A 144179-nucleotide genomic window follows, 5' to 3' on the forward strand; every position below is an offset into this window, starting at 1 on the left:
CACTCAAGGACATTCACAGACTTTCTCCGAAGCCACTCCTTTGTTCTCTTGGCTGTGTGCTTTGGGTCATTGTCATGTTGGAAGGTAAACCTTTGCCCCAGTCTGAGGTCCAGAGCGCTCTGGAGCAGGTTTTCTTCAAGGATCTTGGTGTACTTAGCTACAGTCATCTTTCCCTCGATCAGGACTAGTAGCCCCATTCCCGCTGCTGAAAAACATCCCCACATCATGTTGCTGCCACCACCATGCTTTACTGTCGGGATGTCATTAGCCAGGTGATGAGTGGTGCCTGGTTTCCTCTAGATGTGATGTTTGGTGTTCAGGCCAAAAAGTTCAATTTTGGTTTCATCAGACCAGAGAATCTTGTTTCTCATGGTTTGAGAGTCCTCTAGTTGCCTTTTGGCAAACTCCAAGCTGGCTGTCGTGTGCCTTTTACTAAGGAGTGGCATCCGTCTAGCCACTCTACCACAAAGGCCTGATTTGTGGAGTGCTGCCTGGATGGTTGATCTTCTGAAAGGTTCTCCCATCTCCACAAGGATATGCTGGAACTCTGTCAGAGTGACCCTTGGGTTCCTGCTCACCTCCCTGGCCAAGGCCCATCTTCCCCGATCACTCAGTTTGGCCGGGTGGTCAGGTCTAGGAAGATTCTTGGTGGTTCCAAACTTCTTACATTTATGAATGATAGTGGCCACTGTGCTCTTTGGGACCTGTATAGCTGCAGCAATTTTTCTGTACCCTTCTCCAGATCTATGCCTTGACACAATCCTGTTTCTGAGGTCTGCAAATAATTCCTTTGACTCCATGGCTTAGAGCTTGCTCTGACATGCACTGTCAACTGTGGGACCTTATATAGACAGGTGTTGGCAATCCCCAGTCATGTCCAATCAATAGAATTTACCACAGGTGGACTCCAATTAAGTTGTAGAAACATCTCAAGCAGTATCAGTGGAAACAAAATGCACCTCAGCTTACTTTTGGGTATCATATCAAAGGGTATGCACATTTGTGTACATATGATATTTTACATTTTGATTTTTAATAAATTAGCACAAATGTCTAAAAACCTGCTTTCACTTTGTCATTATGGGCTATTTTGTGTAGAATTTTGTGACAAAAAATGAACTCAATCTATTGTAGAATAAGTCTGTAACATAATAAAATGTGGAGAAGGTGAAAGGGGTGTGCAGACTTTCCAGCTTGACTCTGAAATGTAGAGGGAAAGCTGTTGATTCTGCCTTGAACATCATGCTAAACTAGGATTCGGGGGAAAGCGAACGATTAGCCTACATATTCTCAACCCTTATCTATATTTATCTATCTACCCATTTATGTATTTATTTTTAAATGTAGATTCTGTAAAATTATTCCAATCTATGTGTCACTCTTTAAGATGGAAAGCATCTGATTAGTGCAGCAGCCACACAAGTCCACTGACTTCAGAAGAAACCTAAAGAATGTTGTATGATTCATTCTGTGATTTAAGAAAAAACGTACACAGATAATGTCTCATTAAAGTTACTACATTCTCCTAACTGAAAGTGAAAATGTGTGTGGGGGGGGACTTTCCCTTTCAAAACAGTGAAAGATGATCCAGCAATCCTACCCTCCTAATATTTCCATTTACAGATGCACTTAATGTTCTTTTCCAATTTAGTGATCTAAAAACATGCATACAGCCATTTTTATAGCACTGCAGGTCAACATGGCTCCATTTTCCAAAGACAAATATTTAAACTAATTTTCAAATATGTACGTGTCAATAAAATGGGCAGCTTCAGAACCCTGGACAGCTCCGATATATTAAAAAAAACATCAGTGTGATTTTAAACTTGAGCGCAAGAAAAAAAAGGACATAAAGAAGCACATCCACTTGGCACAATAAAGACTTTAATGGTTGACCAGGTGTAAATAAAAATGTCTTTGACGCTCATCATTAAGATAAATCGTTGTTAGCAAAATAGGTTTATCAGGCTTGTTTGGATTTTGTACATCCTGTTGACGAAAGCATGTCATATCAGGAAATAACTGTTCAAGAGAAGTCACGGGCACAAAGGTGCCAAGCCAACATATTGTATATCAGATACTGGGACATGGTTTGGATGTCACCGTGAATATGCTGATGGAAATTTATAACGTAATCGTTCATAATAAATCAAGACGGTATAGTGGTTAGCACTGTCGCCTCACAGCACGAAGGTTATGGGCTCGAGCCCAGTGGCTGATGGGAGCCGTTCTGTGTAGAGTTTGCATTTTTTCCCTGTGTCTGGGTGGGTTTGCTCCGGTTTCCCCCACAGTCCAAAGACATGCAGGTTATGCTAATTGATGGCTCTAAATTGACCATAGGTGTGAATATATATATATATATATATATATATATATATATATATATATATATATAATTTATTTATTTATTTATTTATTTATTTATTTTTTTGTCTCTATGTGTTAGCCCTGCGATGACTTGGCGACTTGTCCAGGGTGTGCCCCGTCTCTCACCCATAGTCGTCTGGGATAGGCTCCAGTTTGCCCGCGACCCTGCACAGGATAAGCGATTACGGATAATGGATGGATAATTCATCGTTTTTCTGTGGGATCACACTGTATTTAACAATTAGCCTACTATAGGTTACTCTATAGTAGTACGTCTAGTAATCTTTGTCTTTGTCATAGAGCTCTGAAAAAACAACACATTTAAAACACTCTTCAGTATCGCCATACATCACTTTGAACATGCTCATGGCATTACTTTCACATAGAAAGTTACATACAACGCTGCCTTCAACTAACTTATGAAAAGGCTATAAATTATCTGTCCTTAATCTGACTGGTAAATGCGAAAGCCTTTTGCAAATGCTGAATAAATATATTTGAAATTGGATAGGACTTTCATGAAGTACCTTCTATTTGTTTCATCTAATTTTAACTAAATACGGACTGGTTAGAATAGATTAAAGTTAAGCTCGGGGCTTTCAATATAGTAGTATACTCATATTATTCCTAATCAATAATATAAATCAAGTGAATCATTAAACAACACCTATCGGCTCTTGCAACAGACTGCTTCCTGCGAGCGCAAATGGTGCACATGGCCTGATTATAACAAAAGCTCATCCAGTAGCCTACTATGTTTTACTCAGGCCAGTTAAGGCTTTGACACGAAGTGAACAATAGAGGTCGCTAAGACTTAAGACTAAACCGACCTTATTTACACAAGCGATCGAATCCCAGTTAAATTGGAATTTAAGACCCCCTGTTCACTGATCTTAATAATACACCATAACAAAATTAGTCGTGAGCTGTAATATCTGCTTCATTTAATTGGATTCATACATAGTATGATTAATCAGGAGCGCGCGCGCGTGTTTTTTGTTTTTGTTTTTTGTCCGTGTTTTTTCGCTGTAACGCGAGGGTTGGCGAGGAACAGCATGGACCAGGATTAAAGAGTAGGCCTATTTAAAAGAGGGTGTAGTCTGCTAAAAAAATGTATATATCAATTACGTGTTCCATATGTCGCTTATTATGAATGCCATAATCATATTCCTGGTGTTTATTTAGCAATAACGGGATCTTAGTGTCACCCTAAAGCCCCTTTTTTTCACATGACCCGAGACTGGTTCTGTATGGCTGTCAAATGGTGTGTGTGTGTTTGGTTTTCACCGGTGACACCGATACTATAGATTTGAAGTATGACTGCTTGCTGTGGAGGATTTTGCCAGAACGCATAGATGATTATAAGGGAAGACGACTATTATTTCAGAGAGCGCATTAATTAGAGAAAAACGTCTGGTTCCACTGGGGCTCGAACCCAGGACCTTCTGCGTGTAAAGCAGACGTGATAACCGCTACACTATGGAACCGCTTCGAAAGCTGCTTGACAAAGACTCTGATATAGGCTAAGCTCTACCATGAGGCTCTTATTGTTTAATAAGTTAATGATTCATAGGTTATACTATGATACGGCCTATGTACTTATTTTAATATTTATTCCATCATGATTATCTTTATATACTAAACAGTAACTGTAAATATTGTCCAAATGGACCCGACATGACATGTTTCCATCGAGAGCTCCACGTGACTGTCAACTTTCGTGAAGCAAACATTATCGTCTTTAGTAGCCGACATAAGCGCAACGTCAACGTGCCACAGAATAATCAAGCGATAGTAAAGTGACATCGATATCGCGAGCCGGTAACCGACCGTTGCCTACTCGCGGAAGAAATTCCGTTGGTATCACGCTAATATAGCTGTCTCCTTGAGGCCTGTTTCTGTTAAGTTTGCTTCCGCTTGTCTCTGTCATCCACTGTTTCACAATCTTTCTAACCATGGGTAAAATTCTTCACTTGACTCTTGTGACAAGGTGAGAAGTCACTGGAGTTTCTGAGAGACAAAAGAGTGTAAAAAGGAATAAACATTCATCATGAACAGTAATAGTCTAAAGCAACAAGTAGGAATTTGAGAAAAACAAGGAGGAAGCACTGTTCACATATTTATTTATTTGTTTAATTACATTTATTTATTTATTTTGTTTTAATTATTACTACATTTAATATAAAGGTAAAATAACAGTGCAGGACCCTATGAACCTCCTCAGTACAGTTAATAATACAATAGCGTACAATAATATTTTGCCTATTTACAGAAGCTACATAGATTTCTATTCCTGAACTTTTTACCACCAGGACACATAAGGAAGGTCAAAGGTGACATGCTGAGTTGTTCTTGAATTTGAATATGGGTTAAACCCATTCAATTTTAGTGACCAGGCACATGGACTAATATCTTGAAGAACTATCATATAATAAACATAATAAGTTCATTGGCATGGTGGTGTAGTGGTTAGCACTGTCACCACACAGCAAGAAGATTCTGGGTTTGAGGCCAGTGGCTGATGGGGGCCTTTCTGTGTGGATTTCCCTCACAGTTCAAAGATATGCAGGTTAGGCTAACTGGTGGCTCTAAATTGACTGTAGGTGTGAATGGTTGTTTGTCTGTATGTGTATGACCTGGTGACTTGTCCAGGGTGTACCCTGCCTCTTGCCCATAGTCAGCTGGGCTCCAGCTTGCCTGTGACCTTGCACAGGATAAGTGGTTAGATGGATGGAACTTTGGTGGCTGTTATTTCCATTGCTTTTTGTGTAATAAGTAATGTCAGCTTACCAGATTCAGATGCCCTTTCAGAACTAGGTCTTGAATCCAATCCACTGCAAAAGTATTGTAAAAAGAGTGCCCCCCTCCCCCATATGTTAACAAATGTTACATATTGTTCAAAAACATCTAATATTATTTGATATTTATTAGCACAAAAATTACATGGACACACAAAAAATGCAGTTAGTCTATTATATAATATAATACATAAATAATAAATACACTTCCTTTTTAGTTAGTAGAGTCCAGCACAAAGCATGTTTGGAGGGCTGGACTTTGTATTTTGTCCAGCTGAGATGGTCTGACAGCAACCAGCTTTACAACGTGTACAAAATGCAGTTCACAGCTGAGCTCATTGCTGATATGAAAAATGGACAGAGGATCATTTATCAACATTTATAAACAAACTGCTTCAGTGAAAGGGTTCTTGCCGTGACTTCAACCAGATTACAGGGGCCGGTGACATTTTAAACACTGAAAATGAATGAACCATTTTACCAACGAAGACAAAATGCAAAACTATTCTAAAGCACCCAGGAACTTGCTGTAAATAAACGAATCAGTACCGCGCACAGTCGAGTGTATGCACACTCACCTGTGTAGACTCGGCAGGCTTTAGGACCCAGGAAGCGCGATTTGCTTCTCCAGCTGCTGCGGTCAGAACAGGCGATGAGGGAAGATCGCGGCGAGAAGCCCAACATTCACGCTGCCTTTGAATTATTCGCCAAATCGCTCTGTTAAACCGAGACCAGCGCTACACGCAGAGAGCTGGTTTTACAGTCTGTTTGTGAGCACTTCCTGTTAAAAGGCATAGAACGGGCGTCCGGGCCGTTTAGGTAAGTGAGGTAAGGCAGGCGGCGCAGCACCATGTGATTAACAAAGGCGCTACTGGCGAGCGAGGGGCATTAAAGGGGGCACTAGGAAACGCTATGCATGGCTACGGGCAACTCCGGAAACTTTGCAGGCTGCGCAAGTGTACGAAAGTCCTGATTTACTGTAACCCAGGTTCAATTATTGACCAACTGAGACTACTGCTTATCTGGCATTGCCTTGCAAAGTAGGGTCTACCGTTAGGTTTGAAATTTGCGTGCGGCTAGTGATAGCTAATGGTCACTCATCTGCAGCATTGGGTGGATTGGGACACGATGTAGCGTGTGTTTTTAGGCCTACAAAGGCGATGAGAGCGACAGCCAGCCGTGGTCAAAGCGGCCACGGTGTGTTTAATTAAGGCCACTTTATCATGCTTTTTTGAGTATGGAGACATTTTGCATCATCTCAACCTGTCACCATGGGAAGGAGGTGTGTAATGCTTATAAACCGTACTGTCCCGTATCCCGCGGATCCGCCTTCACCGGTGCGCGCGCGCGCACACACACCTCCGCTGAAACCTTCCCGTGCTAACAGACCTGTCGCTCATTTTCACAAACACTTAGTGCACGAAACCTGTCCCTGAGTCTGATTAATCTCAGGTCCGAGTGTGCTGTGCTGAGGCACAGACTCGTGTCTCATAGTCAGTTCAGAAGCGGAGCTTTAAACGCAGCTTTCTCAGCTCTGCTCTTATGAAACCTGTCTGATCAACAACACCTTTTCCTGCCTGGATGATAAAGTTTGCACAGCTCTATGTGTAGGATGTTTCTGTTGAAGGCACTCTCTAGCACATAAACATGTGATAGTCTGTAGGTTGTCTGTCTTGAACTGTGTGTATTCACAGACGACCTGTTTTTCTGTGGCTGGGGTCACACATTTGTGTTTGTGAGCTTAAGGAAGATAAACAGCTTATTGTCTAAAATAACTCACATTGTCTGCTATTTGAGCACTGCAGTGTTTCCTATATTTATGTTTGTGAAACACACATACATATACTCCCATCAGTTACACAACAGGTGTATGCAGATGCTTATGTGATAATTTGGTTTATTCTCACAGATCATGGTGTTCAAGGTGTATCAGTTTTGGCAAGGCTGTCCTTGGCACATCGGTCCCCTATTATTGTGTACACATAGTTATTTGCTTGTCATCAAGAACAAGTCAGTGCTGAACACAGCCATTGGCAGTTCTAGGCCTAATTACTGACATACTGTGGTCTAATATTGTGCATTTTCAAGGAATTTCTTCTTGGGGGGGAAATGGTTTAGAAATTGTGGCATGGTGGCATAGTGGATAGTGCACAGCTCCACGGTCTCTGATTTGGCCCTAAGCTTGGCTTACCATCTATATGGAGTTTTGCATGTTCTCTCTGTATTTGTGTGGGCTGCTTTTCGGTTCTCTAGTTTCCTCTTAGCTCTCAAAACATGCCAGTTGGTGGAATGGCAATTCCAAATTGCACTTAGGTGTGAGCGAGCATGCAAATGCAAATGTGTGGATGTTTCCTTATGATGGATTAGCATCCAATCCAGGGTCCATCCCAGAATTAAATGGTTACTGACAATGAATGAATGAAAAGCCATCAATGTGCAAGAAAACAAGCCATTTTCTGGTGTCTGGCTCTTAATGGTGCTTCCCCCGCAAACATAAAGGCTTCATTGAGTAGTGTATTCAGCACACTGTTAAAGTTGTGGTTGTAAAGTCACACTGTGTCTGGCCAAAACCCAAATGATGCAGTCTGTGTGAAGATGGCATGACCAGGAAGAGTTAGCATGTAACCAAGAGGCTGGCTCTATAAGGACAGAATGCACAATTATACAATAAGTGTTGTATAATTAATCTTGTTAACTTCTTTAGTTTTGAAAACTTTAACTATTAAATCTCTTCATCAAACTCCAACCAACTCTTCATCAGTTATGGATTATATTACTCATGACATTCAACATTACTTCACTTCAGCGGATGCTGTAAACTGAGCTATGTATTTAAATATTTTAGGTAAACAGATAAAAATCACTTGAAATGTATTTTTTTCCTGACATACACCTCCCAGTATATAGTGTGTTTACTTTTGTATTTCATTAGTGACAGCATTTAGCTAGAACAGTATGTATGAAGCAAAACACATTCTGCGTGGTCTTGTCAATCACCTCAGATTTTTTTCCTGAGGTGAAAATGTGAGAATAGTTTACACTTATCAGAAGAGAGAGACAGAAATGGAACCTGCCATTGTATTCTTGGGACCCTGGACATAGATTATTTACATTTATGGAGCATGCCTTTTAACTTTTAAAATGGCAAATATTTGTGTTATTAAGTGCTGCCTTGGGAAGAGCCAATAACCATGGAGCAATGATATGACAATATGAGAATATGATGTGTGCATAATTTTGTTGAAAGCAGGGGGAAATAAAGGTGCTGGCTGATTTTCTCTGTCTGCGTGCGAAGTCGAGAGCTGTGAACTATCCCTCGAACTTGCTGACAAACTGTCAACTATGATGAAGTGATGAGCATCTTTAACATATAGGGTAACCTCTGTATTGTTTTTTTAATAGACTTGTGCATAGATGACAAATAAATGGAGCTTTCCTTTAATTTTTTTAACAAGGCTTTATTATTTGAGTTATTAAAGCAATGTACACGAATGGTGATACAGATAAGCAATGGAAAATAACTTTTTGTAAAAAAAAATGTTCATATATGTACCTTTACTTCTAAATGAAATTACCTTATTGATCGTAATATTGTATGGTTTACAATTATTTCAGATGCATGTAGGACCTGACAGTATAGCTTTAGGATTAGCATAACTGTGAACTATTACACCTACTTTCATTCAAATCTACTTAAATGTGAACATGTGTCCCTTCTATAATAACAAACTCCAACCAATGTTCAGGTATATAAGTAATTAGATAACTGAACCATTGAAGCCTTTGATGTAATTAATTGGCATGTTCCACATTATAATCTCATAAAACCTTCCCATCAGATTCCACAAGTGTTTGGAAGAACCTGTTGTAGAATGAGAAGAATGTGGCCATGAGGATATAACATGTCGATGTGGATATGGAAGAGTATTTCTGTATTGCAAGTTGAGTCTGCTGCTCATACGAAATTTAAAGATGTGGTATTTGTTGGGGAACAAGTGGAGGAAAGTTGTTTTCTTCAGAGATTTGGTCTGTGCGCCAGTCTAGAAATAATCCAGACAGTGGCCTATAGATTGAAATGTTTCTCCCTTCATCATGGTTGATGTGCTTGTGTGCAGAACTCATGCATGGTCACTTGGAGTGGTAGTATTGTGATGTGAGTTCACAGCTCGCAGAGGGACACAATTAGCCAGCACCTCTTCAACTCTCTCTCTTTTTTTTTCTTCCCGCCTGCTTTCAGCAGACTTCACAAAACGTGACCGGGAAATATCCTCTAAATAAATCATGTGTAGAATATATTCTTGTATTTTCAGCACTGCTTGTGAGAAACGTAGCGTGTTCGCAATTAGTCGGCGTATTTCCACTTTGTGACTTAGAGAAGGGTTTTTCTTTCTCTGTCTCTCTCTCTCTCTCTCTCTCCAGTTTAGCGCACCGTTGCGATCCCCTTTCCCCTTGAGCGGCTGGACTCGAGCGTTGCATGCCGGTACCTGCAGTCCCTGCTCCTCCCTTCTCAGAGGCACGAGCGCCAGGGTGTGGGGTTTCGAGTACTACAACTCCCATACTGTCGCTCCTTCCATCTCCCCCTCTCTCCCACCAGACCAGAAGCCTGTGAGCTACAGCACGGCTTGTCTTGACGAAACCCCCTCCCACCACCACGGACTTTCGGAACCGAAAATCGTCGAGCTTATTGAAACCAACAGGATTAAAATCCTTTCCTATCGATGCACCCATAGGTCCCTTAATGTGACTCCAGCGGGTTGGTGTTTGTTAGTACTGTTTGACATCGTTATCTGGCTCGCTAATTACCTTTGGGGAATTATTCAGTGGACAGACACATCGGGTTTGGGCTGTGCTCTGCTCTCTTCTGTTCTGTTGGAACACCGCGGATACCGGATTGGTCCGATATGGGACGAATGAAATACCGTATCGGAGATATTTCCGTGCGATGATGACACACGGCTTGTCCTTAACATTTGCAAACAGTGTAATAGAGATCGATAGTTGCTTCGAGGAGACTTTACTGCGCAGGGATCTGAACGTTGCAGCTTCACCGTAAAGCACATTGCCAAGTAAGGTTACAGCCCTTTCTAACATCGACGATCACAAGTAACACTGGGTAGTTCTCTGTAACTAACACACGGTACATTTTGAAGCAGCCATTGGAGGGTGAATGTAGAGAGTTATAGCCCAAAGTATGTTTCCTCATGTGGCTGATATCAGCCTCGCATTAGTGTTGTCTAGCTCTCTCTCTCTCTCTCTCTCTCTCGATTGATCTGCGACGAGGAAGGCGTTGTAGTTGGACTCCACACTCGTGGGCACCGAGACATGCGGCCAGGCTGCTTCAGTTCGGACATTATTTGGCATTTTAGTTGATGCTCGACATGACTGCTGTCCATCGGAAGGGACGCATGTTTGTGCTTAGTTTTTGCCTCCGTCGTGGCCACACGAGTGTGCAGATCAACAACACTGCTGATTTTCTGCGCGAAGTCTTTTTGGGATTATCCCCCCGTTGAGAAGCCCTCGATCGCCCTGTTCATGTGTGCCTCACCCTTTCAACTATGCCGATCGCGAGGAGTTTGTTTCATTGATTGGCCTCGTTTTCCAAACACAACATTTCCACCTGAGAATCGGCGACGTCTTTCTGTATTGTGTGATCGCTTAATTGTTCATCAGGCTCGGTCGAGCGCGCGGACTAGTCCGAGTTTCAGTATTGGGGCATTTATTTTTAATCTCGCAGAAAATCCTTTTTGGTCTGTTATCATGGGGAAATCGGGGGTCTGTTTACGACATTTGGTTTCAGTCGTGCATCCTGTATCCTTGTAGCGTCTCCTTTGTGTGTGTGTGTGTGTGTGTGTGTGTGAGAGAGAGAGAGAGAGAGAGAGAGAGAGATCTGGGCTGCGCTGCGCTGCCGACACACCGGGAGAGAGTGGGTTCAGGAGCCGAGCTTGTGTTTCTCTGCTCTGCCTTTTACATCTCCGTCCTGAACACTATCAAAAAGTGACGCTTGACTCCAGCGCGTTGACTAATGTTGTTATTCTGCAGCTGAATTTAGCTTCCTCGAATGATGTATGTCAGCAAAGTAACGAGCTCTGGTCAGTAGACCACCGAAACCGGCGACGGTGAGAGCTCGCGTGGGCCGATAAACTTTACTAATAGACACCCTGGTGTCCGTTATCCAGACTCGGCTGACCTCTGAGAGCAGTAGCGCGCGGGCTGTGTGTGTGAGAGAGATAGAGACCCAGAGGCTAGAGTTCGTGTTTTCCCAGGCGTTTTTACACACACATCAGTAATTTAGCAGCCATCTCCCGCTCGTGTTTGTGCAGGGCCGTTTTTGATCAGATTTTTTTTATTTGATTTGTTTATTCAATATTAAAATGTTTGTGCAAATAACAATATATGGGTGACACAAGAAAGTACATGTACTTATTTCCATTGTGGTCCATTAATGCACAGTGATGCACTCATCAGCTTTAAATGTTGTTATTCTTAATACTCTAGCGATTTTTAGAGAAATTATTTCTTGTGCTAGTCAAGGATATTATCCACTGTTAATACTGATATACTGTAAATAGCACCTCAAATGCTATAAGTCACTTTGGATGTCCTGTAGGTAGGTGTGTGTGTTTTGTTCATGGAAAAGCTTCTTCCTGCATTGTTTATTGGGTGAAGCCAAGTTTCAGCCTGCTTCCTCTTTCTCTAATTGTATGGTGGCTTGTTTTTGGCTTAGCTTTTTGAAGCTATGAGACAAACATCATTCCTCTCACATTTATTCCTGTCCTTGGCAAGTTCTCCCCAAACTCATGCTTTCTTCTCCAAATAAATCTGATATTCTAATATCCGTTACACTTCACAACACTTGGTATCGTCAGGGAATTTCTCAAGATTCTAACTAACTGTTGTTTTAAATGAGTTGAATTGGATTAAATGGGAGATGATCGTGCTGGGGTGGAACTATATCTGTGACCAGTGTAAATAATAGCTTACTTTTCACAATTTAAAAAAAAATCTACTGTTTGCGTCCCTATCAAGTTTAAGCAGAAATAGTTACATTGATAGAACCCTGGAGCAAATCTTTTATGGGCTGATTTTTGAGAAAATCTTCACTGCTTTAACCAGTTGATCCTGGGATTTTTCTTGACATTATGTTTAAAAATATACTAAATTTGATGGATTTTGAGCATGAAGCAATTATGTAAAATTCATTCATTGATGTACTTTCAGATGTAAACTGCAATATGGCAGTCTGCAGTCAGCAGCTGTATTTGCAAGACCCACTGTCATGCAAGGCTTAAGCGGTTTTGTTTAAAGGTTGGTTACCTTTGCATGTCCACTCTGAAGGAGTACAGCAAAAGGATAACACTTTTGGGAGAAAAAATACAGTCAAATGTGGGTTGATAGAGCAGCATAGGATTTCTGACATGGACCCCCCCCCCCCCCCCCCCATTTTTTATTTAACTGATTGTGGGGTCCCCCACCCCCACACTTAGTTTACCTGTTTCTAATTCTAAAGCCTTGTAGCTCCTCCATAATTTAAGAGTGACATGTCTGAAGTATTATATACTTTCACTGAGAAAATGGTGAGTTTACTGAATCAGGATGCCCCTTCACTCTATTTCCCATCCACCCTGTGAATGCAGGCACTTGCTTCTCTTTGGGTATCAATATCAGATTAAGTACATATAGCTAATTTTATCTGCATTTAAGTCTTTAACAGACCCTCACTCTCAACATTTAAAAGATCAGATTAAGTTTTTCAGTTCAGGTGAGTTATCCTGAAACTAATATTTGCTTTCATTTAATGGACAGACATCAGTAGAAATATTGTCTAGGTTATAGAAATATTTGGTTATTATTTTACAAACTGTGTTGTATGATGCCATCTATGGGCAATATATTTATTCCATCTCAAGTCTCAGTTTAAAGGAAATTGTGACATCTTTTGTAGGAAACTCTCTAACAGGAAGTTTCTAACTAGCTTCTTAACCCTGATTCTTAACCATGATTCTTAATATTATATATACTAGAGAACAAGTAAGAGCTGAGACAAAGGTTTATGCAACTTCTTGCCTTGGAGTTATAGTGCCCTTGCTTGTGAAGCTTACTATGGGAAGAAGAATTCTGCAAAGCAATATTGAAAGCATATTCTGTTTAATAACAGTTTATGTACTCCTGAATTCAGTATTTAAACATTAAAATTAAATTTGCACAGATTATTATATACTTTCGCTTTTTTTTTTTTGTCCATTGTTCGACCCTGTGTTCTCTGAAGTCATTAAATGTTTGGCATTTTGCCTATCTTAGTTGTATTTTTTTTTTAAATGATCAAATCACTGCTTTCTTCATTTAGAAATATTTCTTTGAATTTTATAGTTTAGTAATCAAACTTCGCTAATGAAAATAACACAAAAAAGAGAAGGCACTGTGGATATATTTTATATATTGACACATTAAGTGTTTTTTTTTTTTTGTGGCCTCCTGGAAGACAACATTTCTGTAACTAAGAGAATCTGTTCACAACAATTAAGATACAATAGATTTCAGAGATTAAAATTTTTATATCTTACTGGTTAAGTTTTGACTCGTAATGTTGGTAATGCACAATTATATCAGTACGAGGTTATAATCTCTCAATGCTGCGTTTATATACACTACTATGCAAAAGTCTTAGGCGCTGTATTGTTTTTTAGTACAAACTTTTGTTGTAGATTTTTATTTTATGCATTATCGAGTCAGTACAAATGTATTTTACATTTCCAAACATTAGTTTTCCAGCACAAAATTAAAATGTTACAGAAAAATGTTTGTATGTCAGTAAAGAAAGCAGCATATTATACAAGAGACCACTTTATAGACAAAAACAAACAAACCAAAAAACATATGAAGGCTGTTGGGTTTTGCTGCAGAAATAAGAACCAAGTGCGACAGTTAAAGTCTCCAGAAGAACTGTGGCTGGTTTTGCAAGATGCTCAATAAACCTTACAGCTCATTTCCTTATAAACTATAAAACTACACAAATTGTACCTGACTACTTTTTTTTTAAGCAAAGGGTCATCACACCAAATATTGACTTTGTTTAACCTATTACTGTTTCCTGCACTTTGTAGTATTTTTTAATGTAGAAACATTTAATGTAATTATTTTTGATGGCATCTTTGTATGTGCCTAAGACTTTTGCACAGTAAAATATTTGTTTTCATAAACCTTGTTTAGATTAGACTAAACAGGTGATTTATTTTTAAAAAATAGTGTGAATTTGGAAGGTTTTAGTTATGCAGTGTACTGTGCACCTCACTGTCTGTCATGGACATGTTTTTGTTCTTTCTTAGTGCTGCATGGAGTGGTCTGAATATTTGAATAACTAATAACTTAATTTGAATTGATTACAAATTTTGTTTTTGTATGATTTTTTTTCCCTTGTATCTCCAGCTTTGTGGCATATACAGAAGAAATTCTTGTAAACGCACATCTGTCATCACACTCAAAGGAATGCTGTGTTGAAAAAAAAAACTGCCTATGCAGGTGATAATCACATGTGATATGAGATGAGTGCTTATTTTAATACATGTTTAGTTTAACATAGGATTTTGATTTCCCAAACCTTATTATTTGCCCAGGTGGATCCCTCACCAATGAATGTAGGGGATGAAGGAACAGTGAGCAAAGAGAGCAGTGCCCTTACACAGCTGTCAGAGAGCATGGTGGGGAATCCACAGCAGACACTACCTCCTGAACTCAGAGGAGATGTGCCTCATGGTCAGCAGAATAAGCTGAAGACATCTACAGACTGCAAAATGCCTAGTGTCTGCTCAGATGCCAACAAGGCTAGCAATTCAAACCATTGTCCTGAAGTCCCTCCTTCCCAACTTCGCAGCAATGCTCCTGTGTTCAGCACTGATTCTTTTAGCACAACATTACCTGATAGGACAGAAGTTACTAAAGCCCAGGTTGAAGGTGCTGCTGCCTACCCTACTCAGCATTGGTCATGTGGTAAAAAGGTTGGCTCAGAGGATTTGATGAGCATGGGTCACAATAGCGTGACCCCAAATAAGAAAGCTCCTCATAGCACTGGGCCTACCCAACCTGTTATCAGCCTTTCCCCAGGATTTCAATGTTCAACCCTCTTTAAACCAGGCCAACCTGTTGCTTTCCTTCCATCTGCAAACTTTGCCTCTTCTCTTTGTAAGATCACTTTGCCTCCAGGATTGGGCCAGATTGCCGCTCTGAGAGAAGCCACAGCTAGTCAGTTTCAGAAGGACTGTCCAGTGCCGTTGTCTGGCTCAAGTATGACTCCAAGGCTCAAAACATACCCTTATCAGTTTTCTGTGGGTCGAGGCGTTGCTGAGAAGAAACCACTGTCATCAGCATCTAAAGGCAGATGTGAACATGTTTCTAATGCAAAATGCTGCAAAGGTGTAGGAGAGCACATATCAACTATTTCCTCTAGTGTTAGTCCAGCTATTGCTCTTCCAGCGCAACAGGCCACACAAGCCTCAGCCCCACTGACTCATTATACTATCTCTCCCACTGCTGCCATCTGCTGTAGTTCAGCACTGGCCAACATTACCACTCAGAGCAGGCTTCTAAGCCTTGTAGAGAAATGTCCCCCATACAGAGGAATCGAAAAGACTTCTGTGGCATATTTGAAGCCGAAAACTGTATCATCTACTGAGGAAAATAATGCTCTGTGTCCTCCAGAGGCCAGAGATGTACCTCTTGATTTATCTTCAAAATCCAAGCGCCAAAAAAGCATTAAGGATGCTCAAAATAGCCCGACTGCCACAACTGAGCAATGCTCATTTGAACCACATCAAAAGAATTCCCATGTCTCCAAAAGGCTCCAGACTTCCAATTTTGGTTCTGCCTCTACTTATGCTGTTCTACCAAACACCCAACGAAATGGCTCGGCCCAGCGAGCCACCTCGAAACTTAGCAATCACAATTTGGAAACCAATGCATCATGGGGCAAAGGCACATCTCAAGGTCCCTTAAACAACCTCCCAGGAACATATGTAGGTGTAGCAAGCCCTATACTAGCCTCTACCTTGCGTAGCAAAGATGGGAAAAGTTCTGCTTTTGTTGAAGACGTTCAGATATTTGCTAAGCAAGAGACCATTTCAATTATTGATCAAGGTGAACAGTTGGCCTCCAGAGGCAAGAAGACACCTTTCACAGTTAAAGGTGAAAGGCAAAATAAAAGTGGCAAGCAATCTGGTAGTACTTCTGCTAGTACTACCTCCCATGGAATGCAGGAGCTTTCATCTAAGCCACTGTTTACTTCTACAAACTCACAATCCCCTAGGACTTCAGGTGGAAAAACAGGGATTCCATATACTCCCCCAGGTAAACAACTGTGGAACCAATCACTTTTTCAGGGGATGTCTTTGCAGAAGCAACCAGTTCAGAGCCAAGCCCCATCTAAAGGTAAAGGCAACCTGAGTTGTGATGGCCCCTTGTTTCAAAAATGTGAACTAAGCACCACTAATGTAAAGGAAGAAAAATGGGAGAAAACCCATTCCCCCCTATCCAACCTGGAGTCAATAGTAAAGCAGAAAACTCTTGAGACCACTGCACTGACTGGTGAAACCTACTGTAATCTGTCAACTGTGGGATCCTGGAAGCCTGAGGCAGTCAACTTGCTCAGCAGGTCTCAGACTGTGGCCACTGGCTTTACACCTTCTGGAACTTCAGAGCTACAGGACTCTAAGACAGGTAACAATTCCCTGTTTACAGATGCAACATCGGACAATAGGCATGAAGCCACAACTGGTTTTGTGCCCAAAGACAAGTGCCATGATAAACAAGTAAAGCAATTTGAAAAGCCAGGCCAAAAGTCAGAGCTCAGCACTCCCAAGAAAAGATGTGCATCCAGTATTAAAAGTGGGAAGAAGGACAGCATGGTTGCTCCAGATCCTGAGGACAAAACAAGAGAAGACCCTGCAGTACAAAAAGAACTCTCTCCTAATTCAAAGCTGGAGAGCATATCCTTTGCTCAGGACCAAGCTGCAACAGAGGTAGAAGGAGAGAAAAAAATTAATGGTGGTAAAAAAGATGGTATTTCCAAAGGAAAAGCACCTGTCACCAAACAGAGGAAACCAAGGAAGAAGGAGAAGACCTCTCCTGAAACATTAAAAAAGACTGTAAAACTGAAGAAAAAATCTCGGATGAAGCAAAGTGCGACAGTGGTTCAAGCCTCCACCTCTAAAAAAGTAAGATATAAGCTCGATGTTACATTGTAGACATGTTTGTTTTCATTTAATTTCTTAAAGGGAAGGAAACATTAAATGTGTTTTTTACATTGGAATATTTCTGGTGTGTTTAGTAATTCTGGTGCTAATTTGTTGATTGGTGTATTTTCATTATTCCTGTGTGAAGTTAGTGGTTGTCTGTGCAGTTACAATAGTATGTTTATATATATATATATGTGTGTGTGTGTGTGTGTGTGTGTGTATGTATATATATATATATATATATATATATATATATATATATATATATATATATATCATACTTGTCATCTCTTAGATCGCTAATTAGCTGAACTTAGTCTCTGCTGTAACTCAGCACAACTGCATCATGCAGGCCCATTTTATTCCAGAACTTTGAGTTTGCTGTCTCCACCTTTCAGATTCCTGATATATCAGTATAATATATATATATATATATATATATATATATATATATATATATATATATATATATATATACTGATATATCAGGAATCTCAAAGGTGGAGACAGCAAACTCAAAGTTCTGGAATAAAATGGGCCTGCATGATGCAGTTGTGCTGAGTTACAGCAGAGACTAAGTTCAGCTAATTGGCGATCTAAGAGATGACAAGTATGATGGTATTGACAGCGGAATTAGCATGTAGGTTGACGCTTTGAAACCTTATTTGTTTGAGCAGAATGTACAGATAAGAAGCTGAGAGTCGGACAGACTAATTGACTGAAGCAGTGCTGCATTAATCTCCTTAGATAGAGGTGTAACAGGCTAAATCCCACTGGCACCATTATCAGTGGGCAGTTGGATGGCATTGTGGTTTCTGTAAGAAACCATTAACCAAAGTGAAATTAGACCAACTTTTTGAAAGAAGTTGTTCATGTCAAAAAAGTCAACTCAGAATTTAATCAGAAAATAAATCTGTATAATCAAAAATGTATTATACGTTAAATATTGATATGAAAAAAGCCTTTCAAGGTGGATCATCGACTGTAGAAAACATGGATGGCATAGCTCCATTGCCTCCCATTCTATAGAAATGAAGACAAAATACCTGTGCTATGTTTTTTAAATTTGGAGCCAGAATCTGCGCAGTAGAGAAGAGAGTCAAAGTCAGGTACACCTACTCATTTGGTATAGACCCTTTTCAGTCACGTGACCTTCGTAAATGCGACCGCCATTTTGGACATGTAGTGGACTTCGGCTCGAATCTGTTTGAATGCGAGGAAGGCGACAAACATAAAAGAAAAAGGAGCGAGATGCAGAAAACTGTATTTACTAGTTTACTGTAATTATGATCTGGCAGCTATTTACACCGGATCCAGTGTAAATAGCTGCCGGAGCCAACGTCCGAGCTTGCCGGAGCGCGTGCGCTCCGGCCGGCCGCGAGCTAGCGCGCTCCGGAACCTCGGACGTTGGCTCCGGCAGCTATTTACACTGGATCCAGTGTAAATAGCTGCCAGATCATAATTACAGTAAACTAGAATGGAATGTTAACAGCAGTGTAATGCCTTTTCTGGCTAATTTTATTCGTCTTACCTCCAACAAAGTGGTCACTACACAAGCGTTGGTATGCCGCTATCCATCTTCTCCGTCGGTCAGCATCTACCGGGATCCGATAAAATGATAACCCTTGCCTTGTTTGTTGATGGTTACTACATCCAGGTGCATAACAATATAGTGGCATGATGGAAGTCTTGCTGAAAATAAACACTTTCTTTGCTGCCGTTCCTCAATGTTGGCTGTGGTAAACTACTGGTAGTACATGTCCAAAATGGCGGCCGCATTTGTCGTGACGTCACGTGAAAAGGGTCCATACCTGCCCCCATTTCCCAATACCAAGGTCCAGTGCATTGCAGAATGTCTTCATTGTGGAACTCAATCTTGCATCTATCCAGAGAGCTTAAATAGTTTCAGCTGGAGTTTTTTCATTAATACAGAAGGACATTTATCAAATGGACAAATGAACGGTGCGGAATACTCCGACATTGTAGTGTAAGTAAATAACTCGTTATTTGTGACACATGGCTATTCTGAGCACACTGTAAACTAACTTGCCTGCTTGTTCACTGCCAAACAAATTACTTTTTTTTGCGCAAATTTTGATTGGTTTTCTGGATGCTGTAAGTACTGAAATAATATTGCCATCAAGGTGGCTATGTGGTTGGGTAGCTACTGCAATTAAACTAGCCTTTTCCTCTTAAACCTCTTCATGTTTCAAATGTTTTAATACATGGCTAACAGATTGTATTAGTGCACATGTCCAGAAAAGTATGTATATGACCATCAGTGCCATGGTGCTTTATTCTAGCCAAGGCTGTAAATCATCCATCCATTATCCGTAACCGCTTATCCTGTGCAGGGTCGCAGGCAAGCTGGAGCCTATCCCAGTTGACTGTGAGCAAGAGGCAGGGTACACCCTGGACAAGTCACCAGATCATTCCAGGGCTGACACATGGAGACAATCAATCATTCACACCTATGGTCAATTTAGAGCCACCAATTAGCCTAACCTGCATGTCTTTGGACTGTGGGGGAAACCGGAGCACCCGGAGGAAACCCATGCAAACAGAGGGAGAACATGCAAACTCCACACAGAAAGTCCCCTGTCGGCCACTGGGCTTGAACCTAGAACCTTCTTGCTGTGAGGTGACAGTGCTAACCACTACACCACTGTGCCACCTGGCTGTAAATCATTTCATTCTTAAGTGTATCTGTGCCTTCTTATGATATAGTAGAATACTGTTTGAAAAACTAATTTCTGGGGGTAAAAATGTGCAGATATCAGCATAGGGAAAACAAACTGTTTGCGACTGGAAAGACAGTTTAGGTGAGCAAAGTGACGTCAAATTAAAGGCTATTTTGTCATTGAAACACATAGGGATGGGTTGTGCTAAAAATTGTACTGCAGCCAGCCAGCAGGGGCACTAGACCTGTGGTGGCTTCACGTTTTTAGAGACGGTATGCTGTCCATGTATTTTACAGTTGATGGAGTAGATTTTTCCTTTAACTAAATAATCTCCAGATCATCACAGGGCTAATACATGGAGATAATCAGTCATTCACACCACAACATTAACACCACTTTTCCTTAAGCTGACTTGTATCGGAGGAGAGAAGGTAGCATTTTAACATGTTTGTTTTGCAACAGAAGAAGGGTATATCTACTGTAGAGAAGAGCCCACTGAAGGAGAGCCCAGTGAAGGACAGCCCATGTCCAATCCCTGAAGGTGGGGCTAAGATTCACAAAGGAAAGAGTGCTCCAGTTAAAACACAGCAACCTGCCTGCAGCAAACCTGGTAATAATTTGTTTTCTGTTACAGTGAGGGGAAATAAGTGTTCAGACACTTTTTTTTTCTTATTTAATATACTTTAGTGTTTATATCCACTTGAAATTTACAAGCATAATGTATTTGGCTTTTATCTTTGCACTTATGAATATATTTGTTCATATTTATAAGCATAAATAAAAAAACAAACTTGATTGGGGCAAAAGTATTTGGACAGAGACAAATGCACACAATTATTCGCAGAAGGTTATTATTTGTTGAGGTTATTATTCACTGATCTTCACTGAGCCTAAGGCTCAGTGAATTGTTATAGTATAAATACACAGGTGATTATTTTTTAAAAATTGTATAAAAAATAAATGTTCAAACTTCAAAAGTAGCATGCAAATGTAATGCGTGCAGATTTGTCACTTATCTACGCTGAGTCATATAAAATACTTTGTTTTGAAATAGATAAAATAAATCAGTTCCACCTTACCTTTTAATAGTTCTAGCCCAAACTTTGTAGCAGCTTTAGTGCTTTTAGGAACAGCATTTTCTTTCATAATTTGTAATTCTTCCCCACTTACTGTACGGTGACGAAGTGATTGGCCGCCATTTTGCCGTGTCACTTGAGGTGATTATTGAGAAATAGTCTGAATTTGTCAACCACTCAGCGCATGCGATTTCCTATAATCACCTCTGTATTTATACTAATTACAGTATAATGTGTTTTGGGTCATTGTATTGCTGCATATTGAAATTCCTCCCAAATTGATTGGATACATTTCTCTGTAAATTGTCAGACAGAATGCTTCTGTAGACTTCTGAATTCATTCTGTTTCTACCATCACATTATTAATAAAAATTACTGAGCCCGTTACTGAAGCAGCTGTGCAAGCCCAAACCAAGACAATACCTCCACCATGCTTGACCGATGAGCTTGTATGTTTTAGATCATGAACAGATCCTTTCTTTGTCCACACTAAGGCTACAACTAATGATAATTTTTAAAAAATAGATTGTGTTGATATATATTTTAATTAGTCCATTAATTTACTAAATCCAGCTACTGGGGTTGCACAAGCCAGCGCATTCTTAGTGCCAGTCCCAAGCCCGGATAAATCGGGGAGGGTTGCATCAGGAAGGATATCTGGTGTAAAACTTATGCCAGATGTAATATGCTGATCATAAATTGGATTTCCATACCGGATCGGTCGAGGCCCGAGTTACCAGCGACTGCCACCGGGACTGCAGGTCGACAGGGTGCCGGTGGAACCTATGCTGCTGCTGCATGAAGGAGAAGGAGAGGGGAAGACATGTCCAAAGGCAGTGGGAGAGGAGGAAGGGTAGTAATATGGAGGTGAGAGTCAGAACTTTGAATGTTGTTATTGTGACTGGTAAAGGGAGAGAGCTAGAGGATATGATGAAGAGAAGGAAGGTGGATATACTGTATATGCAAGAGACCAGGTGGAAGGGGAACAAGGCCAGGAGCATTGGAGGCAGGTTTAAACTGTTCTGCCATGGTGTGGATGGGAGGAGAAATGGGGTAGGGGTTATCCTGAAAGAAGAGTATGTCGAGTGTTTTGGAGGTAAAGAGAGTGTTGGACAGAGTGATTTAGTATGTGTATGCCCCACAAGTTGGGTGTGAGAGAGAGGGAAAAGAAGATTTCTGGAGTGAGTTGGATGAAGTGGTAGAGAGTGTACCCGAGGAAGACAGAGTGGTGAATAGAGCAGACATATTGGTGGGCATGTTGGTGAAGGGAACAGAAGTGATGGGTAGGTATGGTGTCAAAGAGAGGAATATGGAAGGACAGATTGTGGTGGATTTTGCAAATATGATGGAAATGTCTTTGGTGAATACGTACTTCAAGAAGAGGGAGGAACACAGGGTGACACATAAGAGTGGAGGAAGGTACACATAGGTGGACTATATTCTATTCAGGAGATCCAGTCTGAAAGAGATTGGAAACTGCAGGGTGGCGGCAGGGGAGAACGTAGCAAGGCAGCATCGGATGGTGGTCTGTAGGGAGACTTAGGAAGAGCGTGAAGACGGCGCCATGGATTAAATGGTGGAAGTTGAAGAAGGAGGACTGTAGGGTGGAGTTCAGGGAGGAGTTAAGGCCATCACTGGGTGATGGGGAGGAGTTGCTGGCAACTATTGCAGAAGTGGTGAAGGAGACAACCAGGAAGGTACTTGGTGTGTCATCTGGACAGAGGAAAGAAGACCAGGAGACTTGCTGGTGGAATGAGGAAGTACAAGAAAGTTTATAGAGGAAGAGGTTAGTGAAGAAGTGGGATAGTCAGAGAAATGAAGAAAGTAGACAGGAGTACAAGGAGATGTGGCGTAAGGAAAAGAGAGATGAGGCAAAGACGAAGGAAAAGGAATGTACCAAGTTGTATGAGAAGTGAGCCTCTAAGGAAGGAGAAAAGGACTTGTACTGATTGGCAAGACAGTGGGACTGAGCTGGTAAAGATGTGCAACAGCTTAGGGTGATGAAGGATAAAGGTGGAAATGTTCTGACAAGTGAGGGGAGTGTGTTGAGAAGATGGAAGGAGTGCTTTGAGGGCTGGTGAATAAAGAAAACAAGAAAGAGAGAAGGGTGGATGGTGTGGAGAATGTGAATCAAAGTACAGTAGATTTGCAAGGATGAAGTGAGGACAGATATGAAGAGGATGAAAAATGGGAAGGTCATTGGTCTGGATGACCTTCGGTAGAGGTAGCATGGAAATGTTTAGGAGAGATGGCAGTGGAGTTTTTAACTAGATTGTTTAACATAATCTTGGAAAGTGAGAGGATGCCTGAGGAGTGGAAAAGAAGCATACTGGTACCAATTTTCAAGAATAAGGGTGATGTGCAGCGCTGTAGTAACTACAGAGGTATAAAGTTGATCAGCCCCACCATGAAGTTATGGGAAAGAGTAGAAGAATCTAGGTTAAGAAGAGATGTGGTGATTGGTGAGCAGCAGTGTGGTTTCATACCAGGAAAGAGCATTACAGATGCAATATTTTCTTTGAGAATGTTGATGGAGAAGAACAGAGAAGTTTAGAAGGCGTTGCGTTGTCTTTGTGGACTTGGAGAAAGCATATGACGGAGAGAAGAGGAATGAAAGTCACTAGGAGCAAGACAGAATACATGTGTGTGAATGAGAGGGATGACCATGGAATGGTGAGGATACAAAGAGTAGAGGTAACAAAAGTGGATGAGTTTAAATATTTGGGGTCAGCTGTTCAAAGTAATGGGCAGTGGAAGAAAAGGTGAAGAAAAGGGTGCAAGTAGGGTGGAGTGGGTGGAGGAGTGATTTGCAACAGAAGGTTACCAGAAAGAGTGAAAGGGAAGATGTACAGTGGTGCTTGAAAGTTTGTGAATCCTTTAGAATTTTCTATATTTCTGCATAAATATGACCGAAAACATCATCAGATTTTCACACAAGTCCTAAAAGTATATAAAGAGAGCCCAGTTGAACAAATGAGACAAAAATATTATACTTGGTAATTTATTTACTGAGGAAAATGATCCAATATTACATATCTGTGAGTGGCAAAAGTATGTGAACCTCTAGGATTAGCAGTTAATTTGAAGGTGAAATTAGAGTCAAGTGTTTTCAATCAATAGGATGACAATGAGGTGTGAGTGGGCACCATGTTTTATTTAAAGAACAGGGATCTATCAAAGTCTGATCTTCACAATACATGTTTGTGGAAGTGTATCATGGCATGAACAAAGGAGGTTTCTGAGGAACTCAGAAAAAGTGTTGTTGATGCTCATCAGGCTGGAAAAGGATACAAAACCATCTCTAAAAAGTTTGGACTCCCACCAATCCAAAGTCAGACAGATTGTGTACAAATGGAGGAAATTCAAGACCATTGTTATCCTCCCCAGGAGTGGTCGACCAACAAAGATCACTCCAAGAGCAAGGCATGTAATAGTTGGCGAGGTCACAAAGGACCCCAGGGTAACTTCTTAGCGACTGAAGGCCTCTCTCACATTGCCTCATGTTCATGAGTCCACCATCAGGAGAACACTGAACAACAATGGTGTGCATGGCATGGTTGCAAGGAGAAAGCCACTGCTCTCCAAAAAGAACATTGCTACTCATCTGCAGTTTGCTAAAGATCACATGGACAAGCCAGAAGGCTATTGGAAAAATGTTTTGTGGACGGATGAGACTAAAATAGAACTTTTTGGTTTAAATGAGAAGCGTTATGTTTGGAGAAAGGAAAACACTGCATTCCAGCATAAGAACCTTATCCCATCTGTGAGACATGGTGGTGGTAGTATCATGGTTTGGGCCTGTTTTGCTGCATCTGGGCCAGGACGGCTTACCACCATTGATGGAATAATGAATTCTGAAGTATACCAGCGAATTCTAAAGGAAAATGTCAGGACATCTGTCCATGAACTGAATCTCAAGAGAAGGTGGGTCATGCAGCAAGACAACGACCCTAAGCACACAAGTTGTTTTATCAAAGAATGGTTAAAGAAGAATAAAGTTAATGTTTTGGAATGGCCAAGTCAAAGTCCTGACCTTAATCCAATCGAAATGTTGTGGAAGGACCTGAAGCGAGCAGTTCATGTGAGGAAACCCACCAACATCCTAGTGTTGAAGCTGTTCTGTACAGAGGAATGGGCTAAAATTCCTCCAAGCAAGTGTGCAGGACTGATCAACAGTTACCAGAAACGTTTGGTTGCAGTTATTGCTGCACAAGGGGGTCATGCCAAATACTGAAAGCAAAGGTTCACATACTTTTGCCACTCACAGATATGTAATATTGGATCATTTTCCTCAATAAATAAATGACTGAGTATAATATTTTTGTCTCATTTGTTTAGCTGGGTTCTCTTTATCTACTTTTAGGACTTGTGCGAAAATCTGATGACGTTTTATTTATGCAGAAATATAGAAAATTCTAAAGGGTTCACAAACTTTCAAGCACCACTGTACAAGATGGTAGTGAGACCAGTCATGTTATATGGGTTGGAGACTATAGCACTGACGAAAAGGCAGGAGGCGGAGCTGGAAGCAGCAGAGGTAAAGATGCTAAGATTTGCATTGGGCATGATGAGGATGGACATGATTAGGAAGGAGTATACAGTATTAGCGGGACAGCCCAGGTTGGACAGTTTGGAGACAAAGCGAGAGATGAGATTGAGTTGGTGTGGAGGAGAGATGCTGAGTATATTGGGAGAAAGATGCTGAAGATGGAGTTGCCAGGCAAGAAGAAAAGAGGAAGGTCACAGAGGAGGTTTATAGATGTAGTGAGAGAGGACATGCAGGTGGTAGGCATGACAGAGGAAGATGCTGAAGACAGGATGAGATGGAAACGGCTGATCCAGTGTGGCGACCCCTAATAGGAGCAGCTGAAAGAGGAGGGAGAAGAAGAGTCGACTAATCTCATGGTTTGTTTTTCAGTTAATCTATCGATTATTTTCTGATTAGTTGATTTAATCTTTTGTTTTATGTCCCGATAAATAGTAACATCTGTTCTACCATTAATCTTTCAACCTTTCATTCAAGCTTTTTTCATAAGAATAATTCTTTTACAAGTACAAATTTTCTAACGTAAAAATTAAGTGGCAAAAATTAAAAGGCTTCTATCAGTAATACAAATGTCCATTATTCAGCGTAGGCCTAATTAGGAAAGGTGTTGTTCTATATCATGCCTTTAATTACCATAGGTAGTGCCGAGTGTGATTTTTACTTCAATGGCTATTGCCAATTATAATTGGAATTGCACTTGTATTATTTATCTGTAAGGTTGCTTACACCAACTTGCAGCATAACGTTAATGGAAACCTCTGTCGTTGGTGCATCAACAAACTATTTCAACTTGCAAATGTGCTGGAACACAATGTTGCTATACCAGCCATTAGCATCTGCTCCAGGGAATCTTTGTTGAGTTCTTGTCTAAAATGCAACAGATAAGGACACAACGATGACTCCCAGGCACTGATACCAACCAACAATCAGATAAACGCACTGTAATAAATACTTGCGCTGCTGTCTTGTCGTTTTGAGGTCAAAGAGCCCTAGGATGTTTTCTTTTGGGATGTTCATGCATAGCAGTTGTGCTGGTGTGGTAGGCCATTCCAGTTTTACAAAGCATATAGAGCACCATTTTATTTGCTCTCTATTTGAAGAATTCCCACATTTTGGAAGATCAGGTTCAGGCTTTTTGGGATAAAGTGCCATTTTCAGTATGCCCAGGTTGCCCAGTGCTGCATTAAAAATGATGTGGCAAACAAACAATTTAAATGCTGAACCATTGCAGCCCTTTCCTCTTTTATACAGTGATGTTTCTTCTTAATTGAATGACTGGTCTAATTTGTCTTAATTTACAGATGTGTTGTCTTTCTTTCTTTTTTCATATTTAATAGTTCTTTAATTAATTTTGTGAAACCCAGTCATTTCATATGTTAGTAATTAAAATACCTACATAAGCTATTTATACTTTACAAAATAATCCATATCTAAAAGTGTGGTAGCTCGTCATGATGAATGATTTGAAGCTGAGCAATTTAGTTGAATTTGCACACACCCAGGAGCATGAGCCAAGTTACTTGTGTAAATGCTCCGACAAATGATTTACAAATAAATCCGTTTGTATCCAACTTGACAAATGAGGCTTATTACTTGTCAATGGCTTTGTTCACATTACCAGGCTGAAGTGACTCAGATCTGATTTTTTTTGCCTTAATATAAGCCAGATCTGATGTTTTCAAGGCTGTGTGAACACAGAAATCAGATCTTTTCAAATAAGATTTGAGTCACTTTCATGTGTAGTCTTAGATCGGATACATATCCGATTCCTGTCCATGCAAGATGAATGAGAACAGTCAGAATGGAATTCGTGTGGCTTTTTGCCTATACTGATGTGCTGTCCCCCATTGTTCTTTTGCCGTGTTGTCTTTATCAGCTAGTATCGACATCGACAATGCGGCAAAAGAACAATGGAGGAGAGCTACAATAGTTGCAAAAACAGCAAAAGCTGATGAATTGTTTGCCGTCCTCCAGAGCAAAATGCAATGCATACATTTAAGTTATTCCATGAAATCGAGTCGGCTAGAAGTCATGTACGACGAGCTTGAGTGGAATAACTGTTTTATTATACCCACATTTACTGGATTTTGAGAAACAGCATTTTTATTTAAAATTTTTTTGCAAATTCGATAAATAAAAACTTTATACAAAACGTCCGACAAAATAATTTCCCCTGGGAATGTAAACAAACAGGCGAAATGATGGTAGCAATTTGTGAAAAATGCTATAATAATTCTTGAAAAATAAAAAAAGATACATTCTTACCATCAAATACTTTTATTCCATATTTTGTAGCTTTTATTTATTTATGTATTTATTTTGCATTTTTGGGGGTTTTGTTTTCGAGTAGAGTTTTTATTTCGTCCTCGGTTGGTTCAGCAACACGCGCCACCATTTTGTTTTTCTCTACTCATGGTATATAAGCTGATGGCCTAGTAGTAGAGTAGCCAATCAGAGTGTGTGATTGCTCATATCCAGTGAATGTGGATAGAATAATATCTACTAGCATATCCATTTCATTGGTTTTAAATGTCATGAGCATCTCACATATATGATGTTTTTGTTGGTAGTGATGTAGATGACTTTTGCAAAAACATATTAATGTGCACGTGCTTGCTGTTTTGGAGGACAGATGTGTTCATCTTATAGTTAGATACAGGCTACTTATAAGGCAGGCAAATCCGATCTGAGCAAAAGATCAGAATTGAACAATGAGGCTTGTGATGTGAACTTAGCCTCAGTTTGAAGTGGATATACAGTAGGTGTTGGAACATGGATGATTTACATTAAGACAATACAGGAAGTCCTGTTTCCCCTTAAGTTTCATTAAAATGTGGCGATGAAATGTTTACCAAAGTGTCTATATATTTATTCGAAAATTTTGGTGTAATTTAGCAGATCAAATGATCTAATACTTCACGCCATTATTACACCGTTTGTTCATTAAACTCTTTTTGGCGGATTAAACTGCTTTCAGCGGATGGTGCAGCCTGTGTGAAAATCCCCTTTAAAGCCCCCGACACAGTACTGATAGACACACAGTGAAGCCTTGTGTGTCTGTGTTTATTATGTGTTTGCGTACATTGTGTTTTAATGGGCCAAAAGATTAACTCTCATTAGACAACAGGATTTTACCACATCCTGTTGTGTTTTGGATAGCTAAGGGAAAAAAAAATTCTCAACATCTTCCACCTCTGGGCACATGGCTTCTCCTTATGATGATCAGTACATCTCTCAACTGGGCAGAACCTCATAACCGACTGAAATGGGAATGAACATGACTGACCTCTCAAACTTGCACATATTGGCACCAGATGGAATTGCTTGGAGCATGTGATAGTGTGTAATTTGTAAATATTTGAATAATATAAACAGTTGGTATAAAGTTTGATTTGATTATTTGCATTCACTTCTGAAATTTGTTGTTTACACATCTAGCTAGCTAGCTGTAACTTCCTTCTTCAGTTAGAAGCTTGGCTGCTTTTTGGCATGAAATGGCAGTCACTGCTAATGTGGATTTGAATTTAGAAAATTCTATTGATGCTCATACTTAAGAAAATTAAACAAGAAGGCAGACCAATACCCAAGATTTTAATTCAAGTCAGATTTCAATTAAGTCAGGAAGCAAAAAAAGGTACTTTTAGCTCTGTTGGTTGTCTTGGATTATGTGGAGCATCTGCCATAGAAGTCCCTGTGAATTACTGTAAAACAGGTAATGTGTTATCATGTGATTATATATAAACAAAAGTGTCTGAATACTTATTTCCATTCACCATATACCTAGCTAATCATTTCATCTGAATTCATTAGACTGAATTTTTTTTGGCTATTTTTCTTGGGGAGACGTTATTAAATGTTTGTCCGTGGTGGTTTTTTTAGAGTTTGAAAATAGCCCAGTGAGAAGTGTGCAGGTGGACCCTGCCTCCCTCACCAAGACTGATCATGACAGTAAGGAATCTAACTTACAGCAAATGTCCTCTCCAAGGCCAAAACGAGGGCGCCGGCACATTGATGATGCTTTGCTGCGAAACTGGAGCTTTGCTTCTTCTCCTCCTCCGTCAGAGTCCCCTTCTTCTCCACTTTTGTCCAGTCCTGTTTTCCCTCTCAGACGACCTCGGGGCAGGCCTCGTCTCAATCCCCTGCCTGAAGGTGGAGACACAGACAATATTAAACCTGCTCAGGTGGCAGAGGGAGGAGATCTGGCCTCTGCAAAAAAGAGAAAGCGATGCAGGAACCGCAAGTACCAGAATGGGGAGTACATTACAGATAAGGAAAAGGAAGCGAACAGGGAGAATGATGAGAGGCTTGTGGATGGAGAAAATGAAGAAACTGGTAAGTACAAATATGTTGCTTTAGGAGACCTGGGGTCTTGTGTATATAAACATTGTGCATACACAAAAAGGCTTTTGGCACTCATTTTCATGCACACGTGGGATGTATCTGCTGAAGTAGTTCTTGTTTTTTTTAATCCATTTGCTGGGAGATTCTTACTGCTTTTTCACGAGTAATTTCTGCAGTTTTTAATGATTTATTGGATGCTTTGTTTTTCTTTCCTTTTTTCACCTGCTGCTACATTTTTCTAGAAATAATGCTTTCATTTAGAGACAGCAAATGGAGATTATTCTTACCAGGTCTGCTCAAAATTCTCCAGCAGGAAGTAAAGATAAATGCAACATCAGTATTTTTGCATAGCCAGCCTTGACCTTATTTAGGTGTTGAGTGCAAGATGTTTAGTTATTCTTCCATCATTATTAATTGTTTTACTTTGGAGAACTGAGAAATTTCGGTGCCTTATGCAGAGACAGTGAGCCCCAGCTCTCACATTAAGTCCCTCAGAGGATAGCAAATGGGCGACAACTTGGTGGCATAGCTGCAAAGCAAAGGCTAATGCTAAGAGTCATCCACAGGTGTACCACTCTATTCTGATTCATTTGTCCAACAGGTTTGCCCCACTCAGTGAAGAAACCTCAAGAAGCCTGTTGAAAGTTGCTCTGATTTATAAGAGACTATTCTATGCCATGTGAAATTAGCTAGGACTATAGGGGCAACAGCAGTTATAAGTAACTTTTATACCGGGAGCCTGGGTACCAGAAATTGCAGGGAATCTTAGGGTCACAGGTTAGTTATTCATCGGTGTTAATGATATGCAGGTGTGTGTAAGCTAGCGAAGCCAATGTCTGATGCATTGTATGCTCTAGACACATTCCAGTGTGGAGTGAAACCTGCAGCAGGTTATGATTGCTGAATGTCCAACTGGTGCTCTGAACACAATGGGGGCTTTATACATGCACTGCAACCCCACTATAATAAACTCCTTGGGGGACATCCAAATAGTTTGTTATACTGAAAGGTTTGTAACACTGAAATGGACCCACTTGTCACACCAAACACTCATGTTATATGCAAAATTTTAGGCACATTCTCCTTATCACAAATTTCTCTTTCCGAGTCACTATCGCAGTTCATTGACTGAGTTAAAGTATCACTAACGGAGGCAATGATTTCTTCGTCTGTTATGGAAATGACGGAGGTTATTGGTGTATTGTTGTCAATGTCCACTCACTGACTCACTATGTTGTTTTTTTTTTTTTTTTTTTCCAAATCTTCACCATTTTTAGTTCATTCATGTGTTGCAAATCACCAATGTCATTTATGATGTTTGTGGGGCTGGGCAGGAGTATCCTTGACTTGCAAGTGATGTCAAAGCAAAATAGAAACCCGGCTGTCGGCCATGTTGGTGGATATACAAGCGGCATCTTATCTCATTATCTCTAGCCGCTTTATCCTGTTCTACAGGGTTGCAGGCAAGCTGGAGCCTATCCCAGCTGACTACGGGCGAAAGGCGGGGTACACCCTGGACAAGTCGCCAGGTCATCACAGGGCTGACACATAGACACAGACAACCATTCACACTCACACCTTCGGTCAATTTAGAGTCACCAGTTAACCTAACCTGCATGTCTTTGGACTGTGGGGGAAACCGGAGCACCCGGAGGAAACCTACGCAGACACGGGGAGAACGGGGAAACTCCGCACAGAAAGGCCCTTGTCGGCCACGGGGCTCGAACCCGGACCTTCTTGCTGTGAGGCGACAGCGCTAACCACTACACCACTGTGCCGCCCCTATACAAGCAACATTCCATACAAAAGTCAAGCGTGCGCAACTTTTGTTTTTCCACTGCTTTAAGTGTTCTTTTAGCTATGCCATGTCTGTGCTGTATATGGTTGTGGTCACAACAGTACTCGTGACCGTGGCACGTTCTGATTTTTTAGAATTCTGTCTGTGATTCAGAAAAAGGGCAAGGAAACTCTGAGGCTTAGTACGGAGAGGAGACAAGCACAGCTGAACAACATCGGCAGGGCTGATCTAACAGAGGCTAAAACCAAAACAGCTTGTGTTTGCAGTAATCATTTTATCTCAGGTGAGATTCAAAAGCTTTCTCAAGAATATCATGAAAGAATTTTATTTTGTGTTGCTAGAATTTTGCTATAAAATGAGCGTTCTCTTGTTGTAGGTCACTCGGTCGTTGTTATTTTAACATGTGTACTACCATTTCGCGTCTAGGAGTGCCAGCAAAATTATACAATAGAAACAATCCAGACTGGGCACCCACTCAGAAAATGGGCTGTGTTTTGTCCAAGGTCAGACTTGATTCTTCGGCAGCCAAACCAGATAGAACGCAATATGTGGGTACTTGATAGTTGGTAGAAGCGTCTTCAAAAAAGTCTGACTTTTTTAAATAATATGGGTCAAAACCACACATCTATCTTCTCTTTGTATTGAATCTTTGCTGGACCGTTCAAATCATGGTAATACTGAGAAAAATTCAGCATTGTTTACAGCCATGCTTTCAGCAGCTGCCACCCTAGTTGCTTTGTATATCCACCATCATGGCGGATGCACATTTTGATCATGTGGCTGCAAGTCATCTATAAAAACACCGCTAGTACACTTTAACTAGGTGTTAAGTTTAGCCACATCATTTCATCCTTTTACCTATCCTTTGATCACCATTCTTGCTAATTGTTAGTAATCGACACCTAAGCTAGGCTAATTAAGCCTTTGTTTTATGGCATTGACATGTATTGTTAACTTGACTGCAGATTTGATTACTTATTGTTTGTCTCTGGTGGGAAGAGGAGTGCATGGCTCAGTGTGTCAGTAATTAGGGCCCGAGCCCTATGGGCGAAGGCCCTATTGTTCTTGTAAGAGTTCACTATTATTATTCTTCCGTCTTCTTCTTTATTTTTCTCCGCTGTTGGGCCATTTTCGGGGCGCTTGCCATGGGCGAAAACGCACGAAATTTGGCACCAGTTCCGAGAATTGCCACCGCTACTCAGAACCAAAAGCCCAAACTTTTCTGGGGCTCAGGGCCTCTATAGCGCCCCCTAAGTCGTTGTGATTTTGGCCTCCCGCATTAAGGTGCCTGGGTGCCATGTAGTTTGTAGTCGTGGCATGCCATTTGGTACGCATATGTATCTCACTAAGCCGGACAAAAATGTAATGCCAATGCATTAGCCACGCCCAACAGGAAGTGAGGTAATTTCACTTTTGTGCGAAATGCATGGCCACGAGGACGGCGCAACTCCTCCTAGACCGTTCATAGGAATGTCACCAAAATTGATACACATCATCTACAGACATGGCTGACAAAAGTTACTAAATACGTTTCACGTAGGATAAACCGTTCAGAAGTTATACGTCAATCAATTTTCGATGCAAAATTTTACATGCTTAAAAATTCATAACAAATCTTCTGATTGCTCAAAACGGCTCATACTTCACACGCAAATCACTCATTGGGCTTCGGGCATGTTACCCAATTTCTGTGATATTTCGCCACTGGGGGCGCTATTTTGGGGCAAAAATTCCAATCTTTCCTCAAATTTGGTCAAACTTCACGGCCACCCTCTTACTACCTCCCATGTCATGTATACCACGTTTTGGGAATTTTCGTCCATGGGGGGCGCTGTTTTTGGCCGACGCAATTGCTCCAAAACGGGTTTTTGGTAAATAATTCCATAATGCTTTTCCTTCACACCACTACCTTGTGATAGTACGTTGCTGTTGTAGACACTTATTTTTCCAACTCATAATCGCTCATGTACAGCATAGCGCCACCTAGTGACATGGGAAAAACCAAAAACTTTATTCTTCAAAAATCTATATCTCATCTTCTATTTACTCAATTGTCATCAAACTTCATAGGCTAACTCTTCATAGCTCACCTGACGTCTACGCCAAATTTTGTGCACTTTCGCCCCTGGGGGTGCTGGTTATGGCGAAAATGATATTGCAGCTTCTGATTTGTCAAACTTGCCAAGCAAACGCTTTACAAGACCCTTATTGGGGCGCTTGCCATGGTCGACAACGCACGAAATTTGGCTCCTTTTTCTTAGACTGCCACCGCTACTGAGAACCAGAAGCCCAGATCCAGGCGGGCCTCAGGGCCTCTACAGCGCCCCCTAACTCGTTGTGATTTTGGCCTCCTGCATTAAGGTGCCTGGTTGCCATGTAGTTTGTAGTAGTGGTATGCCATTTGGTACGCATATGTATCTCACTAAGCCGGACAAAAATGTAATGCCAATGCATTAGCCACGCCCAACAGGAAGTGAGGTAATTTCACTTTTGTGCGAAATGCATGGCCACGAAGACGGCGCAACTCCTCCTAGACCGTTCATAGGAATGTCACCAGAATTGATACACATCATCTAGAGACATGGCTGACAAAATTTCCTTAATACGTTTCATGTAGGATAAAGCGTTCAGAAGTTATACGTCAATCAATTTTCAATGCAAAATTTTACATGCTTAAAAATTCATAACAAATCTTCTACTTGCTCAAAACTGCTCATACTTCACACGCAGATCACTCATTGGGCTTGTGACATGTTACCCAATTTCTGTGATATTTCGCCACTGGGGGCGCTATTTTTGGGCAAAAAATCCAATCTTTCCTCAAATTTGGTCAAACTTCACGGCCACCCTCTTACTACCTCCCATGTCATGTACACCTCATTTTGGGAATTTTCGTCCATGGGGGGCGCTGTTTTTGGCCAACGCAATTGCTCCAAAACAGGTTTTTGGTAAATAATTCCATAATGCTTCTCCTTCACACCACTACCTTGTGATAGTACGTTGCTGTTGTAGACACTTATTTTTCCAACTCATATTCGCTCATGTGCAGCATAGCGCCACCTACTGACATGGGAGAAACCAAAAAATTTATTCTTCAAAAATCAATATCTCATCTTCTATTTACTCAATCTTGATCAAACTTGATACGCACACTCTTAACAGGTCACCTGACATATGTGCCAAATTTTGTGAACTTTTGCCACTGGGGGCGCTGTTTTCAGGCAACAATTTATATCTCGGCTTCTGATTGGTCAAACTTGATCAAACTTTACAAAACAACTCTTCATAGGTGCCTTGATATGTATACCAAATTTGGTGAACTTTCACCACTGGGGGCGCTCATTGCGCTGTAGCAGTTGCAGGAGAGGTGTTTACAATCATGAGGCACCAGGAGTATGTTGTTTTGGTTGCCTTAAACACACATGACTTGTGGGGAATGGGTAGGCAGTCGGGAGCAAGTGTTGTAGCATAGCGCCACCTACTGACATGGGAGAAACCAAAAAATTTATTCTTCAAAAATCAATATCTCATCTTCTATTTACTCAATCTTGATCAAACTTGATACGCACACTCTTAACAGGTCACCTGACATATGTGCCAAATTTTGTGAACTTTTGCCACTGGGGGCGCTGTTTTCAGGCAACAATTTATATCTCGGCTTCTGATTGGTCAAACTTGATCAAACTTTACAAAACAACTCTTCATAGGTCCCTTGACATGTATACCAAATTTGGTGAACTTTCACCACTGGGGGCGCTCATTGCGCTGTAGCAGTTGCAGGAGAGGTGTTTACAATCATGAGGCACCAGGAGTATGTTGTTTTGGTTGCCTTAAACACACATGACTTGTGGACCACTGGGGGCGCTCATTGCACTGTAGCAGTTGCAGGAGAGGTGTTTACAATCATGAGGCACCAGGAGTATGTTGTTTTGGTTGCCTTAAACACACATGACTTGTGGACCAGTGGGGGCGCTCATTGCACTGTAGCAGTTGCAGGAGAGGTGTTTACAATCATGAGGCACCAGGAGTATGTTGTTTTGGTTGCCTTAAACACACATGACTTGTGGGGAATGGGTAGGCAGTCGGGAGCAAGTGTTGTAGCATAGTGCCACCTACTGACATGGGAGAAACCAAAAAATTTATTCTTCAAAAATCAATATCTCATCTTCTATTTTCTCAATCTTGATCAAACTTGATACGCACACTCTGAACAGGTCACCTGACATATGTGCCAAATTTTGTGAACTTTTGCCACTGGGGGCGCTGTTTTCAGGCAACAATTTATATCTCGGCTTCTGATTGGTCAAACTTGATCAAACTTTACAAAACAACTCTTCATAGGTCCCTTGACATGTATACCAAATTTGGTGAACTTTCACCACTGGGGGCGCTCATTGCGCTGTAGCAGTTGCAGGAGAGGTGTTTACAATCATGAGGCACCAGGAGTATGTTGTTTTGGTTGCCTTAAACACACATGACTTGTGGACCACTGGGGGCACTCATTGCACTGTAGCAGTTGCAGGAGAGGTGTTTACAATCATGAGGCACCAGGAGTATGTTGTTTTGGTTGCCTTAAACACACATGACTTGTGGGGAATGGGTAGGCAGTCGGGAGCAAGTGTTGTAGCGTTACATACAGACTAATAGATGTCTAACAGAAGACAATCCTATGTAGCTATAGCTTGGTGACTGATGAGGTAAATACATTAATTTGGTTGGGAAGCCATGGCATAAAATGTTCTGTCCATGACAACGTCTCAGCGCACCGTGTACTCTGTGTCCAATTCTGTGCTTTGTCACCATTGTGGGAGTAATGTCTCTTGCCAAAGAAGCTGTGGAAGGTATTTCGCGGGGACGCATGCCCCCGCCCCCCTTGGCCGCTGGCGCGAGGGCCCGTCGAGGCCGCTTGCGGCTTTAATGTTATCACGCTATCTGTTATCACCCAAATGAGGATGGGTTCCCTTTTGAGTCTGGTTCCTCTCAAGGTTTCTTCATGTCGTCTGTCATGTCGTCTGAGAGAGATTTTCCTTGCCACTGTCGCCACAAGCTTGCTCATTGGGGAATGACTAGGGATAAAATTAGCTCATGTTTAAAGTCACTAAAATTCTGTAAAGCTGCTTTGCGACAATGTCTGTTGTTAAAAGCGCTATAAAAATAAACTTGTCATAAAATAGTGGGAAAAAATCGTGTGAATGATGGATGTAATTGCAGGAAGTATTTATTTACAAACAGGCAGGTAAACAGTTCAAAAACGCAAGACAAAGGCAGGATCATGAAACCAGCATTGGTCAAGCGAGGCACAAACAGAATGGTGGAGGCAAAGATGAAAGGCAGAGTCCAAATACACAAAACAAAGTCAATACGTACAACCCCGATTCCAAAAAAGTTGGGACAAAGTACAAATTGTAAATAAAAACGGAATGCAATGATGTGGAAGTTTAAAAATTCCATATTTTATTCAGAATAGAATGACATATCAAATGTTTAAACTGAGAAAATGTATCATTTAAAGAGAAAAATTAGGTGATTTTAAATTTCATGACAACACATCTCAAAAAAGTTGGGACAAGGCCATGTTTACCACTGTGAGACATCCCCTTTTCTCTTTACAACAGTCTGTAAACGTCTGGGGACTGAGGAGACAAGTTGCTCAAGTTTAGGGATAGGAATGTTAACCCATTCTTGTCTAATGTAGGATTCTAGTTGCTCAACTGTCTTGGGTCTTTTTTGTCGTATCTTCCGTTTTATGATGCGCCAAATGTTTTCTATGGGTGAAAGATCTGGACTGCAGGCTGGCCAGTTCAGTACCCGGACCCTTCTTCTACGCAGCCATGATGCTGTAACTGATGCGGTATGTGGTTTGGCATTGTCATGTTGGAAAATGCAAGGTCTTCCCTGAAAGAGACGTTGTCTGGATGGGAACATATGTTGCTCTAGAACCTGGATATACCTTTCAGCATTGGTGTCGTCTTTCCAGATGTGTAAGTTGCCCATGCCACACGCACTAATGCAACCCCATACCATCAGAGATGCAGGCTTCTGAACTGAGTGCTGATAACTTGGGTCGTCCTTCTCCTCTTTAGTACGAATGACACGGCGTCCCTGATTTCCATAAAGAACTTCAAATTTTGATTCGTCTGACCACAGAACAGTTTTCCACTTTGCCACAGTCCATTTTAAATGAGCCTTGGCCCTGAGAAGATGTCTGTGCTTCTGGATCATGTTTAGATACAGCTTCTTCTTTGAACTAATAGAGTTTTAGCTGGCAATGGCAGATGGCATGATGAATTGTGTTCACAAATAATGTTCTCTGGAAATATTCCTGAGCCCATTTTGTGATTTCCAATACAGAAGCATGCCTGTATGTAATGCAGTGCCGTCTAAGGGCCCGAAGATCACGGGCACCCAGTATGGTTTTCCGGCCTTGACCCTTACGCACAGAGATTCTTCCAGATTCTCTGAATCTTTTGATGATGATATGCACTGTAGATGATGATATGTTCAAACTCTTTGCAATTTTACACTGTCGAACTCCTTTCTGATATTGCTCCACTATTTGTCGGCTCAGAATTAGGGGGATTGGTGATCCTCTTCCTATCTTTACTTCTGAGAGCTGCTGCCACTCCAAGATGCTCTTTTTATACCCAGTCATGTTAATGACCTATTGCCAATTGACCTAATGAGTTGAAATTTGGTCCTCCAGCTGTTTCTTTTTTGTACCTTTAACTTTTCCAGCCTCTTATTGCCCCTGTCCCAACTTTTTTGAGATGTGTTGCTGTCATGAAATTTCAAATGAGCCAATATTTGGCATGAAATTTCAAAATGTCTCACTTTCGACATTTGATATGTTGTCTATGTTCTATTGTGAATACAATATCAGTTTTTGAGATTTGTAAATTATTGCATTGTTTTTATTTACAATTTGTATTTTGTCCCAACTTTTTTGGAATCAGGGTTGTATATCCAAGGCTTTGTAACGTGCGACACTAGATACAGCTTGTATACTTTGCCAAGTCTGTGTGTTTAGAGAGTCCTTATTAAGCGTACTCTGTGATCATGCTCTAATCCGGGGCAGGTCACATTAGTTCTAATGGCTCTGAGCGCCAATGTGCATGGATGTGACACAGTAATGTTTATTTTTTGAAGACTCTGACTCATTGTCATTCAAGGCAGGGGACACGAACTTAGTTCATTATATACGAAAATTTGTAATTATTGCAGTATTGGAATATTTTGAGGTCTGTTTGGATGGTATCCATTCTGCTTGGGAAGGTGCTGTTGTCATATCTTGTAACAGGGTTTATATGCTTTTTTTTTTTTTTTCAGTCTTAGGACTAGTCAATCAGTGACTATTCTGAGCCAGACCCAGCCATCAGACAAAAAGGCTAAACCAACTGTCTGCCTTGAGGCGTCATTCAGGTTCCACCATATTGAGAGTGTGCCTGTTCCCCAAGCTCAGTATAAACAAAAATGCAGATAACCTCAAATTAGATCATACCAAATGCACAACCAGCAGCTTTGATCTGAAGCTAGGACTGGTGACTATTACATGTACCTTGCATGTAAAGTAGGGCTGCAACTGACAAAATTAATAAAAATCCATAATAATAAATAGTTGGCAACTTATTTAATTAACTGGACTGCACACTGTGGCATGAAAATTAACTTCAGGGCAATTCCATGTAAATGTCAACCTCACCATGCAAAAATAAAGCAACATGTAATACATCAAAACCACTCCCAGAGATATCACCTAGGCCTGTATTTTACAGATGTGAATAAGTTGAACCAATTTGTAACCAACCTAATATGTCACTGTCAGTCTTTCTTTCTTATAATGTAAACCCCAAGCTAAAATCAACTTTGATGATGTACAATTCTATATTATTGCCACAAGCCACAGAAATGTATGCTAAAATCCACAAAACAGCAAAACAATAGCCATCCTAAATATTATTTAAGAACTTTGATAGTTTTAGCTGATATTTAGAGTTTTTTTCAAAGGGTTATGGTGGTTAAATTGCTGATTTTCTAAACATATGCCATGTCTATTTCAGACGCGTCACATCCATAACGGAATTTCGTCACATCCATAACGCTGACTTTTCCTTCCGAAACTCTGCATGAAATACAAAATATTTTAAACAAAGATTTTTTAATATTCACCTTGGACCCCTCTATCAAATGGATATCTCCATTTCGACATTAGGTTTACGATTTCACAGAGTTTGATAAAAATGTACAGTCACCCAAGAAAAGTGATACTTTTTCTGTCACGTCCATAACGCATCTTTTACTGGCATTTTCTGGCATGCCCTAGATGTACTATGAGAATTGTTCTTGTTCTATCACTTCTCCAGTATGGTACAGCCTTAAAATATGCAACACCTGTTTAAATACTGGGAGACAATAAAACATGCACTGGGTCATTTGTTGCCATTTTGAGTTCAAGTGTCACGTCCATAACGCTGGAATTGCTCGCCATTTAGATAAAAAAAAATACATTTGATGGAAATGGCAGTGCAGTTTACAACAAAAAACTTCTCTAAAGTACAGAAATTCTTTGCATTAAACTATGTTGTTAGCATCATGGCAACTTGTATTTGTCTGTGAGTCATATTTCGAGTAGTTTCTGAAAAACATTGGAAATATTAAATGCTTGAACAATGCTTATTAACTGCTGTTTTAAATGTGGATGTACTACCGTATCAAGTTTTCTATCTGTATCACAGGTTTCTATCATATTTAGGGTACCATTCTTACCCTAACAGAAAAGTCAAGTTTATTTTTTTAGTGCTTTTAATAATAGACATTGTTGCAAAGCAGCTTTACAGAAATTTTACAGAAAACATGAGCTAATTTTATCCCTAATCTATCCCCACTGAGCAAGCCTGTGGTGATGGTGGCAAGGAAAAAGTCCCTCAGACAACATGAGGAAGAAACCTCGAGAGGAACCAGACTCAAAAGGGAACCCATCCTCATTTGGGTGATAACAGACAACGTGATTTTGTAAACAACTTGCTTCTATTACAGTGTCCTATATCATCACAAATTATAACTGTAAAACCAGGAAATTCATTACAGTTTTAACATGAAGTCTGTTTTGTTGAAGTTATAAACTGTTCATTGATGGAAACTTGAGTGCAAAACTGTTCATGACAACTGCAGTCCTAGAGTTAGCAAGTTAACTGTAGTCCTCAGACATAAAAGCATTACTGTAAGTGTCCAGAGCCATCTGGGGGAGGGAAGGAACACAGGTTGTTAGGCATGCCCAAATGTCACCTGATGAGTAAGAACAGTATACATTTTGCGCTGAATGCAAGCAGGGACTCCGGCAAAACTAACTATGACAGCATAACTTAATGGGGAAGAGCCAGAAGGTAACACAGGCATGAGGGCGCCCTGGGACATAAAGCAGCCAGCCACTACACCGTCGTCAAACCCGAGCGAGTGGGGGGCTGACAGCATCCATACATCCCAGTTTACCAAACACTCTATGCCTGAGGACCCTCCAGATCTACTACTTTACCAAATAAAACTATTAACAAAAGGCTTGACTAAACAGATGTTTTCAACCTAGACTTAAATGCTGAGACTGTGTCTGAGTCCCAAACAGTACTTGGAAGGCTGTTCCATAACTGTGGGGCTTTGTAAGAAAAGGCTCTACCCCCTGATGTAGCCTTCACTATACAAGGTACCAGCAGATAGCCTGCACCTTTTGATCTAAGTAGGCGTGGCGGGTCGTAAAGGAACAGACGTTCACTCGGGTACTGTGGCGTGAGACCATTCAGTGCTTTAAAGGTTAATAGTAATATTTTATAATCAGTGTGAAATTTGATTGGGAGCCAATGCAGTGTGGATAAGACAGGGGTAATGTGGTCATATTTTCTCGTTCTAGTAAGGACTCTTGCTGCTGCATTTTGAACTAACTGGAGCTTGTTTATGCACTTATTGGAACATCCAGACAGTAAGGTATTACAATAATCCAACCTAGAGGTAACAAAAGCATGAACTATTTTTTTTGCGTCATGTAGTGACATTATATTTCTTATCTTAGCAATATTTCTGAGATGAAAGAAAGCTATCCAGGTAATGTTATCGATATAAGTTTCGAATGAAAGACTGGAATCAATAATCACCCGAGGTCTTTTACTGCTGCATGTGAAGAAACAGAAAGGCCATCCAGAGTTATTGTGTAATCAGAAAACCTACTTCTAGCTGCATGTGGTTCTAGTACAAGTACTTCTGTCTTGTCAGAATTAATCAGAAGGAAGTTAATAAGCATCCAGTTTCTATTGTCCTTTACACATTCCTCAATTCTGTCAAGTTGGTGTCTCTCATCTGGTTTTGCAGAAACATACAACTGTGTGTCATCAGCATAACAGTGGAAACTAATCATGCTTACGAATAATATCACCCGGAGGTAACGTTATATAAAGAAAAAAGCAGTGGGCCTCAGACAGGACCGTCTAGAAAACCAAACCTTACCTCAGTATGTCTAGAAAAATCACCATTTACATCAACATACTGATAGTGATCAGTTAAATAAGAGCTGAGCCAGGAGAGGGCCATTCCCTTAACTCCCACAACATTTTCTAGTCTATCCAGGAGAATGGAATGATCAATGGTATCAAATGCTGCACTAAGGTCAAGCAATTACAAGCAGGGAGAGACAGCCCTGATCAGATGCCAACGGTAGGTCGTTTACTACTTTAACTGTGCTCTGATGAGGTCTAAATCCTGACTAATACATTTCATGGATGTCATTCCTATGTAAATATGAGCATAACTGCTGTGCCACAGCTTTTTCTAGGATCTTGGAGATAAAGGGGAGGTTTGATATTGGCTGATAATTGGACAGCTGACAGGGGTTGAGGTCAGTTTTTTTAATCAGGGGTTTGATAACTGCTAGTTTAAAGGACTTGGGTACATAGCCAGTCCTAAGAGAAAAATTTATTATTTTTAGAAGTTTTTCAATTACTTCTGGTAGAGCTGGGCGATAAATCGATTTTATCGATTAATTCGAATTTACAGTTAAGGACGATGTGTTTTTGTGAAAATCGGTTTTCTCTCAGTTTTAACTTCCGCCACCGACGCTCCCCTCTGCGCATGTGCAGAACGTATCGGGCACTGGCACTATAGCCCTCCTCCCGTGCACTTGCCATAGACACACACAAACAACGTGGCAGCGACTGAGGGAAAGCTGCAACTTGTGCCCAAGAAAGGAGTAACTTCCTCCGTGATCTGGAATTGGTTCAGTTTTGCGGCGTCGGACGCAGACCAAACAAGTCCTCGTTGTAAGGTGTGTTTGAAAACGGTTGCTTCCAAAGGAAGCAGCACGATGAATTTATTCCAGTCCCTTAAACAGAAGCCTGCAGCGGAGCGGGAGAAGTGCTGCTCCCAGCGGAATGAACACAGCCGCAGCACGAGAGCATCATCCACAGTAAAGCAAGCAACTGTCCTGAATACATTTTCGAGCTGTGTGCCTGATGATCAGATTGGGGCGCGGTGGAAGGCAATCACAGATGCTATCGTGATGTTTATTGCAAAAGACATGGTACCCATACATACGGTGGAAAAGTCAGGATTTTTTCCCCCTATTTTGTCAGTTTCATCGAAAAGGACACAATTTTATTTATTATTATTTTTTGTATTTTTTTCGTGGTCCAAATCCTGTGCTCTGATTGGCTGGCAAGCAGGTCCGTATCCTACGGTACGGACCCCGGTTACGGACCTCTGGAGACTCGCTTGTTCATAACAACAAACAGTAGCATTTTTTGTCAACATTTATATATATTTTTTTTATAAGATTTATTTATAATATCAAAAATCTTATAAATTTTTGCCAGGATTTCTCAGGAGAATAGCATTAATTTTACATCATGGATAGTGATAATGACAGTGTTCACAGTGAAAGCGAGTTTTACTACCCTGAGAAAGAAGAAATAAAAGAAAACATTTCAGGAGAAAGCTAAAACCTGTAATTTGCTAACACCAAGCAAAAACATGGCTGAATCAAATCAAGTTTATTTGTATAGCGCTTTTAACAATAAACATTGTCGCAAAGCAGCTTTACAGAATTTGAACGACTTAAAACATGAGCTAATTTTATCTCTAATCTATCCCCAATGAGCAAGCCTGTGGCGACGGTGGCAAGGAAAAACTCCCTCAGACGACATGAGGAAGAAACCTTGAGAGGAACCAGACTCCAAAGGGAACCCATCCTCATTTGGGCAACAACAGACAGCCTGACTATAATATTAGCAGTTTTAACAGGTATAACTCTCAACTGTCCTCATGGGGCCGTCCTTCACAGGAGCGGTGTGATAAAACTCCGACCAGACACAGGGCACCAGGATGGATCAAGCAGGTCCGAGGGGCAGAAGAGGCCAGCATCTCAATCCCAGGATCAACATGTAACTCAGAGGGACAGATGGGGGGGGGGGAGAGAGAGAGAGAGAAAGAAAACACAGGTTGTTAGGTATGCCCTAAAAATGACAAGTATTAAATCTGTGTGGTAGACTCGCAGAGACGAGAGTCTTTACATCAGGCATAACACACAACAATGGCATGTTAATATGGTAAAAAATATCATGACCTGCTCTGGCTGGATGCTTGATTGGGTGCTGGGAGCACACTCCTCAGCAATGATGAGATGCAGATGGGACCCTTAGGGCTGGCCAAGACAATTCAGTTACATTTCACCGGGTCTGGGACATGCGACAGAATGTCTGACGGCTGATTCCCTGCAGGCTACGATAGCCAGTCGAGGTCTCCACCCTCTCCACCAAAAGATTTCCTGTTGACTCCATGTAACTCAGAGGGACAGATTTGGGGTGGGGGGGAGGGAAAGAAAACACAGGTTGTTAGGTATGCCCAATGTCACCTGAATAAGTAGGAGCAGTATACATATTGCACCGAGTACAAGCAGGGACTCCGGCAACTAACTATGACAGCATAACTAAAAGGAGAGAGCCAGAAGGTAACACAGGCATGAGGGAGCATGATGAATCCTGAATGACTCAATTTTGTATAAACAGGGGACTACATAGGCGGCAAAATGTAGTTTTTTTCCTGCCATGGAAGTGCACTTGTATACTGAGGAAGAAGCCATTTGCATTACAACCATGAATGAGTATTCAAAATGGCGGCTCGGCTCGGTTTTCCCTTTCGGGCGCTCTCGTTTTCTGTTAGAATTTGGTAAAGAAAAAAATATATTATTTACCAGCTTAAGGTCGGTCCGTATGGTGAAATACCGTGACCTCGACCTTGAATACTGACCTTGGCCCAGAGGGTCATGGTATTTCACGATACGGACCTCCCAGCTGGTAAATACAATTTTATATATATATATATATATATATATATATATATATATATATATATATATATATATATATATATATATATACACACACACTAGTGCATCTTGAAAAAGTTCAATATTTTCCATCAGTTATTTAAGAAAGTGAAAGTTATATATTATAGACTCATTACACATAAACTAAAATGTTTCAAGCATTTTTCTGTTTTAATTTTAATCAGTATGGCATACAGTACAAAAACATAAAAAAAAATCTCAAAATATTAGAATATTTCATTTTGAGTTTGAGTAAAACAGTATGAACACAGTGTATCTCTCGGTCTAGTTCAGTACACACAACCACAATCATGGGGAAGACTGCTGACTTGACTGTTGTCCAGAAGATGATCACTGATGCCCTCCACAAGGAGGGTAAGCCACAAAAGGTCATTGCTGAAAAGGGTGGCTGGAAAAGGTGCACAAGCAACAGGGATGGCCGCAGTCTTGAGAGGATTGTCAAGAAAAGTTGATTCAAGAACTTGGGAGGGCTTCACAAGGAGTGGACTGAGGCTGGTGTCAGTGTATCAAGACCCATCATGAACAGACATCTTCAAGAAAGGGGATACAACTTTCGCATTCCTAATATCAAGCTACTCCTGAGCCAGAGACAATGTCAGAAGTGTCTTATCTGGGCTAAGGAGAGAAAGAAATGGACTGTTGCTCAGTGGTCCAAAGTCCTCTTTTCAGATGAAAGTACATGTTGGATTTAATTTGGAAATCATGGTTCTAGAGTCTGGAGGAAGAGTGGAGAGGCACAGAATCCAAGGTGTTTGAAGCCCAGTGTGAAGTTTCCACAGTCTGTGATGATTTGGGGTGCCATGTCATCTGCTGGTGTTGGTCCACTGTATTTTATCAAGTCCAAAGTCAACACCGCCATCTACCAGGAGATTTTAGAGCACTTCATGCTTCCATCTGCTGACGAGCTTTTTGGAGATGCTGATTTCCTTTTCCAGCAGGACTTAAACCTACCCACAGTGCCAAAACTACTACCAAATAGTTTGCTGACCATGATATTACTGTGTTTGATTGGCCAGCCAACTTGCCTGACCTGAACCCCATAGAGAATCTATGGGGTATTGTCAAGAGGAAGATGAGAAACACCCAACCCAAAAATACAGATACGCTGAAGGCCACTATCAAAGCAACCTGGGCTTCAGTAACACCTCAGCAGTGCCACAGACTGATCACCTCCATGCCACACCACATTGATACAGTAATTCATGGTAAAGGAGCCCCAACCAAGTATTGAGTGTATAAATTAATATACTTTTCAGAAGTTGGACATTTCTGTATTGTAAATCCTTTTTTTGATTGATCTTAAGGAATATTCTAATAATTTGAGATACTGGATTTCTGATTTTCATGAGCTATAAGCCATAATCATCAAAATTAAAACAAAAAAGGCTTTAAATATTTCACTTTACATGTAATGAATATAGAATATATGAAAGTTTACCTTTTTGAATTAAATTATGAAAAAAAGGAACTTTTTCATGGTATTCTAATTTTTTAAGATGCACGTGTGTGTGTGTATGTATATATATATATATATATATATATATATATATATATATATATAAAATAGTGCTGCCAGGAACTTGGAACAGAGACTTTGCTTAGAAAACCGATAGCAGCTAGACTGTAATGCCACGCCACGCCCCACCCCGCACAGCCAGAGTCCTCTGCCCTCCTTCCCCAAAGAACCAGCGCGGGCAGGGCGCGATAGTAGAGATGGGATTTATGGCTCTTTGATCGGATCCGCATCTTTGTGATCCGTTCTTTGAAAAGAGCCGTTCAAAAGACTGGCTAATTTGGCTCTTTTTAAATATTTATTCAGTTTTAAGAAGACAGCGTCTAAAGAAGCCAGATCCCTCTGAACTGTAAACTCAATGCTATCCCAGAAATTCTTCCTGTAATATGCAAATTTGGCCGCCTCTGATTGGACAGCGCGACGCATCAACAGGCAGAAAGTGTAAAAGTACAAAATGTGTTAAGTGAGCTGAAACAGTAAAGATCAGATTCAATGCAATATTTATCAACGAACAACTTAAAGTTAATATAATAGTGTACTTTATATTATAATCAAGCATGTCAAGGCTACCGTCACTGTGTAATCGATCTCTCTGATTAGAGTTGTAGACACTCAAGCAGTAGATCACTTCACTCATGGTTCTCTTGCTAGCCCCGCGCCGGTGCTCGGCTTAGGTTTCACTTTGTAGTGGCTGTGTCAAGACGTGTTATGTTTTGCAATTAAAAAAAAAAAACATTGGTACAAAGCAAGCCCATTCACTTTTTTATGCTGATAAGAAAATTACAATGTTTTTTTTATGTGACAAAAATGTGCGATTAATCGCGAGTTAACTATGACAGTCGCGACATTAATCGCGATTAAATATTTTAATCGCTTGACAGCACTAATATATATATATATATATATATATATATATACACACACACACACACACACACACACACACACACACACACAGTGGGGAAAAAAGTATTTAGTCAGTCACCAGTTGTGCAAGTTCTCCCACTTAAAAAGATGAGAGGCCTGTAATTTTCATCATAGGTATACCTCAACTATGAGAGACAAAATGAGGGGAAAAAAAATCCAGAAAATCACATTGTCTGATATTTTTAAAGAATTTATTTGCAAATTATGGTGGAAAATAAATATTTGGTCAATAACAAAAGTTCATCTTAATACTTTGTTATATACCCTTTGTTGGCAATGACAGAGGTCAAACGTTTTCTGTAAGTCTTCACAAGGTTTTCACACACTGTTGCTGGTATTTTGGCCCATTCCTCCATGCAGATCTCCTCTAGAGCAGTGATGTTTTGGGGCTGTCGCTGGGCAACACGGACTTTCAACCCCCTCCAAAGATTTTCTATGGGGTTGAGATCTGGAGACTGGCTAGGCCACTCCAGGACCTTGAAATGTTTCTTATGAAGCCACTCCTTCGTTGCCCGGGCGGTGTGTTTGGGGATCATTGTCATGCTGAAAGACCCAGCCATGTTTCATCTTCAATGCCCTTGCTGATGGAAGGAAGTTTTCACTCAAAATCTCACGATACATGGCCCCATTCATTCTTTCCTTTACACGGATCAGTCGTCCTGGTCCCTTTGCAGAAAAACAGCCCCAAAGCATGATGTTTCCACCCCCATGCTTCACAGTAGGTATGGTGTTCTTTGGATGCAACTCGGCATTCTTTCTTCTCCAAACATGACAAGTTGAGTTTTTACCAAAAAGTTCTATTTTGGTTTCATCTGACCATATGACATTCTCCCAATCCTCTTCTGGATCATCCAAATGCTCTCTAGCAAACTTCAGACGGGCCTGGACATGTACTGGCTTAAGCAGGGGGGACACGTCTGGCACTGCAGGATTTGAGTCCCTGGCGACGTAGTGTGTTACTGATGGTAGCCTTTGTTACTTTGGTCCCAGCTCTCTGCAGGTCATTCGCTAGGTCCCCCCGTGTGGTTCTGGGATTTTTGCTCACCGTTCTTGTGATCATTTTGACCCCACGGGGTGAGATCTTGCGTGGAGTCCCAGATCGAGGGAGCTCATCAGTGGTCTTGTATGTCTTCCATTTTCTAATAATTGCTCCCACAGTTGATTTCTTCACACCAAGCTGCTTACCTATTGCAGATTCAGTCTTCCCAGCCTGGTGCAGGTCTGCAATTTTGTTTCTGGTGTCCTTTGACAGCTCTTTGGTCCTGGCCATAGTGGAGTTTGGAGTGTGACTGTTTGAGGTTGTGGACAGGTGTCTTTTATACTGATAACGAGTTCAAACAGGTGCCATTAATACAGGTAACGAGTGGAGGACAGAGGAGCCTCTTAGGTGGGGTTTACATTAGACCGTATCAGCGGACCATCAGATTAACGTTTTTAAAACGATAGCACACAGCAACGCCAATACACGATTCACGTGCACACAGCAACGCCAATACATGGATATGCTAATCATATGACTAATTAGACGGCACCTAAGTTGAAATGTGTAGTGCTGCTCAGCACTTCCTCCTCAGCGGCTCGGCTCCGCACAGGCATCCTGCGCTCCAAATCACTCCGCCCTGAACAGCGAGTGCCCTCTGGAGGGTGCGCACTCCGGCCCTGTGCAGCTCACAGAGCGCGCGAGTGAAGTGCACGAGCAGTGATTCGGGACTGAGCCGCTGTGTGTGTGATCCCAGTGCATATCGGGCATGCGCAAGTCACTCACCACTTGCAAGTGGAAGGATGGCAAGCCTACAGTGGTGCTTGAAAGTTTGTGAACCCTTTAGAATTTTCTATATTTCTGCATAAATATGACCTAAAACATCATCAGATTTTCACACAAGTCCTAAAAGTAGATAAAGAGAGCCCAGTTAAACAAATGAAACAACAATATTATACTTGGTCATTTATTTATTGAGGAAAATGATCCAATATTACATATCTGTGAGTGGCAAAAGTATGTGAACCTCTAGGATTAGCAGTTAATTTGAAGGTGAAATTAGAGTCAGGTATTTTCAATTAATGGGATGACAATCAGGTGTGAGTGGGTTTTATTTAAAGAACAGGGATCTATCAAAGTCTGATCTTCACAACACACGTTTGTTGAAGTGTATCATGGCACAAACAAAGGAGATTTCTGAGGACTTCAGAAAGAGCGTTGTTGATGCTCATCAGGCTGGAAAAGGTTACAAAACCATCTCTAAAGAGCTTGGACTCCACGAATCCACAGTCAGACAGATTGTGTACAAATGGAGGAAATTCAAGACCATTGTTACCCTCCCCAGGAGTGGTCGACCAACAAAGATCACTCCAAGAACAAGGCGTGTAATAGTCGGCGAGGTCACAAAGGACCCCAGGGTAACTTCTAAGCAACTGAAGGCCTCTCTCACATTGGCTAATGTTAATGTTCATGAGTCCATCATCAGGAGAACACTGAACAACAATGGTGTGCATGGCAGGGTTGCAAGGAGAAAGCCACTGCTCTCCAAAAAGAACATTGCTGCTCGTCTGCAGTTTCCTAAAGATCATGTGGACAAGCCAGAAGTCTATTAGAAAAATATTTTGTGGACGGATGAGACCAAAATAGAACTTTTTGCTTTAAATGAGAAGCATTATGTTTGGAGAAAGGAAAACACTGCATTCCAGCATAAGAACCTTATCCCATCTGTGAAACATGGTGGTGGTAGTATCATGGTTTGGGCCTGTTTTGCAGCATCTGGGCCAGGATGGCTTACCATCATTGATGGAACAATGAATTCTGAATTATACCAGCAAATTCTAAAGGAAAATGTCAGGACATCTGTCCATGAACTGAATCTCAAGAGAAGGTGGGTCATGCAGCAAGACAATGACCCTAAGCACACAAGTCGTTCTACCAAAGAATGGTTAAAGAAGAATAAAATAAATGTTTTGGAATGGCCAAGTCAAAGTCCTGACCTTAATCCAATGGAAATGTTGTGGAAGGACCTGAAGCGAGCAGTTCATGTGAGGAAACCCACCAACATCCCAGAGTTGAAGCTGTTCTGTATGGAGGAATGGGCTAAAATTCCCCCAAGCCAGTGTGCAGGACTGATCAACAGTTACCGGAAATGTTTAGTTGCAGTTATTGCTGCACAAGGGGGTCACACCAGATACTGAAAACAAAGGTTCACATACTTTTGCCACTCACTGTTATGTAATATTGGATCATTTTCCTCCATAAATAAATGACAAAGTATCCTATTTTTGTCTCATTTGTTTAACTGGGGTCTCTTTATCTACTTTTAGGACTTGTGTGAAAATCTGATGATGTTTTAGGTCATATTTATGCAGAAATATAGAAAATTCTAAAGGGTTCACAAACTTTCAAGCACCACTGTAAAGACAATCATAACTACACAATGGGCAGTATTTGCATCTTACCATGAACAACATTAAGAATGGCAAAGCATTATATTCATACTTTTATACTCTTTAATGAAGTGAAGTCTGCGCCGTTTTTCAGCAGTCGCGTCACATGACCAACGTGGCATGACCAACGCCAGCGAATCAGGAAGGTGGATGTCACAGTTACGTTGTCCAATGACGACGTCAGCTAGAACTCAGCACAGCGTTTCCTCGTATCTCAATGTTTACACAGCACCGGATCAGATACGAACTGGGTTGAATACGTGGGCCCTGGAGGATTTAAGTTGTTCCGCCTGTGGAGTCATTTCCCGGCGTTTTAATGTGAATGGACAGTGCATCCGTGACGAAAACGAGACAGATACGGTCTAATGTAAACACCACCTTAAAGAAGTTGTTACAGGTCTGTGAGAGCCAGAAATCTTGTTTGTTTGTAGGCGACCAAATACTTATTTTACCGAGGAATTAACCAATTAATTCATTAAAAATCTTGCAATGTGATTTCCTAGATTCTTTCCCCCCATTCTGTCTCTCATAGTTGAAGTGTACCTATGATGAAAATTACAGGCCTCTCTCATCTTTTTAAGTGGGAGAACTTGCACAATTGGTGGCTGACTAAATACTTTTTTGCCCCACTGTGTGTGTGTGTGTGTGTGTGTGTGTGTGTGTATCACGGCTCAAAATTCGCGGTGGTCCGGTCGCCCAAGGCGACTTAATTTGTCATTTGGCGGGTAATTCCTGTAACTAGCCAGCCCGGCTGGCTAGTTGAAAATAAAAAATATATATTAAGCGAAGATTCAGACACACTGTCAACTAAAGCTGCCACATATTAAGCGTGTGCTGTGTCTGTGTTAATCGATGTGTTTATCGGCAGGACGGAAAATACTGAAGAATTCCGAATCATATCGTGTACGAGTCAGGCTGTCGGTTTTTTCACTACTGTGCATGCATATAATGCATCTCGTTGAATATCGTGGTAATCGGCACGCAAGTTGAAATGTGTAGTGCTGCTCAGCACTTCCTCCACCGCGTGGTAATCACGTTATCAAATTCAATAGATGTGGCCACATTATCTCCCATTTAAACACGTGTTTTTGTTGTTGTTTATATCTACATCTGCCAAAGCTACGTTGCGATGTGGAATTTTCTGAAAGTTTGAGGGTGCATTGTGTCAGTGCCAGTTTGAAACTAAGCTATGTTGGAGAAAGCTTTCTAAAAGTTACTGTATGTTCTCACTATTTACAATGGCATGGTCTGCCACCTCATCTACAAGCTTGTTTTTTGGCTTCTTTTTGGTTTCTGATTGCACTTTAACCCCAAAGGGGAAATTTAAGTGAAAACAAAATAAAGGTAAAACTTGTTTTGAACCATTTCTTTGTCATCTGTAGTTTGATTTATAGTAGGGGGAAAAAGCAATTAAAATTGAAAATCGGATTTTTTTTTTTAGGCCATATCGCCCAGCTCTAACTTCTGGTATTATCTATTTGAAGAGTTGTGTAGGTAAGGGATCGAGTACACAAGTTGAGGATTTTGATGTGGAGATTTATGAAATTAGTTCTATTTCTCTAAGGGGAGTAAAACATTCTAATTGCTGATCTGATACTGATATTAACTACAGGGTTACTTAAATTGTCTGGCCTTAAATTAGTAGTTTGACTTTTTTGTTGGACATTTTCAATTTTGCCATTGAAAAATTCATGAAGTCGTTGCTCCTACATATTGCAGATTTGTATTTGTCTCTAGTGATATTTTTCCTGGTTAATTTTGCTACAGTATTGAATAGGAATCTAGGATTATTTTTTATCTTCTATTAGAGTGGAGAGAGATGTTGATCTAGCAGCACTAAGAGCTTTTCTATACTTCAGGAAGATCTCCTTCCAAGCTAATTTGAACGCTACCAATTTTGTTTGATGCCATTTACGTTTCGATTTTTGAGTGGTCTATTTTAAAGTACGAGTGTAATCATTATACCAGGGTGCTAATTTTTTCTCTCTAATCATTTTTTTTTTAAAGTGGAGCTACATTATCTAAAGTATAGCAGAACGTTGACTTTCAGTTGCCTGATCAAGTTTTGTGGGGGCTGACAGTGATCCAATCAAAGTTGATAACTCTGGGAGATTATTTATAAAACTCTGTGCAGTAGTTGACGTGAAGGTACGTTTAATACAATAGCATGGTGAGGTGCATATATTATTGCTCAGACATATTTTGAATAGGATGAGATAATGATCTGAGAACTTCAGACTGTGGAAGCATGACTATATTTTCTATATTTAACCCGAATGTTAGTATTAGATCAAGTGTGACCACCATTATGGGTCGGTCCTATGACATTCTGATTAACCCCTACTGAATCTAGAATGGACACGAATGCTGTTTTCAAAGGGTCTTCTGGGTTATTGAAGTGAATATTAAAATCTCCAACAACTAATGCTTTGTCTAAGGAAACGACCAGATCTGAGATGAAATCTGCAAATTCAGAAAGAAACTCAGAATATGGCCCCAGGGGCCTGTAAATAAGTAACGGAATTGGCTGGATCAACTTATTTTCCGAGACTACATACATTATATTAGTATGAAGAACTTCAAACGTATTAAATTTATAACCATGTTTTTGTGTTACGCCTAGATAATCATTTATAAATAACCACGATACCTCCTCTGCCAGTTAGACGAGGCTGGTGTATATAACTCTATCCCAGAGGACTAGCTTCATTTAATGCTATATATTCATTTGGCTTAATCCATGTTTCTGTTAAACACAGTACATTAAACTCCTGATCAGTAACAAGTTCATTAACAATTAGCGCTTGAGATGTCAGAGATCTAATATTTAATAGCCCTACCTTTAGATCAAAGGTGCTGGCAGTGGTTGGATAGTCAGTATGATCTAATTTTATATTGATTAAATTACTGGAATAAACTCTGAGTATTTCTACGTTTTTGTTTAGCTCAGGGAACAGACACCATCTCGATGTAGTAGAACCTGAGTGGTGACTCTGTGCAGCTAGGAGACAGTTGGTTTAGCCTGCTTGTCTGCTCCCTGCTCTTTGCTCTGGATTATCAGAAGTTAATGAGACCTGTTCTGAGACTATGAGCTGTGCTGCAAGGAATGAGAGCAGCTCCTTCCTGCGTGGGATGGATCCTGTCCCGCCCTAACAGGCCAGCAGTGCCCTCAAAATTAGTCCAATTATCTGTAAAGCCCACACTGTTTTCAGAGTACCACCTGGACAACCAGCAGTTCAGCAACCATAACCTCCTGTAAGCTATATTGCCACACTGCATTGGGATGGGGCCAGAGCATACTACAGCATCAAACATCGCCTTCGCTAATTTAAACACCACTACAAAGTTACTCTTGGTAACCTCAGAATGACAAAGGCGTATATCATTAGTTCCTACATGGATAGCTATCTTTGAGAACCTGTGCTTGCCTAGGACCCTAAGATTACCTCCTATGTCTGGTGCCCTGGCTCCCGGTATACACCTGACTAAAGCTGCTGGTGCCCATAAAGGCCGAGCTAATTTCATGTGCCGTATGATAGTCTCCTATAACCAGAGCTCTTTCAGGTTTCTCAGCGGGTGCATCACTGAGGAGCACGAACCTGTTTGACACGTGAAGCGGAGAGGAGTGGCGCTCCTGTGGGCGAGCCTCAGTGGTAGCTTTGGCTCTACGTTTATGCCGCCAAGTTGTCACCCATTCGCCCTGCTGTGAGGACTCTAATGCCAGAGTTGGGGGGTTGTTAACTCCACCTAGGGCATCCAGACTTTCCCCTGCAGAAACTACACTGTTCTCATTCTTACTGACCTTCTCTAAAGTCTGAATACGTACCTCTAATGCTGCAATCTTCTCCATCAGAGAACTAACTAATCTGCACTTATCACAAATGAAGCTATCACTAGTGACGGAAGAAGAATGACTAAACAGCCTACACTCAGCACACTGAACAAGCTGAAGGTGTGCCATGATGAATGTATTCATGTACCTTAGTCAAATATATGTTGATATTTGAGCAGATCTGATGTGGATGGCCTCCGCTTGCAGTCTTTGCGCTGGAGGAAAAAACTTCTGGTCTTGGTGTTCTTCCGAAAAAAATTTTAAATGCGGAAAAAGGAAAGTGAAAGTACAATCAAAAATGAAAAGGATACTGGAAAATTATTTGTAGAGAAGATAAAAAGATTAGTAATTAATGCCAACACTCACTGAAAAAAGACTCGTTGCAAACAACTCGGGGGGGAACGGGAAGAAAATATTATCTCATGCTATTTTGGCCCAATAGTCAATCGTGCATTTTTGCATTGTGGAGCAATGAGTAGCAAAGCTATCTGAATCAGCTTGGATGTAGTTAAAACATTTAGCATTGAAATACTACATTTTAAAATTGTTATACCAAGTTTTTTCTTTTTAAATTATTGTATGTCAACTGATTCATCGCTATCTTGCTTTCAGTTCACATCAATGTCTATCCCAAAAAGAGTCAGTTCACTGGTTTTAGGCATTGAAACCTAAGAGTTAATACAAAGCATTGGTGTCCATTCCACACACTGAAAATGTGCATGCACACGCACAGGAAGCAAAATAAATCTGGCATCAGTGTGTGTAAGTTAGTGAGACAGGCAGCAGAAATTTATTGAGTATTTATTTTGAATTTGTCTAGCTGGAACTGAGCAAATGAGGACTTGAAATGTAGATAAGACATGATCACAAAAACAGTCTGACAGGTGTAGTGCCAAAAAAAAAGAGGTGGGTAAACTATGAATTCTGTGATCAAGGTAAGACTGACTACTGTACATCATACCCGTAAAAATGGCACTTGGAATATTTGTTTATTTATTTGTAGAATGTACATTTTATTGGAGAAACTTTGAGGTGGGATAGCTGCTAAACAGAGGTTATTACCCAAAACTTGGGTCCCAAGCAATTCAACATTTGTATAACAGAAGAGGTTGTTATAGGAACCATTACGTGGTTCCTTGGGTGTTCCCTGGCATCACTGGGTGTTCCCTAGGGCCATACTGTGTGGTTCCTACATATACTGAAAAGTAGAAGCTGGAATTCACTATTAAACAAAATTATGGAAGAAATAAACATAGTTGAGGTCTAGGAAGTCTATTCATGACCACAAAAAGCATATGAAACAAGGAAAGCTTAAAGGCTATAAATCACATCACTTAAAGTGATGGTTGAAAGTTTGTGAACCCTTTAGAATTTTTTATATTTCTGCATAAAAATAACTTAAAACATCAGATTTTCACACGAGTCCTAAAAGTAGACAAAGAGAACCCAGTTAAACACATGAGACAAAAATATTATACTTGGTCATTTATTTATTGAGGAAAATGATCCAATATTGCACATCTGTGAGTGGCAAAAGTATGTGAACCTCTAAAATTAGCAGTTAATTTGAAGGTGAAATTAGAGTCAGGTGTTTTCAATCAATGGGATGACAATCAGGTGTGAGTGGGCACCCTGTTTTATTTAAAGAACAGGGATCTATCAAAGTCTGATCTTCACAGCATATGTTTGTGGAAATGTATCATGGCACGAACAAGGGAGATTTCTGAGGACCTCAAAAAAAGCATTATTGATTCCCATCAGGCTAGAAAAGGTTACAAAACCATCTCTAAAGAGTTTGGACTCCACCAATCCACAGTCAGACAGATTGTGTACAAATGGAGGAAATTCAAGACCATTGTTAGCCTCCCCAGGAGTGGTCAACCAACAAAGATCACTCCAAGAGCAAGGCGTGTAATCGTCGGCAAGGTCACAAAGGACCCCAGGGTAACTTTTAAGCAACTGAAGGCCTCTCTCACATTGGCTAATGTTAATGTTCATGAGTCCACTATCAGGAGAACACTGAACAACAATGGTGTGCATGGCAGGGTTGCAAGGAGAAAGCCACTGCTCTCCAAAAAGAACATTGCTGCTCGTCTGCAATTTGCTAAAGATCACATGGACAAGCCAGAAGGCTATTGGAAAATGTTTTGTGGACGGATAAGACCAAAATAGAACTTTGTGGTTTAAATGAGAAGCGTTATGTTTGGAGAAAGGAAAATACTGTATTCCAGCATAAGAACCTTATCCCATCTTTGAAATATGGTAGTATCATGATTTGGGCCTGTTTTGCTGCATCTGGGTCAGGACAGCTTGCCATCATTGATGGAACAATGAATTCTGAATTATACCAGCGAATTCTAAAGGAAAATGTCAGGACATCTGTCCATGAACTGAATCTCAAGAGAAGGTGGGTCATGCAGCAAGACAGTGACCCTAAGCACACAAGTCGTTGTATCAAAGAATGGTCATAGAAGCAAAGGATAGATATACATGGAAATTAGAGTTAATTAGTGGTTATGATCCGTATAAAATTCCTCGAAATGATTGCTGCAATGATGTAGGTTTGTGGCCTAGCGTTACCTACATAGATGTTAGAATGTACCTTTTCACTGCATTTTCTCTATTTTAATAAAAAAAACTTGTCGTTTGCTGGAAGAGGAGAGCAGGGAGGATTGAGAATTGTGAGCATCTGTGGTTTGTTTACATCTGATACTAAAACTTGTAGCATCCTAGCAACTACTACGAAGATGCATACAAAAAGCCCAAAAATGCCTACTTACCCGGGCATAAACGATACAGGATTTATGTTGTAGTGTCTTGATCTCCAGATCTTGAACCCAGCCACCTATGAAAAGTTGTACGCCTCCATGCTCTCCCAGGTTTTCATCTGTTTGTCCTTGTAGAACAATGTCTGCAGCACCAGGTAGTTTGAGATGTCTGGGAACTCAACGGATGGATAATTTTCCAACTCATAGGAAAATCCTTCTTTACTAGCATGTAAGGCTCTATCCCACCAAAAAGAGCAGTGTTCTGAAGGTATCTTGACTGTGCATTGGCCTCTAAACTGCAAAAATAGTCAGATAGACAGTTTCATTAGCTATTTACATAACGGTAGCCAAATTGGTTTGCCTGACCACTTCATTCACCGGAAGTAAACTTGCAAGCAAAAGTCACATGACTGAATCCAACCTATATTTTATTCCAGGTTAATCACTTAGAAAGAGTGACTGAAAAACCGTTAAATCCATGGATTGTCAGTGAACTAAATGGCAAGATTGTGGCTGCAGACTGCGACTGTATGGCAGGCCTTGGAGAGGGCTGTTCTCACATAGCATCATTGTTGTGGTCTATTGAAGCTGGAGTGAAACAAAAGGATTCACTGACAGTTACAGAAAAAAATGCGTACTAGGTTCTTACTACTGCTGTGAAAAAAGGAAAAAAAAAAAGTCTCCTCCTACTGAATCAGAGATATTTCCTTTCTAAAGAAATGCCGGGCGGCACGGTGGTGTAATGGTTAGTGCTGTCGCCTCACAGCAAGAAGGTCCTGGGTTCGAGCCCCGGGGCCGGCGAGGGCCTTTCTGTGTGGAGTTTGCATGTTCTCCCCGTGTCCGCGTGGGTTTCCTCCGGGTGCTCCGGTTTCCCCCACAGTCCAAAGACATGCAGGTTAGGTTAACTGGTGACTCTAAATTGACCGTAGATGTGAGTGTGAATGGTTGTCTGTGTCTATGTGTCAGCCCTGTGATGACCTGGCGACTTGTCCAGGGTGTACCCCGCCTTTCGCCCATAGTCAGCTGGGATAGGCTCCAGCTTGCCTGCGACCCTGTAGAAGGATAAAGCGGCTAGAGATAATGAGATGAGATGAGAAATGCCCAGATCAAGTCTCTAAGCCACAATCAAAAGTTCAAGACAAAGTTCCAGGGAGATGGTAAGACCTTTTTCTCTATTTGAACGATTGGAACACCCAGAAACGGCACAAAAATAACCATATTTAAGACAGATTAAGCCTTGCCTACAGGAAAGATGGTGTCTGGTTGCCCCCCAGGAGAAATTATCACATGATGACGTGCAAGGGGTCTATTGAGGTATTTCACTCACGTGACCAAGTCATGTGATGCTGCCATTTTGGACGGCACGGCTCGAATCAGTTTGAATGCGAGGAAGGCGACAAACGAAAAACATAAGAAAAAGGAGCGAGATGCAGAAAACACCTTCACTATCCAGCAATGTAGGGCATTTACAGGGCGAGCAGAGGGAGAGGTATTTGCAAAAATTGAGGTTAGCAGGCTTAGAGAACGATGTTTACCTGCTTCCACCAGGATTGTTCACTGACGTACGGAAGTACACGAAGCCCTCGTCTTTACCTGACTTCGGCCCACATGATCTGTATGTCGTTAAAAACCCATCACCATACACAGGTATTGATCTGAAAGCGTATACGAGTTTGGATGCCTACAAATATTTTGTGTCAGGCTGGGTAACATGCCTACATCAGTGGGTCGTCCCTGGAGCCGGTGGTCGCCATCTGATTACAGCTAAGGTTTGTTCACATTTTCATTTACTTTCGGTCCTCAGGATAAACAAAATGTTATTAAATGTCATTGAAATAACTTCTTAGTCTGTTGAGACATGGCCCGTTATAAATTTGCTGTTACCAGGCAATGACCAAGAACTGTATTATTAGGGTCGGTGTCTGTGTTGTAGCAGTGTACTAGCAGCTAGCTGTTAGCACTAGCTAATGTCAACAACATCGTAGCTGGTATGTTACTGTAGCAATATTTACGTTCAGTCATTTGGATGACTGTTAAAACCTTTCAGTCTCAAGTTTTTCCTTTACTGGATTTACTAGTTTACTGAGCTAGCGCGCTCGGCCAAACCGGGAGCCATCGCGCGCTCTCCGGCCGGGCCGGGAGCCATCGCGCGCTCTCCGGCCGGGCCGGGAGCCATCGCGCGCTCTCCGGCCGGGCCGGGAGCCATCGCGCGCTCTCCGGCCGGGCCGGGAGCCATCGCGCGCTCTCCGGCCGGGCCGGGAGCCATCGCGCGCTCGCCGGCCGGGCCGGGAGCCATCGCGCGCTCGCCGGCCGGGCCGGGAGCCATCGCGCGCTCGCCGGCCGGGCCGGGAGCCATCGCGCGCTCGCCGGCCGGGCCGGGAGCCATCGCGCGCTCGCCGGCCGGGCCGGGAGCCATCGCGCGCTAGCTCAGTAAACTAGTAAATCCAGTAAAGGAAAAACTTGAGACTGAAAGGTTTTAACAGTCATCCAAATGACTGAACGTAAATATTGCTACAGTAACATACTAGCTACTGTTGTTGACATTAGCTAGCTTGCCGTCCAAAATGGTGGACACCGGGGCGTCATGTGACCCTGTGACGTCAGGTGAAATACCTCAATAGTCACTATTTACAGACCATCCAAATTATCTATTTTTTTCTCACATAGCTTGTGGCTTTACTTCTATCTCTCTGTGCAGGTTCCTCTAATTATATCTTAATAGGAGATTTTCCACATTTGATAACCCCACTAACCCGAAAACTAGTGATTTTAACTCCACTCTTAACTGTCCTAGCTTCAGTTTTTTAATTTTCCAACTCCCAACAAAGGCAATAATCTGATCTATTCTGCTCCAGTGGGATCATATCACAAAAGTCTCAGTACCAGTTCCACCCATCTAAGTTAACCATCTCTGACCATAAATTTCTGCTTTCTGATGTCTGTTCCCCTAAACAAGCTGTCAAAGACATTAACCAAAATGACCTCACCAGGTTGATTAAACTCACTCCACAGTCCTGTCTGCCATGTCTCTCCTGCTGACCTGGTTGAGCATTACAGTGTGTCCCTCTCTGCTTAACATTCTAGCCCCTGAAGTCCTGAATAGTCTCTCTTGTCCACTCAGCACCATGGAACACCCTGGATCTTCATCAGCTGAAAACCACAGGTGACCATCTTGAGCAACTCAAGATACTAAGACTGGTCTGGTTGTCACCTGCTTAGTTAAGCGCTTTCTCACTACTGCCCTTCCTATTATGCATAAACTATCATTTATTAAGAAGGTGACATGAGACCCCTCTTCTCGACAGTCAGTAACTTAAAGTTAACTGACACTCTCCAACAATCTATTGAACGATATTGAAAATTGAAGATTTTCAAATTGGCACCATTTATCAGCAACTTATCTCATCTGCCTATGTTCCTGGTGAAATAACCTGGAGGGACAGTCCTTGTTTGCCACCTATTACCTCATTCTCTGTCTTCAAACCTCTTTAAACAATGTTTCTCAGCTAATTCAGAAATCGAAGGCCTCTTCCAACCAGCTTGATTTATTACCTACAAGTATACTCAAAGCTGTCTGTCCTCTGATAACTGCAACAATTAACTCTTTTCTCACCTGTGGTATTGTATCCTCCTCAATAAAAACTGCTGCAGTTATACCTATTCTCAAAATCCTGGTTCTGACCCAAGTGACTTTAATATCCAAGGACCAATCTGCCATTCATCTCCAAAATACTGAAACAGATAGTAGCTCCACATCTCCAGTTGCATCCTGACACAGTAGCCTCTTTGAGCACTTTCCATCTGGTTTTTGATGAGAAAACAGCCCTGAAACCGCTCTAGTGAAAATCACAAATGACATCTTTGTGCTGCCAACTCAGCCATCCTCATCCCCCTCAACCTCAATGCTGCCTTCAACACACTCACCCAAAATATTTTGGAAATGCCTGGCTGGCATTGGAGTTGTTGGCATTGTTCATTTGTGGCTCACCTCCTACCTCACCAACAGACAACAGTTTGAGATCTCTGAATGTGATACCCCTTTTCCACCATCGCAAATCAGGTGCTAGTTTTAGTCGGAACATGTGGGTCCCAATGGGTGTCTATGGTGGATGTGGTCCATGGTCTGTAGTGTCTTACCACAGGAATACTCAGCACTGGTGATGAATCCCCACTTATGGAGATTGTGTCCCATTTTGCCCACTTTTTCTCTCGTTCTATTTAGGGTTACTCAGCATTTTCTAGTGAGAGTTGTTCCAATGGATAGGCTTTCAGTTTGGCTTGGCAGGGTCTCATTGGTTGGGCAGCAGTCACTCTCCCTCCACTTTTCCAATATTTAGGCCGTGGACTGTCTTCGCTCCAAGTGAACATGGTCCACGGCCTAAAGATTGGAAAAAGTGGGTGCCTGGGGTCATTTTGGTTTTTGCATTGGTTTCTCCTCAGAGGTGGGGCAATGCTGTGCCAGCCAATCTACATAAAACTGGTAGGGGTGTTGCTTTATATGTGCCAGTGATTATCCGACATGATTTGTTTAGCTCTGGGTCGACTGTGTGCGCATGACACGATCTTGTCCATATTAATAAGCAATATTCTGGAGTGGAATAGCATAGTGCTAGAGCTGTTTATTTTACAGTTTTAGGATCTGCTCCCCAGGTAGTGTTGGATAGATTGCTGAGGAGATTATTTCTAGGTGACAGTTTATATTTGAGTTTGTTTATATGTTCTTTAAAGGATAGCGTTCTGTCAAGGGTAACACTTGGGTAAACTGGATGTGAATGGTTTTCCAGTTCTCTGTTGCCCCATCTGATATTTAATTTCCTATTTGCTTGATGGTTATTAAAGCAAGACTGCCTTTCAATTTCATAAAATCAGTGAAATTTAGTTCCCCCTGAAATTTGGTCATTGTGATATGTTTGTGTAATATCTCACAAAATATCAGTCCATTCTGTGCCTGGGAAGTTATTTAATTTGAGGGGATTCCCTAGCAAATAATGTGCATGAAATTGCCTGCTTTGTGCAGTCAAGCAGACAGAGGAAGTCTGTGTGCGCATGGGCAGGTTTACCTTTGATTGTGTGCTGACAGTTACGTCATTTTGTCGCTAAACGAACAACTGATCACACCAAGGTGCTCACTGACACCGGTATTTATTAGTTTGGTCCTGCATTTCCTTTTCTTTGCAACATAACGTCTTTTCTTCTTGCTTTCTGTTACTGTAGTCGGTCTTCCACATTTCATCCGCACACTCGCATCTTCCATTTTTCTCTCCTGCTTCAAATTTGTATCTCACAGTGCCTTGCAAGAACAGGGAAAGCCCACCACGTGATACAGTACATCACGTAGTGTCTTGAATTGGGTCATGTTGAAGCAGGCAAAAATAGCGGCAAATTTAGGGCCACATGACCCTAAATTCATTAATTGTTCTATTTAAAAAAAACTAATAAAATTGGAAGTCCGTGATTTGAATTCAGTAACTTTCGGTCCACTAAACAAAAAATAATTGGGTGTCAGGGAAAATTCTTTCTATGACCTACACTTGAAAAATCAGAAAGGCAGTCTACCTTTAAGCACAGCCATGTTCTGCTGGAATTAGCGTTCAGGTACCATTGTAGAGTGTTTTGGGTATTTGATAATCTTTCTTCCATTGTGAAGAAAGAGTCTGACTGTGTGGCAATGCAGAGGTCATCTGCATATATGAACCTGTGGATGTTCTGGTACTGTGGTTAGTCATTTGTATTAATGACAAACAACATAAGGACCATTTCCATGAAGAATCACCAATTGACAAGAAGTGACTATATTATGCAAACCATGGTGGTGTTCTGAACTGTTTAGGCCACTTTTAGTAGAAGTGCCCTGTGGTTCACTGTGTTATAAGCAGCTGTGAGACTGATGAAAACTGTACTGGTGATTTTTCTAGCTCCGTCCTCGTGCTGTGGGGGCAAGCAGAGTGTTCCTAAACAGGGCTGCTCGGTCACTTGGGGCTGCTGGACTGCACCGCTGCTTCCTTCAGTGCTGAACGACCCTATGCCCTGAGCCACTTGTGTTTGTGACTGCAGCGTGGGCACATCCTTGCCTGCTGGTTCACCATTTCCCCATCGCCACAGGACTTTTTATGATTAGTCCAGAGTCTTGACTTGTGCAATACTTGGATTATAGTGAGGAAGGACTGAGCGGGTAAATGCCAACTTCACTCTCTCATCCTGGACTTCCGAATCCAGTCGCAAGGCATGGCCAAGAGACCAGGATTCAGTGGGATGACCAGGGCAATCTGTGTGTCATGCCATGCTCTAAGATGCACGTCCCACAGCTACACAGGTTTGAATTTGGGGTTTCCTTCCCCTAGACGGACTGTATTCCAAGGCTAACGAGCTCCGTCTACTCGTGCTATTTGCCCATAGCTGGGGGTCTGGTTCATGGACATCAGGGCATGTCCACACGCCTGTGGGCCGTGCATGCCGCATGTCTGGGGGCCAGACCTCCTTAGGGGCTCCCTGCAGTTTAGCCTGGGGCCTTGCGGTGCCCAGTTTCCATCTGTAGCCACATGGAGGCACTGCATAGGACTTGCTGTCGAGAGGTTATGTACTGGCAGAAGAGACTTGGGCACTCGGCTCTCTTTTTGCAGTAATGTGCAGCAGCTCTGCTAGCCAGCGGTAAGAGCTGAAAGCAAGAGGTGGCAAGCACACTAACACTACACCTACACACTAGACACATCACACAGCCATTTACAGAAGAACATAAGGGCCTGTGGCAGTGGGGTCGTGGCCAAGCAGCAGTCTGTGAATGGAGGACGGAGTCAGGAAAGGTAAGTGGCTAAGTCATTCCACCTGCTGTCAATTAACGTATGTATGTATGTGTGTGTTTGTTACAGGGACGGAGCATAAAAGGAGGGGGAGAGCAGAGAAAAGAGGCTCCTTCCCGACCACAACGCTTGTGTGCATGTAGAGTGAGCGAGTGAGTGAGTGAAAGCTGAAAAGTTAAATAAGCAAAATAGTTTGTGTGTGACCATTAACTCTCGCCAGCTGTGCTTCTGTGCTCCACCCACATCAGGAACTGCTACAGTGGTGCCGAAACCCGGGACGCACAGAAGGGAGCTACCCTATGGAGTCCTCCCCATTCGAAGAGCTCATCCTTGCCCTCGCTACCGCCCAGCAGAACCAGCATCAAGCGCTAATCGCCCTCTGAAAGGAACAAGAGCAACGCTTCAAAGCCTTGATGTTGGCCCAGCAGGAAGATCGCCAGGCGTTCTGGCATCTGCTCGCATCAGCAGGGGCGTCGACCATCACCGCAGCCGGCACCCTTACAAAGATGGGCCCGCAGGACGATCCAGAAGCATTCCTGGCCCTCTTTGAGCAAGCAGCCGAGGCGTGGGGGTGGCCGCTGGAGCAGCGCACCTCCTCCCGCTCCTGACTGGCGAGGCACAGCTCGCAGCGCAGCAGCTCCCTGCTGACAGCTGACTGGTGTATGCTGACCTGAGGAAAGCCATCCTGCAGTGGGTCGGCCGCTCCCCGGAACAACATTGCCAGCGCTTCCGGACGCTGGCATTGGAGGAGGTCGGCCAGCCGTTTGCATTCGGCCAGCAACTCCAGGACGCCTGGCAATCTTCCTGCTGGGCCAGCATCAAGGCTTTGAAGCATTGCTCTTGTTCCTTTCGGAGGGCGATCAGCGCTTGATGCTGGTTCTGCTGGGCGGTAGCAAGGGCAAGTACGAGCTCTTCGAATGGGGAGGACTCCATGGTGTAGCTCCCTTCTGTGCATCCTGGGTTTTGGCACCACTGTAGCAGTTCCTGATGTGGGTGGAGCACAGAAGCATGGCAGGCGAGAGTTGATGGTCTCACACTCACCACTTTCACTCACTCACTCACTCACTCACTCACTCTACACGCACACATGCGTTGTGGTCTGCTCTACCCCTCCTTTTATGCTCCGTCCCTGTAACTAACACACACACACACACACACACACACACACACACACACACACAGAGTCGCCTCACAGCAAGAAGGTTCTGGGTTCAAACCCAGCGGCTGGCAAGGGCCTTTCTGTGTGGAGTCTCCCCGTGTCTGCGTGGGTTTCCTCCGGGTGCTCCGGTTTCCCCCACAATCCAAAGACATGCAGGTTAGGTTAATATGGGACGGCCTTGGGCTGAGGTGCCCTTGAGCGAGGCACCTAACTCCCAACTGCTCCCCGGACGCTGTTAGCATGGCTGCCCACTGCTCTGGGTATGTGTGTGTGCTCATTGCTCACGTGTGTGTGCTCATTGCTCACGTGTGTGTGCATGTGTGTGTTCACTGCTTCAGATGGGTTAAATGCAGAGAGGAAATTTCACAAGTCTGTGATGAATAAAATTGTGCTTTCTTTTTCTTTCTTTCTTTCACGCATATTAATTGACAGCAGGTGGAATGACTTAGCCACTTACCTTCCCTGACCCCGCCCTCCATTCACAGACTGCTGCTTGGCCATGCCCCCACAGGGCCATTTCCTTGAAGAATCACCGATTGACAAGAAGTAACTATATTATGCAAACCATGATGGTGTTCTGAACTGTTTAGATCACTTTTAGTAGAAGTGCCCTGTAGTTCACTGTGCCATAAGCAGCTGTGATTTAGGACAAATCCTGCAGACTGTCGACAAGTTTACCTACCTTGGCAGTACATTCTGAAAAGCAGTTAACATCGACAAAGAGGTCAACAGCAGAATCTCCAAAGCCAGCACTGCCTTTGGCAGACTATGGAAAAACATACATGAGTGCAGGAGTATTAGCTGTACCACCAAGCTGAAGGTTTACCGAGCAGTTGTTCTCACATCCCTACTATATGCTTGCTAGTCTTGGACTATTTACCGGAGACACGCAAGACAACTTGATCACTTCCACATTAGATGCCATCGTAGCATCATGCACGTCCGATGGCAAGAAAAGATCCTGGATACTGAAGTGCTCCAGCGGGCCAACATCCCGAGCCTCTTCACCCTCTTGCAAAAGGCGCAGGTAAGATGGGCTGGGCATGTCAGCCGCATGCCTGACCACCGCATCCCAAAGTAACTGCTATATGGTGAGCTCAGCGGGGCAAGTGCTCAGTTGGAGGACATAAGAAGAGGTTCAAAGACTGTCTCAAATCATCATTGAAGGACCTTAACATTGATGCCAACACCTGGGAACCACTTGGCCAAAGTCGATCAAAGTGGTGCAGCCAAATCCACACCGGTGCCCACAATGCTGAAAAAAAGACAACCCACTCCTGCAGCCCGGAAAATGAGAGATAACACTTCCCAGAGCACCACAGCCACCCATCTGTGTACAACATGTGGGAGAGCTTTCCGGCCCGCATTGGACTTGTTAGCCATCTGTGGACCCACCAGCCCAGTCAGTGAGTCTGTGGTCATCCTTGACGATGAGGGATGAACAACAACTGGTGATTTGGTAAAAGGATAAAAAAAAATTGTTGAATTGCATAAAGCTTGAAAGGGTTACAAAGCAATATCGGTGAGTTTAGATATTCATCAGTCCACAGTTGAGATGATTTAGTACTGTGACTAGTCTCCCTAGAAGTGGGCACCCAGCCAAGATTATGCCAAAGGCCCAACACAGAATCCTCAATGAGGTAAAAAAGAACCCTAGAGTAACCATTAAAAGCTTGAAGGAATCATTGAAACTGGTTATACCATAGGCAAAACATTGAAAAGGCAGGGTATTTATAGCAGAACACCATGGAGGAAAATGTTGCTCTCTTTAAAAAAAAAAAAACATTGCTGTGTTCCTGAAGTTTGCCAAAGAGCACCTCGACACTCCACAACACTTCTGGGAAAATGTTTTGTGGACCAATTTACCTACTAATTCATGCAGTTATCTATTCAGCCAATCATGTGGGAACAGTGCAGTGCATAAAACTGTGCAGATCCAGACCAGCAGCTTTGGGTAATGATCATCAGAATGGGGAAAAAATATTATCTCACTGATTTTGACCGTGGCATAATTGGTGGTGCCAGACGGGTGGGTCTGAGTATTTCTATGATTGCTGATCTGGGGTTTTCATGCATAACAGTCTCTAGAGTTTACTCAGAAAAAATGCAATAAAGAAGAAACATCCAGTGAGCGGTTGTTCTGCAGACGGAAACACCTTGGTGATGAGATCAATGGGGAATGGTCAGACTGGTTTGAGCTGACAGAAAGCCTATAGTAACTCAGATAACCACTCTGTTTAATTGTGGTGAGCAGAAAAGCATCTCAGAATGTACAACATGTTGAACCTTGAGGCAGATGGGCTACAACAGCAGAAGACCATGTCGGCTTCCACATCCGTCAATCAAGCACAGAAAACTGAGGCTGTAGTGTGCATAGGCTCACCAAAATTGGACAGTTGAAAACTGGAAAAATGTAGCCTGGTCTGATGAATCCTGACTTCTGCTGAGGTAGACAGATGGCAGGTTCAGAATTTGGCACCAACAGCATGAATCAATGGACCCAACCTGTTTTATGTCAACAGTCCAGGCTGATGGAGGTGGTGTAATAGCATGGAGAATGCTTTCTTTGCACATGTTGGGCCCCTTAATACCAATCAGTTATCATTTGAATGCCACAGCCTGTGAGTATTGTTGCGAACCATGTGCATGGTCACAAATGGCTACTTCCAGCATGATAATGCAACCATGCCACGAAGTAAAAGTCATCTCAAACTGGTTTCATAAAGATGAGTTCATTGTTCTTCAGTGGCCTTCACAGTCACTGGATCTGAATCCAACAGAACACCTTTGGGATGTGGAAGACCGGGAGATCTGAGCATGAAAGCGAACCTGAAAAATCTGCAGGATGTGTGAGATTCAATCATGTCAACATGGACCACAATCTCAAAAGAATTTTTCCAACATCTTGTGGAATCAATGATAGGAAGAATTGAAGCTGTTTTGAGAGCAAAGGAATGCCCTTCCTACAACCCCGATCCCAACAAAGTTGGGACACTGGAAAATGTCAACAAAATCCGAATGCAATGATTTGCCAATCCTTTTTCAATCTATATTCAATTGAATACAATACAAAGACAAGATATTTAATGTTCAAACTGAAACTTTTATTGTGGTTTTTTTTTTGTAAACATACATTCATCCTGAATTTGATGCCTGCAACATGTTCCAAAACAGTTGGGACAAGGGCACGTTTACCACTGTGTTAGATCACCATTTCTTTTAACAACACTCAGTAAGCATGTGGGAATTGAGGACGATAATCATTTAAAATTTGAACATGAATTCTTTCCAATTCTTGTTTGACTTCAGTTGCAAAACACTGTCATATTTTGTGCTTCATAAGCGATCACTTTTTCCACTTTTTCAACGGAAGGTAGGCAGGCCAGTTTAGCACCCACATTCTTTTACTATGAAGCCACACTGTTGTAACACATGCAGAATGTGGCTTTGCATTGTTTTGCAGGAATAAGCAGGGACGTCCCTGAAAAAGACGTCGTCTGGATGACCGCATCTGTTGCTCCAAAACCTGTATGTACCTTACAGCATTAATCATGCCTTTACAGATGTGCAAGTTACCCATGCCATGGGCACTGACACACCCCCATATCATCTGAGATAACAGATACCATCACAGATTGCTGGTAACAATCTGGATGGTCCTTTTCCTCTTTAGCCTGGAGGACACAACATCCATGAATTCTAAAAACATTTCAAAATGTGAACTTGTCAGGCCACAGCACACTTTTCCACTTTGCATGAGTCCATCTCAGATGAGCTTGGGCTCAGAGAAGTTGGCAGGGTTTTCTGGATGTTGTTTATATATGGCTTTTGCTTTACATGGTAGATGCAGCGATGAACTGTGTTTACCAACAACAGTTCTCCAAATTGTTCTAGAGCCCATGTATTAATATATCCTTTATACGATCATGTTGGTTTTTAATGCAGTGCTGTCTGAAGGGCTGAAGGTCATGGTCTTTCAATGTTAGTTTTCATCCTTGCCCCTTACGTGCAGTGATTTTCTCTGGATTTTCTGCACGTAAGGGGCAAGGCCATTCTCTGAATGGAGAATGAGTGTTGAATATGGTTTACAATATTGCATATTGTCAAGACATGATGTCACACATCGGCGCTGAGGCGAATAACCAATGAGAGAGCTTTCTGCTGCGCATGTGCGGAATCATTTCTTTGTTCACTGGGAAAGAGAAAGACTAGTCTAATCCAGTGCTATGATTAGCTGTGCTATAATTAAGCACTAAATCCATCCATCCATTATCCATAACTGCTTACCTTGTGCAGGGTCGCGGGCAAGCTGGAGCCTATCCCAGCTGACTATGAGCAAGAGGCGGGGTACACCCTGGATAAGTCGCCAGGTCATTGCAGGACTGATGCATAGAGACAAACAACCATTCACATTCACACCTACGGTCAATTTAGAGCCACCAATTAGCCTAACCTGCATGTCTTTGGACTGTGAGGGAAACCAGAGCACCCAGAGGAAACCCATGCAAACACAGGGAGAACATGAAAACTCCACACAGAAAGGCCCCCGTTGGCTGCTGGGCTCAAACCCAGAACCTTCTTGTTGTGAGGCGACAGTGTTAACCACTACACCGTGCTGCCTAAGCACTAAATAGTTAAATTGAAAACTGAAACTAAAGACACGTTAAACACCTGAAAGGCTACCATAACTTCATTAGGTATTCTTCACGCATATTTACAAGCAGTGGTGAACCATTACCATTAGAGCTGGAACTTCAGCTCTGTCAAAACTTAGCCAGGCACACCAAAAAAAGCAACAGGGCAGAGGATTTTGCAAGGGATTAGTGGCAGGCTCCCAGGTCGTTCCATTGTGTGTAGTTGTCAATGTTAATTTTAAAAGTAACTAAGTAAATTACACAGGGAAATGAATACTTAAATCCGAGTGAAAAATACTGTGGCAAGTGTGCATGGAAGAAGAGTCTGGAGACAGAAATCTTGGTTTCTTGGTCGTTAGCCTGTGCTACTTGCTCTCGATAAAGACTGCTTAACCACTTTATTAGCGTTCGCTAACACTACTGATGAACGCTGCACCGGCTGGAAGGTTACTTCACTGCTGCGCTGATGGTGCCGATTCATGGGTAAGCTAACAATGGGCTTCGAGAAGGCTGAGGGCGATACGTTTTTGGTCCCTCCCACTATAAATCAAAATCTGATTGGTTAATTTATCTCTCACTTCCTACATAAACATACACTGCCATAGCCTTTTGTCCCAGCAATGAAGTCCTCACCAGTGAGTGAGCCAGCTCTAAACTCTTCTCAGCCTAGAGACAACAAACAAAAAAATCTAATAGAGTTATCCAATTTTAATGTTTTTAGGACGGTAACCCTTTCATTTCTGAAGCAAATTTGATAGAAAATGAGAGGCCAAATCAGAAGAGAATAATTATAATCAAATTATGAAACAATTAAGGTAATTAAAGAATGAAATAAATTAAATATAACATTTGAAATGCTGATATGTTTGGGCCTTCTCTGAAGGCCTAGAAGGCCCTGATGGTTCTCCTCTGTTGACAAGAGAAAAACATACCAAGGGACATTGGAAAAACTGGAAAAGTGTGTGTATGTATAGTGGTGCTTGAAAGTTTGTGAACCCTTTAGAATTTTCTATATTTCTGCATAAATATGACCTAAAACATAGATCATCATATTTTCACACAAGTCCTAAAAGTAGATAAAGAGAACCCAGTTAAATGAGACAAAAAAATTATACATGGTTATTTATTTATTGAGGAAAAAGATCCAATATTACAAATCTGTGAGTGGCAAAAGTATGTGAACCTCTAGGATTAGCAGTTAATTTTAAGGTGAAATTAGAGTCAGTTCTTTTCAAATGACAATCAGGCATGAGTGGGTACCCTGTTTAATTTAAAGAACAGGGATCGATCAAAGTCTGATCTTCACAACACGTTTGTGGAAGTGTATCATGGCACGAACAAAGGAGATTTCTGAAGACCTCAGAAAAAGCATTGCTGATGCTCATCAGGCTGGAAAAGGTTACAAAACCATCTCTAAAGAGTTTGGACTCCACCAATCCACAGTCAGACAGATTGTGTACAAATAGAGAAAGTTTAAGACCATTGTTACCCTCCCCAGGAGTGGTCGACCAACAAAGTTCACTCCAAGAACAAAGCATGTAATAGTCGGCGAGGTCACAAAGGACCCCAGGGTAACTTCTTAGCAACTGAAGACCTCCCTCACATTGGCTAATGTTGATGAGTCCACCATCAGGAGAACAGTGAACAACAATGGTGTGCATGGCAGGGTTGCAAGGAGAAAGCCACTGCTCTCCAAAAAGAACATTGCTGCTTGTCTGCAGTTTGCTAAAGATCACGTAGACAAGCCAGAAGGCTATTGGAAAATGTTTTGTGGACGGATGAGACCAAAATAGAACTTTTTGGTTTAAATGAGAAGTGTTATGTTTGGAGAAAGGAAAACACTGCATTCCAGCATAAGAACCTTATCCCATCTGTGAAACATGGTGTTAGTAGTATCATGGTTTGGGCCTGTTTTGCTGCATCTGGGTCAGGACCGCTTGTCATCATTGATGGAACAATGAATTCTGAATTATACCAGCAAATTCTAAAGGAAAATGTCAGGACATCTGTCCATGAACTGAATCTCAAGAGAAGGTGGGTCATGCAGCAAGACAGTGACCCTAAGCACACGAGTCATTCTATCAAAGAATGGTTAAAAATGAATAAAGTTTATGTTTTGGAATGGCCAAGTCAAAGTCCTGACCTTAATCCAATTGAAATGTTGTGGAAGGACCTGAAGCGAGCAGTTCATGTGAGGAAACCCACCAACATCCCAGAGTTGAAGCTGTTCTGTATGGAGGAATGGGCTAAAATTCCTCCAAGCCGGTGTGCAGGGCTGATCAACAGTTACCAGAAACATTTAGGCTACGTTCACACTGCAGGCTGAAGTGACTCAAATCCGATCTTTTCGCCCATATGTGACCTGTATCTGATCTTTTATTGACAATATGAACGACACAGATCCGATTTTTTTCAAATCCGACCCAGGCCGTTTGGATATGTGGTCCTAATTCTGATTCCTATCCGCTCTTTTCATATGCGACTTCAGTCTGAACCGCCAGGTCGCATTCATCCGACTTACAAGTCATCAACAAGCCACAAACGTCACTATTCTGCGCTGAAGTAGGCGGCGGGTCTCTCAAAAAAAGTTACAACAACATGGCGCATAATCACGGGCGCAGATAGAGGGTGGGACTCGTCCCACCCAGATTTAAATTCACCTCGCTCGGTCCCCCCCACTTATAGGGAGGAAAAACGTCTATGCTGTCTTTCTTTGCATAAGGCAATCCTCACGGAAAAATCAAAAGACTAATTACCATTCGGTTTATTGAGGTGCACGGCAGTGTATACATAGTTGCAACAACTCACATAAAACAAAACAAAGACTGATATTCAGTTGGTTGAGCTGCGCAGACTGCGCAGGTTGCGAGCTCGAGCTTGGTTGCTATGGTTACTAACAACAAGTTTGACAGGCATATCGGGGTCGGGGTTGGTTTGCTGGCAGCTTTGTCTCCCCCCAGTTTTTTGTCCCTCCCAGTTCAAAAAACATATCTGCGCCCCTGCGCATGACATCAATGCGAGGGACGCTTCGGGCTGTGAAGGTTCTGAATCTTCTCAATGGAAGGACGCAGAGGTTAGGGAGCTGATTTCCATTTGGGGGGATGCAGCTATTCAAGCTAGATTGGATGGGTCATACCGCAACCGGGCGGTTTTACTTCCGTAAACACTGGCCATGCTCACTGCGTGTGACGTCGTCGTATCCTGCAATGCGCATGTGGAACACTTTTAGGTCGCTTTTCGTTCATACTGAGGATCACATACAAGTCGCATATATTTGTTAATGTGAACGACCTCACAAAAAAATCGGATTTCACAAAAAAATCGGAATTGAGCATTAAGCCTTGCAGTGTGAACGTAGCGTTAGTTGCAGTTATTGCTGCACAAGGGGGTCACACCAGATACAAAGGTTCACATACTTTTGCCACTCACGGATATGTAATATTGGATCATTTTCCTCAATAAATAAATGACCAAGTATAATATTTTTGTCTCATTTGTTTAACTGTGTTTTCTTTGTCTACTTTTAGAACTTGTGTGAAAATCTGATGATGTTTTAGGTCATATTTATGCAGAAATATAGAAAATTCTAAAGGGTTCACAAACTTTCAAGCACCACTGTATTATTATAATAATAATATTGGCTAGCTTTTTTTTGTGGTATATCAGATATATTCCATTCAGCTAGCATGATATTGAACTTGTTTTTGACTTTTTTTTTTTAATCAAAACAATTCATCAATTTTCTCACAAATGACATGTAGAGATTTTTGTCATGGATGTCCCAGATATATTTCTGTAAAGCTGCTTTGTGACCACCTTTAGCTTTGATTACAGCACTCATTCTCCATAACATTGTTTTGACATTATGCAACATTACAACATTTATTTCCATCCAGATTTGCCTGAATTTTTCTTTGAGATCTTTTGATGAATGGAGAATCAAAGTACTCCATAGAGGCTTCTCCACTACAGCCCAAAGACTTTCAATGAGGTTAAAGTCAGGACTCTATGGTGGTCAATTTATGTGCGAAAATGATTCCTCATGCTTCCTGAACTACTGTCTCACAATTTGAGGCCTGGCATTGTTTTCCTGGAATGTACCTGTACAATCAGGGAAGGAAAAAAAATCCATTGATGGGATAACCTGGTCATTCAGGTGAGCCCGTTTCCGGTTGAGAGTACGCTGTGCACGTTTGGCTGCCACTTGTCACCAGAACTTTTGATTTTTCTTTTTTTTCCCTTTTTTGTGTTTGTGTAGTTTGAGTGTTTTGTTCGTCAGTTGTGGCGTAGCTCCGGACCCAGTTTTGGCGTCGATTCCCTTCAGGCGTTGGTGCCCCATGGGTGATGCCTGTGCTCCTCGCTATGGACTGCAGTTAGCTTGTTGCTCTTTTAACATCAGGGTTGTCCAGCGTTCTAGGCGGCGGTGCTTCTGTGCTTGGCATGGTGTTCCGAGCGATATTGCCCGGTGGCATCACATTGGCTGTGCAGGTGGTTTGGGACATACCAGTGCTCTGTGCGGCAATGCTTCTGTGCTCACTTTGTGGATCCATGGCGTGGTGTTCCAAGTGATGTTGCCCAGCAGTGGCGTGGCGGCTGTGCAGGCGGTGTGGAATTTATCTTCATGCGCCTGGTGAGACTATGGTAGCTACGCCATTGGAATTACATTCTGACCTCCTTTTGGTGGACATTTTTTTTCCCCTTCCTTCCCCTAATTTGTAAAGCAACCTTGGGTGTGAGAAAGACGCTATGTAAATTTAACTTTATTATTATTATTATTATTATTATTATTATTATTATTCAGTAAATTTCAGGTAATCAGCTGACTTCATTTGATTGCCAGAAAATTTTGCCAAGTCTATACCTGACTAATCGAAGCAACTCCAGATCATAACACTGCCTCCAGAGGCTTGTACAGCAGCCACTATGTATGAATGTATGACCCTTCTTAACCTGATGCACCTATTGCTCTGGAATCAGATAAATCTGGACTCATCAGACCACGTGACCTTCATCCATTCCTCCGGAGTCCAATCTTTATGCTTCCTAGCAAATGGAAGCCTTTTCTTCCAATTAACCTCACTAACAAGTGGTTTTCTTATGGCCACACAGCTGTTTAGTCCCAATCCTGTGAGTTCTTGTCAAATTATTTGTGTGGAAATGCTCTTAATTTCACTATTAAACATAGTCCTGGGTTTTACTGTGGTGTGTGTGTATTTATTTATTTATCTATTTATTATTGTTTTTAATTTAAATTTTTTTTTTTTTTTTTTGTAATTTGACTTCACCAAGCATTTAAGTGATTGCCAAGCAGTCAGTCAAGACTTTTTTCCAACCACATTTCTTCCCCAAAGCTGACGTTATCCTTCCAGGTTTTAATAATGCACTGGGCAGTTCTTAACCCAATTCCAGTAATTTCAGCAGTCTTCTTAGTTGTTTTATTGCTTGATCCAGGCGAATAATTAGACACTTCTGAAACACAGTAACATCTTTTCCACAACCATGGGATGCATCTTCCGACATGGTTGTTTAAGAAATGAGAAGGTACTCACTGCATCAGTTAGGATTAAAAGAATTGTTGCCATCTGAAACTCGATCACTGTGGTAATTATCCAATCAAATGATCGTAAGTATTTTCTTATTTAAATCCAAATGATGACCTTTTTTTTTTTTTGGGCCAGATAGTGTACATGTTTGTTTATATATATATATATATATATATATATATATATATATATATATATATAAAATAAAAATCACACTGTGTACACGGTACGAGTTAAAAGTTTGGACACCCTACTCATTCATAAGGTTTTCTGTACAATGTCAAAAACTGTGTGTGTGTATGTGTGTGTATATATATATATATATATATATATATATATATATATATATATATATATATATATATGAAAGCTGTGCAGGGCCTTGCATCTGCATCTTGTAAATTGATGTTTATGAACTATCCAAGCTCCAAGTACATACTGTTTTACTCATCTATGCAAAGTTTTATACACAAGACTCCCAACAAAACTTCAGAATTTGCTGCATGACTTAACATTGTCAAGTGGTTTCCTGGTGATATGTAGTTGAAATTTGAATTGTAAGTTTCACATAATTACTTTAGCCAAAGATAACCAGTCATACCTAGTCATTAAACACATCCTGTAGTAAAAACGAATAGGAAGGCCAACTCATAGGACAATCCTTGTTTTTACAGATGTGGACCCTCCTCTTAGTGCCACTTTGCCATGTGAAGATCCTAATCCTGACCTCAGCCCCAGGAAATCCCTGAACACCCGCTCAGGGACAATGCGACTTCACGAGAGTCCATCCATCCCAGAATTTAACGATAAACCTCCAGGAAAGAGAAAGTTCAAAAGCAAGCACTTGTGTGATACTGAAGAACAGAAAAAGGTTGGCTGAATAAATATCTACTTTCAATAAATGACATCTGATTTATAACAGATGACTTCCTTTAAGTCTCTAATGGAAGAAGGTGCTTATTTGTTACTTGGTTTTTCAGTGCCCTCTGCTGACATGCAGAATTCCTACAAAAGAGAATTGTAGGAATTCTCTACAATTCCTACAAGAAATTGCTCTTTCTCAGTAGCTGGACCTGTCATCCTTTTAATATTATGTCCTTCTTAGAGCTTTCTCCTTACTTGATATCTTCATTTCAGCTCAAGATCAAACGAGGCCTTGCAGGGAAGCGTTCCTCATCCCTCTCCACAGATGAAGACAGCCCTATGGCCAAAAAATCTTCCACTCCTTTCTCTGCCCCAAAGGAATTGTCGTCATCATCATCATCTCCTGTTCCTAAGAAGAAAGGGCCTGGAAAGGGCAGGATCCCAGAATTCACACCAAGCCGTCCTGTACCTCCAGAGGTTCGCCGACTGATTGTGAATAAAAATGCAGGGGAGACTTTGTTACAAAGAGCTGCTAGGCTGGGATACCAGGTACTGTAATTTTTCCATATACATCCATGATAAATACAGTACCAGTCAAAATTTGGGCACCCCTACTCATTCACAAGGTTTTCTGTATTGATTCTTTTCTACATTGTAGAACAGTAGTGAAGACATCAAAACTACGAAATAACACATGGAGCAAATATGGAATCATGTGGTAAAAAAAAAGGTCTTAAAAAACCCAAAATGCTTCATAATTTAGATTCTTTAAAGTAGCCAGCGTTTACCTTGATGAAGCTTTGCACACTATTGACACCTTAACCAGCTTCATTAGGTAGAATGCTTTTCAATTAACAGGTGTGCCTCATCAAAATTTAATTAGTGGAGTTTCTTGCCTTCTTAATGTGTTTGAAATCGAATAGTAAATAATAATAATACAGTAAACAGCCTTATTCCACAACTGCAGTAATCCATATTATGTCAAGACCTGCTCAACTAAGTAAAGAGAAATGGCATCCATCATTACTTCAAGACATGAAGTGGGTTTTTTTTGTTTATTTTGTTGGTTTTAATTAATAAAAATAAAGAAAAAAACACACTGAATTAGAAGGCCTGTCCAAACTTTTTAGTGATATTGTGTACATTTAAGGAACAGAAAATAGGTGTAAGTTGCCTGTGTCTGCTAGTGGTGTTTTACACTGCTGCCAAACAGGACATATGATGACAAATCTGTAATCCCAGATTTTGCTGTTATCTCAATTACCAAGTTGTCCATAACTTAACTATTACCTGCTGAATTGGTTTATTCTTCTTGCTAGTGCATTAAGCATATGTGAACAGGGGCATATGGGTGGAGTTAATGGAAACAGTGGAGAACATTGATTGGTCCAATGAAATCAACGCAGGGTGGTTCTAAATTGTAGACCATCATACCAGATGGTATGTCAAAAAAAAAATAAAAATACAATTTTTAAAAATTGCAAATTGTTCCAAAAAAAAGTTGGGAAAGAATATGAAATGCAAATAAAAAGAAAGTAGTGGTATATGTACTATCTTTACTATTATTTAATAATGGTACAGAGAGATGATATATTTTAGCTTGTCAGCTTCAATAGTTTTTGTAAAAAATATTTTGAAATTCATGCCTGCACCACAGCCATTTACATGTACAGATATGGTGTTCTCCAGGCCAAATAAAAATGAACCAGATTGTTACTAGTACAACCCCGATTCCAAAAAAGTTGGGACAAAGTACAAATTGTAAATAAAAACGGAATGCAATAATTTACAAATCTCAAAAACTGATATTGTATTCACAATAGAACATAGACAACATATCAAATGTCGAAAGTGAGACATTTTGAAATTTCATGCCAAATATTGGCTCATTTGAAATTTCATGACAGCAACACATCTCAAAGTTGGGACAGGGACAATAAGAGACTGGAAAAGTTAAAGGTACAAAAAAGGAATGGCTGGAGGACCAAATTGCAACTCATTAGGTCAATTGGCAATAGGTCATTAACATGACTGGGTATAAAAAGAGCATCTTGGAGTGGCAGCGGCTCTCAGAAGTAAAGATGGGAAAAGGATCACCAATCCCCCTAATTCTGCACCGACAAATAGTGGAGCAATATCAGAAAGGAGTTTGACAGTGTAAAATTGCAAAGAGTTTGAACATATCATCATCTACAGTGCATAATATCATCAAAAGATTCAGAGAATCTGGAAGAATCTCTGTGCGTAAGGGTCAAGGCCGGAAAACCATACTGGGTGCCCGTGATCTTCAGGCCCTTAGATGGCACTGCATCACATACAGGCATGCTTCTGTATTGGAAATCACAAAATGGGCTCAGGAATATTTCCAGAGAACATTATCTATGAACACAATTCACCGTGACATCTGCCGTTGCCAGCTAAAACTCTATAGTTCAAAGAAGAAGCCGTATCTAAACATGATCCAGAAGCGCAGATGTCTTCTCAGGGCCAAGGCTCATTTAAAATGGACTGTGGCAAAGTGGAAAACTGTTCTGTGGTCAGACGAATCAAAATTTGAAGTTCTTTATGGAAATCAGGGACGCCGTGTCATTCGGACTAAAGAGGAGAAGGACGACCCGAGTTGTTGTCAGCGCTCAGTTCAGAAGCCTGCATCTCTGATGTTATGGGGTTGCATTAGTGCGTGTGGCATGGGCAGCTTACACATCTGGAAAGACACCATCAATGCTGAAAGGTATATCCAGGTTCTAGAGCAACATATGCTCCCATCCAGACGATGTCTCTTTCAGGGAAGACCTTGCATTTTCCAACATGACAATGCCAAACCACATACTGCATCAATTACAGCATCATGGCTGCATAGAAGAAGGGTCCGGGTACTGAACTGGCCAGCCTGCAGTCCAGATCTTTCACCCATAGAAAACATTTGGCGCATCATAAAACAGAAGATATGACAAAAAAGACCTAAGACAGTTGAGCAACTAGAATCCTACATTAGACAAGAACGGGTTAACATTCCTATCCCTAAACTTGAGCAACTTGTCTCCTCAGTCCCCAGACGTTTACAGACTGTTGTAAAGAGAAAAGGGGATGTCTCACAGTGGTAAACATGGCCTCGTCCCAACTTTTTTGAGATGTGGTGTTGTCATGAAATTTAAAATCACCTATTTTTTTTCTTTAAATGATACATTTTCTCAGTTTAAACATTTGATATGTCATCTATGTACTATTCTGAATAAAATATGGAATTTTTAAACTTCCACATCATTGCATTCCGTTTTTATTTACAATTTGTACTTTGTCCCAACTTTTTTGGAATTGGGGTTGTATAAGGTTCAGAAGTTGGGTTCTATCATGGTATTAGTGCCCATGGCTTGCTCATCTGTGAGGGCAACATTAATGCTGAACGATACACAATGGCCAAAAGTATGTGGACAACTAACCAGCAGCACACCTGTAGGTGGTTCTTCCTCAAACTATTGCAACAAAGTTGGAAGCTCAACAATTGTCTAGACTGTCTTTGTATGCTGTTGCATTAAGAGTTCCCTTTACTGGAAATAAAAAGCCTAGCCCAAACATGTTCCAGCATGCCGAGGTTCCAGCAAAGTGAGGTCCATGACATGGTTTAACAAGGTTGGTGTTTAGCAAGCAGGAACTCAAGTGGCATGCACAGAATCCTAACCTCAACCCCAGTGCACAACTTTAAGATGAATTCAACTGCATGCCAACAGTGCGCCAGATGGGCATCCCTGAAAAAGACCAAAGCCTCAGTGCCCACCCTCACTAATGCTCTTTTGGCTGAACAGGCACAAATTCCATATTCCACCAGCCACTTTAAAAAAAGTTTAGTGGAAAATCTTCTCAGAAGAGTGGAGGCTGTTACAGCTGTTAATGCCTATGGTTTTGGAATACCAACAAAGCACATGTGGGTGTGATGGTCCCATGTCTGCATACTTTTGGCAGTAGTGTGTATATACACATTTTGGAGCTACATATGCTGCCTTCTAGACAATGTCTTTTTCAGGGATGCCCATGTTTCAACATGCCACACACACAGCCACATTCAACATGTGTTAGATCAGAATGAAGCACAATATATGACAAAGTAGGCCTTGTATGTTTGTGCAGCTAAAGATTGTATAAGGGAAATAGAGCATAATAATTCTATTTTAAAAACTTGGTTTAATTGGTGACAGTTAAGTATTGTTTAAAACAAAGGTGATGTAACACAGTGGTAAACACGGTCCTGTCCCAACTTTTATTGAATGTGTTTCAGGCATTGAATTTGTAATTGGTTTACATTTGCCAAAGAAAAACTAATAAAGTTAATCATTTAAAACACCAAATATCGTGTGTTCGCTATTTTCACTTTAATCATCTTCTTTCGGCTGCTTCCGCATATTTGATTTGGCATAGGTTTTTACATCAGATGACCGTTCTAACCACTGCACCACCGTGCCGCCCACTATTTTCAATTTAATACGTCAAAAACAATTTACTGATCACTGCATTTTCTTCATTGGCATTTCACAAACTGTCCCAGCTTTTTGGAATTGAGGGTCATAGTACTCTACAGTAGTAATCTCATAAGTGTTTTACTATTTAGAAGGATATGAATTATAAGGTAAAGTTTTGTTAGAAATTAAGGCACTGCGATCAATAGTAGTGTCTAATGACATTCACACAGAGTATAATGGGCATCCCAGAAGTTTCTTGCTGTATCCCAATGCTAAATAAGTTGGCTACTTCACAATGTCCAGAGAGCTTCTCTTACTTTCACGGGTATTGTTGAGATTGGAAACTGACATGTATTCAGTAATACCAATAGTTCTGGATTCTGTTACATAACCCACCATATGCTGTGTAGTATCCTTGGCAAAAGGTTGTACTGTCTGATAACTGAAGGCAAGATGCTTGGAGGTTTTGGCTTAAGCTGTTATGTGTTTTTCCCTTTTTTTGCATAAAGGAAGTGGTGTTATATTGCTTGGAGAAGGATGTGAGAGAGGTGAACCGCCGGGACAACGCTGGCTACACAGCACTGCATGAGGCATGTGCTCGTGGTTGGACGCATATTGTGCAGGTTCTGCTGAAGCATGGTGCTGATGTCAACTGTAGTGCACAAGATGGGACACGGTGAGCAGAAGAAAAACACCACCAGCAGTGAGCTAGCCTAATGCTTTTTTATTTTATAGGTCTACTTCCATTTGTACTTTACAGGTGTACCTCTGATGTCTTCTAAAGGCCCATTAACACATTGAGTGTAGGTGTATAGAGTCATGTGACATGACATGTCAAGACCTCATTATTTCACTTTGAAAATTACTTCAGTGCACACCAGCTGTGTTGACATTTGCATTAGAAGCACATCAAATTCTAGCTTATGCCACATTTTTAGGTAAACTGTTTGGTAGTTACTTCTGGCAGATCACTATAGACAAAAAAGTATATGAAATGGTTAGTTGATGGAGCTCAAATTATACTAATAAACACTGTCACTGCATCCACAAATTGAGCTCATCTGAAATAGACTGATGCACAGTGGAAACCTGTAGTGTGGTCCGATGATTCAATCTTTCAGACTGTTAATGGAAATAATCGATGTTATGTTCTTCTGGTCAAAGAAGAAAAGGACCATTCAGATTGTTACCAGCACAAAGTTGAAAAGTCAGGGTCTGTCATGGTATGGGGGGGTGTTGGTGCCCATGGAATGGGTAATTTGCACACCATTAATGCCAAAAAATGCACTATATAGCCTATAAGATGCACTATATCATACAATATATGAATGTATATTTCACTAGTGAGCAAAGCGAACGTATGATATATTTTTCAACATGAGAAGATGAACTTCATATCTTCGTGCCACTGTGTAATGTTCTTTATATTATATGCACACATTCACAAAAATATGCAAGTTAATCAAAAGAATTTTGATTTTGAACCAGTTTGCCATTTTGATAACGTGTGTCAAGTCAGCAGGAAAACACTGGGAGGTGACGTCATCAGAGTGAAACATTGGGAAATATGTCACTCGCATCCACGACGCATTTTGCATGAAAATGCAAGTTTTTCATCACGAGAAGATAAACTTTATATCTTCAAGCAAATGTGTGATTTTCTTTTTATTATTCAGAAACATTCACAAACAAAAAGTACCCAAATTTATCAAAAAATGTATCTATTTCCTCATGAGTGACACATAGAGATTTGTCACAGTTTTGGTTCTTCATGTCCTGGATGTAGCTCATATGGAAAAATGAGTGGTATATTTCCCAGTAAAACACTCGTGTGTGTGTGTGTGTGTGTGTGTGTGTGTGTATATACATACACTCTGTTACATATGTTACATAATCCTGTATAGCAATGAGAGTTACCAAATGAGTAAAGGACTAGTGAAGTAATGAGCAACAGGTGAGTGTAATTATAGTAAATGCGAGAGTTTGGTCTGCGGCTGAGAGAGTGCATGATTCAATGAGGGTTTCAGGTGGCTCTCGGATTTGACTTAATAAATCAATTATTAAACATTAACAGTTAATCTGGCTGTAAAAGCAAAAAAAAACCCATATATAAATTTACTTAGTCGTAACTGATAATCAAATGTTGGAGTTGTGTAAAACATTAAAGTGAAGTGCCCGCTTGCTCTTTCTGCTGCCAGTAGCTCACACACGAACCCAGCTCCAACCTGCCCAGTGTGGATAGACATGTTGTGAATCCGGAGTAAGGGGTCTGGATTTTGTGTTTAGTGTACATCAGACCTCTGTTAACTCAGTGATGCTGTGACTCTTTGCAGCCCCATTCATGATGCAGTTGCAGCTGATAGCCTGGCAGTAGTGTGGATGCTGTTAAACCATGGTGCCGATCCGACACTGGCCACCTACTCTGGCCAAACAGCTGTTAAATTGGCCCAAAGTCCCAGCATGAAAACCTTCCTCAAAGGTAACATTTATCCATTGTTTTGGTCACAGTTCAATTTTTTTGTACCTGAATCACCCAAAAGCTGACAGCAATTCGTCTTGATGTTTATGACTTACTGAACATTGATGAATCGGTTACTTACATTCTGAACATAGCATATGGTGTTTTGGTATCTGGTAAATTATTTGTCTCTATTTCTGTTTTAAAATAACTGGAGATGTAGCCCATGGTTTTTACACCAGTAAAACCAATTCATATTTAGAGATTTGATACAGAAACTGTGTACATTGTGTTGGGGGTGGTAAGGCAGGTTGGCTAAGGGCATGCTTCCTCTTTATAGATAAAAAAAGAATGTCTCTTTGTCACAGCCAACAGGTTTGTCTTATTTGGTTCTATCAGAAAGAGCATAACTTTTAAGTAGTAACAAAACTGACATTTTCAAGGTAACACTTGTCACACAAATCTGCAAGATCCTGTAAATTGTTCATAAAATATTCATGAAATGACAAAAGTTTTGGTTGAAGGCTAGAAACCATTTCCCCCTTTTTTTTTTTTTTTAAACCGCTAACCTCCATCAGACCTGCTCCTTTTGGTCTGCTGTCAGTCTCTCTTTCCTCTCTCTCCCTCGAATTGCTTGCTGGTATTAAAACAATTAAACTCAGATTATCCAAAACTCTATGGATGAGTAATAAATAATTAATCTTTTTTATATTCGATTGATCCGGCAACATTTTCTCACCAGACTGGCCTTTCACAGTATTGTTGTCACTGGAGAATTTTCATATATCCATCTAATAACCAAGAAAATTAAAGATTTATGGCTTCAAAAGAAAATCTTCCTCAAAGGTAACATTTATCCATTGTTTTGGTCACAGTTCAATTTTTTTGTACCTGAATCACATGTGAACACAACATGCAGTGCTCGTTTATATTAAAAACATCTCTTGGGGAAGCCATGGCCTAAAGGGTAAAGAAACAGCTTTGGGACCAAAAGGTTGCTAGTTCGATTTCCCTAAACCAGCAGGAGTGGCTGAAGAGCCCTTGAGCAAGGCACCTAACCCCCAGCTGGGCTGCCCATTGCTGTGGGTATGTCAGGGTCTTGTTGTACGTTGCTCTGGAGAAGAGCATCTGCTAAATGCCTGTAATGTAATCTGTAATGTCTTTTGTTATCTAGTGAGGCTAACTTTTCTTTAGCAGTAGGCTAATAAACAGACACAACTGAGCGTTAATTTTCAATATTTTTAGACTATAATATATAATGTATATCATATAATATTAAGTGTGTGTGTGTATATATATATATATATATATATATATATATATATATATATATATATATATATATATATTAAGTAATATTGGCAGGCTTTGAGTGGTATATTAGATATATTCCATTTGGCTAGCATGATACTGAATGAGTCGAAGACGAGTTCAATATCATGCTAGTTGAATGGAATATATCTGATGTACCACGAAAAAAAGCTAGCCATTATTATTATTATTATTATTATTATACATACGCATTCCTTTCGAGTATTTCAACACGTCTTTCTTTTTCAAAATTCTCTCAAAATCTACCGTTTTTAACGAAGCAAACCTGGTGACCATATTTGTTTACAAATTGTCACAGTTGCTCGCTAGTGTGGAAGTTTTACGCCTCTGACTTGTGACGTCATGTTGTCTTGACAACCATGCAATATCGTAAACCATATTCAACACTTGTTCTCCGTTAGGTAGAGTGACATAATACATAGCGATATGCTAACAATATTGCATGCTATCAAGCCAAATGAATGAATCTCACTAAAAGGGAATACATATTTTTATTCCATGGAGAAAGTGTCCTGTTTGTATAATAATATAAGATATTATTATAATATTGTATGCTATAATATATTTAAATAATATTGGCTGGCTTTGAGTGGTGTATCAGATATATCCATTCGGCTAGCATGATATTGAACGAGTTGAAGACGAGTAGCTGAATGGAATATATCTGATAGACCACGAAAAAAACCAGACAATATTATTATTATTATTATTATACCTGCACATTCAATGGAACAGTTAAAGATTTTACAAAAAGTTAAGAACAAGGGAGTAACTTACCAATATTGAATGCTGATTCTGATCGAATGTAATTCAATGTTCTGTCAATCCAATGTACATGTACAAAGTCAAAGTTCTAACAATAAAAATGGTACAAGTCCAAAAAGCCTGAACAACCACCCAACTTGTATACAAGCTATATATAGGTTGACAGTTCAAGTTCAAAGTTACGTTTGGTAGTAGTTAATTGTTACATTGCAGTTGTTCAAAACAAAAGAGCTTTGCTGAGTGAAGTCCACGAGTGAAGTCCTCTTGTCTCTGTCACTTTTCCTCACCTCCAAGTGGAACTTTGACAGTATTTCCACTATTGCTCTCTTTTCCAGTTTTTCGATGTCCATTGGTATGTTTTTCTCTTGCAAATAGTCAATATTTGCTAGAGAAATATTGGCTATAAACACTGGAAGAATATCCAGTGAAGTTTTGGTAGCCTTTTGGGAGTTCAGCGCGTCTTTCTCTTTAAATCTTCCACTTTTAATGAAGCAAACCTCGTGGCTATGTTTGTGTACAAATTGTCACAGTCACGCTGTAGTGTGGAAGTTTTACATCTCTGACATGTCTCTTTTTCCAGTTTTTCGATGTCTGTCGGTATGTTTTTCTCTTGTAAATATGCGTGAAGAATATCCAGTGAAGTTTTGGTAGCCTTTCGGGTGTTCAGTGCATCTTTCAAAATTTTCTCTAAATCTTCCGCTTTTTTTTTTAAAGCATTTTTTTTTTTTTAGATTTTTTTTGGGCTTTTTCACCTTTATTGGATAGGACAGTGTAGAGACAGGAAATGAGCGGGAGAGAGAGACGGGGAGGGATCGGGAAATGACCTCGGGTCGGAATCGAACCCGGGTCCCTGGATTTATGGTATGGCGCCTTATTCACCTGAGCCACGACGCTCCCTAAATCTTCCGCTTTTAATGAAGCAAACCTCATGGCCATGTTTGTGTACAAATTGTCAGTCATTCAGTAGTGCATAAGTTTTATGTCTCCGATGTGTCTTTTCCAGGTTTTGATGTCCGTTTTGTTTGTTTTTCTCTTGTAAATATGTGTGAAGAACTGAAACTAAAGACACACTGAACACCCAAAAGGCTACCAAAACTTTTGGTAGCCTTTCTGGCATTCAGCGTGTCTTTAGTTTCAGTCTTCAGTTTATTTATTTAGTGCTTAATCCGAGCACTGAATTAACCCTATCATCTTTCTCTCCCAGCTGACAAAGAAATGATTGTGTGCATGCGTAGCACAGAAGTTTTGTCATTGGATCTTCGCATGAGCTCCAAAATGTGACGTTGTGTTGTTCTGACAATGTGCAATATTATAACAATATTGCACGCTCATTCTCCATTGGGGAGAGTACATACATGGAGGATAAGTGATATGATAACATTATTGTATGCCATCAATAAACCCACTGGAAGGGAATAGAATACATGCTTTTATTTCATGTAAAAAGTGGCCCGTATGTATAATAATATACAGTATTATCTTGCTACAAATCAATATGTTGGGTTGGCATTTTAACTTATGTACTTACTATTGCAGCTTATCCATATCCCACATGAACTGTGATAAAAGGTAAATGTCCCTTTTTACAGAGCGTGTGGCACAGAAATTAAAAAGGTAGCCTTCCAATTCACTTAGTGCTTTGAATGCCAAATCTGTACATTAACACTTCCGGTCACAACAGACACTCATTTGTGATGGTGTATTTATGGTAATTCTGTGTTGTTTGTGGTGATTGTTTTTTCTGTTAAAGAAATTTATCTGTCAACATTAATACAGAAAATTCACAGAATCTCACTGGAACATTCACAATTAGATTTTTGAATAATAATTGTGAAGTATTTGCAAGTTTACACCAGTGAGGCACATTTGTTTGGGGGGGTAAAGCATGTTTTACAAAATATGCCTCGCAACACCCATGATGTTAACGTAAAGTGAGCCATAAATGTGGCTGATTTAATGCATCAAGTTTTCTTTACAGGACTGTGCATCAAATTAACAAACATATTGGCATTATTTTACTAATTTGACCACTGAAAATAGCAAAGTAAAAGTGTGATAAAATAGCCTACTTCTCAGTCACACATCACATATTTCAGTTTCATTACCTCAATTTAGAAATTTGTAGCTACATTAATTTGTCTGTACAATTAAATGTTACACAATGCAAAAAAAGGTGCTAAATAATAGCGTGTTCTGGATCAAGTGCTATTTTATAAGCTTCCACATAATGAGGGTCGAAGCCATATTGTTAATTTAAACCAGCTAGGACTACAACAAGGAATATATTGCCAATATACTAGACCCTAATTAAATATTTATTTCAGTGCTTTCCATCTTCATATTCATAAGTCCCAATATTTTTAATTTTTAGTTTTAAATTGGTTCTTGCTTTTTTTGATGCATAGGATTATATTACAGTTTAAAAAAAAAAAAACTTCTTCGTCCATATTTTCTGTCCTTGATTTTTTTTCCCCCCAAAAGCAAGTGCTTGTGTATAAGACACTTCTACTCAACAAAAATGTGGCAGCTCTGGAGGTGTGAACTATGTGTAATATAGGTGACTAGCCTTATTTGAAAGACAAGCCCAGATAATTGCCTGGCTTTGAATACATGTAACTATCCTAGTGTAAATACTGATATGATTTTTGGACTTAAGTCACCACTGTCAACGATAAGTACATGCCTTTATGTATAAATGAGTATTAAATGACTTTGCTACAAACCTACAAATTTTCTGTTGATTGTTTGGAAAAAATAAATACATGGTTAAGTACTTGTGAGGATTTAATATTGAAATTGAACACACAGGTATTTAGATCTAAGATGTAACGACAGACTGGAGCACTATTCAGAAGTTTTTCTTGCGCAGTATTGGCTTGAGCAAGAAGTTCAGCCTCACTGTTAGACAGTTTGAGGTAACCACGATAAGTCATGCTGATCTACAGTACTGTGGAAATTTATCTGTCAACATTAGTTCTAAACGTTCGTTTTTTGGCACAAAATTAAATGTTGCAGAAAATTTTTTTTGTATCTGAGCAATGTAAGGGTCCACTTTTCAGATTAATAAAGAAAACATAATGAAGGCTACTGGGTTTTGCTGCAAAATTAAGAATCAAGTGTGACAGTGTCCAGAAGAACTGTGGCTGGTTCTGCAAGATGCTCAGTAAAACCTACAGCTCATTTCCTTATAAAACTGCACTAATTATACCTGAGACTACTATTTTTTAAAGCAAAGGGTCGTCTCACACCAAATATTGACATTGTTTCATTTATTACGGCTTACTGCTGTTTATAGTATTTTTTTTTTAATGTTGAAAGATTATTTCATTATTTTTAAGCCATTTTTGTGTCTTCGTCTCTTAGACATGCACAGTACTGTATATGTGCATTAAATGGGCTGTAAATAAACTCAAAAACTATGGAATGCCATATGAATGAATGAACCCTTTATTGTCACCAGTCACATGTACCAGCGAAATTGGCCATCAACCCGTCCATACATATACACACATACAATTGACAGAGGGGGAGTAGACAGGACAGGAAGACAGGGATGAAAAGAAAAAATACAGAGTAACATGAGGAGAGGGGAGGAGAAAAAAGAAACCCCCACACTATGCTCCTGTGGGGAGTACAGTGTGGGAACATTAAAAAAACACCTCAGCACATAAGCACAAAATAACACAAGTACACTTTACAACATGAAAACTTGGGACTTGAGGGGGGAGGGGGGCGATCAGGGGAGGAAGAGGTAACCCAGCGCAATTAAGCAGCCATGACGGCGCTGGTCGCGCATCCGCTTGTCATGCTGGGGGTAAAAAGTGGCGACCGTGGGAAGTGGGGGAAGGAATGCAAGAGCGTCTCACTGCAGTGATCTTCGGGGGAGTTGTTGTTCCAGCAACGGCCTTGGCCGAGGCCAGTGCTGTCTGAGGGAGCCGAAAGCAGATAAGATTGGGATTGTTTGGTCTTGGGGCGAGTAGACGCATTCTTTTACACGACTACTCTGTTTGTCCATTCTGGTCTCTGAATCGATCCATTTTCCTTTGCAAAGCCAAAAGCTTCTGCATGATGTTATCCATGTTGCGGTTCAAGTTCTGAATAGCCACGGTCTGAGTGCCAACAGCTCTGCCCACCGCTTCAATCATGTCGGACAGCTTTATGGGGCTTTGGACAGCTGTCACCGTTTTCTGATTTCCTCGATATACCAGGGCAATGCCTAATCCAATCAGCAGAAGACCTGTAATCATGGTTCCGAATAGGTAGATGACTTCAATGTCCTCCACAGAAAGAACTGCCAGGCACACGACCCGCCACTTCTCCCACGCGTCCATCATGTAGCTAGTTGCGAACGTTCAGGCAGGACAGGCTGGTTCCCCTGAACCCAGGCTTCTCGTTGAGAAAATTGTGCCAATTGCGTTAAGAGACCAATTTATCAATTCCATGATTTTTTTTTTTTTTTTTAGTTTGTTTGGAGAGCAGTGCGGAGAGAGTCTCTCAAAAGTATAGACAATAGACAGACGAGACAAGAGGAGCAAAGCAGGGAAGATAAGGGGGAGGAGAGGCAGAGAAATGCCATATATAAGAAATATAAGGCCAATATTAAAAGTAACACTATTCAGAATTGCCCCTTTAAAGTCACAGTCACTGAGGATACTGCATCGTAATCAGAGATGCTGCTTATCTTGAGGAGTACATTTTGATGGATGAAACCATCAAATAACTTAAACATAGCAGGTGAATGTTCAGTCCATTTATCCTTCAAAGCAAAGGACTGGTTTGAGCTGAAAGGAAGGATACATCAACTCAAATAACCACTCAAAGACCATGTTGGGTTCTATTCCTGTCAGACAAGAACTGGAATCTGAGTCTACAGTGCAGGCTCACATCTTTTTTGAACCCTCACCTAAGCAGTTTCGCTGTATCTTCATGATTTTATGCACTGCAGTACAACATGATTGGCTGATTGGAGCATTGCACAAATGAGCAGGTGTACAGATGTTCGTATTATACTGGCTAGTGAATGTATGCAAATATTATTATTTCATGATCTCAAATTAGTATCTTGTAGCTTTTTTAAGTTACAAATAACTAAGAGAATGATTTAAAAACGAAAGTCCAAAATAATATTCAATTTAGTTTTATTTACATGGTACATTTACATCCATCCATTTTCTACCACTTATCCGGATCCAGGTCATGGGGGTAGCAGCCTAAGCAGAGCAGCCCAGACTTCCCTCTTCCTGGCCACCTCCACCAGCACTTCCAGAGGAATACCGAGGTGTTCCCAGGCCAGCCGAGAGATGTAATCTCTCCAGCGTGTCCTGGGTCTGTCCTGGGATCGCCTCCCAGTGGGGCATGCTCAGAGAACCTCCCTTGGGAGGTGTCCGAACCACCTCGATTGACTCCTTTCAATGTGGAGGAGCAGCGGTTCTACTCTGAGTCTCTCCCGAATGACCAAGCTTCTCACCCTATCTCTAAGGGAGAGCCCAGCCACCCTGCGGAGAAAACTAATTTCTACCGCTTGTATCTGCGATCTCATTCTTTCAGTCACTACCCACAGCTCGTGACTATAGGTGACCAGTAAATTGAGAGCTTTGTCTTTTGGCTCAGCTCTCTCTTTACCACAACAGACCGGTTTAGCGTCCGCATCACTGCTGATGCTGCCCCGATCAGTCTATCCAACTCCCACTCCCCCTTACCCTCACTCGTAAACAAAACCCTGAGATACTTAAACTCCTCCACTTTAGGTAGCAATTCTGTCCATAAAAGTTATGAACAGAACTGGTGACAAAGGGCAGCCCTGGCTGAGTCCCACATGCACCGGGAACAAGTCTGACTTACTGCCAGCAATGTGAACCAAACTCCTGCTCCGGTCATACAGGGTCCGAATGGCCTGCAGTAGTGGGCCTGAACCCCATACTCCCGAAGCACCCCCCACAGGGCACCACGAGGGATATGGTCGTAAGCCATCTCCAGGTCCACAAAACGCATGTAGACCGGTTGGGCAAACTCCCATGCACCCTCCAGTACCCTTGCAAGTCCAGTCCAATGTTCCACAACCAGGACAAAAACCGCATTGTTCCTCCTGAATCCAAGGTTTGACTATCAACTGGACTGTCCTCTCCAGCACCCCGGCATAGGCTTTCCCATGGAGGCTGAGAAGTGTGACCCCCCTATAGTTGGAACACACTCTCTGGTCCCCTAAAGGGTACTTTATTTATTATTTATATAATGAGACAAAGCAGCTTTACAGAAATCTGGATGTGGATTTAGATCTCTAATGAGCAAACCAGAGGCAGCAATGGCAAGGAAAAACTCTGAGAGCACAAGAAGAAACAACCTTGAAAAGAACCAAACTCAAAAGGGATTCCATGTTCTTCTGGTGACATTGCACACTGCATAGTGCAATCTTTATGGTATGCAAATAGGACCATCCATAGCCATCTCGAGGCTGTCCATGGTGGGCCATTCAGCAGCAGCAGCAAGTGACTCACAAGTGAAGGATGCTCCAAAAAGACACTGAGCATCAGGATGGGCTAGGCAGGTCCAGTGGACAGATCAGGAGTCAGGATCAGGCAGCAGCATCCCATCAGCAGGCGTAACATGATGGGATTATTTAAGTTATTCACTGAAGGTGACTTCATCTCGGTTATTATTCACCGATATTCACTGAGCCTGAGGCGGATAATTGTTTTAGCATAAATACACAGGTGATTTTATTTAAAAAAAAACAATAAATTGTATTCAGAATATCATTTATTTCAATCTTCAAACGCGGCATGCAAATGTAATGCATGCAGACTTGTCACTTATCTATACCAAGTCACATAAAATACTTTGTTTTGAAATGAATAAAATAAATCACAATTCCACCTTACCTTTTGAATAGTTTTAGACCAAACTTCGTAGCATTATTAGTGCTTTAAGAAACAGCATTTTCTTTCATAATTCGTAATGCTTCCTCAGTTACGGTGACGAAACGATTGGCCGCCATTTTGCCGAGTCGCTCAAGGTGATTATTGAGACATAGTCCAAATTTCTCAGCCAATCAACGCATGTGATTTTCCTATAATCTTATAGTTGGTTGCCAACTGTTAGTATAACAGTTGAATAATGAGGGCAGAAGGCATATTGCTAATTTTAACCAGTGATTAGTACTATACATGCAGGAACATATTGGCAATGTAGCCTATTCGACTCCAATAAGATGTTTATTTGAATGCTTGCTGTCTTTAAATTCCATGCATCATTCTATTGGTCTTTTTATTTTTAAATTGTCTCTGGATTTTATGTTACACCGTATTACATTTTGCAGCAAATAAAAGTGCTATTTGCTTCTCACGTCTGCATGATCTATCCCTGATTTTGGGCTGCTGATCAGAAGGTTCTGAGTCCCACTGTTCCCAGCACCACTGTTGGACCCTGTTGAAATGTGGGTGCTGGTGGGCCCTACTGAAGTGTTCCTGTGTTACTTAATCATTTCTTTAATGGGGTGTACAATCAAAATTAGAGTTATATATAACTTTACCCTGCACACATCTCTTTTCTCTCAGAGTACTTCACGGACCTAGAAGGACGCCCTGATCAGGATCCAAGTCTTCAGTGGGATTTTTACAGCAGCTCTGTGTTTGGTAGGAGACTTCATAAATGCATAAGCCAGAATTTACAATAATTTGGTGGAAGCTCAGGTTATCAATCAGTCTCATTTCTGTGGTCAAGGCTGGACAGTCAGGATTTGAGAATCAATTTGCCTTTGTCTGGAATAGTTTTTACTGAATTCGGATGTCCAATAGGGGGAGCATTAACACATTCTACTCACAGGGATATGTTGTCATTCTGTTGGTACCTGTGAATCCTTTTTAGAGACAGATCAGGAGGCTTGCTGGGACTTCCTGCTGTGTCAACCTGAAGAGGAAGACAAGGAAGAATGGAGAGAGCAGGGAAAGGAAAAGGACACAGACTGCCTTTTGTTTGAGTTCTCCTCTGAACCTTTATTACCCTGCTACCACATTCAAGTATCGCTAACACAGGGGTGAGTAACCACAGCACCCGATTTTAACACTGTTGCATGTGCATATGCCTTTTTATATTAAGCTTATATCTCTGCACTTACAGTTTTTGCAACTGGTTTCTGCTGATGGATGTGTTGAAACGCCTGAAGGTCTCAGCTCGCATCTTCCGGGCAAGGTACCCTCAGTTTGAGGTGGTGAGCCTCACAAGGGCCGAGCTTTGGAGACAGGTGAGCATTAGTCAGACGTGTATTGCCCCAGATGAGTTCCGACCCATTGATGATGAGGAGGATGAAGAGACAGTCGAGCTGGTGCGCTGCATACCAGAATTGCAGGGTCTCTTAGGCTCATCTATCCAGCTGCTACAAGATGATGATGATGAGAGGTCAGAGGTTAGAGGTAGCCTCTGCAACCGATAGCAATGTTCTGAGATGAGTAAGTAGCTGTCTACAGGCATTTGCACCTCTTTATTTACTGGTAGATGCACTGCTACTAAAACCAGCACTTTGTATGTACACTATCTGCCAAAAATGGCTCCTCGAAAACAGATGAGATCCTCGCAGAACACACCCTTCTCCCAGAAAACCTTCCTTTACAGCAGCAGAAGGGGCTTTGTTAGATTGACTTGCCTTGAAATCACTCACAGGAGAAGGGAGGACTCTAGCAAAGCGGACAAAAGTAAATTTCTCTTCCCAGTCTGTAGGTATTTTTCACTGTCCAGTAACTTCTCTTCAATCTTTTTATATGTATAAACCTATAAGTATATGTAAATATATATGTATATATTGACATCAGGGTGAGCCTAGTTTGGTTGTAATTTATCATTTATATGTTTTAATGTTTCTTTATTCCTGAGGTTATGTGAATAGTTTTGAAAGCATGCCCAAGGCATTTTTCTTTTTGTTTTATCTTAGTGATCTAAGAGTTTTTGGCCAGCTCATTGTGGCAGGAAGGACTCTGGGACAGATGGTTCCTCTGTAAACCTGTGAGAGTCTCTCTCTCTGTTTCGCACTCTCTCTGTGAGGACCGCTAACCCAGAACATATGTCGATCAGGCCTGCCCTCCTTTACCTCACCATACCTCGGCTCACATTGCCACCACAGCTCTGCTTCCAACACCCCAACTAGCTGCATTAATCTTGGATGGTTTCTTTGCAGTAGAGCAGGCAAAGGATTGTTCTTTCATATTTATAAAACCCAGTTAATTCTGATTTTCAAGAAAAGGTATCGACTTATCCATGAATGAGGAGTTTCATTTTATGTTTACAAAACCTAAAGAGATTGTTGGATATCAAGGTATGAAAGCCTTGATAAAAGCAAGCAAGATGAAAAAGCAAACCTGTGGAATGCTTTTTTTTCTTTTCTTTTTGTTTCGCTTGGGTGGAGATTTTTCAAAGGACTTTGTTCTGGATGTTGTCCAGCACCTTGCTCAGTTCAAGGTCATGAGAGAAGACCTCTCTTACTTAGCTTGCTTTCCCCAGTGTACCCAGTTCCAGCGAGCGTTGTGGTGCATGGTGTGTTTTATTTACACAGTTTGACTGTGTTTAATTTAATAGTCATTAATATATTTAACTTTTTGTGTATCACACAAATGATATATGAAAGTTGCTTTGTATGGTTGGTGCTTTATTTGAAATGTACAATTAATCCCTTTACCTTACGGATGTTGTGTTCTCCTTCACTCCAAACAGTGTTTTAATGAGCAAAAGTACAGTTTTATTGTACTGGTGCTAAGATAGATTTTGTGTTGACAATCATTGACCTTTTTTTGAACTGAAACCAATAAATACTATTTAATTGAAGAGTGAGAAATGTAAAGAGAGAGTTTAGTTTCATTACCAATGGAGGCCCACCAAGCCATGAAGAGAGTACTTGATTTTGAAGGTTTACTGTCTGTATGATGCGCAAAGGGAATGTTTTTCTGATTCCTTTTTAAAAGAAATTGACTAGAATAAAGCATGATTGTTAAGTTTGCTTGTAATGTTCAGTGCAATTTACCAGTATTGCTCAATTCTGAGGTCTTATGGTTGTATAGAGAAGCATTTCTTAGTAAGCTAAATTTATAGCGCATATACCCGTCATGACATGGAAAAATGAAAGATTACAAGGGTTTCGGGACCCAAAGATTTGGAAAAAAAAATTTGTACAACAGAACGTACCAAGCCATCTATGTCTCTGTGCAGTTGCGGTCAGGAGTTTGCATACACTCACCGTGGACGTGAATGTAATGGCAATATTGGGCTTTCAATGATTTCTTTAATCTGTTCTTTTTCTGTAGCAGAAGTATTTGTACAATAATCTTTAAATATATTTTAATAATAATAAATAATAATAATAGTCTAAAAAAATTCTGTGCAATGGCTTTAATTTGAGCATTCTGAAAACACAGTGTCACAATTATACATACACCCACTTAGATTATTAATTCTTTGGTGATCAAAGTTCCAAAATGTCTTTTAACTTGCCAACCCCAAGGCCTCTTAACTTCCTGTTAGTGAACATGACTGACTACAGCTGGTAGCTTCTGTATGCCAACATTTAAAAAGGTTTGTTTGACAAGTACAAGTTATCATGATGTGTAGCCACTTTGCCAATTTCTGAAAGAAGACCCAAACTGCCACCCTCAGTTGAGAAGAAATTGGTTTGGATGGTCAGGAACCACCAAGGAACAGGTCTGCCATGAATTAGAAGCTACTGGAACACCAGTGTCACTGTCTACAGTCAAGCGTGTTTTACATCAGCCTTTCTCAACTGGGGTGCTGCGGCACCCTGGGGTGCCGTCTGGCTTCGTTGGGGTGCCATCAAAAAATTATATATTCTAACATTGAAATAAAATGAATTAAAATTTAAAAAATGATAGTTACACTAATGCAGATCATCGCCGCCTCATACAGTACATCATCAAAATTTGTCTCACGGCCCCCTTTCCCATGTCACAACGTCACTGCCGGGGTCAGCGTATGGTCAGCGTGACTGCGTATATTTTATATGGGGGTGCCTTGAGAATTTTCATACTTCTGAAGAGTGCCGTGACTGAAAAAAGGTTGAGAAACGCTGTTTTACATCACCATGGACTAAGAGGCTGCCGTCCAAGAAAGAAGCCCCTGCTCCAATATTGACACCTTCAAGCTTGACTAAGGTTTGCAGCTGACCACATCGACAAAGAAAAAGCCTTCTGGAGGAAAGTTTTATGATTAGATGAGACAAAGATTGAGTTGTTTGACCACAATGACTAGAGGTATGTTTGGAGGATTAAAGGTGAGGCATTCAACTCCAAGAACACTGTACCAACTGTTAAGCATGATTAAACAAGGTGAGGGAGGACCACCTCAGAATTCTTCAGTATAACCTCAAACCATCAGCTAGACAGTTTGTACATGGACACACTTGGATGTTAGACCAGGACAGTGACCCCAAACACATCAAAGTTGTCTGTGAATGGATAAAGCAGGCTAATAATAAGCTTTTGGAATGCCCTTCCCAAACTCCTGGCCTCAACTCCATCAAAAATATCTGGATTGTGTTTAAAAGTTGGGTTTATGCCAAGAAACCAACACATTTAATTGAACTCCACTAATTCTGCCAAGAAGAGTGGTCACACATCCAACCAGAATTATGCCAGAAGCCTTGATGTCTACAAAAAGTGTCTGGAAACTTGTCAGGAAACTTGCTAATAGACATTTAACCAAATATGTATATATTTTTTGACCCTGCATTGATTTCAGAAATCCCTCAATAAATTAAAACTTGCACACTAAATTCTTTTGTTTTTGTTTTTTAAATTAAAAATGCATGTTGTATAAAATCATTCATCCACAGTGAAAGAACAGTTCAGATACAGTAAATCATTGAAAGCCCAATATGCAATGTTCATGATGAGTGTATGTAAACTTCTAATTACTGTATTGCAGTCCTGTATTGTATTGCATTTATGTGCCATTACAAACAAAAACACATGCTTAGAAAAAAATGTCACTGATTTAAAGTTTCCACTTGCAGTGCTTGAGAATGAATTCCAATATCATAAAGATTCTCTCTACTGAGCAGTATTAGTTTGTGTCCACAAGACGTTAGTTTTGACTCACAATGATGGACATCCCCAAATCAGAAAAAGTTGGGACGGTATGTAGGAATTGAAATTAAAACTGAAAAAAATGATTTGTAAATAATCTTTGATCTGTTGCTCTCAGAACAATACTACAGCACATTATTTGATGGTTTACCTCATGAATTTTGTTTTACCAAGGGCAGTGACACAACCCCATATCATGACACACCTCGACTTTTAGAATTGTTGCTGGTAACGGTCTGGATTGTCCTTTTCTTCTTTGGTCCAGAGCACACAGTGTCCATTTCTTAAAAAAAAAAAAAGACCTGGAATACTGATTCGTCTGACCACAATACATATTTCTGCTGTGTGATGGTCCATCCTAGATGCCTCTGAGCCCAGAGAAGTCAACGGCGTGTCTGGACACAGTTAATATAAGGCTTCCTTTTTGCACAGTAAAGTTTTACCTGGCATTTGTGGCTATAACTCTGTATTGTAATGCTTGGCAAAGGTTTGCCAAAGTAATCCCAAGCCCATGTGCTTGGGAAACATTAGCTATAGATGAATGACAGTTCTTGATGCAGTGCTGTCTGAGGGATCGGAGCTCACAGGTGTTCAGCTTAGGCTTACACCCTTTGCCCTTTACACACCGAAATTCGGTGGAAATTCCTTGAATCATTTAATGATATGCACTGTAGAGAGTGAAGTATCCAAATCCCTTCCTATCTTTCTTTGAGGAACATGGTTTTTAAACATTTTAATAATTTTCTCATACATTTGTTGGCGAACTGAAGATCCTCTGCCCATATTTGCTCCTCAAAGACTGGGCCTTTCCTGGATATTGATTTTGTGCCAAATCATGATTACAAACACCTGTTCACATCACCTGTTTCAAATCACATAATTATTTAATTATTTTACCTCATTACTAGCCTTAAATTGGCCCTGTACTAACTTTTTTGGAAGGTGTTTCAGGCCTGAATTGCAGGAACGGATGCATATGAACAAATGAAATGAAGTTGACCAGATAAAACATGAAATATATTGGGTACTTATTGTCTGCAGTGCAAGTGAAAAGTAAATTTAGAAATCACTGCTTTCTTTTTTTTAAATTGCATTTTCCCTACCTTCACAATTTTTTTTCTCATTTGGGCTTGTAGCTCTTCCCTCTAATTAAATAGTTGATGAATAGAAATAACTGAAAGTGAGCAATAGACAAGGGGAGAAAGAGGCATAAGTTGAGTCTGTAGGTTGAGTGTCCTATCCTATTAGATAGAGTGAACATTAGATCTAGAAGGCATTATTTAATTTCTGATATAGTATAACTCGATCGGGAGCAAGGAGCCACTTGTGATTTAGCCATAGACTCAGTTATTGAGAAACCGCCACTGTGTCTCCACGCTCTAGGAGCAAAGAGGCAGGACAGAATTACAAAAGTGGAGATGTAAGCACAGTCTGAGGACAGAGGTCCTCAGACACATTAGGCTGTTCAGAGAGGTGAGAGTTCATGACAGCACTCATCTCTGCAGTGTTCTCCAAAGTTATTGGCATCCTTCATAAAAAGCAATTGTCTTAAAAATCTTTTCATACAATAATTCAAATTTTATGGAAATTGAAATCTGGATGGAAAAAATGGTTGCTGAAATGATGCCATGGTGAATGGCCACCATAATCAAAGCTAAAGGGGGTCCAGTGAAATAGTGTGCAATTTTATTTTTTATTTTGGCAAGGCAGTGTATTAGTCACTCTGGACATAAGATACATGGTAATGACTTGGTATAAATTTATTCATTTAAAAATAAAATGTATGAAATCAAGGGCCCCTGGGCATGAAAGTCTCCTGGAACCCCCCCCCAGCCAGTAGGTGCTCACATACAGCGAGAAGTCAAGTTTATTTGTATAGCACTTTTAACAATAAACATTGTCGCAAAGCAGCTTTACAGAATTTGAACAACTTAAAACATGAGCTAATTTTATCCCTAATCTATTCCCAATGAGCAGGCCTGTGGCGACGGTGGCAAGGAAAAACTTTCTCAGATGGCATGAGGAAGAAACCTCGAGAGGAACCAGACTCAAAAGGGAACCCATCCTCATTTGGGCAACAACAGACAACATGACTATAACATTAACAGTTTTAACATGAAGTCAGTTTCGTTGATGCTATAAACTCTTCATTGATGGAAACTTGAATGCAAAACTGTTCATAAAAACTGCAGTCCTAAAGTTAGCAAGTCAACTGTAGTCCTCAACCATAAAAGCATTACTGTAAGTGTCCAGAGCGTCCTCCAAGTGTGACTTTCAACTGTCCACATGGGGCCGTCCTCCACAGGAGTGATGCAATGAGACTCCAACCAGACACAGGGCACCAGGATGGATCAGGCAGGTCCGAGGAGCAGAAGAGCTCAGCATCTCGATCCCAGGACCGACATGTAACTCGGGGGGGACACAGGTTGTTAGGTATGCCCAGTGTCACCTGGATAAGTAGGAACAGTATACATATTGCACTGAGTACAAACAGGGACTCCAGCAAAACTAACTATGACAGCATAACTAAAAGGGGAGAGCCAGAAGGTAACACAGACATGAGGGAGCCCCGGGACATAAAGCAGCCAGCCACTACACCGACAACAAGCTCAAGTGAGCAAGTGAGTGGGGGACTGACAGCACCCATACATCCCAGTTTACCAAAACACTCTGTCTGAGGACCCTCCAGATCTACTCCTTTATCTCATAAACACCATTAACAAAAGGCTTGACTAAAGAGATGTTTTCAGCCTAGACTTAAATGCTGAGACTGTGTCTGATTCCTGAACATTACTGTTCCTTAACTATGGGGCTTTGTAAGAAAAGGTTCTGCCCCCTGATGTAGCCTTTACTATACGAAGTACCAGCAGATAGCCTGCATGTTTTGATCTAAGTAGGCGTGGCGGGTCATAGAGGACCAGAAGTTCACTCAGGTACTGTGGAGCGAGACCATTCAGTGCTTTAAAAGTCAATAGTAGTATTTTATAATCAATACGAAATTTGATTGGGAGCCAATGCAGTGTGGATAAGACAGAGGTGATGTGATCATATTTTCTCGTTCTAGTAAGGACTCTTGCTGCTGCATTTTGAACTAACTGGAGCTTGTTTATGCACTTATTGGAACATCCAGACAGTAATGCCAATTACAATAACCCAACCTGGAGGTAACAAAAGCATGAACTAGTTTTTCTGTGTCATGTAGTGACGTGACATTAAATTTCTTATCTTAGCAATATTTCTGAGATGAAAGAAAGCTATCCGGGTAATGTTATCAATGTGAGTTTCGAATGAAAGACTGGGGTCCATAATCACTCCGAGTTCTTTTACTGCTGCACATGAAGAAACAGAAAGGCCATCCAGAGTTACTGTGTAATCAGAAAACTTATTTCTAGCTGCATGTGGTCCTAGTACAAGTACTTCAGTCTTGTCAGAATTGAGCAGAAGGAAGTTAATAAGCATCCAGTGTCTAATGGCACACCATTGTTGTTCAGTGTTCTCCTGATGGTGGACTGGATTGGATTGGGCTGCGCATGCGCATTCTGTGCTACGCGCTTCCTGGTTCCTGAGTTGTTTGCGACGAGTCCTTTTTCCCCCGCAAGTGTTGGCATTAATTACTAATCTTTTTTTTTTATTTCTACAAATAATTTTCCAGTATCATCTTTATTTTATTGTACTGTTGCTTTCTTTTTTGTACTTTCCACTTTTGCTTTCCTTTTTCTGGTTTTTTTTTTCTTTTTTTGGAAGAACCCCGAGACCGGAAGCTTTCTTTTTCTTTTTTCCCCCCCCCTCCTCCTGCGTAAAGACCACAAGCGGAGGCCATCCACATCGGATCTGCTTTAATATCAACAGATCTTTTATTAAGGTACGTGAATCTTTTCATCATGACACACCTTCAGCCTGTTCAGTGTGCTGACTGCAGGATGTTTAGTCATTCTTCCTCCGTCGCTAGCGATAGCTTTATTTGTGATAAGTGCAGATTAGTTAGCTCTCTGACGGAGAAGATTACAGTGCTAGAAGTGCATGTCCAGGCTTTAGAGAAGGTCAGTGAGCATGAGAATAGTGTAGTTTCTGTAGAGGAAAGGCTGGATGCCCTAGGTGGAGTTAGTAATCCCCCAACTCCGGCATTAGAGGCCTTACAGCGGGGTGAATGGGTGACAGCTTGGCGGCATAAGCGTAGAGCCAAAGCTACCGCTGAGGCTCGCCCATGGGAGCACCACTCCCCTCTGCGTCACGTGTCGAATAGGTTTGCTCTCCTTAGTGATGCACCCGCTGAGAAACCTGAAAGAGCTGTGGTTATAGGGGACTCTATCATACGGCACGTGAAATTAGCTCAGCCTTTAGGGGCACCAGCAGCTTTAGTCAGGTGTATACTGGGAGCCAGGGCGCCAGACATGGCAGGTAATCTTAGGGTCCTAGGCAAGCACAGGTTCTCAAAGATAGTTATACATGCAGGAGGTAATGATGTATGCCTTCGTCAGTCTGAGGTTACTAAGAGTAACTTTGTAGAGGTGTTTAAATTAGCGAAGGCGATGTCCGATGCTGTAGTATGCTCTGGCCCCATCCCAATGTGGCATGGCGATGTAGATTACAGCAGGTTATGGTCGCTGAACTGCTGGTTGTCCAGGTGGTGCTCTGAAAACAGTGTGGGCTTTATAGATAATTGGGCTAATTTTGAGGGCACTGCTGGCCTGTTAGGGCGGGACGGTATCCATCCCACTCGGGAAGGTGCTGCTCTCATTTCCTGCAGCATAGGTCATAGTCTCAGAACAGGCCTAGTTAATTTCTGACAATACGGAGCCAAGGCCAGGGAGCAGACAAACAGGCTAAACCGACTGTCTGCTAGCTGCACAGAGTCGTCACTCAGGGTCCACTACAACGAGACTGTGTGTCTGTTCCCCGAGCTCAACAAAAAAGTAGAAATACTCAGTTTGTTCCAGTAACCTAATCAATATAAAATTAGATCATACTGACTGTACAGCTGCTGCCAGCACCTTTTGATCTAAAGGTGGGGCTATTAAATATTAGATCTCTTACATCTAAAGCGCTAATGGTTAATGAACTCATTACTGATCAGGAGTTTAATGTACTTTGTTTAACTGAAACATGGATAAAGCCAAATGAATATATAGCATTAAATGAAGCGAATCCTCCTGGATACAGTTATATACACCAGCCTCGTCTAACTGGCAGAGGAGGAAGCATTGTGATTATTTGTAATGATTATCGAGGTGTAACATGAAAACCTGGTTATAAATTTAATACATTTGAAGTTCTTCCTACTCATATAATGCATGTAGCCTCGAAAAATAAGTCTACCCAGTTAATTCCATTACTTATTATTTACAGGCCCCCGGGGCCATATTCTGAGTTTCTTTCTGAATTTGCAGATTTTATCTCCGATCTGTTTATTTCCTTAGACAAAGCTTTAGTTGTTGGAGATTTTAATATTCACTTCGATAACCCAGAAGACCCTTTAAAAACAGCGTTTGTGTCCATTTTAGATTCAGTAGGGATTAATCAGAATGTCATAGGACCGACCCATAACGGTGGTCACACCCTCGATCTAATACTAATATTCGGGTTAAACGTAGAAAATATAGTCATACTTCCACAGTCTGAAGTTATCTCAGATCATTATCTCATCTCATTCAAACTGTGTCTGAGTAATAATATATGCACCTCACCACGCTACTGTATTAAACATACATTCATGTCAACTACTGCACAGAGCTTTATAAATGATCTCCCAGAGTTATCAACTTTTGATTGGGTCACTGTCAGCCCCTGCAGAACTTGATCAGGCAACCGAATGCTGAGTCAACATTCCGCCATACCTTAGATAATGTAGCTCCTCTTAAAAGGAAAATGGTCAGAGACAAAAAATTAGCACCCTGGGATAATGATGACACTCACACATTAAAACCGACCACTCGAAAATTGGAATTTAAATGGCGTCAAACAAAATTGGTAGTGTTCAAATTAGCATGGAAGGAGAGCTTCCTGAAGTATAGAAAAGCTCTTAGTGCTGCTAGATCAGCATATTTCTCCTCCCTAATAGAAGATGATAAAAATAATCCTAGATTCCTATTTAATACTGTAGCAAAATTAACCAGGAATAAGTCCATTATAGACACATGCACACCTGCAATATGTAGTAGCAATGACTTCATTATTTTTTTTAATGACACAATTGAAAATATCCGACAAAAAATTCAAACTACTAATTTAAGGTCAGACAATGTAAGTGACCCTGTAGTTAACAATATAACTGTATCAGATCAGCAATTAGAATGATTTACTCCCCTTAGAGAAATTGAATTACTTTCATTAATCTCTGCATCAAAAGCCTCAACTTGCATACTAGATCCCTTACCTAAACGTCTATTCAAACAGATAATACCTGAAGTAATTGAACCGCTTCTAAAAATAATTAATTCTTCTCTTAGGATCGGCTATGTACCCAAATCCTTTAAACTAGCAGTTATCAATCCCCTGATTAAAAAACCTGACCTTGATCCCTGTCAGCTGTCCAATTATCGGCCAATATCAAACCCCCTCCCCATCTCCAAGATCATTGAAAAAGTTGTGGCACAGCAGTTATGCTCATAATTACATAGGAATAACATCCATGAAATGTATCAGTCAGGATTTAGACCTCATCATAGCACAAAGACAGCACTGTTTAAAGTAGTAAACGACTTTCTGTTGGCATCTGATCAGGGCTGTGTCTCGCTGCTTGTGTTGCTTGACCTTAGTGCAGCATTTGATACCATTGATCAGTCCATTCTTCTGGATAGACTAGAAAATGTTGTGGGTGTTAAGGGAACAGCCCTCTCCTGGCTCGGCTCTTATTTAACTGATCGCTATCAGTATGTTGATGTAAGTGGTGATTTTTCTCGACATACTGAGGTAAGGTTTGGTGTTCCACAAGGTTCTGTCTTGGGTCCACTGCTTTTTTCTTTATACATGTTACCTCTGGGTGATATTATTCATAAACATTGTATTAGTTTCCACTGTTATGCTGCTGACACACAATTGTATGTTTCTGCAAAACCAGATGAGAGACACCAGCTTAATAGAATTGAGGAATGTGTAAAGGACATTAGACACTGGATGCTTATTAATTTCCTTCTGCTTAACTCTGACAAGACTGAAGTACTTGTACTTGGACCACATGCAGCTAGAAGTAAGTTTTCTGATTACACAGTAACTCTGGATGGCCTTTCTGTTTCTTCACGTGCAGCAGTAAAAGACCTTGGAGTGATTATTGACCCCAGTCTTTCATTCGAAATTCACATTGATAACATTACCCGGATAGCTTTCTTTCATCTCAGAAATATTGCTAAGCTAAGAAATTTTTTTTTTAAAGATATTTTTTTGGGCTTTTTGCACCTTTATTGGATAGGACAGTGTAGAGACAGGAAATGAGCGGGAGAGAGAGACGGGGAGGGATCGGGAAATGACCTCGGGCCGGAATCGAACCCGGGTCCCCGGATTTATGGTATGGCGCCTTATCCACCTGAGCCACGACGCCCCCGAGATAAGAAATTTAATGTTACTACACAATGCAGAAAAACTAGTTCATGCTTTTGTTACCTCCAGATTGGATTATTGTAATGCCTTACTGTCTGGATGTTCCAATAAGTGCAAAAACAAGCTCCAGTTAGTTCAAAATGCAGCAGCAAGAGTCCTTACTAGAACGAGAAAATATGACCACATCACCCCTGTCTTATCCATACTGCATTGGCTCCCAGTCAAATTTCGTATTGATTATAAAATACTACTATTGACCTTTAAAGCACTGAATGGTCTCGCACCACAGTACCTGAGCAAACTTCTGGTCCTTTATGACCTGCCACGCTTACTTAGATCAAAAGGTGCAGACTATCTGCTGGTACCTTGTATAGTGAAGGCTACATCAGGGGGCAGAGCCTTTTCTTACAAAGCCCCACAGTTAAAGGGCTGATGACACGTTTTTGACATCTTTGGCGATGTTTTATAACATAAAAAGTAATTCCCAATGATCCATATATTAATTCACGAAGGCGCCTATTTTACAAGTTATGATAAAAAAACGCGGCTATTTGGGCAAATTTGACGGGGCTGCAGCACCCAGGAGACGGATGAGGAGGAGGGGCTATATGACGTCAGCGAAAGAATCTTCCTCCTAACTTACCAGTTTGTTGTTGATGCGACAGGTGTTCAGTTTGTCATTATTAGTATCATTATTATACATTATTATACATTATTATAATATATATATATATATATATATATATATATATATATATATGGCAGATCACAGGGACACATGTCAGCCCGGGGACATTTTGAGTTATTGACAGATTCAGAAAGTACAGTTTCTAAGCTTTCCAATGATGCCTTCCATGTGGAGATCTGACAATATTTGAAGAATATGTGGCCTTTTGAAAGTGTATACTTCTTAAAACAGAAAAGGGAGAAAATCGCCCTCAAAGTTTTCCATCTCAGCTACTCTGGGTGTAGGGCGGGCACATAATGGTGCTCATTTGCATGACATTAAGGAAAGCCCTACCCCCTACGAGCTAGCACGATACTACTTTCATGTAAACAAAGATCACCACGTCAATTTTCCTTCCATGCAAAATATGCCCAACACAATTATGAAGTACAAAAATAAGTCCTAAAGTATACTTTAACGTTTTGTGGTTGAAAAATTACTCACACCGTAAGAAAGAAAGAGAGCACGATGATGACACAACTAACACAACACTAGTTTCATGTAAAGCCTCAGTCACAACCGGCCGTATGTGCTCCTACGGCCGATCTACATGCAAAAAACGCAAGAAACACACGGAGAGCGCGCATGAAACGCACGAGAGCGCGCGTGTGAAAAGCACGAGAGCACGCGTGTAATGTGCTGATTTTCGAGCCGCAGACCGGCCGCAGAGGTTCTTTGTCATGTCAAACAAACTCTACAGGCGCTTACGTTTTTTTCAGGTTGCAAGACAAACTTACGGCCAACGCGTGTCTTTCTCCGTGAACAAAAAAAAAAACGCAGCGATTTCGGAAACGCCAAAAATCACACGGCCAAAAAATCGTACGTCCGGTTGTGACCTAGGCTTAACCAAACCACAACACTCTCCGTTACATGCAAAAATAACCACACAGCCTTAGATTAATAAACTTACCCCATCAGAAAGAGAAACGGCGCCTTGCACACACCAATGCCTCCGATGGAATGTAATCCTAGAACGGTCCGTGTGTCATCCAATCATTCAAGTATTCCATTCAATCTGGAAAACGAGGTTGCGGTTTTTTTTGCTAGAAATGGTGATCTCCGATGTAAATACCGTGTGTCTGTATGCTTCGCGGTGTTTGCTCCACTGCGCTCTGTTTAGTAACTCATTTCATAGTGAAATCACACGCCTATATGCAGTTAAGTAGCCATGCGCTCAACTCGGATCATACAGCTGATTCGCGGAAAAAAAAACAAATGACTTAAATTATCATGTGAATGGCCCATATGGTAATTTACCCACACCCCCCAGCAGGCTACAGTCCTGATAAAAATGAGACAATTTGCAACAAAAAATGTATGCTTTCCCAACAAAACAATCTATTATCTGAAATACTGATTGCATTCTTCAAGATCTCAACTTGCACATGATGGAAAAAAACAAAAATCACAAATTTCGAAAAAAAATGCTTCTTTTGCGATTATCTCGGATTCGTTTCGGCCGACATGTGTCCCTGGATTCGGTGAGGGGTCACACACACACACATATATATATATATATATATATATCTCATCTCATCTCATTATCTCTAGCCGCTTTATCCTGTTCTACAGGGTCGCAGGCAAGCTGGAGCCTATCCCAGCTGACTACGGGCGAAAGGCGGGGTACACCCTGGACAAGTTGCCAGGTCATCACAGGGCTGACACATAGACACAGACAACCATTCACACTCACATTCACACCTACGGTCAATTTAGAGTCACCAGTTAACCTAACCTGCATGTCTTTGGACTGTGGGGGAAACCGGAGCACCCGGAGGAAACCCACGCGGACACGGGGAGAACATGCAAACTCCGCACAGAAAGGCTCTCACCGGCCACGGGGCTCGAACCCGGACCTTCTTGCTGTGAGGCGACAGCGCTAACCACTACACCACCATGCCGCCCTGATAAAAACATATCGACAGAAACTTTATACATATATAGAGTTATTATGCCTTCGCGTTGTGTTGCCGGCTTTTGCTCCAAAACCCACAAGGATGGGGTAAGTTTATTCAAGTTTCCCAGAGATCCCGAGCTGCATGCGAAGTGGGTGAAGCAAGTCAGGCGCACTCGTGACAAGTGGGAGCCCTCACCAACATCCGTCCTGTGCTCTGAACACTTCGATTTGGATTGTTTTGACACCCTTCCCAGCTTAAAGGAATCTCTTGGGTGTTCAGTTCAGCACAAACATGTGCTGCTATCATCAGCAGTGCCTACAGTATTCCGGAGGGGGTCTACTAGTAGCTATGCTGGATCCAGCAGTCGCCTGGGACAAGGCGACTCCTCCAAACACAGTCCTCCTGTCAGAACGTGTTGGGAAACGACATAAGATAAAGGTACGTAGAGCTATAGAGTGCTCCGACATGATGCTAAAAATAGTAACCATGCGGTCTGCGTGGCCATCTTGGAAGTGACTCGCTCCAGAGCGCTCATAGAATACACATCATAGAGTACACATTCATGATAATCATAAATGTAATCATAAAGTCAGCGTGATATCAGTCATGTATTTGCTTGTGAAAGCTTGCACTGTCTTCAATGGTGTTGGATGGTTTGTTTACGTCGTCTTAGTACTAATACAAAAAAAATGATCTATGGGTATGGGCATCATATCGCCTAGTCTTCCTCCTCACTTGCTGGTTTGTTGATGTGACAGATTTGTAGTAGCAGTTGTAGTATTTTGCCTTTGCATTGTGGTCTCTTATTGCCAAGTTGAAAGAATTTGTTTCTCAAAGCAAACACTGAGGGAAAGCTAACTTAGCCAGACAAGTAGGCTACAGATTGTCATTTGCTTACGCTGATGTAGGTTATCAAATATTTTGCTTCATTCAAGGATAAAACTAAGAAGCCATAAACTAGAAGACGTGCCTGCCAATATTATCCTAAATGTATCACGGATCAGGCATAGTCGTAAGCTTATTATGTTAGCCATTTGCATGCTCCATTAAGAACTATGTATTCAGTGTAGCATACGGCTTACATGATATAAGCAGTGTTTACACATGCAAGACAACAATACACAATATTAAAATATTGATTCCGTAACATTTTGAACAAATACGGGTTGACCTTCCAATCCTTGTTATCCAACCTTGTGGTGTTCAGTGCTGGGCTGTCTGCCTGTCCGCTGTCCATCTCGGAGTCGGAGTCGCTCTCAGATTGCACAGTAACAGGCTCAAACCTGTACGGTTGGATGCACCCGTGTTCGTCATCACTTGATTCTTCCGATCTATCCCACTCACAACACAATTCTAGACTCCCAGAAGAGGAAGAGCTAGAGAGTTCACCGGCGTTTTCATGCGCCATTTCCATTGAGTAGAACAGCCAGTGAACCGCAGCGTGTTCTTCCGCTGACGTCACAACATGGCCACGAGCCACAGACCCAGTTTTCTTGCGCTGTGCAATTAAAAGTTGGATATTCGCGTAACAACAGCTTCTTTTCACGTAATTATAACAGAAATCTAACATGTTTGCCATGTTGTATAGTTTATTTAAGAAATTGCATAGAGTCATGTTCGTGTCATCAGACCTTTAAGGAACAGCCTTCCAAGTAGTGTTCGGGAATCAGACACAGTCTCAGTGTTTAAGTCTAGGCTGAAAACATATCTCTTTAGTCAAGCCTTTTGTTAATGGTGTTTATGAGGTAAAGGAGTAGATCTGGAGGGTCCTCAGACAGAGTGTTTTGGTAAACTGGGATGTATGGATGCTGTCAGTCGCCCATTCGCTTGCTCACTCGAGTTTGTTGATGGTGTAGTGATGGTCCGCTCCTCGGACTTGCTTTATGTCCCGGGGCTCCCTCATGCCTGTGTTACCTTCTGGCTCTCCCCTTTTAGTTATGCTGTCATAGTTAGTTGCCGGAGTCCCTGCTTGTACTCAATGCAATATGTATATTGTTCCTACTTATTCAGGTGACATTGGGCATACCTAACAACCTGTTTTCTTTCTCTCTCTCCCCCCCCCTCCTCCCCCCAAATCTGTCCCTCTGAGTTACATGTTGGTCCTGGGATCGAGATGCTGACCTCTTCTGCTCCTCGGACCTGCTTGATCCATCCTGGTGCCCTGTGTCTGGTTGGAGTCTCATACTGTTGCTCCTGTGGAGGAAGGCCCCATGAGGACAGTTGAAAGTCACACCTGGAGGACGCTCTGGACTCTTACAGTAATGCTTTTATGGCTGAGGACTGCAGTTGTCATGAATGGTTTTGCACTCAAGTTTCCATCAATGAAGAGTTATAACATCAACGAAACTGACTTCATGTTAAAACTGTTAATATTATAGTCATGCTGTCTGTTGTTGCCCAAATGAGGATGGGTTCCCTTTTGAGTCTGGTTCCTCTCAAGGTTTCTTCCTCATGTCGTCTGAGGGAGTTTTTCCTTGCCACTGTCGCCACAGGCTTGCTTATTGGGGATAGATTAGGGATAAAATTAGCTCATGTTTTAAGTCGTTCAAATTCTGTAAAGCTGCTTTGCGACAATGTTTATTGTTAAAAGCGCTATACAAATAAACTTGACTTGACTTAATGTTCTTCACACATTCCTCAATTCTATTAAGCTGGTGTCTCTCATCAGGTTTTGCAGAAACATACAACTGTGTGTCATCAGCATAACAGTGGAAACTAATACAATGTTCATGAATAATATCACCCAGAGGTAACATATATAAAGAAAAAAGCAGTGGACCTGTAATGGAAACTTCTAATAAACACTTCAGAATGCTTAGCAGTTGTCTTTTCAGTTATTTATGATAGTAGATCATATAAAACAAAGATATAAAATAGGAAAAGAAGAAGACACCACCTCCGGTGATGTTGAGAGTGCACTCTGAGTTGTGTCTTAGTGGCTGTTATCTATTATACTCCTAAAGGCATTCGCTTACTGCTCGTGTCTGTACGTGATTGGCTCAAGATTTTCTATGAAACTTTGTTAAAGCGTGCACCTGGCGTGCTCTGGGTGTGCAGGCGGATGCGTGGTTAGGGAGAACTCCGACACCCTGCTTATCACCAACCACGGGCACAGAAAAGCGATTACAGCATGTGGGGAAAACAACTTTTCCCAGTGCACTAGGCCACTTGAGCTCAACACAGAGAATAGGAATGTTCATTCACTAAATTTCCTTCACATTTTCCCCCTTTTTATCCTACAGGATAATAATTGCTAAAAGAAAGAAATGTACACAATTTCAGTGGTAAGAGCTCCTGGAGAGATTCGACTTAACACGTCATTGAGTGTACAGGGATAATGCTAAGGCTGTTTGTAAGACATGGACGTCTTAAGTTAATGCTAGCAAGCTATATACATGGATCAGGAAACAATAGAACAGAAAAACAACCACAAATGAGTGTTTTAAGCTAGGGCTAATTTCATATCAGCTATGCTGACTTCGTCAAACGGTGGGTTATAATCTTCTTGTGGGTTTGGAGGCCAGTCAGGCAAGTCGTCTGGGTCTATTTTCACCATCTGGTAACCAATATTTGTCAGCTGCCTCTGAAACACAGACATACAACATTGACAAAAAACAGGGAGCAAACATAGCATCACAATCACTAAGCCCAGAACCAGTATGGTGGATGGAATCAGAGTCTTCCATCCACTGAACCAACGCCATCAACTGTCCTCAACTCCTCCATGTTCATCTGCTCGTAATTGTTCAGCAACCTTGCGCATCTTGTTCAGTGCTTCAGTGATGTTACCAAGTTAACCCTTGCCCTTCTTGACGTTTGTTGGTACTCAGAGGGCGGGCATGCCCTATCAGCCCTCGTCCGACCTCACCGGGACTTGGAGGAAACTTGAAACCCTAAGACTTATCTATCGACTAGACACTGAAATACTCTTCCCTATTGAGGGTGCGTGCGTGATTGTGCATGTGTGGGTTCTTCCTCGTGCGCTTGAGTCAGCGTCCGGGTCACTTAGGCCTTCCTTTTCCTCCTGCTTAGCCGGTTCAGGAACGCTCCTGCAGTGGCTAGCGTGGATCAACATCACTCTGCCTGTGACCTTCACTGCCGTTGGGGTCGTGAGCAGGACCTGGACCTGGCTTGTTCCACTTGGTTCGTTGGAAGTCCTTCACCACTATCCAATCCCCTGGTTGTAGATTGTGCAGAGGTCCCTCAGCAGGCTTGGGAAGCATTTCTTTTACCTGTTTGTGGATAGATTTCAAAGCAGAGGACAGCGTTGCACAGTAATTCAACATTGCGTCATCACACAGTGTGGTGTCCGGCAGTGTTCCTTGGGCTGGCCCTATCACCGTGTTGGGTACTCGTCTAAACAGAATTTCAAATGGACTTAACCCATGTTTAGGCCTAGTTTGGATCCTCATTTGTGTGAGTACTACAGGGAGGACCTTTGTCCATCTGTTTCTGCACAAGCTTTGCTTAGTTTATTTTTAAGGGACCCATTTTCGTTCCGTGAAGTCCATTTGGAGATGATCAAACGGTTTGTCTGGTATTGGGTGTGCTGCTTGAGTTAGTCTGATACCTTGACCTGCATTATGTTGTGCACATATCAAGCATTGCTTGCAAAATTTCGCAGCATAATTTGAAAACCCTTTTGTGAACCATCTCTTTGTTACTTCTGCTACCATTCCCCCTTTTGACACATGGGTGAGTCCATGGGCCAATTTTGCATAGAAAGGGAATGTGTTTTGGTAGACAGGGACGGCCCGAGGGACAAACCCAGACCGAGTTTGCAAAGATACAGCTGGCCTGTTTCCAGACTCGTCTCTCGTCCTGGGTGGCAGTGCTCTGAAGGTCCGCTAGCTGTAAACAGTGGGTAGAAACCTGAGGAAAAGCAAGGTTAGAGGGTGAACTGGAAGCTGAGGCTGCACACTTAGCTACCGCGTCTGCCCTGGCATTTCCTTGAGACACAAGATCAGTATTGTTAGTATGGGCAGCACACTTACACACAGCAGTGGCTCTAGGGAGTAGAATAGCATCCAACAACTCAGAGACCAGTTTATGATGTGCAATGAGAGATCCTGTGCTAGTGAGAGAATTTCCAAATGGTGCCAAAATCGTACACAACGCCAAATGCGTACCTGCTGTCTGTAAAAATATTGACAGATTGCCCTGCAGCCAATTTGCATGCCTCGATAAGGGCACAGAGCTCTGTGGCCTGTGCCGACAGGTTTGAGGACAGACACGACACCTTGAGGACCTTGTGATCTGATACTACGGCAAAACCTACTTTGTTCTTTCCCATCTCTGGGTCTCTGGAGGCTGAACCATCCACATAGAGAAAAACAACTTTTCTCAGTACACTAGGCCATTTGAGCTCAACACACAGAAACACAGAGAATAGGAATGTTCATTCACTAAATTTCCTTCACAGACCCAAGACAGAACCTTGTGGAACACCAAACCTTACCTCAGTTTGTCTAGAAAAATCACCATTTACATCAACATACTGATAGCAATCAGTTAAATAAGACCTGAGCCAGGAGAGGGCAGTTCCCTTAACTCCCACAACGTTTTCTAGTCCATCCAGAAAAATGGAATGGTCAATGGTATCAAATGCTGCACTAAGGTCAAGTGAGACACAGTCCTGATCAGACGCCAACAGTAGGTCGTTTACTACTTTAACCAGAGCTGTCTCTGTGCTATGATGAGGTCTAAATCCTGACTGATACATTTCATGGATGTTATTTCTATGTAAATATTAGCATAACTGCTGTGCCACAGCTTTTTCAAAGATCTTGGAGATAAAGGGGAGGTTTGATATTGGCCAATAATTGGACAGCTGACAGGGATCAAGGTCAGGTTTTTTAATCTGGGGTTTGATAATTGCTAGTTTAAAGGATTTGGGTACATAGCCAATTGTAAGAGAAGAATTAATTATTTTTAGAAGCGGTTCAATTACTTTAGATATTATCTGTTTGAATAGACATGTAGGTAAGGGATCTAGTACACAAGTTGAGGCTTTTGATGTAGAGATTAATGAAAGAAATTCAATTTCTCTAAGGAGAGTAAAACATTCTAATTGCTGATCTGATAGTTATATTGTTAACTACAGGGTCACTTATGCTGTCTGACCTGAAATTAGTAGTTTGAATTTTTTGTCGGATATTCTGAATTTTGTCATTTAAAAAATTCATTAAGTTGTTGCTACTACATACTACAGGTGTGCATGTGTCTATAGTGGACTTATTCCTGGTTAATTTTGCTCCAGTATTAAATAGGAATCTAGGATTATTTTTGTTATCTTCTATTAGGGTGGAGAGATATGTTGATCTAGCAGCACTAAGAGCTTTTCTATACTTTAGGAAGCTCTCCTTCCATGATAATTTGAACACTACCAATTTTGTTTTACGCCATTTACGTTCCAATTTTCGAGTGGTCTGTTTTAATGTGAGAATTTCATCATTATACCAGGGTGCTAATTTTTTGTCTCTGACCATTTTCCTTTTAAGAGGAGCTACATTATCTAAAGTATGGTGGAACGTTGACTCTAAGCATTCAGTTGCCTGATCAAGTTCTGCAGGGGCTGACAGTGACCCAATCAAAGTTGATAACTCTGGGAGATCATTTATAAAGCTCTGTGCAGTAGTTGACATGAATGTTTTGCGACAATGCATATTGTTAAAAGCGCTATACAAATAAACTTGACTAGTTGACATGAATGTACGTGTAAAACAGTAGCATGGTGAGGTGCATATATTATTACTCAGACATATTTTGAATGAGATGAGATAATGATCTGAGAACTTCAGACTGTGGAAGTATGACTATATTTTCTATGTTTAACCTGAATGTTAGTATTAGATCGAGGGTGTGACCACCATTTATGGATCGGTCCTATGACATTCTGATTAATCCCTACTGAATATAAAATGGACACAAACATGGTTTTCAAAGGGTCTTCTGGGTTATCGAAGGGAATATTAAAATCTCTGACAACTAAAGCTTTGTCTAAGGAAATAACCAGATCTGAGAGAAAACCTGCAAATTCGGAAAGAAACTCAGAATATGGCCCCAGGGGCATGTAAATAATAAGTAACGGAATTAACTGGGTAGACCTATTTTTCGAGGCTACATACATTATATTAGTATGAAGAACTTAAAATGTATTAAATTTATAACCAGGTTTTTGTGTTACACCTAGATAATCATTATAAATAACCGCGACACCACCTCCTCTGCCAGTTAGACGAGGCTGGTGTATATAATTGTATCCAGGAGGACTTGCTTCATTTAATGCTATATATTCATTTGGTTTAATCCATATTTCAGTTAAACAAAGTACATTAAACTCCTGATCAGTAATGAGTTCATTAACCATTAGCGCTTTAGATGTAAGAGATCTAATATTGAATAGCCCCACCTTTAGATCAAAGGTGCTGGCAGCAGCTGTACAGTCAGTATGATCTAATTTTATGTTGATTAGGTTACTGGAACAAACTGAGTATTTCTACTTTTTTGTTGAGCTCGGGGAACAGACACAGTCTCGATGTAGTGGACCCTGAGTGACGACTCTGTGCAGCTAGCAGACAGTCGGTTTAGCCTGTTTTTCTGCTCCCTGGCCTTGGCTCTGTATTGTCAGAAATTAACTAGGCCTGTTCTGAGACTATGACCTATGCTGCAGGAAATGAGAGCAGCACCTTCCTGAGTGGGATGGATACCGTCCCGCCCTAACAGGCCAGCAGTGCCCTCAAAATTAGCCCAATTATCTATAAAGCCCACACTGTTTTCAGAGCACCACCTGGACAACCAGCAGTTCAGCGACCATAACCTGCTGTAATCTACATTGCCTGTAATCTGTTATACAATGCTGTAATCTGCATTGGGATGGGGCCAGAGCATACTACAGCATCGGACATAGCCTTCGCTAATTTAAACACCTCTACAAAGTTACTCTTAGTAACCTCAGACTGACGAAGGCATATATCATTAGTTCCTGCATGTATAACTATCTTTGAGAACCTGTGCTTGCCTAAGAACCTACAACCCCGATTCCAAAAAAGTTGGGACAAAGTGCAAATTGTAAATAAAAACGGAATGCAATGATGTGGAAGTTTCAAAATTCCATATTTTATTCAGAATAGAACATAGATGACAGATCAAATGTTTAAACTGAGAAAATGTATAATTTAAAGAGAAAAATTAGGTGATTTTAAATTTCATGACAACACATCTCAAAAAAGTTGGGACAAGGCCATGTTTACCACTGTGAGACATCCCCTTTTCTCTTTACAACAGTCTGTAAGCATCTGGGGACTGAGGAGACAAGTTGCTCAAGTTTAGGGATAGGAATATTAACCCATTCTTGTCTAATGTAGGATTCTAGTTGCTCAACTGTCTTGGGTCTTTTTTGTTGTATCTTCCGTTTTATGATGCGCCAAATGTTTTCTATGGGTGAAAGATCTGGACTGCAGGCTGGCCAGTTCAGTACCCGAACCCTTCTTCTATGCAGCCATGATGCTGTAATTGATGCAGTATGTGGTTTGGCATTGTCATGTTGGAAAATGCAAGGTCTTCCCTGAAAGAGACGTCATCTGGATGGGAGCATATGTTGCTCTAGAACCTGGATATACCTTTCAGCACTGATGGTGTCTTTCCAGATGTGTAAGCTGCCCATGCCACACGCACTAATGCAACCCCATACCATCAGAGATGCAGGCTTCTGAACTGAGTGCTGATAACAACTTGGGTCGTCCTTCTCCTCTTTAGTCCGAATGACACGGTGTCCCTGATTTCCATAAAGAACTTCAAATTTTGATTCGTCTGACCACAGAACAGTTTTTCACTTTGCCACAGTCCATTTTAAATGAGCCTTGGCCCAGAGAAGACATCTGCGCTTCTGGATCATGTTTAGATACGGCTTCTTCTTTGAACTATAGAGTTTTAGCTGGCAACGGCGGATGGCACGGTGAATTGTGTTCACAGATGATGTTCTCTGGAAATATTCCTGAGCCCATTTTGTGATTTCCAGTACAGAAGCATGCCTGTATGTGATGCAGTGCCGTCTAAGGGCCCGTAGATCACAGGCACCCAGTATGGTTTTCCAGCCTTGACCCTTATGCACAGAGATTCTTCCAGATTCTCTGAATCTTTTAATGATGATATGCACTGTAGATGATGATATGTTCAAACTCTTTGCAATTTTACACTGTCAAACTCCTTTCTGATATTGCTCCACTATTTGTCGGCGCAGAATTAGGGGGATTGGTGATCCTCTTCCCATCTTTACTTCTGAGAGCTGCTGCCACTCCAAGATGCTCTTTTTATACCCAGTCATGTTAATGACCTATTGCCAGTTGACCTAATGAGTTGCAATTTGGTCCTCCAGCTGTTCCTTTTTTGTACCTTTAGCTTTTCCAGCCTCTTATTGTCCCTGTCCCAACTTTTTTGAGATGTGTTGCTGTCATGAAATTTCAAATGAGCCAATATTTGGCATGAAATTTCAAAATGTCTCACTTTCGACATTTGATATGTTGTCTATGTTCTATTGTGAATACAATATCAGTTTTTGAGATTTGTAAATTATTCCATTCCGTTTTTATTTATAATTTGTACTTTGTCCCAACTTTTTTGGAATCGGGGTTGTAAGATTACCTGCTTTGTCCGGCACCCTGGCTCCCAGTATACACCTGACTAAAGCGGCTGGTGCCCCTAAAGGCTGAGCTAATTTCATGTGCCGTATGATAGAGTCCCCTATAACCAGAGCTCTTTCAGGTTTCTCAGTGGATGCATCACTAAGGAGAGCAAACCTGCTCGACACGTGACACGGAGAGGAGTGGTGCTCCTGTGGGCAAGCCTCAGCGGTAGCTTTGGCTCTGCGCTTTTGTGTTTTCTCTCTCTTCGCGCCCCCCCCCCCCCCCCCCCCCATCTGTCCCTCTGAGTTACAGTGGTGCTTGAAAGTTTGTGAACCCTTTAGAATTTTCTATATTTCGGCATAAATATGACCTAAAACAACATCAGATTTTCACACAAGTCCTAAAAGTAGATAAAGAGAACACAGTTAAACAAATGAGAAAAAAAATTATACTTAGTCATTTATTTATTGAGGAAAATGATCTAATATTACATATCTGTGAGTGGCAAAAGTATGTGAAACTTCGCTTTCAGTATCTGGTGTGACCCCCTTGTGCAGCAATAACTGCAACTAAATGTTTTTGGTAACTGTTGATCAGTCCTGCACACCAGCTTGGAGGAATTTTAGCCTATTCCTCCGTACAGAACAGCCTCAACTCTGGGATGTTGGTGGGTTTCCTCACATGAACTGCTAGCTTCAGGTACTTCCACAATATTCCGATTGGATTAAGGTCAGGACTTTGACTTGGCCATTCCAAAACATTAACTTTATTCTTCTTTAACCATTCTTTGGTAGAACGACTTGTGTGCTTAGGGTTGTTGTCTTGTTGCATGACCCACCTTCTCTTGAGATTCAGTTCATGGACAGATGTCCTGACATTTTCCTTTAGAATTTGCTGGTATAATTCAGAATTCATTATTCCATCAATAATGGCAAGCCGTCCTGGCCCAGATGCAGCAAAACGGGCCCAAACCATGATACCACCACCACCATGTTTCACAGATGGGATAAGGTTCTTATGCTGGAATGCAGGAAGACCTTTCTCCAAACATAACGCTTCTCATTTAAACCAAAAAGTTCTATTTTGGTCTCATCCATCCACAAAACATTTGTCCAATAGCCTTCTGGCTTGTCCACATGATCTTTAGCAAACTGCAGACGAGCAGTAATGTTCTTTTTGGAGAGCAGTGGCTTTCTCTTTGCGACCCTGCCATGTACACCATTGTTGTTCAGTGTTCTCCTGATGGTGGACTCATGAACATTAACATTAGCCAATGTGAAAGAGGCCTTCAGTTGCTTAGAAGTTACCTTGGGGTCCTTTGTGACCTTGCCAACTATTACACAGCTTGCTCTTGGAGTGATCTTTGTTGGTCGACCTCTCCTGGGGAGGGTAACAATGGTCTTGAATTTCTTCTATTTATACACAATCTGTCTGACTGTGGAGTCCAAACTCTTTAGAGATGGTTTTGTAACCTTTTCCAGCCTGATGAGCATCAATAATACTTTTTTTGAGGTCCTCAGAAATCTCCTTTGTTCGTGCCATGATACACTTCCACAAACATGTGTTGTGAAGATCAGACTTTGATAGATCTCTATTCTTTAAATAAAACAGGGTGCCTACTCACACCTGATTGTCATCCCATTGATTGAAAACACCTGACTCTAATTTCACCTTCAAATTAACTGCTAAGCCAAGAGGTTCACATACCTTTGCCACTCACAGACATGTAATATTGGATCATTTTCCTCAATAAATAAATGACCGAGTATAATATTTTTGTTTCATTTGTTTAACTGGGTTCTTTCTCTACTTTTATGACTTGTGTGAAAATCTGATGATGTTTTAGGTTGTATTTATGCCAAAATATAGAAAATTCTAAAGGGTTCACAAACTTTCAAGCACCACTGTATATGACACTTGTTTAATCTAGTCACATTATGTGTCTAGAATATCAATTTGTAAAAACCTCAAAGCAATAAAAACATTCCATGCAATTCATATTGATCTTTAATTGGTGTGACTATCTTTTTGTCAATTATTTTAAAATGGAATTTTACATGTATTTTCTAATATATAATTTGATGATGCTGACAGTACATCAGCTCTGTTCATAGTGATCCCCAAATACAAAATGTATTTAAATTGTACTCCGTATTTACACAAATCTTTATTTATCAGTGCACTGTGTGCACAATTATTAGGCGAGTATCTGACCCAACCATTATTTCTATGCATATTTTCCAACTCCAAGCTATATACACTTGAATGCTAATTGGATTTAAGCATTCTCAGGTGGTATTTATTTGTGTAATGAGGGAGTCGTTGACAACCTTGTCATTGACATCCTATATTAAGGTGTTTAATTATTAGGCATAATAGGTCATACTTATTAGGCAGCTTCTTTATTGCAGGCAAAATGGGCCAAAAAAGAGATTTAACAGACACTGAAAAGACAAAAAATTTAAAATGTCTATCAGAGAGATACAGCTGTCTTGAAATAGCTAAGCTATTAAAAACGTGACCACAGAACAATCAAACATTTTGTTGCAAATAGTCAAGTCTTTTGCGGTTAATTTGCATCTTTTCTTTTCCACATGTTTTTTGTGACCCTGTTGACTAGCCAATCATCCATCTTCTACCACTTATCCAGGTCGTGGGGGTAGCAACCTAAGCAGAGCAGCCCAGACTTCTCTCTCCCTGGCCACCTCCACCAGCAATTCCATGGGAATACTGAAGCGTTCCCAGGCCAGCCGAGCAGGTGTACAGATGTTCGTATTATACTGGCTAGTGAATGTATGAATGAATCCTAAGCAAATATTATTATGATTTCATGATCTCGAATTAGTATCTTGTAGCTCTTTTAAGTTACAAATAACTGTAAGAGAATGATATAAAAAATCCAAAATAATATTCAATTTAGTTTTATTTACATGGTACTTTATCCATCCATCCATCCATCCATCCATCCATCCATCCATCCATTTTTTACCGCTTATCCAGATCCGGGTCGTGGGGGTAGCAGCCTAAGCAGAGCAGCCCAGACTTCCCTCTCCCTGGCCACCTCCACCAGCACTTCCGGGGGAATACCGAGGCATTCCCAGGCCAGCCGAGAGATGTAATCTCTCCAGCGTGTCCTGGGTCTGCCCCAGGGTCTCCTCCCAGTGGGGCATGCCCAGAGAACCTCCCTTGGGAGGCGTCCAGGGGGCATCCTAACAAGGTGCCCAAACCACCTCAGCTGACTCCTTTCGATGTGGTGGAGCAGCGGTTCTACTCTGAGTCTCTCCCGAATGACCAAGCTTCTCACTCAGTCTCTAAGTGAGAGCCCAGCCACCCTGCGGAGAAAACTAATTTCTACCGCTTGTATCCACAATCTCATTCTTTTGGTCACTACCCAAAGCTCGTGACTATAGGTGAGAGTGGGAACATAGATGGACCAGTAAATTGAGAGCTTTGCCTTTTGGCTCAGCTCTCTCTTTACCACAACAGACCAGTTTAGCGTCTGCATCACTGCTGATGCTGCCCCGATCATTCTGTCCAACTCCCGCTCCCCCTTACCCTCACTTGTGAACAAAACCCTGAGATACTTAAACTCCTCCACTTTAGGTAGCAACTCCCCCCGACCTGGAGTAGGCACTCCACCCGTTTCTGGCTGAGTGCCATGGCCACGGACTTGGAGGGGCTGATCCTCATCTCAGCCACTTCGCACTTTGTTTCAAACCATCCCAGTGCATGCTGCAAGTCACATTGATGAAGCCAAAAGGACCACATCATCCGCAAAAAGCAGAGACGTGATCCTGCTGCCACCAAATCAGGCACCCTCCGCCCCTTGGCTGTGCCTAGAAATTCTGTCCATAAAAGTTATGAACAGAACCAGTGACAAAGGGCAGCCCTGGCTGAGTCCCACATGCACCGGAAACAAGTCTAACTTACTGCCAGCAATGTGAACCAAACTCCTGTCATACAGGGCCCGAATGGCCCGCAGTAGTGGGCCCTGAACCCCATAGTCCCAAAGCACCCCCCACAGGGCACCACGAGGGACATGGTCATAAGCTTCTCCAGGTCCACAAAACACATGTAGACTGGTTGGGCAAACTCCCATGCACCCTCCAGTACCCTTGCAAGGGTAAAGAGCTGGTCCAGTGTTCCATGACCAGGATGAAAACCACATTGTTCCTCCTGAATCTGAGGTTCGATTATCGACTGGACTCTTCACTCCAGCACCCCAGCATAGGCTTTCCCAGGGAGGCTGAGAAGTGTGATCCCCCTATAATCAGAACACACTCTCCAGTCCCCCTTTTTAAAAAGAGGGACCACCACCCCAGTCTGCCAATCCAGAGGCACTGTCCCTGACCTCCACGCAAAGTTGAAGAGGTGTGTCAGCCAAGACAGCCCAACAACATCCAGTGCCTTCAGGAACTCAGGACAAATCTCATCCACCCCCGGAGCCCGGCCACCGAGGAGCTTTTTAACCACCTCGGCAACCTTAGCCCCTGTGATGGGCAAGTCCTCCCAAGCACCCTCAGACTCTGCATCCTCCTTGGAGAACATGAAGGTGGGATTGAGGAGATCCTCAAAGTATTCCTTCCACCGTCGGATGATGTCCCCAGTTGAAGTCAACAGCACTCCATCCTTGCTGTAAACAGTAGGGACAGAGCACTGCTTCCCCTTCCTGAGGCACCAGACGGTTTGCCAGAATCTCTTCAAGGCCAACTGAAAGTCACTTTCCATGGCCTCACGGAACTCCTCCCACACCTGAGTTTTTGCTTCAGTGACCACCAGAGCCACATTCCTCTTGGCCCGTAGGTGTCTATCAGCTGCCTCTGGAGACCCACAGGCTAACCAAGCCCGATAGGACTCCTTCAGCTTGACGGCTCCCCTCACCGCAGGCGTCCACCACCGGGTTTGGAGATTACCGCCATGACAGGCACCAACAACCTTGCTGCTGTAGCTCTGCACAGCCGCCTCAGCAATGGAGGTGTGGAACATGGTCCACTCGGACTCAATGTCCCCATCCTCCCCCGGAATGCAGTTGAAGCTCTGCCAGATGTGGCAGTTGAAGATCCGATGGACAGGAGCCTCCGCCAGACGTTCCCAGCATACCCTTACTACACGTTTGGGCCTGCCAGGTCTGTCCGGCCTCCTCTCCCACCATCTAATCCAGCTCGCCACCAGGTTGTGATCAGTTGACAGCTCTGCTCCTCTCTTCACCCAAGTGTCCAAGACATACAGTCGTAGATCAGATGAAACGACTGCAAAGTCAATCATCGATCTGCGGCCTAGGGTGTCCTCATTCCACGTGCACTTATGGACACCCTTATGCTTGAACATGGTGTTCATTATGGCCAAACTGTGCATGGCACAGAAGTCCAACAACTGAACACCACTTGGGTTCAGATCGGACAAGCCGTTCCTCCCAATCACACCCCTCCAGGTCTCACTGTCATTGCCCACGTGTGCATTGAAGTCCCCCAGTAAAACAATAGAGTCCCCTCATGGTGCACTGTCTAGCACCCCACTCAAGGGCTCCAAGAAGGCTGGGTACTCTGAACTACCATTTGGCACATAAGCGCAAATGACAGTCAGAGACTGTTCCCTGACCCGAAGGTGCAGGGAAACGACCCTCTAATTCACTGGGGAGAACTCCGATGTTAGCACGTTGAACTGGGGGGCTACCAATAGTCCCACCCCTGCCCGGTGCTGCTCACCCTTGGCAACTCCAGCAAAGAAGAGAGTCCAATGCCTCTCCAGGAAATTGGTTCCAGATCCCAAGCTATGCATTGAGGTGAGCCCAACTATATCTAGTCGGTACCGCTCAACCTCATGCACAAGCTCAGGCTCCTTTCCCACCAGAGAGGTGACATTCCATGTCCCAAAAGCCAGTTTTGTCAGCCGGGGATCAGTACGCTAGCGCCTCTGCCTTTGGCTGCCACCTGATCCACAGTGCACTGGACCCTTATGGCACCTCCTGTGGGTGGTGGGTCCACAAGAGAGTGGTTCCATGTTGCTCATTCGGGCTGGGCCTGACCAAGCTCCACGGACATACGGTGGTGCTTGAAAGTTTGTGAACCCTTTAGAATTTTCTATATTTCTGCATAAATATGACTTAAAACAACATCAGATTTTCACACAAGTCCTAAAAGTAGAGAAAGAGAACCAAGTTAAACAAATGAGACAAAATATTATACTTGGCCATTTATTTATTGAGGAAAATGATCTAATATTACATTAGTGAGTGGCAAAAGTATGTGAACCTCTAGGATTAGCAGTTAATTTGAAGGTGACATTAGAGTCAGGTGTTTTCAATCAATGGGATGACAATCAGTTGTGAGTGGGCACCCTGTTTTGTTTTAAAGAACAGGGATGTATCAAAGTCTGATCTTCACAACATGTTTGTGGAAGTGTATCATGGCACGAACAAAGGAGATTTCTGAGGGCCTCAGAAAAAGCATTGTTGATGCTCATCAGGCTGGAAAAGGTTACAAAACCATCTCTAAAGAGTTTGGACTCCACCAATCCACAGTGAGACAGATTGTGTACAAATGGAGGAAATTCAAGACCATTGTTATCCTCCTCAGGAGTGATCGACCAACAAAGATCACTCCAAGAGCAAGGCGTGTAATAGTCAGCAAGGTCACAAAGGGCCCCAAGGTAACTTCTAAGCAACTGAAGGCCTCTTTCACATTGGCCAAGGTTAATGTTCATGAGTACACCATCAGGAGAACACTGAACAACAATAGTGTGCATGGCAGGGTTGCAAAGAGAAAGCCACTGCTCTCCAAAAAGAACATTGCTGCTTGTCTGCAGTTTGCTAAAGATCACATGGACAAGCCAGAGGGCTTTTGGAAAAATGTTTTGTGGATGGATGAGACCAAAATAGAACTTTTTGGTTTAAATGAGAAGCGTTATGTTTGGAGAAAGGAAAACACTGCATTCCAGCATAAGAACCTTATCCCATCTGTGAATCATGGTGGTAGTAGTATCATGGTTTGGGCCTGTTTTGCTGCATCTGGGCCAGGATGGCTTGCCATCATTGATGGAACAATGAATTTTGAATTATGCCAGCAAATTCTAAAGGGAAATGTCAGGACATCTGTCCATGAACTGAATTTCAAGAGAAGGTGGGTCATGCAGCAAGACAATGACCTTAAGCACACAAGTTGTTCGACCAAAGAATGGTTAAAGAAGAATAAAGTTTATGTTTTGGAATGGCCAAGTTAAAGTCCTGACCTTAATCCAATCGAAATGTTGTGGAAGGACCTGAAGCGAGCAGTTCATGTGAGGAAACCCACCAACATCCCAGAGTTGAGGCTGTTCTGTACGGAGGAATGGGCTAAAAGTCCTCCAAGCCGGTGTGCAGGACTGATCAACAGTTACCAGAAATGTTTAGTTGCAGTTATTGCTGCACAAGGGGGTCACACCAGATACTGAAAGCAAAGGTTCGCATATTTTTGCCACTCAGATATGTAATATTGGATCATTTTCCTCAATAAATAAATGACCAAGTATAATATTTTTGTCTCATTTGTTTAACTATGTTCTCTTTATCTACTTTTAGGACTTATGTGAAAATCTGATGTTTTAGGTCATATTTATGCAGAAATATAGAAAATTCTAAAGGGTTCACAAATTTTCAAGCACCACTTGAATGCCCGGCCACCAAGCGTTCGCCGATGAGCCCCTCCCCCAGGCCTGGCTCCCTGGTCCGGGCGAGGGTACTTGGATACCTGTTTTTCCTTTCTTAAGGGTCATTTTGAACCACTCTTTGTCTGACCTCTCATCTAGGACCTGTTTGCCTTGGGAGACCTTACCAGGGGCAAATGCCCCAACAACATGGCTCCTAGAATCTCTGAGGCACTCAAACCCCCCCTCCATCACATTAAGGTGCCGATTCAAGGAGGGGACTCTGTTGACTATTTGCAAGAAAATGTTTGATTGTTCTGTGGTCACGTGGAAGGATTAAACATGAAGCTAGAAGGAACCCATTATCCTCCAGTGCCACCATATTCCAGAACTGCAACCTACCTGGATTGTCCAGAAGTACAAGGTGTTTGGTGCTCAAAGACATGGCCAAGGTAAGGAAGGCTGAAACATGACTACCATTAAACAAGACTTACAAGTTGAAATGTCAGGATTGGGCCAAGAAATATCTGAATACAGATTTTTAAAGGTTTTATGGATGGATGAAATGAGAGTGACTCTTGATGGACCAGATGGATGGGCCCATGGCTGGATAACTATTGGACACACAGCACCACTATGACTCAGATGGCAGCAAGGTGTTGGAGAGGTACTGGTATGGGCTGCTATTATTGAGGATGAGCTAGTTGGACCATTTCAGGTTGAAGATGGACTTAAAATCAACTCCCAAACCTACTGCCAGTTTCTAGAAGATATACAGGTGCTGGTCATATAATTAGAATATCATGAAAAAGTTGATTTATTTCAGTAATTCCATTCAAAAAGTGAAACTTGTATATTATATTCATTCATTACACACAGACTGATATATTTCAAGTGTTTATTTCTTTTAATTTTGATCATTATAACGGACAACTAATGAAAACCCCAAAATCAGTATCTCAGAAAATTAGAATATTGTGAAAAGGTTCAATATTGAAGACACCTGGTGCCACACTCTAATAAGCTAATTAACTCAAAACACCTGCAAAGGCCTTTAAATGGTCTCTCAGTCTAGTTCTGTAGGCTACACAATCATGGGGAAGACTGCTGACTTGACAGTTGTCCAAAAGACGACCATTGACACCTTGCACAAGGAGGGCAAGACACAAAAGGTCATTGCTAAAGAGGCTGGCTGTTCACAGAGGTCTGTGTCCAAGCACATTAATAGAGAGGCGAAGGGAAGGAAAAGATGTGGAAGAAAAAAAGTGTACAAGCAATAGGGATAATCGCACCCTGGAGAGGATTGTGAAACAAAACCCATTCAAAAATGTGGGGGAGATTCACAAAGAGTGGACTGCAGCTGGAGTCAGTGCTTCAAGAACCACCACGCACAGATGTATGCAAGACATGGGTTTCAGCTGTCGCATTCCTTGTGTCAAGCCACTCTTGAACAAGAGACAGTGTCAGAAGTGTCTCGCCTGGGCTAAAGACAAAAAGGACTGGACTGCTGCTGAGTGGTTCAAAGTTATGTTCTCTGATGAAAGTAAATTTTGCATTTCCTTTGGAAATCAAGGTCCCAGAGTCTGGAGGAAGAGAGGAGAGACACAGAATCCACATTGCTTGAGGTCCAGTGTAAAGTTTCTACAGTCAGTGATGGTTTGGGGTGCCATGTCATCTGCTGGTGTTGGTCCACTGTGTTTTCTGAGGTCCAAGGTCAACGCAGCCATCTACCAGGAAGTTTTAGAGCACTTCATGCTTCCTGCTGCTGACCAACTTTATGGAGATGCAGATTTCATTTTCCAACAGGACTTGGCACCTGCACACAGTGCCAAAGCTACCAGTACCTGGTTTAAGGACCATGGTATCCGTTCTTAATTGGCCAGCAAACTCGCCTGACCTTAACCCCATAGAAAATCTATGGGGTATTGTGAAGAGGAAGATGCGATACGCCAGACCCAACAATGCAGAAGAGCTGAAGGCCACTATCAGAGCAACCTGGGCTCTCATAACACCTGAGCAGTGCCACAGACTGATCGACTCCATGCCACGCTGCATTGCTGCAGTAATTCAGGCAAAAGGAGCCCCAACTAAGTATTGAATGCTGTACACGCTCATACTTTTCAGTTGGCCAACATTTCTAAAAATCCTTTTTTTGTATTGGTCTTAAGTAATATTCTAATTTTCTGAGATACTGAATTTGGGATTTTCATTAGTTGTCAGTTATAATCATCAAAATTAAAAGAAATAAACATTTGAAATATATCAGTCTGTGTGTAATGAATGAATATAATATACAAGTTTCACTTTTTGAATGGAATTACTGAAATAAATCAACTTTTTCATGATATTCTAATTATATAACCAGCACCTGTATTCTTCAAGCAGTGGTAGAGGAAGAAGTCTGCATCATTCAAAAGGCCATGATTTTTATGCAGGACAATGCACTATCACATGCATCCAGGTACTCTACTGCTTGGCTAGCCAGCAAAGGCCTTAAAGATGACAGAGTAATGACATGGCCCCCTTCTTCACCTGACTTAAACCTTATTGAGAACTTGTGGACCCTTCTTAAATGTGAGATTTACAGTGAGGGAAGACAATACGCCACTCTGAACAGCATTTGGGAGGCTGTGGTTGCTGCTGCACAAAAAGTTGACTGTCAACAAATCAAAAAGCTAACAGACTCTGTGGTTAGAAGGCTCATGGCAGTTATTGAAAAGAAGGGTGGCTATACTGGTCACTGAACATTTTTGAAATGCCAAAAGTGTTTATTTGTTAATTCTGAGTTGTTTATTTGTTACACTTACTCTAAAAATTAAAATAAACAAGTGAGATGGGAAAATTTTAGCTTTTCATTTAGTTGCATAATAATTCTGCACACTAAATGTTGCCTAATAATTGTGCACACTTGTATATTCTCCTGAGAAAGCCTAAACTCCCTTTTCCTTTGTTAAACATTCAGGTTTTAGGTTTATTAACAATTTGGATTGACTGAAAGCACTGTATTTGTTCAGCAATAAAATTAATCATCAGGAATACAACTTGCCTCATAATTGTGCACAGTGTACAAATTAAACTGGAAGGACACTCAGTAGAGTCCATACCTCCCCCAAGCCACATAACATCAAAATCAAATCACTTGAATCTAGGATAATACTAAAGCTGTACACCAAATTTCACAAAAATCTGTTCACTACTTTTTGAGTTATGTTTGAGATTTTTTTTTTTGTCTGTTCTCAAACAGACAAAAAAAAAAATCCTGGATCCACATACATATCCAGATTTGCATCAAAATCTAATCAATTGTTCCTTGGCCAATGGCCCGCCTTTCCTCAACATTTCCTCAAAATCTGTTCAATACTTTTTGAGTTACATTAGGAAAAGTCAAACAAACAAATGGAGGTGAAAACATAACCTCCTCCAGTAAAGTTGGTGGAGGTAAATCTAAACTAAATAAAAAGAAGCTTTTTATAGGGAAACCCATATCCAGATTAATGTTAATTTTCAGGGAAATTCACTTTTAAAATGTGATTAAAAGTGAATTCTTCTTCTTTTGGCTGCTCCCGATTAGGGGTTGCCATAGCAGATCTTTCGTCTCCATTGCTCCCTGTTTTCCGCATCCTTCTCTACCACACCTGCCACTTTCATGTCCTCTCTCACCACATCCATGTATCTCCTCTTTGGCCTTCCTCGTTTTCGTTTGCCTGGCAGCTCCATCCTCAACATTCTCCTTCCCACATGCTCTGCATCTCTTCTCAGGATGTGCCCATACCATCTCAGTCTCATCTCTCTTAGCTTAATTCCCAAGTTCTCCACATGTGCTGTCCCTCTGATGTGCTCGTTCCTTATCCTGTCCAAACTTGTCACTCCCATCGCAAACCTTAACATCCTCAACTCCGCCACCTCCAACTTTGCCTCCTGTCTCTTCGTTAAGGGTATGGTCTCCAATCCATACATCACAGCTGGTCTCACTACTGCCTTATACATCTTACCTTTCACTTTTGCTGGGACTTTCCTATCACAAATGATTCCCGAAATCCTTCTTCAACTGCTCCACCCTGCCTGCACTCTCTTTCTCACCTCACTATCGCAGCCCCCATTTTCCTGCACAGTTGACCCCAGGTACTTGAATTCACCAACTTTCTTTACGTCTACTCCTTGCATCTTCATTACACTCTCATCCCCATTCTCATTGATGCACATATATTCTGTTTTGCTACTGCTCACCTTCATTCCAATGCATCCCTCCATCTCTCCAAACCCAACTCAACCTCCTTTCTACTTTCACCACATATCACAATATCATCCGCAAACATCATGTTCCATGGTGACTCTTGCCTCACTTCGTCCATCAAGCTATCCATCACGATGGCAAACAAAAAAGGACTCAAAGCAGATCCTTGATGGAGTCCCACCTTCACCTTGAACCATTCAGTTGTTCCAACTGCACACCTCACTGCTGTTTCACTGTTCTCATACATGTCTTGCACCACTCTAATATACAGTGGGTACGGAAAGTATTCAGACCCCTTTAAAGGAACAGTCCACCGTATTTCCATAATGAAATATGCTCTTACCTGAATTGAGACGAGCTGCTCCGTACCTATCCGAGCTTTGCGCGACCTCCCAGTTAGTCAGACGCAGTCAGACGCGCTGTCACTCCTGTTAGCAATGTAGCTAGGCTCAGTATGGCCAACGGTATTTTTTGGGGCTGTAGTTAGATGTGACCAAACTCTTCCGCGTTTTTCCTGTTTACATAGGTTTATATGACCAGTGATATGAAACAAGTTCAGTTACACAAATTGAAACGTAGCAATTTTCTATGCTATGGAAAGTCCGCACTATAATGACAGGCGTACTAACACCTTCTGCATGCTTCGGCAGCGCATTGATATCTGAGCTCCGTATCAATGCGCTGCCGAAGCACGCAGAAGGTGTTAGTACGCCTGTCATTATAGTGCGGACTTTCTGTAGCATAGAAAATCGCTACGTTTCAATTTTTTAACTGAACTTGTTTCATATCACTGGTCATATAAACCTATGTAAACAGGAAAAATGCGGAAGAGTTTGGTCACATCTAACTACAGCCCCAAAAAATACCGTTGGCCATACTGAGCCTAGCTACATTGCTAACAGGAGTGACAGCACGTCTGACTTCGTCTGACTAACTGGGAGGTCGTGCAAAGCTCGGATAGGTACGGAGCAGCTCGTCTCAATTCAGGTAAGAGCATATTTCATTATGGAAATACGGTGGACTGTTCCTTTAAATTTTTCACTTTTTGTTTCATTGCAGCCATTTGCTAAAATCAAAAAAGTTCATTTTATTTCTCATTAATGTACACTCAGCACCCCATCTTGACAGAAAAAAACAGAAATGTAGAAATTTTTGCAAATTTATTAAAAAAGAAAAACTGAAATATCACATGGTCATAAGTATTCAGACCCTTTGCTCAGTATTGAGTAGAAGCACCCTTTTGAGCTAGTATAGCCATGAGTCTTCTTGGGAATGATGCAACAAGTTTTTCACACCTGGATTTGGGGATCCTCTGCCATTCTTCCTTGCAGATCCTCTCCAGTTCCGTCAGGTTGGATGGTGAACGTTGGTGGACAGCCATTTTCAGGTCTCTCCAGAGATGCTCAATTGGGTTTAGGTCAGGGCTCTGGCTGGGCCAGTCAAGAATGGTCACAGAGTTGTTCCGAAGCCACTCCTTTGTTATTTTAGCTGTGTGCTTAGGGTCATTGTCTTGTTGGAAGGCGAACCTTCGGCCCAGTCTGAGGTCCTGAGCACTCTGGAAGAGGTTTTCTTCCAGGATATCTCTGTACTTGGCCGCATTCATCTTTCCTTCAATTGCAACCAGTCGTCCTGTCCCTGCAGCTGAAAAACACCCCCATAGCATGATGCTGCCACCACCATGTTTCACTGTTGGGATTGTATTGGGCAGGTGATGAGCCTGCCTGGTTTTCTCCACACATACTGCTTAGAATTAATGCCAAAAAGTTCAATCTTCATCTCATCAGACCAGAGAATCTTATTTCTCATAGTCTGGGAGTCCTTCATGTGTTTTTTGGCAAACTGTATGCGGGCTTTCACATGTCTTGCACTGAGGAGAGGCTTCCGTCGGGCCACCCTGCCATAAAGCCCCGACTGGTGGAGGGCTGCAGTGATGGTTGACTTTGTGGAACTTTCTCCCATCTCCCTACTGCATCTCTGGAGCTCAGCCATAGTGATCTTTGGGTTCTTCTTTACCTCTCTCACCAAGGCTCTTCTCCCACAATTGCTCAGTTTGGCTGGGTGGCCAGGTCTAGGAAGAGTTCTGGTCATCCCAAACTTCTTCCATTTAAGGATTATGGAGGCCACTGTGCTCTTAGGAACCTTGAGTGCTGCAGAAATTCTTTTGTAACCTTGGCCAGATCTGTGTCTTGCCACAATTCTGTCTCTGAGCTCCTTGGGCAGTTCCTTCGACCTCATGATTCTCATTTTGCTCTGACATGCACTGTGAGCTGTAAGGTCTTATGTAGACAGGTGTGTGCCTTTTCTAATCAAGTCCAATCAGTTTAATTAAACACAGCTGGACTCCAGTGAAGGAGTAGAACCATCTCAAGGAGGATGAGAAGAAATGGACAGCATGTGAGTTAAATATGAGTGTCACAGCAAAGGGTCTGAATACTTATGACCATGTGATATTTCAGTTTTTCTTTTTTAATAAATTTGCAAAAATTTCTACATTTCTGTTTTTTTCTGTCAAGATGGGGTGCTGAGTGTACATTAATGAGAAATAAAATGAACTTTTTTGATTTTAGCAAATGGCTGCAATGAAACAAAGAGTGAAAAATTTAAAGGGGTCTGAATACTTTCCGTACCCACTGTACTTCTCATTCACTCCACTCTTTCTCATACAATACCATAACTCATCTCTCGGCACTCTATCGTATGCCTTCTCCAGGTCTACAAACACACAATGTAGCTTTCTCTGGCCTTCTCTGTACTTCTCCATTAACATTCTTAAAGCAAAAATTGCATCCGACATGCTCTTCCTTGGCATAAACCTGTACTGCTGTTCACAGATTGCTACCTCTCTTCTCAGTCTTGCCTCCAATACCCTTTCCCATAGCTTCATGGTGTGGCTCATCAATTTTATTCCTCTGTAATTACTGCAGCTCTGTACATCTCCCTTATTCTTGTATATTGGGACTAGCACACACTTTCTCCATTCATTTGGCATTTTCTCATTCTTTAGGATCTTATTAAACAATCTCGTTAGGAACTCCACAGCCGTCTCACCCAAACATCTCCAAGCCTCAATTGGGATACCATCTGGTCCGACTGCTTTCCCAGTCTTCATTCTTTTCATGGCTGCCCTCACCTCATCCTTACTAACCAACTCTGATTCCTGATTTGCTGTCTCCAATGAATCTGACCTTTTCTCTCTTGGCTTCTCCTCATTTAATAAATCCTCAAAGTACTCTTTCCACCTTCTTAATAGACTCTCTTTGTTTGTCAGCACATTTCCATTTACATCTTACATCACTCTTACCTGCTCTACATCCCTCGCTTCCCTGTTTCTCTGCCTAGCTACTCTGTACAGGTCTTTCTCTCCTTCTTTGGTCTCCAGTCTTTTGTACAACTCCTGGTATGCATCTGCTTTTGCCTTCTCTACCACTCTTTTTGCCTTCTGTCTCGTCTCTCTGTATAACTGCCTGCTTTCCTCGTCTCTCTGATCGTCCCAATTCTTCTTTGCTAGCCTCTTCTCTTTTATAATTTCCTGCACTTCTTTGTTCCACCACCATGTCTCCTTGTCTTCCTTCCTCCTTCCCGATGACCACCCTAACACCTTCCTTGCTGCCTCTCTTACTAGTACAGCAGTAGTATTCCAATCTTCTGGCAGACTTCCATGACCACTCAATGCTCGTCTCATTTCTTCCCTAAACTCCTTCTGATGTTCAACCTCTTTTAGTTTCCACCACTTAATCTTTGGCTCCACTATTTCACGCTTCCTCTTTTTCACTTTGAAGCTCATCCTGCACACGACCACTTGATGTGTCGTGTGCAGGATGATAGCTAAACTTGATAGCTAAACTCTCCCCTGCCATCACTTTACAGTCTCCAATCTCCTTCAGGTTACCCCTTCTGCAGAGTATGTAGTCCACCTGTGTAAATCTTCCTCCACTCTTAAACATCACCCTGTGCTGCTCTTTCTTCTCGAAGTATGTATTGACTATTGCCAAAATCACCCTCTTTGAAAAATCAACCACCATTTGCCCTTCCACATTTCTCTCTCTTACACCATATCTGCCCATCACGTCCTCATCTCCTCTGTTTCCCTCGCCAACATGTCCGTTGAAATCTGCTCCCATCAGCACACACTCCTCCCTCTGTATACTTTCCAGGCTTGTACGAAATTCTGAATTGAATTGAGAATGACCCCCAAATTCCAATTCAATTCTTGAATTTCAATATGAATTGGAATTGCAATTCAAATTCAAATTGCAGGAAATAGAATTGGAATTCCATGAAATTCAAAGAAATTCATGATAATGAAAGTACAGTTAACAATGATTCTGTACAGACTTATATGATTGCAACATGTATTTAATACACAGTGTATTAATATAGGGCCTTACCTTATGTCCACAGCACAATTTTTTATATTTTTTAACAGAAAATAGGCCCATTTGTACCACAATTTGTCACTACAAATATATACTCCATAAAACTGATCCTTAAAATTGTAAACATTGAAATGGTGTGAAATTAGAAAAGACAAGACTTCGTTTCCCAGAATGCTTTACTTTATCCTAGTCTTCAAAACGGTTGTCCAAACATTTCGGACATTTTGTTTTGGGTAGACTGTTGTGTACTACCCTATTTAAGGGCTATAGCTGGTTTGTACTTTTGAGTTTTCTGATGACAGCAACATGCAAAATGATAACACAACTAAAAGGACATCTGTGCTCATTCATTTTGGTGAGCCAATTCCTACAACAAATGGAAACCACAGAGCAATCTGCAATCACTGCAGTACTCCAGTCTGTGGTTCCATAAAGGCAACCTCAAATTTCAAATGACACCTCCAGGTAAAGTAACAGATTTGTAATCTTTTAATGTATTTTTTATGACCATGACATAATAAGGGGTCTGGGCACATCATTATAGAGAAGCAGAGAATACATAGATGTAACAGTATTGTATTGCAATTTTGCTGACTGGATTTTTTCAGATTAGATTCAACTTTACTGTCATTCCACATTTAAGGATACAGAGCAAGAGTAAATGCAGTTAACCATCTTATAACAAGTGCAAAAAGTCACAGTGCATGTGTACAGAATGTACAGTATTTGCCAACAAATGCAGTATTTACAGAATAGATACATTTTTACAGCTTATATGGATAATTATGGCAAGTCATTGTGTGCAGCATATATACAAATAAGTTATGTGAGCAGAATGCACTCAGGACAATGGGGGAAAGAAGTTTAAATTAGTATGATCAACAGATGGCATTATACATATGGAATTATCAGCATACAGATTACAATATATACAGATACAATTATGCAAAATATACAGAATTGTACCATAATATACAGATCCAAAGAATAAAAACTCTTAAACATTGATTGGCTTTTCTGCTTTCAGAAGAAACACCCTGCAGTCTTGGAGATGGGGTCTGCATCCAGCAGTGGCATGAGTCAAACACACCAAGATCAAGACCATCCATCAACATCAACCAAGTGGTCCTCAACCAATACAAATCAAATGGCTCTGACAGATAGCATTGTTAGTCTGATTTCCAATGGCCTCCTCCCCCTCTCTACAGTTGAGCATAAGGACTTCATTGGCATGTTCCAGCTTGCACAACCAGCATTTACAGTGCCTACCTGAAGAGCTCTCAGAGACAGCCTCATACCACAGCGTACACAATCTGTGAAAGACCATCTCACAAATGCCATGACAAATGCTGGCCATATTTGCCTAACAATTGATTTATGGTCCAACAGATCAATGAGGTCATTTTTAGAAATGACAGGCCATTTCTTTCATGATTACAACCTGCAAAGTGTTTGTGCTGAGCTGTCAGCGATTTAAAGGTAGGCACACTGCAGAAAATATTTGTCAGGTTTATGATCAAGTACTGCGCAGTTTCAACATTCAGAGCAAAGTGTCTTTCATCATAACGGACAATGCGTCCAACATGGCCTTCAGTCTTTTTCCACCAGTGCATGTGAGTGACAGTGAGAGTGATGGAGAAGATGAGGAGGATGATGATGCCAGTGTAGAGGTGGTCAATGTAGAAGAGGAAATGATGTACTTTCCACCTGAGAGACTACCATGTTTTACCCACACTCTCCAATTGGTACTGCGCGATGCTTTGGATGATGCTGCCTCCATAAAAAGCCTCCTAGGAAAGGTTCAGAAGTTTGTTGCATTTTGCCACAAATCCACTCATGCTGCAGAGACCCTGGAGGGAATGCACAAACTTCAACCTGCCAATGCCACATGCTGGAATAGCCAGTTGAAGATGCTTAGGTCAGTTCTTAAAGTTCCAAATGATGTCTTTGCTGAGCTCCACTGCCCAATTCAGCTATCACCATACGAACTTAAAATCATTGAGGAACTCTGTGAGGTTTTAGAACCCTTTGAGGAGGTCACAGACCGCTGTTAGGCAGAGAAAGCTGTAACATCAAGCTATGTTATTCCTTGTGTGAGAGGACTGAGACATGCCATTAAAGATGCCAAAATGACTGGGAACAAGAAATTTCTGTCCACCTTACAAACCGCACTCGAGAGGTGACTTGGAAAATATGAAGATATGGAGTGCTTCCAGATGGCTGCAACTCTTGATCCAAGATTCAAGCTAGACTGGTGTAACGGTGAAGAACAGAACACAATCAGAAACCTCCTCGCTGCAAAAGTTGATTCTGTACTTCCAAAAGCCACTTCTGACATGAATACCCAACCACGCAAACGCCCCAGACTCTTTTCCTACATGGATACCCAAACAACTTCTGTGCCAATTGATGCATCCTCACATGAGCTCCCAGTTTACTTGAGTGCCGCATGTTTGGCAGAGGGTACCAACCCTTTGTTGTTCTGGAAAGAAAACCAAAATTGTTTCCCAAACCTTGCTGTACTTGCATGCAAATATCTGGCCATACCTGCTTCCTCTGCACCTGTTGAGAGGATATTTAGTGTTGGTGGAAAGATATTCCGACCAGAGTGATGCCGCCTCAATGATAAAACGTTTGAAGAGCTGATGATCATTAAATGCAACAGTTACCCCATGAAGTAAATAAAATAATAATTGCATTCACCACAGCTTTGTGTTATTTGATTACTTTAAAATGAAAATATTGCTTTTCAATATAAGAATGTATGCTTAATAATAGTCTCTGTATTGCATTTATTGTGTTTCAGATATAATTATTCCAATCTGGAAGAAAAACACATGCTAAGTATCACATTCTCACTGATATGTGGTTAGAATGAATTTCTCTGAATTGCAATGAATTTAAAATTCCACTTCCTGTAATTCCAATTCACATTCAATTCCATATCCTCTGGGGGTGGAGCCAATTCAAATTCAATTCAAATTCACTTCCTGAATTGAATTAAATTCTGAATTTTGCACAAGCCTGATACTTTCTACCACTTCATCCATCTTTTCCCAGAAAGACTCTTTCTCTTCATTCTCACATCCAACCTGTGGGGTGTACGCGCACACAACATTGATTACCACTCCTTGAATCTCCAACTTCATGCCTATCACTCTATCTGACACCCTCTTCACATCAATCACACTGCTGACCAACTCTCCCCTCAAAACAGTACCAACACCATTTCTCTTTCCATCGACTCCATAATAAAACAACTTGCATCCATCTCCAATGTTCTTTGCCTTGCTTCCTTTCCACCTCATTTCCTGCACACACAAAATGCCCAACTTCCTTCTTTCCATCATACCTGCTAACTCTCTCTTGCTCTGCCAATGTTCCCACATTGTGTTCCTACCCTCAATTCTAAACTCCTTCCCTTCCATCTTTCACACTCTCTCCTAACACACCTCCCCCCTCTCTTTCTCCTTCTCCGTTTTGGCGTAACAGTAGCACACTTTCCACCGGCACCCTGTCGACCAGACCAGTACCAGAGGTGGTCGTTGTTAACCCGGACCCCAACCGATCCGGTATGGTATTTCTCTTTTCATTCCGCATGTTAGATTTGGCACAGTTTTATGCCAGATGCCCTTCCTGATGCAACCCTCTCCAATTTTTTTTAAAAAGTGAATTATTAGTGAGAGTAATTTGAAAAGCATGTTGTTTATTGATTGAGGTAGAATAAACTAGACATGACCAGTCATGAGCTGAAGAGATATGAGCTGCATTTATTTGTTTGTTTTTGCTGAGGTCACATAAACCCTGAGAAGAGGGAACCAAAGTGATAGTGTGTGTTAGGCCCGACACATCTCCAGCTGAGCTCCACACTCTCTCTATGCAACCAATGGCCAATTCTCCAGCAACACATTCCTCATGGTGTACCAATCAGATTCTGTCTTTTTGCTCTAATCAGGTACAGAGCGCTTGACTATGTTGTCTAACTGTAGCAGAAACATTTGGCTCAATATCAGACAAGGTAACTTGAGTTGGAATTCCCAAAATGGAAAGGAAACCTCTAAGAAATCAGTTTCTTATTTATTGGGTATGTAAATAAATAATTTATTTGTAATGTAGCACTGCTCTAATTATTAATAACATTTATTTTTTGAATGCTTTCAGGTTTTTCGTGTTGTGTACACATTCATTTCAGGGCAATATGGAGAAATGTTAGCATCAAGTCTTGTTCTTTGGTGACTGCAGTTATGGACTGGCCCAGGAGTTAAGCCAGACATGTCAAATGACAAATTGCTCCATGGGACATCTGCAAAACGGGAGACACCATGCTCAAAAGCAGATGACCTGAGTATAGGGAGCAACGAATGTATTACTGCATTTTCTCTAATCCTTCACTGTATCCAACTCTTACATAAATCTTGTCTGCGTTAAATCATTTTGAAATAATTTTACAGTGAATAGCAATTTTAGAACATATTCTGAATAACCATGTCAATCTGTTCATAACAGGTTGGTACATGCTTGATACAGAAACAGTAGACACTTGAATATTTCCTGATAGTCATCATAAAAATACAATGTGTGCAATAAAACTAAACACACTTTTATTACTCTGTAGAGCTATCAGGCTGTCTACACTGCTTTTTTCTTTTAAGTCATGGTTAATATTTCATGTATTGACCATGATCACCAGCTCTCTTTAAAAGGAAAAAAATAAAATCCAGCCCACTCTGCAACCTTCAAAAAGCACTGTATGCTGGCATGACCACTACAGAAAGTGTAACTTTTCATTATTCTGCAGGTTTGCACTGAGGTAGAGGCACTGTGCTGTATTACACCCATTACAGCTCTCCTTATAAATACAAGGTTAAGTATTGTTAAGGCCAGTGGGTGAGCATGGCCTAATATCAGCTGACCTTGTGAGCTACTGCTTATCTGACAGGCAAAATCACAATAAAACATTTTGTTATAATAATTTTTTTAAAACCCCAGTCAGGAACTTAAGCAACTAGCTTGCTACCTTTGCATGCTTAGTAAAACCAGAAGCAGTCATAATGTGTTGAAATGGTTACATTTCATTCATTTCTGCTTGGACTTTAAAACCATCATTTGCAAATTTCCAAGATTTACTATACCTTCAATGCTTCCACTTTGGGTATTTATATTGCTTGGGTAGTGTGGTAGTCCACACAGTGTGGACATATCTTGCATAATTAGGTAATTTAATTTATAGCTGTTGGGAAACTGACTTTGATGAGTGTCAGAGAACATAAACACAGCCCAGAGTGCTGTCTGGTATATTTACTGCCAAGTTTTGCCTGCATGATCATGCAGTCTTGTCGTGATCAGTAGCATGGGGCTGTGACGGGCCACTCAGACGTTGCCACACTTTTTAACAGCTTACAGTGTTCACTTGTTTCCCTGCCTTCCTCGTGCTATCATGATCACGTGAATCAGGATCAGTTACTGACTGAGAAACAAGCTCATATTGTGATGACCTTTTCATACACTGTTGACATAAGCAGAGAAATCAGAGAGATGTTTTTGTGGGTATTAGTGCCACTGTCTCTTCAACATATAAAAACCATATTTAAAAATATGGTCTTTTTGGTTAGATGCTAATTTAGCATATATTTAAACTTCAGCTGTTTACACTCACATCAGACCAGACAGTCAAATGGTCGGATTGATTTATTTGTAAATGTGAACTTTGTGATACTGCTACAGCTCAAATACACTGTGGTGTAATTAATTTCATCAGTACCAATGGAGCAATGTGGTGGGGTTTCAAAAGCAGCTTCTCAAGGAAATAAAAAACATAGGCAACTTTGTGACAAGCCTTTAGGTGTTAAGCAGTCCCTTCCAAAAGTATTGGAACAGCAAAGCCAATTCTTTTACTAAAGACATTTAGGTTTGAGATCAAAAGATGAAAAAGAGACGATAGATCAGAATTTCAGCTTTAATTTCCTGATATTTACATATAGATGACAACTTAGAACATGGCCCGTTTTACAACCCCAAATCAGAAAACGTTGGGATGGTATATTGAAATCGAAAACAATGATTTATAAAGAATCTTTGACCTGTATTGCACTCAAAACAATACAGTAGCACATGATTTGATGTTTTACCTCAAGAATTTTATTGTTTTTGTTTTTCTCAAAATAAACACGTTTCAATTTTGATTCATGAAACACATTTAAAAAAAAAAGTTGGAATGTTCATCACTTTATAATGTTGCCATTCCTTCTCACAACAGTAAATATACCAGATGTTTAGGGACTGAAGACATGAAGTGATGGATTTCAGGTGTTATTTTGTCTCAGGTGTTATTGTGTGTTGCAAGAATCAAAATTGAAATGTGTTTATTTTTGAAAAAAAAAACAACAATAAAATTCTTGAGGTAAAACATCAAATCATGTCTAGTCTTCGATATGACTTTAAACTGCAACCAGTGGCAAGTCTCAGGTCTCTGAGGACTTGAGTATTGGAGAAAGCGGAGTTGGGGAAAGTGGAGCAATCACCATTGCTCCCAGGCCCACTCTGACTCAGAGTGGTAGTATCTGTCTGGGTTCCAGCTATGGGTTAAATAGTACATCACCAATAAGGCACTGGCAGCAGGGTGCTTTTCGGTGCAATGTGGCAGATGAACCCAACAGGGTCAGTGACACACCACCATGGCATGCGGAAGAGCCACTTAAATGGCCAATGGATGGCATCACTCGGCAAGTCAGTTGTCACTGTGGAGCAACTTCCATACTTTTGTTTACGGTGCGTGGCCGAGATAGTGGGTGGAGTTCACTAGGTTGCACGCGACAAATGAAATTGAAAACAACGCAAGAAAATGAGCGAGAGAGATGTCTTACCTGGTTGGTGTGCAGGGCAAATTTAACTGTTGTGACGCGAGCCAATGCGATCTGAAGCTGCCGATTTGGCATCCAATTGGAGCTGCACATGCGCTTTAAACCAGCATGAGATCCAAAGTTTTAGTATGGCGTTCCATCGAGACAGCAGTACACCACTGGTTAATAACCTAAAGATTGTGGAACTAAACCTTGAATTCAACTAAAGAAATGTGGAAATGAACTTGAATTCAGCTAATGAAAGTGTGAAACCACTAAAGAAAACGTGGAACTAAACTTGAATTGAAAAGGAATAAAGAACCACAAAGGGTTATTACGATCTACTGCGTCTTGATGCCCCCTTTCGGTGGGATAACCGAACAGTTATTAACCAAGGTGCACCGCCAAGTAAACCACCAAGCCATCTAGTCGACCTGTTAAGAGGAAGAGGAAAAGCCCTCTGTTAAGCTCCACTTCTTCATATAGCAAAATGGAGTCGACCGAAATTGTGGCCCTAAAGGGAAGGCGGGCCTCTGCACACGCAGCATTGACAAAAAGGAGTAACAAGCTCTCTCTCACTATTGACATTATAGAAAAAGGAGCACTCATTGAAGAAATCCGTGCACTTAGTGGTAACTTCGGCAAGGTGCATGACATCGGCCTGGAGGCCTTAGCAGAGGTGGATGGTGCTGAAGGAGAGGCAGCGAGGGTCAAAGCAAAAACAGAGCAATGCCTTTCTGCCTACACTGAAACCATCCAGCTGGCCAGAGAAACCCTGTGGACCAAGTTTGCTCAGCCAGAAATCGAGCTCTATGCTTAAGCCACAGAAGAGAGATGTAAAGTGGTGGAAGCCACAAATATCCAAGACCTGCTGGAGCATGATTATGAAGCCCTACGTGACGGCCTACTTGAAATGATGCATGAGCTAGAGCAGAAGGTGCTTGCATGGGAGCACATCGTCTCGGACAAGGTCACCCACCATAAGCAGCGTCTCTTCAAGCTCAGGAACAGAGCACGGGACTGGGAGCTTGGCTGGAAGATATCAAGCCGCACACCCAAGCGAGAACAAAGCGGATCTGGTGTGCAGAAAACACTCAGCCAACCCACCACCCCAGCGGTCTTACCATCACCTAGCCCACCTACCATCTTAAAACCACATCAGTCTGGAGAGAACACGGCTACCTGTCTTCTCAGGAGACATGACCGATTACTATCGGTGGAAGGCTGAGTGGGCAGAATTGGAGCTATTGGGCAACCCACTAAGGACTGCTGCGGTCACTCGGTTCCACCTGTTGGCAAGCCTGAGTGAAAATGTGAAAAGAGACCTTGTCTTGTCTAGTTGTGCCACGGCCGATGAGATGTTCAGACGCCTCGATAACCGCTTTGGGAATAAAGCGAGGATAGTCCTGAAGATTGCTGAGGAAATCGAAGGCCTACCCCCTGTGAAGGGAAATGACCCCCGGAAAGCGATTGAGTTAATCCAGGCCGTGGAGCGGGCCCTGAGCAATCTGGTGATCTTGGGGGAAGAGGACGTATTAAAAAAACGCCTCGTTGCACAGTCATTGGAGAGAAAGTTGCCCAGCTCGTTAAAAGGAAAATGGATTGAGCATAAGGCAGAGCCACTGAATGAATTCAGCCCGCAAAACCACTTTGACTGTCTACTGAAGTTCCTCCAGAAATAGGAGGCTATGCTGGAGGATTTGGACCAGTTAGATGACAGCCTCAGAGAAGGCAACTCCTCAGCAAAATCACCGGTGGACAAGTCAGCCAAAAAGGCATTCTCCAAAGCCACCTCAGGCCAAAGGGGGTCAAAGTTACAGGCAGGCTCATGCACAGCTTGCTCTGAAAAGACCCATGCCAGTAGGCTTTTTGCATGTGCCTCGTTTAGAGCGATGGATCTTCATACAAAGAAAAGTCATCTCAACTCGCACAGGCTGTGCTGTCAGTATCTTGGCTCTCACATGCAAAGTGCTTGCAACAACAAAAAGTTCATCTGCAGGCCCGCCGACAGGGGGGACAAACGGGTATGTTGTCCTGGGCCCAGGAATGGGGGGCCCAGAACTGGGCTCTCATGAAGTTGCGATTATTTTATTTCATTTCAAAATGTGTTGATTTGGGGGAGAAATGTGCTATATTTGCATTCAATAAATGATTTCTAGATCTTTTGCCTTTATTGTCTTTGAAAAAGGCGTCAAGAACCCCCTACCACCCCTAATGCAAAAATGGTTTGGGCTGACTCTTTGATTAAGGGGAAAAAAACGACATCATTCGATCATAGCGCTTCAACAATCAGCGTGCGTGCCATTTACCAACATGCACAAGTCAGGAGCAAAGAAAAGAAAAGAGAAAAAGAGAGGAAGAAACCAAGAGACTCAGGGGCTCACTGCATAAATATTTTAAAAAAGATTCGGATGATGCAAAGGCAGTGGGGCAGCTGAGCCAGGTAAGACACAGCCAACTTTTTCCAGCCCCATAAAGTAACCCCAACCAAGGCACGCGCGGCACACAATTCATGTTACAAACGAGGGGAGAGCAAGTCACACTGAACACCATATCAAACGCACAGGGCATTGAATCATTTCATAACCACAACGGCTTAATAACATTGTGTTTCATATATCTGATTGAAGCTAAGAATATTCACATTAGCCCGTAATCATATCCTGCCGTTTCTCGAGCGGTGTGTTCTTCTCTGCTTTTCACACTGGACAGTACGCACGCACGCACAACAAAAGTCCGGCGCATTGCATTTCGCACCTGAATAGTTGCAGACTAAGGCAATGTTAAAATGTTAAAACTGTAAAAATGTTGAAATGCTCAAATGAAATGGTTGTTGACCGGTTGAATGGTTTTTGAATACCTGTCATTTAAGGGTTGGAGTACTGGGATAAGCAGTGATGGGAATAACAGCGTTAGAAATAAACGGCGTTACTAACGGCGTTACTTTTTAGTAACGAGTAATATAACATTACTTTTTACATCGTTATAATGCCGTTCCCATTACTTACAATAAAATACTATGCGTTACTTTATTAAAGCTGTTCTCATCTGGCACGCTGCTTGTTCAGCCTTTCTTTACTCTGCTTTCGTGTGGGGCGGGGAGATGCGAGACAATGGCACAGTAAGCCAATCAGAGTAGATTTTGACAGCATACGTAGGTAGGCCACGCCTACTGCACTGCGCACTCTTTCAATGAAAAGACAGCGATGGCGAGCGGTCAGCCCAGCACTGCGCTTTCACATTGGAAATACAGCCATTACTTTTCATTACTTGAAATAAAAGGCAAAAATGTCTACGTGCAATGCACATTATGTGGAGGAACAAAGCGTTTGTCCTCGTCAGTGGCCAGTAATTAGTAACAATTTTAATAACTACAAAAATATATTAAATTTGATAGATGTCTTCTCACATTGTCCCACAAAAATATTAATATAGTGTAGATAACGTTACTAATTGGTTCTGTTAAGTGTCCATTTCAGTCATTAACCCTTATATTGTGTTCGGGTCAAAATTGACCCATTTTCAAGTTTGTAAAAAGTACCATTTGGATTTTTGTGCTGGA

General features: G+C 41.5%; 1 protein-coding gene, 1 long non-coding RNA gene and 1 other non-coding gene across 9 annotated transcripts; 2 read left to right on the plus strand and 1 right to left on the minus strand.

Moving 5' to 3' along the window:
- Positions 1–3781: 3781 nt before the first annotated feature.
- On the minus strand, positions 3782–3854 carry trnav-uac (transfer RNA valine (anticodon UAC)). The gene has a single exon. It is a non-coding gene; the product is annotated as a tRNA-Val (tRNA).
- A 1959-nt stretch (positions 3855–5813) lies between these two features.
- On the plus strand, positions 5814–95664 carry bcorl1 (BCL6 corepressor-like 1). Of its 7 annotated transcripts, none has more exons than XR_009655211.1 (14): positions 5814–5984; positions 9585–10231; positions 14589–14681; positions 14777–17368; positions 20533–20680; positions 29572–30024; positions 76489–76685; positions 76952–77227; positions 81642–81808; positions 83466–83611; positions 93241–93318; positions 93551–93719; positions 93803–94395; positions 94611–95664. XR_009655211.1 is itself a non-coding variant. In XM_060927531.1 (14 exons), the coding sequence occupies exons 4-14, from the start codon at positions 14676–14678 to the stop codon at positions 94113–94115; spliced, it is 4545 nt and encodes a 1514-aa protein (XP_060783514.1). In that variant the 5' UTR covers positions 5814–5984; positions 9585–10231; positions 12384–12470; positions 14589–14675; the 3' UTR covers positions 94116–95664. The 7 variants fall into 7 exon arrangements, 6 of the variants coding, with proteins under 6 accessions (XP_060783514.1, XP_060783517.1, XP_060783513.1 ...); XM_060927531.1 differs by adding an exon at positions 12384–12470 and having other exon boundaries at positions 93803–95664; XM_060927534.1 differs by having other exon boundaries at positions 93803–94131; positions 94245–95664.
- A 24546-nt stretch (positions 95665–120210) lies between these two features.
- On the plus strand, positions 120211–136801 carry LOC132890086 (uncharacterized). Its single transcript, XR_009655147.1, has 3 exons — positions 120211–120306; positions 134806–136455; positions 136585–136801. It is a non-coding gene; the product is annotated as an uncharacterized LOC132890086 (long non-coding RNA).
- Positions 136802–144179: the final 7378 nt, after the last annotated feature.

Source organism: Neoarius graeffei, chromosome 8, assembly GCF_027579695.1.
Source record: "Neoarius graeffei isolate fNeoGra1 chromosome 8, fNeoGra1.pri, whole genome shotgun sequence".
Classification (NCBI taxonomy): Eukaryota; Metazoa; Chordata; class Actinopteri; order Siluriformes; family Ariidae; genus Neoarius; species Neoarius graeffei.

What these genes read in the sequence shown, in the direction of transcription:
- bcorl1 (XM_060927533.1), top strand. An exon ending in AGTGCACAAGATGGGACACG is followed by an intron (nt 81,809 to 83,465) that starts GTGAGCAGAAGA and finishes GACTCTTTGCAG; the next exon opens with CCCCATTCATGATGCAGTTG. An exon ending in CATGAAAACCTTCCTCAAAG is followed by an intron (nt 83,612 to 93,240) that starts GTAACATTTATC and finishes CTTTTCTCTCAG; the next exon opens with AGTACTTCACGGACCTAGAA.